This window comes from Macrobrachium rosenbergii, chromosome 4 (genome assembly GCF_040412425.1).
Source record: "Macrobrachium rosenbergii isolate ZJJX-2024 chromosome 4, ASM4041242v1, whole genome shotgun sequence".
NCBI classification, from domain to species: Eukaryota; Metazoa; Arthropoda; class Malacostraca; order Decapoda; family Palaemonidae; genus Macrobrachium; species Macrobrachium rosenbergii.
In genome coordinates, this window is record NC_089744.1 from 81,827,813 (window position 1) to 81,966,016 (window position 138,204).

General features: G+C 37.8%; 3 protein-coding genes across 24 annotated transcripts in view; 1 reads left to right on the forward strand and 2 right to left on the reverse strand.

Moving 5' to 3' along the window:
• The first annotated feature begins 23,616 nt into the window (after nt 1-23,616).
• LOC136836217 (NADP-dependent malic enzyme-like) lies at nt 23,617-111,416 on the forward strand. Of its 21 annotated transcripts, XM_067100227.1 has the most exons (14): nt 23,618-23,648; nt 25,270-25,851; nt 81,059-81,224; nt 87,014-87,172; nt 88,119-88,300; nt 91,940-92,120; nt 92,230-92,402; nt 92,939-93,077; nt 93,240-93,465; nt 93,974-94,077; nt 94,628-94,837; nt 95,601-95,724; nt 99,627-99,753; nt 109,717-111,416. In XM_067100227.1, the coding sequence occupies exons 2-13, from the start codon at nt 25,763-25,765 to the stop codon at nt 99,740-99,742; spliced, it is 1,869 nt and encodes a 622-aa protein (XP_066956328.1). In that variant the 5' UTR covers nt 23,618-23,648; nt 25,270-25,762; the 3' UTR covers nt 99,743-99,753; nt 109,717-111,416. The 21 variants fall into 21 exon arrangements, with proteins under 21 accessions (XP_066956322.1, XP_066956328.1, XP_066956356.1 ...); XM_067100221.1 differs by lacking the exon at nt 99,627-99,753 and having other exon boundaries at nt 23,617-23,677; XM_067100255.1 differs by lacking the exons at nt 23,618-23,648; nt 25,270-25,851 and adding an exon at nt 40,978-41,118.
• LOC136836298 (uncharacterized) lies at nt 35,266-84,996 on the reverse strand. 2 transcript variants are annotated; one of them, XM_067100405.1, is made up of 2 exons: nt 84,770-84,996; nt 35,266-36,070 (listed from the first exon to the last, which is right to left on the reverse strand). In XM_067100405.1, the coding sequence occupies exons 1-2, from the start codon at nt 84,846-84,848 to the stop codon at nt 35,391-35,393; spliced, it is 759 nt and encodes a 252-aa protein (XP_066956506.1). In that variant the 5' UTR covers nt 84,849-84,996; the 3' UTR covers nt 35,266-35,390. The 2 variants fall into 2 exon arrangements, with proteins under 2 accessions (XP_066956506.1, XP_066956516.1); XM_067100415.1 differs by lacking the exon at nt 84,770-84,996 and adding an exon at nt 46,600-46,734.
• A 10,364-nt stretch (nt 111,417-121,780) lies between the features above and the next one.
• Nucleotides 121,781-138,204, reverse strand: part of LOC136838136 (UDP-glucuronosyltransferase 1A8-like) — a 57,902-nt gene continuing 41,478 nt past the window's right edge. Inside the window, exons 4-8 of the mRNA XM_067102990.1 lie at nt 135,680-135,880; nt 134,974-135,138; nt 134,059-134,232; nt 133,350-133,563; nt 121,781-121,977 (exon numbers count right to left, since the gene is read on the reverse strand). Coding sequence (XP_066959091.1) covers nt 121,781-121,977; nt 133,350-133,563; nt 134,059-134,232; nt 134,974-135,138; nt 135,680-135,880 — 951 coding nt within the window. The remainder of the gene's footprint in view (nt 121,978-133,349; nt 133,564-134,058; nt 134,233-134,973; nt 135,139-135,679; nt 135,881-138,204) is intronic.

The following is a 138,204-nucleotide window of genomic DNA, read 5'->3' on the forward strand; positions in this document are numbered from 1 at the left end:
AGTACTTTTTAAGATCTGGGGGCAGACAGAAAAAGTGCGAACAGACAGACAAATAGCCATCTCAATATTTTTCTTTTACAGAAAACAAAAATCAGTATATATAGTAAATATGCCGTTACACTTGTGGTTAAATGGTACAGACAGTAGTGCAAGGAAAGAACAGCCTATGTAAACATTTGTGTATATTCAGTTACAATGAAGTTTATTTACTTGAATAATGCAATGCCACACACAGACGTATGAGGTGGGGAGCTGCAGCCCCCCCAAGATTTGGGCAGAGACAAATTTTTTGGGTAGAGTAGCCAATGTAGCAAGGCTATATATATATATATATAATAATTGCTTGGATTTACGGGAAAAATGTTTTGGGCAGAGAGAGTTCAACCCACACCCATGAGAAGGGTCCTGCACACCTGCGATTCCACAGTCTATGTTTGATGATTAAAATGGAACATTCTGGATTTAACAGTACAGCATTTTATTTTTTAGTTATTTTTATTTTGTTTTATTTATAATATATATGTATTTGATTTATTTTTACTAGTGAAGAGATGTGATAGGGAGCACAATTCCACTCATACATTTGGTTGAAAAGTTATGTGCTCTGTACGTTTATATATGATTGTTCATTATTACTTTCATGTGTTCTTATTTTCTTGATTTGTTGTTTCATATGCCTATGTTAGTTTTTTACTTCTTAATGCAATATTTTGGTGCTTGTAAATTGTGTTAGGCTAATGCTGTGATGCATAACATAGCCTAGGTTAATTCCAGAATACATAGAAAATCTGCAATCAAACTTTACAGGAACAGTAACATATAAAAGGGGTCAAATGTTCACATGTAGTTCAGGCCAATGTATTTTATTATACTACTGTACAGTATTTTGTAAACATTGTTGCAGCATAGGGTATGAGTGATTTAATATGATGTACTATTGGATATGACTTTAAATATTTAGCACTTATTACTCTGTCAAAGCATAATATACAATAGGGATTGTGGTCTAAGTATGGGACAAAAAGAGAAATGCTGTAAATGTCTCCATAGCTATGAAATTTAAAATTAATTTAATTTTTTACTAAATATGGTAGAAATACATTGCTTTTTTACACTTAACACTTAATTTCAGCAATAGGAGGCATCTTTAGATATTTTTTAACATAGAAGTTGTCGGAAAAGTTCTGGCTGGCAGCTTTTGATGGAATGATTTTTGAACATGAGAGCCATACCACCTAGTTTGCCGAACAAATAGTTGCTGGAATAATGGAATTGTATTCTGTTAAGGATTTATTTTCTGTACATTTCCTTTTTTCATAATTTCTAAAGGTTGTGTGCTAATTGTGTAAACATAAAATGTGGACTTGCCTTTCAAACTGTATATTACTAATACTGTAATTTATCAAGTTTTATGTCATCTTATAGACCTCTCAGTAGCAAGGATCATCATTGTGATATTAATATCACTGAAAACTACTTCTCTAAAGAGCAGATAAATTAATAAATTTATGACATCAGTAAATGGCAAGAATGTCAAGAAATATGAATACAGCAAAATACAAGTACAGTACAGTGAATTATAGAAGAGACAGTGATCATATTTATCCACTGTAATAACAGTAATAGTTCACAAAACTATAGTGGCCATGGGTTAGGAACTACTGAATTAAAGTACAGTATATCAGAAAAGTAGTAAGAAAACCGTGTACTGGGAAAGTGAATGAGCAAATTGCATCATAATTCTTATTGTGTAGCTTAAACTGGGTAAACTCATGCCATTAACTAAAACAAAATAAAAAATAGCCATATTAGGAAGGTGATACTGTGCAGCTATTCTTTGAAGCAAAGGAGAAAATGTGTTCAATATTGTATTAATTTTAAGAGGAAATGAATTTAATTGTAATTTTGTTCATGAGACTTACCTGTCAGATATATATAATGGTATTCTCCGAATCTGACAATTTAAAATCTTAAGTGGCACACGCAGTGGGGGGCCAGGTGGTTAGTACCATCTCGCCGCTGGGAGTGGGTATCAGAACCATTCCCATTTTCTATTCAGATTTTCTTTCTGTCGCCGTACTGCCAACATCTGTTTTCAGTACTGCCTTTGATTTCATGAACCCGTATTTTCCACTTAAGTATTCTTTTTTTTGACTTGATTGTGATTGCACACGCTTGTGGACTGTTTTGAATTTGCTTTTGATTGTTTTCAGATGTGATGCAACTGACCAGTTCGTTAGTCAGATATGTTGTGTGAATATGTAAGGTGAGGCCACCGGCTGCCTCTGCAGATCCTCACACTGTATGCACAAGGGGGCAGGTTTGCTTGATAAATGATCGCTGCAAGGAGGTGAGACTTTGCCGATGCAAGCTGAAGGTGTATGATGCTCATAAAAAAAAATGTTAGTTGAGCTATGATAGGATCAGGAGGTCTTCCTCCAGGAGTGCTAGTAAGAGTCAGGGTATTAATTCCTCTCCTGATAACCCTATTGTAGACGTAGTATCACCTAACCCTGTGGTATTGCCTGGCCCCTGAGGTTGTGTCTGCGGAGGTATGGCCCTGACGGAGACAGAACACCATCCGTGCTCTGGAATCAAAGTGAATTCTCTTCAAAGTGCAGTTAAGTGTAGTGATCCTCTAGTGTAGTGGAGTGGGGCGCCAGATCAGCCCCATAACGCCTAGGGCTGACTCTGTCAGACCTCCCAGGACCCAGGGAGAGGCAAGTCGAAAAGCCGCAAGAGGTTATGGGGCTTCCACCGATCTGGCGCCCGCAGGACCTGCTGTCGCTTCCCAGGTTGCCAAGGATCGCAAGTGCACGAGTCCTGGAAGGACTGCTTCGCCTCCGAGGCGCCCCCTCCCGCGCAAGTGGGTGGAACCTCGGAAGGACTCTCGCCCACTTAAGAGAGTGCTTCAGAGAAGAGGAGCCACGCCCTTTCTCAAGGCTGGCCTTCTGAGTACTGACTGTTTCACACAGAAGAGGACCAGATCGCCTTTCAGAGGAGGAAGTTTTTGAGCGCCCCAGTCGCCCAGGGAGAGAGCTGTTTTAGCCCGGTGAGAGGAAGAAGGCCCCTCGCCCCTTGTCTTCACAGGACTGCTCTTCCCACGAGAAGGAGACCTCTCCGTCCAAGAGGATTCTGCTGGACATGCAGCGTCAGTTGGCTTCTCTCCTTGCTGAGAGGGAAGCAGAGCCGCGTCGTCGACGCAAGGACTCGAGGCTGCCTGTCAAGAGGTCCAGGAAGTCACCCTCCCTGCGCTCTTCGTCTTCTCGGCCATCACCTGCCTACCCCGGTCGTGCTCACCGCTCGTTGGATTGCCATCGTGACGCTTGGCTGCAGCGTGACGCCCGCAGCAGCGCTATCCTGACGCCCTAGCTGCTCGCCAGGACGCCTCACTGTCGCAGGACGCCGGTTGACGCCGGCTGACGCTCGGCTGGACGCTCGGCTGGACGCCGGATGGACGCTCGACAGGACGCTTCACAGACGCCATCAGGACGCCTCTTTGGTTGCTCGACGTGACGCTTTCAGAGTAATCAAAGACCGCGGGAAGCGAAGATCCCATTCGCGCAGCTGGGACGTTAGCGCCTCTTCGTTCTCCCGGGTCTTGGGAGACTGGTTTCTCCTATTGAAGAGGGAAAAGTCTTGAGTTGGAGCCTGCAGACCCTGAGCAGCCTCCTACTTCCTCGTCTATGGACTACCAGGTGTTAGCCGGTCTTCTCAAGGACTTTTTTGGCGACAAGTTCAAACCCTCGGCTCCTCTCTCTCCTCCTTCACAGTTAGCTTCGTCCAAGACGAGGAGAGTGCCGGGGTTTGTTAAGATGACTTCGCCTCTGGCGCATTTAAGAAGGCTCAAGAAGGTTAACACCTGATGGAGGAAAAGAAGACCCAAGGCAAGATTTCTCTTTGCCCTGCCTCCGGCCTAAGCTGAGCGGCAAGGCAGGTATGTGGCATGAGACCGAGAGGACGCTGGCTCCAAGAGTTCCTTCTGCCCCAGACTTCGCTAGCTTGGTCGACGCGCCTAGAAGGTCCTCCTGTCTGCAGCCAGCGTCGTGGACTATGCCGAGACGGATCACCATTTGAAGGGACTGTTTCTGAACCATGGACGCCTTCAATTTCTTTGAACTGCTGTTTGGGGCTCTAGACGTCAAGATTAGAAGTCCCACTGATCGAAGCCTGGGAGCTTGTCCACGTGTTGAACTGCATGGACAAGGCCGCCAGGATGGCCTGGAGGAACTGGCTTCCCACTTTGTACGGGTCTCTGAAGAAGAGGTGGCCTGTACTGTAACTTCACGGCAGTCAGTTTCTCCGCCGAGAGGCAGAATTGCTGTTCTCCCCGCTGTTGAGCCATTTCCTTCCCCCAGTCCTTGATCATGATCTTGCCGCCAGCTGAAGGAGAAGGTCGCCAAGACCTCTTGCCCACTGGCCAAGACGCCCGGCAGTCCATTTGACGCCGTCGCCAGGTCAGACTCTCCAGGAAGCCAAGCCCTTCGTGGAGGAGCTTTTCCCAGATCGCCCTCACGTAGGAAGCGAGGTTTTCCAGAGTGCAGAGCCCCGCCTAAATGTAGGGGCAAGAAGTGACTTACAGCGCCTCCAGACACCTGTAGGAGCCAGGCTTCTTTCGTTTGCGGGAGCCTGGAGAGCAAGAGGGGCGGACACCTGGTCCCTCCAAGTTATCGAGAGAGGATACAAGATCCCCTTTCTCGACACGCCACCTCTGTGCACATCGCCCAGGGATCTTTCGCCCTCCTACCATCAAGAGAAGCAACAGATCCTTTTCAAGCTATAGTGCAAAATGCTTGAGAAAGAGCTGTGGAGCAAGTCTTGGAGCTGGACTCCCAGGATTCTACAACCGACTGTTCCTAGTTCGGCAGCCGGGAGGATGGAGACCAGTCCTAGATGTCAAAGTAAGACTGAACCGCTCATGGTGAAGGAGAAGTTCACGAAGCAGACGCCCCAGTCTGTTCTATACTACATTCAGGAGATTGATGGTCTCGCTTGACCTTCAGGACGCTCTACTTTCACGTCCCATACATCCCCAGTCGAAGTACCTGAGGTTTGTACTGGGACGTGGTGTTCCAATTCAGAGCTCTTGCTTCGGGCTAAGACACCCCCTATGATCTTCACGAATTACTATGAAGAATGTGGCGATGCCTCTACTTATTGGCATACGAATCTCCCTTTACTCTGACGGGATTTCTGGGTCTATCTTGAGCCTTCAGCAGCCAAAGTGTCTGGAGGACCTGAAATCGACTTTTGGAGCTGATCGGTCCTGTGACTTAGTAAACGTGAAAGTCCCATCTGATCTCGGACGCAGTCCATCGTGTATCTGGGGATTCAGATGGATCTAGCGGGTTTTTCGCTTTTCCGCCCCAGGAACGACAGCAGCAATGCGTTTAGAAAATCCTTCATCCTTCCTGGGGAAGGAACATGCTCGGTGAGGGAATGGATGAGTTTGCTGGGACCATTTCTCGCTGGAGTAGTTTGTTTCCCGGGAAGGACTGCATTCAGACCGCCCAGCTCTTTCTCCTCTATGAAAACTGATAGACAAGGAGGATCAGAGGGTACCTTGAGGATCCTCCCGCTGCCAAGGATCACCTGGAGGTGGTGGCTCGACCCCTTGAGGTTGGCAGAAGGGGTTTCACACCTTCAGAGCCCCGACCTATTGTTGTTTTCTCCGACGCGCCCAGGAGGATGGGGAGCAACATCAGGGGAGGAAGTGTCAGGTACCTGGAGAGGGGAACAGTTGTCCTGGCACATATATCAGTCTCAAAGAGTTAATGGGCGATTCTAAGGCCCTTGCAAATTCTTCTCGGGAGAGCCAGTTTCAGGCCGAAAGGATACAGGCAAACTTGACAACACCACAGCCTTGGCATACCTCAAGAAACAGGAGGAACTCGCTCCCGGTCCCGTTTGTACTGTTAAGGAAATCCTGCTTTGGGCCCAGGCCTGGGTATCACGCATCCTTACGAGGTTCGTGGCAGAGGGAGAAGCTGTCCGCGCTGACCTTCTCAGTCGGGCAGCAGCCAACTTCTGTCACCGAGTGACCCTTCACGAGGAGGTGCAAACAGAAGCTGTGGAGGCTGTGGTCGCCCCTCGGTGGACCTCTTCGCACGCCCAGGACAAGTGGAGGCTTCCTCTATACTGTTTTCCGCATTCAGATCCAGGAGCAGTAGCAGTAGATGCCCTCCTCTGACTGGAAGGGAATGGATTCACGCCTTTCCTCCCAAGATCTGGGAGGTCATCAGGTTCAGCTACCGAAGGACTAGAATGATGTTGGACGCTCTTTGGCCAGCGGCAGAGTGGTTCACAGAGGTCATGGCCTTCCTATGGATTTAGCACCGCCCTGAGAGTTTGATCTGCCCAGGCAGCCCACTTCGGAAAGGTACCACAAAACCTCCCGCCTCTAAGTCTGACTGCATTCAGACTATCACGGTTGGCGTAGAGCTAGGGGTTTTTCAAGCAGCAGGCGGGGTGGCCATCGGGCGCCAGGAGACCCTCCAATGTGTGGTAACAATCTGAAGTGGCCAATTTCAGGAACAGAAGCAAGTGGATTTCTCAACTCACCAATTCTCTGTGCCAAGTAGATAGCAGACTTCCTGCTTCATCTTAGGAGAAGGAAAAGCTGGCAGTCTCGAGCAATTAAAGGATATAGGTGTGCTGTCGGCAGTCTTCAGACATAGAGGTCTAGACTTAGCCGACAACAAGGATTCTGCTGATCTCTTGAGGTCCTGAGACTGCTAAGGTACTTCAGCCGCAGGACGCCCCTTCCTGGAACCTGGATGTCCTGAAATTTTGAAGTCGGATACATTGAGCCTCTTCATTCGCATCGCCAAGAATGTGACAAGGAAGGCTATTTTCCCAACTGCTCCATGTAATGGCAGAGACAGTGAAGTCTGCCATCAAAGCACTATTGGTGGGGCTTTAGGAGGGCATAATGTCATGCCCTAAACCCATGTTTCAAGAACGAGAATCCTTCTGGCCCTGGCCCAAGAGTTTTGAGATCAAGGGTATGCAGAAATTCTTGGGCAAGAATCAGAGAGTCCTGTACTTTGTCAGGGCTCTCAAATCTCTACCTAGACAGGACGCAAAGGAAGTCGAGGTCTGCCGACAATCTGTGGTGTTCTGCCAAAAGGCCGACTTGTTGATGTCCAAGAATGCCTAAAATTTTTAACAAGTATGATCAAGAGGCTCACTCAATGCCAAGACAGCCACATGAGACTTGAAAGTCAAGGCTCACGAAGTGAGAGCCATTACGGCCTCTGTGGTTTTCCAGAAGAACATGTCCCTTAATAATTTCTATAACTGACCTTTCATGAAGCACCAGTGTTCGCTTCACATTACTTGCGGGACGTGAAGACGACATACGAAGACTGCTATTCGCTAGGACCATACGTTTCCGCAGACACAGTGTTGGGGGCAGAGAGCGATACTCATCCTATCCTTTAGAGGTTAGGAAGTATTTTTTAATCTTGATTTTGTGTTTGTTGTTAGCTGCTCACCTGGAGGATCGCCCGCTTTAGCTTATGCTAGGGTTTAATGACTTAGATAGGCTCGGTCAGGTGGTTGGTCATTGTCTTTGTTCACAGTATGGTCTTATGATCTAGTCCCATTGTGGTCACGCTCCCGCGGACAGATCATCTAGAACTCACCAGCGGAGTAGGTCAACACTGCTGGAGACTCCCAGTAAAGCAGAAGCAGGCTTGGGTGACAGTATCACGAAGTCAGCTATGCTAACAGGTAAGGAACCATGCGGCCAATCACACATATATTTGTTTCCTAAACTTATTCTGTCTCTCTTTTCCACCTCCAATGGTGGGAGGCCCAGTTATATATATCTGACAGGTAAGTCTCATGAACACAATGATACTTTAATAAAATAAAGCTCTGTTCATACTTTCTACTTCCGGCAGATATATAATCATAGTGCCCACCACTCCTCAGGAGACAGTGGCATTAAAAAAATCTAATGGAAAATGGAATGGTTCCTGATACTCATCCCAGCCGGCAGGAATGGGTACTAACCATCTGGCCCACTGTGCTGCAAGCTGGAAAATCTGTTTGAATTGGAGAATACAGCTATATATATATCTGCCAGGTAAGTATGAACAAACTTTATTTTAACATTAAAATATTTTTCTCTTTAAAGGAGGATATGAATATACTCAGTACACAACTAAATTAAAAAAAATGGGCCATGTATATTATTTGCATTCAGTAGGTTCCTACAGTTCTGGAATTAAAAGCTGGTGAAGTACAGTTTTGTTCAGTTTATGTTGAGTTCGATATAGATGGCAGATAAACAATAGGATTACTCTTTTCATAACTAGCACATAAGGTTTATTATAAATCCTTGTAAGGGTCCCTTGAAGGCTAGCATTACAAGACATTGTACTAGGTATTAATAGTTAATTGTCTTTTGTGACAGGTGTGTATCAGCATTTTGGTACTACGTACTGTATAGGTTATTGCCATTCAGTATTTTTGATGGAAAGTGTTGTTGCATAATGGCCTTTAAACCTAGCATTTTGTTGTATATTGGACTACCATGCAAAAGTGTCAATACAGTAGTACAGTACTTGAATATGCAGGTCAGTGAACTACTGTACCTCCATGTTTCTGAGTATTGTCATTTATGGATGCCTCTGCCAGGAGTAAATTACAGTACTATAAATTATTGTTTGTCACCCATTATGGCAATGGGTAGACTATCATTGTTAATGTGCAGCATCTGCACTATTATGAAGCTTTATCTGTCATTCATTGACTATGGTTTTTTCATCTATCTCAAATTGACATAAAATGTATAGTACAGTACAGGTTCTTGGGGAACGAATAGATCGTACCTCACGTACTGTATAACCTAACTAGCAAGTAAAATTCCTGCTAAAGGTAGTGACCTTTGTTGAGTGAGTTTAGATGAATTAATATATGTGCTGTGTAACACTAGCTTTGCAACCATTGGCTTTCACTTTTAAAACATTGCTACTAACATACCATTCAATACTATTGTCATAAAAATTGGTTGCAGTTTTAATTTGTATATATATTTCATAATACATATGCATAAAGCATTAAGACTTATTGAATATCAATTTGTTTTGTTAACATTATTTGGATATTTATTATTAAAGGAAGGAGATTTTCCTGCTGCCTTGTAGTTTGAAAATTCAGTGTCCTCAGTAATTATTATTATCATCATTATTATTGTTATTATTATATTAGTTGTTGTTGTTAGTATTATTTCCCTTTTAAAGAAATTACTCTTAGTAATGGTTACTTTGACAAGAAATTGTTCTTTTTCCTATCATCTGTAATGCTTTAGCCCAAAGTAAAGTATACATAATTGTCTTATTGTTATTTCACCCAATGAAAATTCATGACAAAGTGGTGCACTGATAGGTTTAGTGGGGTTGTGTCAAATGCGAAACAGAAATTTTGAAAAAAAAAAAACCTGTTAGTCTTTTCCTGGCTAGTCTGAAATCCTAGCCTAACTTCAGTTATCCTGTGTGAACAAACATTAAGTCCATAAAACTTATAGACTCTACAGAGGTAAGAACAGTAAAGCACTGCAATAGATAAGTATGTCATAAACATATCTGAAATTCACTTTAGCTAGCAAACGGACTCACAATAGAGTACCCTAACTGTGTATTCATGATGAAGTAGTGCTGAATGGGTAGTAATAGTTGTACAGTAGTAAGAATTTGTACCTGTAGTGGCTCAATTAACAATTATGTGGTAATTGTGCATTCTGTTTATGTATTTAGTTGTATGTGTATTAAAAAGTAATGAATTCCATGTCCCATCATTGTTTGAAGAGTGGATGTAACAGTGTACAGTATATGGTAAATGCAGATTTATGTTATTGCGTTTGTTATTATCTAAAGCAAGCACTCTGTGTGAGAGGAGCCATTTGCAAGTGAGGAATTGTAAAACCTGTCACCAACACCACTTAACTCTGTTAAGTGAGTGTTGGTGCAGATTCACAGTGACATTACTGTTCAAAATGAATGACTCTCCCTCTCATTTAACCTTCTTATTTAAGCATAATGCATGCCCTGAAACCACGAAAACACACCAACCAGTTCCACCAACAAAACATTTGATTTCTTAGGCTACACAGTGTTCTTCAGGTTAGTTGTCTGTGTGTAATGCATGACCTGTTATAATCTTATTCTAGTACTATACCCTTTTATGGTTGGAAGTTGAAAGTAAAACGAGGATAGGAAATTTTCAAACCTTGTAGTAAAATTATGAGAGAGAAGAGGTAGACTCCCCGCAATTGTTTTTGTACATGTTATGAATCGATGAAAAGAGAACAGTAGAAATGATACAATATTAACGGTATTGCCTTTATTAAAACATCATAAATCATTAAATTAACCATCAAGAAAACAGTGCAGGACGTGAATGTTTAACATTAATGAAAAAATAACCTATGATAAAATGCCAGTAACTGCACACAATTTTCTCTGTTTTCTATAAAAGAAAACTTGCGCTGGCTTTGTCTGTCTGTCCACACTTTTTCTGCCTGCCCTCAGATCTTAAAAACTACTGAGGCTAGGGGGCTGCAAATTGGTATGTTGATCATCCACCCTCCAATCATCAAGCATACCAAATTGCAGCCCCCTAACCTCGGTATTTATTTTAAGGTTAAAGTTAGCCATAATCGTGCGTCTGGCAATGGTGTAGGACAGGCCACCACTGGATCGTGGTTAAAGTTTCATGGGCCGCAGCTCATATGGCATTATACTGAGACCACCGAAAGATAGATCTATTTTCGATGGCATTGCATATACGCTGTACAGAAAACTCGGTGGCGCCAAGGAAACTTCGGCGCATTTTTTACTTGTTTTCTGTATACGTGGGATTCCTTACGTAGTGTAAGGAATTATAATTGTAAAAAATAGGAAGGAAACTGTGAATAAAAACCCAGCCATGCATTTATCATGAATATTTCTTGAAACTAAGCGATGTCGTACTGCTTAATATCATGGTTTGATAATACCACATTCTAGAAATTGTGTTACCTATGTACTGATACGAAGAATTTTGTTGTTTTCAAAGAAAATGAGTGACACGCTTTCCAAGGAAGCAACGTGAGTTACAGTAAACCTTAACCTGCAATATCCAATGCAGATACAGTTAAATTTCACAAGCTGTTTTCGTTTTCTTATCACCAACTAAACGACACAGCACTAAACGTAAAAACACACTTATTCACGTAAAGCATTTGCAGATGTAGCACAACGTTCAAAGTGACGTTTACGTCTACAGAAGAAAAACGTGTAAGCAGAATATTGTTTTATATATTTGCTACTTTGAGTTTTCATATTCTTAGTTTTTATAGAATATTTTCTCGCATGTTAACCAAGTTATAATGATCGCTGATAGTTAACTTTTGATTTCACCTTGTGAAAAATGGTTCTTCTGGGAGAGTCTAGCCTAACGTGCTGGTGTAGTTTTAACTACAGTAAGATATTTCCAGTTGCTGGGAAAGCAGTGTAACTCATTTTCATGATGCAAGAAGTCGTATTTTCTCAATTGGCTTGCGTTAGTCGACCGTGAAATGTAACTTTTCTAGGTAAAGAAACTGAGAAACTCAGTTTTGTGGTTGTTAGACTATCCTTGTCTTTAACTTTTCACTACCAGTGTTCACTGTTCAGTCGTCGGTCTGCAGATGAGAAAGTCTAAAGTGGAAGTTTAAGAGCTGGTGTTTCAAAAACCATTATGTTACTTGATTTCCAGTAGGCCGTTGTGATGAAATTGGAACGGCTAAGCTACACTTGTTCGGAGACCTCCAAATATATAGCCAAGGTAACTTTTTTTTTTTGTATTGCACATTGTAACAGGCTCCATTTTTAGATATGTATTTATATTATTATTAAATTGTTATGGTACGAATTATTCTACTTAATGTCACTGTTTGAACTTCTTGTAGGTTATGTACTTTTGTAGGTATAATGTTACTTATTTTCTACAATTCGATATTGGAGTGTTTAGGCTATGCTGTAGCCTACTCTTTAGCCCCCTAGTATGCTTGATACGAAAATCATAGCAAAATCTACCGTATATTTACTGCTACCGATATATTTACCAAAGTCCTTGATATTTACGGTCGTTTGTTAGTGGTTTTCGGTAAAAACGTGATCATTTCTTCTCTTGGACAGTGGTGGGAAATAATTGATAGATGGGGAAAACAAAATGTTGTGGCAAGTGTAAAAATGCACATGAAAAACACAAAAAATGGAAAAATAATTTATTCGCTTATGTCATTTAGAGTAAATGAGTGAAGTGCAATTTTAATATAACCTATCCTCACTTAGGAGACGGAAATCGCAATTTATGGTAGTAGGCACTACTTGGCCTTCCATGATGAAAAGGGTCCAATGTAACTTGCAAGAAAAATGGCCTAACCTGACCTCATTCAAGAACAGAAGCCTGCATGATGCCCACTCGACTGTAAGCTCATAACTTTACCCACCTTGGCCTAACCTTACCCAAGATTATAATTCTTACACGTCTAACTACTACTTTGCAACAAACAAAGATGGAGCGATGCTTTCCCCGCATTCCTTCGTAATTTTCCTTGAACTTTAAATTCTTACCTCGCATCTGTAGTGAAAAGTTCTAGTTTATTCATGGTCACTTGTTGCATAGCTTCAGTATTTTATGAAATGTCTCACAACCACACATATAAAGACATACCTCTCTTAAATTGCATTGCATTTGCTGATATTGGCTTCGCAATTGCAAAAAATGCAGAGTTCATTCCTTTGTAAAACACTACTGGCTTTAAAAATCCATCCTGTAATATGAAATCCATTGGCAGACATCAATCCACGTCATTTAATCCCCAAACATGAATAATTTATGAAAGAATATGACTTAGGCGGCAGTGCGAATGGGATGAGATTTATGGATAACATCACGGAAGCAAAATGGTCAGAGGTGTCATTAAACTAACAGACTTGTAGCCCCATTAGTAACAGAAGCATCTGTTAGCAGTAGATTTGGTACATCAAGGGAAATATGTAGGACACATTATTAATTGGAGGCAATCAGCCAACAGACAAGACAATTCCTGAGTACACCTTAATCAGTCACTTCTGGGTTCTGGGTCACAACCAGTCCACATAATGTTTAAGACACCAGACGTCACCATAGATCCCTGGAGGTCAAGGGATTTTGCTAGCACATTTCCCCAAAAAGTTCATCATCGTTGTTGCTGTTGAGGTAACAGTTGATTGCAGACACACGCGTCATGATATTTGCCCAAAACCGTAACAGAAATTTATTGCAGTTACATTCATGATTACTCCGGAAATGTGTGGGAAACAATGCTCAATGATTAACAGCCAGAAAAATTGTCCGAAAACCCCGATTTTTTTGTTTTCCTTCGAAGTTGCTTTAAGCCTAGGGCTCCAGTAAACAACAAAGATTTAAAAGCATAAAAACATACAACAAACTTCATAAAGGTAGTCAAGATGAATTCAACAAAGAAAATAAATTCAATGGTAATTATTCAAAACTGCGCACTCGATCCCTGGGCTGCCATCTCCCCTACCTACCCCGCCCCCACCCTGGCGGACAAACAGGTTTGCAGGAAGAAGGCGGATGTCTCCCTACCCTTCCGTTCCCCTGCCTACCCCGCCCCACCCGGGGAGTCAACCCGGTTTGCAGAGGGTGGGTGGCTGTTTCATGTCTCCCCTTCTGTCACCCGAGGAGGACCAACAAGACCCACTCCGATTTTATTATTGTAGACGACGTGAATTTTTTTTAAAGATTCCATAGAAGTGATTAATTAAAAATCTGAAACTGACAAGTCGACAAGAGGAATTTGGACAAGGTTAAAAAAAGTGTACTTTGTGTACTCTAAGACAAGGAACTCGGCCTCAAGACTGTGGAAGGCTATGGCACAGCCCATGGTTTGCGTATATGATTATGTGGCTATTACTAAATGGTCACGAAAGAAAGGAGGCATGGAGATAGAAATAAAATTAACTGGGTGCGTCGATCAAACGAATTTTTTAAATTTTTGAATATTATCACGTCTGATAAATCCCGTCTCGTCATCACCGAAAGTTCCAGATTTGTTTTTAGTTTAAAGAAAAGAAGCTTGAAATAAGTGCGTTTAATAACGGTATGCTACATTTTCCCGTTAGCATGACAAAAATTATGCCATCAGAATGGTGTAGGTCTATATTTCATGCAAAAACTCTGTTAGACTAGCGATAAAAATTCTCTGCACGTATATAAATGCAGGTTTTTTTTAACCTGGTATATATATTTCAATTAGTTGGTAATAAACAAAATTAGGATCATGTCAAGATTAGCGAATCCATCTCCTCCATGTCAAGAACAGCGAACCCAATGATCCCCATGTAAAGAATAGCCAACCCTTTCCGGTCCGAACTCCAATTCCATATGAGGGCTAGTACTAAACAAGGCGTAACAGTGATTCATATACACTGTTTCGCCGTGTTTAGTACTAGCACCTGGATGATCAGATGTACAGTATTTCGCCTTGTTTAGTACTAGCTCCTGGGTGATCAAACGTCTGGTACCGAAGTGTTCATGTCCAGAACAGCGAACCCTATTACTCCCATGTCAAGAATAACGAACCCAATAATCTTGTAAAGAATAGCGAACCCTGCTGTGAGTGGGTTCGCTAATTTTGACATGATCCAAAATTACTTATAAAGGAGCAAACGAAAGTCGGATTTGCTTTGTTCTTGGTTTTGGTAGTGTATGGAAGGCAGATTCCTCAAAAAATTTGGAAGAGGAGCACTGAGATTAAGGGCTGTAAATTTTTCGTGCCTGGCATACTTTGCTGAGATTATCAATTGGATGCTGTTGATTTTCCTTTAGTAATAATAAATATTTGCGTACCCTTATTATTTTCCTTCTTTAAAGAACTTGCAAACTCGTGTCACACTAACAGTTCCAAACTTCCTAGCCAAAATTTATTGTAAAAATTTAAAAGGAACAGTGTCTGGAAGGGACGTTCTAGACTATATGGTTCAATAAAAGAAAGACTGCTATCGTGAAATAATTTTGATCAATATGTAGTCCCATTTCACCGCCTTTATTCCTGTGTCACATTTCCCACATGGAAGGGTGCAAACTATCAGCATTTGGCAACTGATGTGAAATTAGTGGAGGCGTAAAAGTTATTCAGATTCCCACAAATGTCGGATAAAATATGAAAACACGACAGAAACTAGCATTAATTTGGTATCTATCAGCAGTGAATAATTCACAGCACTTTGTTACATATCAATTACGTAGAGAGTGTGACGCTAGAGAAGACACACACGCTTGATTTACAAAACGAGGGGGTCTTGCAAAATCCGAATTTGGGGAAAGGTATTTAGAAACGACAGCGAAACGAAAGGTCAACCCAAACGAGTTCTGGTTCAGGGAGAGCAGTCACGGTCATGCGGCCTGAATTAGTCGCATCACTACACAATTGCCATTCATTTTATTCACTGCTCATTTAATTCAGAATGAAATTATACAGTTCTCAGGGAAAATGGATTACAGAGTTCGGTTTCTGTTTATCGCCCATATACTACCATAGCTGAACTTGGAGTTTTGTGTATGTCGTTGTGTTTGGGGTAGACTGAGACTCATCAGGAAGCGGGAAAATGCGAGATAAAGCGAGGAAATGCGAAACGAAGAGAGAGTGTGACGGCAGGGTTGACTAAGGTATAAAACCTCCAGATCTGAGATTGGAAGACATCATTTGGAGTCCTCGCACAATCTAGTCAAGACATATTCCCAATTATGGCACGATTTTTGATAAGTGTAAGTATGTGACGTGATAATTCACACTGAAGGATAAGTAATCAGGGTTCATTTCCTCTCTCTCTCTCTCTCTCTCTCTCTCTCTCTCTCTCTCTCTCTCTCTCTCTCTCTCTCTCTCTCTCTCTCTCTCTCTCTTAAAATTAATTGTGCATTGATAAAAAGGTGTATATATATATTTGAATGCTCCTTAGTTATCAAGAGCCAGAAGTGAAATATTAATTCCATTTTTTATTGTTCAGTATTTTGCTAGGCAACCTCGTATCTCAGATTACGAAACGCGAATCAAATAATGAAATATGTGAACATTTTCGGAATTCACAGTGAATACAATGAAGGCGTTAAATGCTGCACTTACGAATACGGTAAAAGTTTTTTTTTCTTAAAGCGGATGGTAATAACCTACTGTTTGAGTTACCTTAGAACTTTATTATTGAGAGACAGATGTATCCCTGGTGTGTATATTCAGTATCACTGGATTTAATGTGACTCAGTTATATACAGTATCAGTTATTTTATATATATATATATATATATATATATATATATATATATATATATATATATATATATACTTCCATTCATATTCTTTCTTCCATGTTACTTTCCACCCTCTTCTAACGATTGTTTCATAGTGCAACGGCGAGGTTTTCCTCCTATTGCACCTTTGTAACCTTTTACTCTCAATTTTCCTCTCAGCGCTGAATGACTTAATAGGTCCCAGCGCTTGGCCTTCGACCTGAATTGTATATTCTCTCTATCTCTCTCAGTTAAATATCATTGATACTGAGTTATTAGGTTTTGATAGCCAGTAGGAGCACTTATTTTAGAAGAATTATATTGACATATTAAATAATTTCCTCCTCTTGGTGATATTAAATTCTTTACACGCTTACATTAAGTAGGAAAGTGTATTCTGGTAACATTTCAGAGAATTAAGTATTAATTTTATTCATAACGCATGTGACAAGTCTTGTTTTATCTCTAGGTGTGTGTCGCCTTGCTGGTGTTAGCAATGATGACCTCGGCCTGGTCTGCGCCAGTAGATGACTTGGACGCCTCTGCTACAGGTGAGCCGTAAGGGGACGGTTGGTTCTAAGGTGTGTTCAGCGCTGGAATCATCTTAAATTGCTGGATATATCTTTAATTCCACTAAATTTCTTATTCCACATCTTGATATTACTCTCTGGCACCGTCGTTCGATTAGTTCCCTGTATGTGCTGTAGAAAATTTTTCAGCAATCTGATCATCCTTCGTATTCAAGATCGTTCTAGGATACACCACCCACCAGGTAGTACTAGATATGAAATTGATGCTCACAGTCTTGGCTTTCCTTTCGTGAGGTTTGGCGCCCACGGTTTCCTAGAAGTGTTTATTGCAGCTTTGGGTAAATTATGGAGTGTTCTTCCTAGTCGTGTACTTGAATCGTTGGGATTTTACAAGCTCAAGCTGGGTGCTAATCTTTTTTTTAATAGGCTCGTATGAGTTGATCGATTAATTATTTTATTTAACTGGTGATACAGCCTGAATTGTCACAGACGCCAGGCTCACACGATTCACATTTCATAGTTTGATCGTTATATCTCTCTTACTTTTCTAAGTAATTTCTCTTATATAGTTTTTATTGTTTACATTTCTATTTCTTTCTCAGGAGTGCTTTCTCTGATAAAGCCTTTGGGCTTGTTCATTTATGCAATTCCCAATATGGCCACAAGTTGACTGGAAATAATAATAATAATAATAATAATAATAATAATAATAATAATAATAATAATAATAATAATAATAATAATAATAATAATACCCTTAGGGGGGTAGTGCCGCATGAGGTGCACCCCTGTAGCTACAACCCCTTTGATTCCTTTTACTGTACCTCCGTTCATGTTCGCTTTCTTCCGTCTTACTTTCCACCTCTCCCTAACAAATTGTTTCACAGTGCAACTGAGAGGTTTTCCTCCTGTTACACTTTCAAGCCCCTTCTACCCTCAATTTTCCTTTCGGCATTAAATGACCTCATAGGTCCCAAAGGCCAAAATTCTATATTCCATTCCATTTCAGTAATAATAATAATAATAATAATAATAATAATAATAATAATAATAATAATAATAATAATAATAATAATAATAATAATAATAATAATTCGGATTTTCTTCTCGTCCTGCTGAATGCTTTCGGGATAATTGAATAATGTAGCCTTTCATTTGGTGTCATCCTTCCAATACATTCCAGGCTACGACAAACACGACAGAGTGCAGATCAAGGTCTACCGCGGCCCCTCCAAAGGTTACGGGTACCACAAATTCGCCCCCTGGGGTTACTGGGTCAAACAACCAGAGGACGACCACGCAAAGCATCACTATCACGATGATGACCACCACTGAAGGTGAAGTCCAATATTCACGTTGATGGTGACTTGACGAAGCCTGTTCTACCGAGTGTCAAAGAATTTCAATACTTGGCTCACAAGATGGTACTGTATGTATACGGAGTTATACTTAGTATGTATAAGGAGTTAATTTTGTATACTTTATTTTTGTGAAGTCCATTATGAATAGGTTCTGTTTTATCATCAGCTATTTTTGTTGATTTTGTTTTGTTTGTTGTATAACAAAGTTTTTTTTTTGTCTTAGTTATTCTTTGAAAGTCCCTTTTTTTATATTAGAGGTGATTTTGGAGTTCCTGAATACGTAATGGATATGTACTTAAAATGGTGTATAAGGTATGCGTGCAGCTACAGTACTGTGTTTTGAAGTTTTTAGTAAAAAGAATTACTGGTTGGATCTTCCTCTCAAGATGAATGATAATAATAATGATAATGAATATTACGATATTATAGTTAATTTTTAACTGCAATATCGAAAAATGATAATAATGTAGTAACAGTCATTCAGAAAAGTAAAATTCAAATTGATTTTGGTATTTATCAAGAGATTTACAGATGGCATCATAGAGAGTACGCAACTTTCATCATTCATATGAACACTTGAAAAAACAGTGTTTCATGAAGTATTTGGTAACGTACAAATAAAATGATAAACACCATCTAAAGGCATTTAGTGGTATGAAATTTAAAAACGTTCTCCGATATATTTCACTTTCGAAAGTTGTCTGAATTACGGACTTTTGCTGTTTAATTTAAAACAAAGAAGTCATACTTTAATTAAACACAAATCACGGCAAAATCAAACTTCGTTGTAGCTTTAAAAATATATATATATATATATATATATATATATATATATATATATATATATATATATATATATATATATATATATATATATCTTGATTTAGAATGTGACAGCCCACCACCCACCTGTAAAGGTGCAATCATCCACAGTGGGCGGTGTGGCTGAGTGGTACAGCACTGGGCTCATCATTTGGTAGGTCTGTGAATAACCCGTGGCTTACTGCCCATTAGTATGTTACTAACATCTGATGCAAGCAACTTCATCGATTAAGACTATAGGTCTTTGTATGAATGAATTCATCGTGATTTTCACTCTCAATAACTAAATGAAGAAATGAAGAGACTTAGGATTTTGAACCCAGTCTTTCCATTTTCTTTCGCCACTGTGCCCCCATAAACCATACGATGTTGTGGGTTGTCCAGAGTGATTGACGAACCCAGAAGGAAAATCGATGTCATATTTAAACAAGTAAAAAATGCGCCAAAGTTTTTTCGGCGCAATCGAGTTCTCCGTACAGCCGCTACAACGTATAACCAAGGCCACCGAAAGTAGATCTATCTTTCGGTGGTCTCGGTATAATGCTGTATGAGCCGCGGCCCATGAAACTTTAACCACGGCCCGGTGGTGGCCTGCCATATATCATTGCCAGAAGCACAATTATCGTTAACTTTAACCTTAAATAAAATAAAAGCTACTGAGGCTAGAGGGCTGCAATTTGGATGTTTGATGATTGGAGGGCGGATGATCAACATACCAATTTGCAGCCCTCTAGCCTCAGTAGTTTTTAAGATCTGAGGGCGGACAGAAAAAGTGCTGACGGACAGACATAGCCGGCACGATAGTTTTCTTTTACAGAAAGCCAACAAAAGTGAAATCGGTTGCAAAGGCCAGTCGTTTCTTATTGAAACATTTCCATCATGGCTTCCCGTTGGGGGTAAGAGCAGTCATTGCACCACATGCGATACGCTTTAGGCAGTACGGAAGGGTGTTTGCTGCATCCGTTTGGCCTCTAGCTGTACCAAGGTCTTGGCTGCACACCTCGTTTTCAGCCTTTTATTTTGTTTCCATTCCGGTTTCCTGTCTTGCTGTCCAACCTCTCTGATTATTACTTCTTAGTGCAACTGTGGGGGTTTTCTACTAGTTTCACATTTAGATCCTTGTACTTCATCTCACTTATTTTTAGGATCTCTGTACTCTGCTGTCCAGCCACTCCAGCTTGAGTGCTGAATGACTGAGGTTGCCCCAGTGATTGGCTTTATAGCCTAAATTTCGCTATTAATTCATTCAAACGCTTTTTCTAGTGATGGTTTAAGCTGTCAGAGATAAAGACTATATAACCATTTATATGAGACTGATTTATTGCGAGGAAACGAGTGGAAATTGCGACTATTAGTTATATGTTTTTTTAACCATTATATATATATATATATATATATATATATATATATATATATATATATATATATATATATATATATATATATATATATATATATATATATATATATATATATGGATTTTCAGCCAGCCTTATATATAGTTTTATAGTTTTATAGTTTTTTCGGCCATTCTTATATGTCTTTTCAACCAGTCATATAGAGTTTTCAGCCATTCACATATGGTTTTTAACCAGTCATTTGGGTTTTCACCAGTCATATATGGTTTTTAACAAATCATATGGTTTTTCAACCAGTCGTATATGTTTTTTCAACCAGTCATACATGGTTTTTCAAGCAGTCATACATGGTTTTTCAAGCAGTCATATATGGTTTTCAACCAGTCATATATGGTTTTCAACCAGTCATATATGGGTTTTCAACTAGTCATATATGGTTTTTCAACCGGTCATATATGGATTCCAACCAGCCATATATGGTTTTTTCAACCAGTCATATATGGGTTTTTTCAACCAGTCATATATGGGTCTTCAACCAGTCATACATGGTTTTTCAACCAGTCATATATGGATTTCAACCAGACATATATGGTTTTTCAACCAGTCATATATGGATTTCAACCAGACATATATGGTTTTTCAACCAGTCATATATGGGTTTTCAACCAGCCATATATGGATTTTCAACCAGTCATATATGGATTTCAACCAGTCATATATGGTTTTTCAACCAGTCATATATGGGTTTTCAACCAGTCATATATGGGTTTTCAACCAGTCACATATGGGTTTTCAACCAGTCATATATGGATTTCAACCAGTCATATATGGGTTTTCAGCCAGTCATATATGGGTTTTCAACCAGTCACGTACAGTTTTTCAACCGGTCATATATGGGTTTCCAACCATTCATATATGGTTTTTCAATCAGTCATGTATAGTTTTTCAACCAGTCATATATAGTTTTTTAGCCATTCATATTATAGTTTTTCAGCCAGTCACATATGTTTTTTCAACCAGTCACATATGGCTTTTCAACCAGTCACATATGGTTTTTCAACCAGTCACATATGATTTTTCAAGTAGTCATAAAGCTTTTCAACCAGTCATGTATGGATTTCAACCATTCGTTTATGGCTTTTCAACCAGTCATATATACTGTATATGGTTTTTCAACCAGTCATATATACTGAATATGGTTTTTCAACCAGTCATATACACTGTGTATGGTTTTTCAACCAGCCATATATGGATTTCAACCAGTCATATATGGTTTTTCAACCAGTCATATATGGGTTTTCAACCAGTCATATATGGGTTTTCAACCAGTCGTATATGGTTTTTCAACCAGTCATATATGGATTTCAACCAGTCATACATGGATTTCAGCCATTCATGTATGGTTTTCCAACCAATCATACATACTGTATATGGTTTTTCAACCAGTCATATATACTGTATATGGTTTTTCAACCAGTCATGTACACTGTACATGGTTTTTCAACCAGCCACATTTACTGTATACGGTTTTTCAACCAGAAGCCAAGACACGAAAAGGAACGGCCGCTAAAGAAATACAGTGAGATACGCCTGAACTCGAGGGGGGCCCCGGAATTTTCTGGGTGTTTCCAAAAAGGCGTGACACTGCGGACGGAGAGGCCAGAAAAAGACCACCTGTGGAATCAATACGTTGGAAATGAGGCCAAGGCATGTCGCTGGGCTAGAGGGAGGGAAAACGTAGTGGGTCTCTTGGATGGGTTTCTGGAAGCTTGGACTGTGAGGTGGCAGATCTGTTGTCTGGGAATGATCATGAAGGGAAACGTTAAATTAATGGTGAACGCTACACGAAATGAAAACCTTTTATCTCCCGAGTCTTGACTGCGACTATTATATGCGGAAACTGGAAGGTTACAAAAATTCAGTAGCGTATGTTTTTAGATGTTTAAATTGATTTGGTGGGGAGGCATCTCTGTTGTCTGGGAATGAGAGTCATGAAGGAAAACGTTAAATTAATGATGAACGCTACACGGAAAACAATGGTTTTTCCTCTAAGGCCTGACTGCGACTATGTTATGTGAAAACTGGAAATGTTACATAAGTTCGATATCGTGTGCCTTTTAGATGTCCATACTGACGCTTTACAATGATTTATCTATTCACAGTTTAAAATAACCATATGTGTGAGAATATCTTGTTTATCACGATTACATAAGCATGGAGAATATGTGTACGTATGGATGAAAACCTTGCCATATTTATATTACTTTACAATGATTTATGTATACGGAATATAATATATCCATATGTGTAAGAATCTCTTGCTTATCACGAGATTACTTAAGCATGGAGAATATACGTATATATATCGATGAAAACCTTGCTATATTAGTATTTCTTTCTGCTTAGAGTTGCGTTTCCGTGAAGATCAATATTCACTTGAAATATCCTCGATTTTGCTTTAAATTCCCAGAAAGCCGCTGAATCAATAGAGTAATTTGTAAGTTAAGCAAGTAATTCCATTACTGGTAGGTGGGGCGTGAATGGGAGAGCAACAGTCACTTGCAGAATTCGAGACTCATTGTAACAGAGCAAAAGAAGAAGAAGAAGAAGAAAAAAAAACTATCAGACTAAAGTGAAAGTTAATTGCTGTGTCACGTGGATTCTCTTAAAGGAGGCCGAAAAATACACAGCGCAAAGGCAGGAATTATTTGGCCTCATAAGTGATGAATGCACTTATAAATCGAATATCATATACATATATACACAGCGTGAAGGAAATGAACTCGTATCACCATTAAAACCCTTATTTTTCTGTTTTTTATATACTTTTAAATTTGCTTTGTTACTGACTGGATACTTGGCAGTATCATGCAGTCGAAAAAAAATTAGCTTAAGTTTGTCATTCCCTGAGAGAGAGAGAGAGAGAGAGAGAGAGAGAGAGAGAGAGAGAGAGAGAGAGAGAGAGAGAAGGATGCTCCTGGGGTGAACGAGATTAAAGCAAGTTTGGTATTTAATATTATGATGAACACTGGCCTACTTAACAGCATCCATGACATTGGAGCACTCCGCCTCTTGGTCGTCTCGCTTCCCATGTTGTTTCCAGAAGTTTATTGATGCGTTCAGGGTGGATGCAGAGAGAGAGAGAGAGAGAGAGAGAGAGAGAGAGCCAGCTTCAGCCACGTGGGGCCTGCAGACAGAGAAAACCCCTTCTCCAGAGACTCCAGTGTGTTTCCAGCTTGCACTGTGTCTAGACTGTAGTGTTATAATACAAGGGATTAATTCGGTACATTAATTGAATATCGATGTGGTCCACGTTGACGGTTGCGTAATTAAAAGGATTTTCCCTGTGCTGGAAATTTTGTACTATGATACGTGGATTAAGAATGTCAGTTTTTGCCTAAGAAAAAGCTTGTTTATGTACGTTGAAAGCATATTGCCTAAACATTTGTTATTTGTTTATGCTAAACATTCCACCATGTCCTTGAAATTATTCGACAGACTGAAGTAATTAAGAGTTTTCTGAATCCATGTCTTGGAAAATTGACTCTCGGTAGGCATATATTGAAAAAATAATAGCCTATCAAAGAGAAAGTAGGCCTATAATTTTCGCGTGCCCGTGTAGTTCAAATGCTCATATCTGCAAGTCACGAGACCTCTTAGGTGATGTAGACCTTGGCGGGGACATCTAATTTCAACCATTTAGAAAATCACTCGATTCATCCATTAACCCTCTTCTCGCGTTTCAACTGATATAGGACTAATACCGTAGTGAGGATTCTTTTTAGGAAAATGTCATGCCTGCCCAGCTTTTTGAAACCACGATGATGTGCAGCTTTTGAAACGAAATTAGTTTTTCGAAATATCGACTGGTGACAATAAGGTGCCATATTTTTCTGTTTATTAGATAAGTTTTCGACTTTTGGGTTGGGGAGCAGTATGTGACGGGAATGCATTCTGGAAAGGAACCACAATAACGAGTTCGGTTGTTTCACGTGATTGCGGCCGATAAGGAACCAGGAATAGCTACTGCAGGCAAACAATTTTCTCTCTCTCTCTCTCTCTCTCTCTCTCTCTCTCTCTCTCTCTCTCTCTCTCTCTCTCTCTCTCTCTCTCTCCCCCCGTGAATTTTATAAGAGGCCTGCGAATAGGTCGATAATCTTGCGGGTTTGATAATTTTGAAACGGGATATCTGAATTGTTGACCTTCCTCACTTACTGTGCTTTGAATTTAGATCTTTCGTTTTTTTTTTTAACTATGAGAACATAGACGATCACTGTACGATTAATGTTTTCTGGATTCTGGATGATCAAGTTTTGACAACTCACTATATGACCTTTCGAAAACGTTGTTATGAAATCCATTTTCATCGGATTTTCGTTGCTTCTTAAAAAGATATATGAAAATTAATAGTATGCTTCATTTTACATCTTAGTATGATGATCAGTGAGTAAAATGAATGGACGACAAAAGTATTTAAATACAAATATTAAAAAAAAAAACTAAGAAAACATGTTTTTGATCGCACAAGACTCTCTTACACATTTAAAAGGAGCATGTAATGTCCGTATTTGCATTTTTCAAGGTAAATAGATTATCGCAGCGTGAATTTCCCTTTTCCCCAGACACCTTTTGTTTACGATTATCTTAACGTTGTACTTGACCTTTTTGCCCACTGCTGTCAAGGTGAGAGGTGAGGAATACTTTTAAAATCGAAAAAAAGTTACCTCATTTGCTTCGAGCTCTCTCTGATGCGTCGTGTTGACTCCTAGGAAAGTGGGAGTATAAGTAACTAATAATTAGTATCGTAACTGTAACTAGTATTTAAATGGAACCGACCGATTTCTGGGTCCGTAAACAGTATATTTTTTATTTCAGGAAGAGAAAATACGACTGGATTTCGCAATAAGTTTGACCATTAGTTCAGTGATTCAGCTGACTTACGCTATTGCAACATGTAACTGGCCCTTGATACTGGAAATTTTCGAGGCCAGTTTCCCATCCCTTCTCTCCCCCTCTCTCTCTTTCTCTCCCTCCCCACCTCACTCATTTACAAATAAGATCCTCCTGGTGTGCCATTCCCCTCCACTGGATCAAGGTCTATTGCTCCAGGTCGTCGTGTGTTTTCTTTCCATCGGCGTTTTCCCCTTGCGAATCAAGGCGACGTTAGACTAGACTTAACTCCCTATTCGGTCTAGGTTTTCAGTCCAGCACGGATCACGGGTCGCGGTAGTGTGCAGGTTTTCTAGTGCATAAAAACCATCCACATTCTCTCCACGCCAGACTTTGCTGCGAGTATTTTAATTTACGTGCTTGAATGAACTCAGAGTAAAGTGTGGAAAGCACTTCTTTTTTCTCTGAACAGAGTGCAATGGGAAACACAAGTGCTGTAGCGTGTTTTGCTCCCAAAAGTTTACCCCCAAGTGCCAAGAGTTACAGATCAGGCCCTTATTGTGCCAGGTAAGTCTTGTTAGACGTTAATATTGCTCGTTTTCTTCACGCAGTTATACGTTTGCAGTGATTTTTGCTTTCGGTGTTTTGTCTGCATAGATAATATCAAAATGTAAAGTGAGAAGGAAGAAAAATACTTTCACATTAACGAAGAATGTTCGGAATGAAGTCAGCATTTGTATGCGACTTATTGTGAATACACACGCGCCCGCGCACACACATAAACACAATATATATGTGTATATATATATATATACTTATATATATATATTATTAATATATATATATATATATATATATATATATATATATATATATATATATATATATATATATATATATATATATATATATATAGCATATATTCCTTCCTGCTATATTATATATATATATATATATATATATATATACATACATACATACATACATACATACATACATACATACATACATACATACATACATACATATACTGTATATCGGGCATAATTACTGTATTTATCATTAATGATTTCAAGTCGTCAAACCCGATTATATATTTGTCAAGATACGCCATGGTCATGAGTATACCTATGAAAGCTAATTGAATATAGTTTGTTTTTCAGTCTAATGCTGTTACTTATGTAGTGTATTTTCGTCGTTTATTTACTTCCATCCCTTGCATTCGGATCTCCCCAGACTATCCTATCTAGAGTTGCATTTCCTTTTGGGAGGTTCGGTGCCGCATGGTTTTCCAGGGGCTTTATTCCTTCTGTGACCAAACTGCGGAATAATCTTAGGTCCTAATGCTGCAGTTGAATCGTTGGACCCTCAGGAGTTCGAACTTGGTGCAGGTGCCTTTATGTTGAGCAGGCTAACAAGAGTATCAGTATACCGTTTATCTTTTATTTGTCATACTTCTTTTACATTGATATTTGTCTTGTTATTCATTATATTTGTCTATCCTTGTGATGTCTCCATTTCTCTATTTTCTAATTTATTTCTTGGAAAGCGGCTGCTTTCCCTACAAGGGCCATTGGGTTTATAGAATTCTGCTTTTCCAAGCAGATTGCAGCTTGGCTCTTAATAAAAATAATAGAGCTTAATTTTGATTTAATCTTTTTTCCTGGAGTATTTATAGAATATTCGTGTCTTGCAGAAAATACTTTTTTTACGTCTCCAGGCGCAGTGGCTTCAGCGCAACACAATTTAGACCTTTGTTTCCTACCCTTTATGTCATATTGTTCTCTTCTGGTTGTCAGAAGCACCCACAGCCGTTTCATTGATACCAAATTGTTTGAGATATTGTTTTTATTTTTTCCCAACCTTGGTGCTTATAGTTTACAGTGTTACATCATCTTTAAGATAGCCTCTCCGGCTAGTGCTTACTTATGCTGAACATTAACCTTATTTTTCAAGATGTGTTACTGATTTCCTGAGATCAAATGACCTTGTGAGAATCATAGGGTCCATCATTCAACGTGCGCGAAGCTCTTGGAATCGGTATAATAAAATGACAACAATGAATTGATGCTGTTGCAGAATATATTGATGACTTTTCATTCTATAAGATAAAAGTTCATTTATTTTATTTTATAAACGTGGGCGTTTGATGGAAGTAAAGTTTCCCCTGGTAAAAGTTACCTTGATAAATATACATTATTAACCGCTGAGACCAGCGTCAGTGCCTAAGAATGATCTCGTGACTCAGTGTTTTGACTGTTACTGGTTAAGGGAAATCGTAAATGCATGAATTCTTACTCGAATCTGAGACGTTCATGATATCGTTAAAATTTACATTTTTCTATGTTGATTGGTTACCTCATTTTTAAATACTGCGATCCTTTTAGCCTTTTTTTTATTATATTTTACTGGCTCTCAAAACTGTTTTATAAAAGCTCAAAGATTTTTTGGCGAATTCGATTTTATCAGGGGGAAGAAATGCCAAATAATACGTACTGGTAAGGAAATCGTTTATTCGTCAGTGAGTTTTACGCTCGCAGATTCCTGATATTTCAACAATTTTTTTTATATATTCAAAATTTTTACGGTTATTGCAGCACAAATATGTTATTATGGTTGTTAATTTTAGTTGTTGATACCGGGATCACAGGAGAACAACATTTTTTGTATTTAGTCTCCCTTAAATGCAATTGGTGTACCATTCATCAAGAGGACTGCATCCTGGGCTTCCCAATACTCCTTTGCAGTAAGGTTGATCATATTATTGCTCCTATAATGATGATTACTTCTTCCTAGTTGGGGACGCTGTTTTTAATTGGACTACACAAGTGGGATTTAAGTTAAGAAAATTCAGAAGCTGCTCTGTGCCACGTCGCTTTTCTCTGCATTTCATCGAGATTATTTACTTCAGCTGTCCCAGTTCTGAAGCATCCCCGTAGTGGGGTTAGTGCCGTCAGTGCACCTCACGGGGTGCACTGTAGGTATTACTGAAGGTTCTTTGCAGCGTCCCTTCGGGCCCTAGCTGCACCCCTTTCATTCCTTTTACTGTACCTCCGTTCATATTCTCTTTCTTCCATCTTGTTATCCACTCTCCCCTAACGATTATTTCATAGTGCAACTGCGAGGTTTTCCTCGTGTTACACCTTCGTAACCTTTTACTCTCAATTTTCCTTTCAAAGCTGAATGGCCTCATAGGTCCCAGTGCTTGGCCTTTAGCCTAAACTCTATATTCTATCCTAGTTCTGAGGCAAAAAGTTTCTATTAATGGTAAGGCCTATTCCCAAGCAGTTTGTCTTGCTAGCAAACAGAATCCAAATACACAAAGGTATCACTTACAGGAAAGACACCGTCTGCTCGAATTCTTTTGGATATGGACACCCTTAGCGCTTCCTCTACTCATTTTGATTCTTTGATTCAGGGCCAAGGTGTTGACATCAAATCTCGCTTATGGTTCCTGATTTCCTGTAAAGAAATTGACTAGAGAACGAGTCAGATGTTCTGGAATTTTGCACTCTGGTCAACTCCTGTTCTGGTAATGAGCTGACAGCTTGCTCTTTCCCACCATATCACTCAGAATAGGGTGTACTGAGTCACCACTAGTGCCCGTGGACTCTGGTATCTTTTGGATAGTCAACCGTCTGTCATCCAGAACTATAAGATGAATGGCATCTTCTTCTTCATTTGCTAACTTTTACTACGCTCAGACTGCGTTCATCTGTGATGTCACTGTTCTCCTTTAATACCTCAGGCCACTTTTTAAATGCGAGAATATGAAAAGGAGTCCGCGCCAGAAAGACTGATACGCCTTCATGGATTTCTTTTGTAGTGATCTGCTGGTAAACCTTGTTTGTTGGTGTATGAAGTGGCTGGAGTTGGGGAATTTTTTTCTGCAAGGGGTTCACTCACGATTCAGCAGCTGGAGTATGAATGTGTTATTGATCGATGTGTTTTTTTTTTCTTTGGAACCACCCCTTGGTAGGTGAAATTAAATTTCTCTCTCTCTCTCTCTCTCTCTCTCTCTCTCTCTCTCTCTCTCTCTCTCTCTATATATATATATATATATATATATATATATATATATATATATATATATATATATATATATATATATATATATATATATATATACATATATATATATATATATATATATATATATATATATATATATATATATATATATATATATGTGTGTGTGTGTGTGTGTGCACGTGCGTGTACGCAATCGAACTCTCTTAATTCCTATAAGAATAAATTTTCTCTTCCACCTCATTGTCACTTTCGAAAATAAATAAATAAATATGATAGGAATCATTATTGGTGACGGCTTAGATTTGAACGTCGTTTATATAGAGTATATTAGTTTCTCACCTAATAACATATGGTTAGCATAATTACGAACGTAATGCTGCCTGTGGTTAGCACACGAGTACGTACTGGTTCTGGAAGGTGAATCATCACTTCCCAGAACTCACGAAAGTGACTGCAAGGACTTTCGAAACTCCATGGATAATTATGCTAGACAGTATGTAGGAAACTGTAAAGAAGTAAATAACTAAAGTAAAGAGGAGTGTGAAAAACTCAGAGATATATATATATATATATATATATATATATATATATATATATATATATATATATATATATATATTATATAATAAAACTTTGATTTTGGGAGGACCATGAACAGTAGGAACATTTCCTGGGGATATAACGAGTAAATATTGTTGCTACACTTGACAGTCTTACGCACTCGAGGAACGCTCCTTGTGGCCGTAATTACAGAAGCGCAGCCGTTCCAAAGACAAATCCCTACAATTACTACTACTACTGCGTGTTGCAAAGGAGGCGCAGGATGAATAAAAATCCAAGGGAAGATCTGATTCTCTATTTTTGAGACCTTTGTTGCCAAAATAGTCAAAGTATTAAAGTAGCAATAGGAAGAAATCATTCAGTTTTTCGATGCATGCTTTTTGGAACTCATCTGATTCAAAATGTGTGTGTGTGTGTGTGTGAAACAGTGTCTCTACTAAAAGAGACTTATTCTTAAAAGTTGCTAATTTGTGGAAGTCTGTTAATCAAGTATTTGAATTTATAGCTGTAAAGTGGTCCTATTTCTGTTTTGAATCAGAGGTGGTTGATGCTATTTATATTTTTTGTCTAAAAAGCTAGAGCCCTTTGTTGGCCGAGTCGGTTGAGCTTCAGACTGTCACGCGATGGGCCGGAGTTCAATTCCTGCGGCCGGCTGATGAAGAGTTAGAGGAATTTATTTCTGGTGATAGAAATTCATTTCTCGCTATAATGTGGTTCGGATTCCACAATAAGCTGTAAGTCCCGTTGCTAAGTAACCAATTGGTTCTTAGCCACGTAAAATAAGTCTAATCCTTCGGGCCATCCCTAGGAGTGCTGTTAATCAGCTCAGTGGTCTGGTAAAACTAAGGTATACTTAACTTGTCTAAAAAGCTGACTGATTTTCTTTAAATTCAAGAAAGTTTCGTATAAATATTTAATGGCTTAGAGAAAGTGGAAGAAATGTTTATTGCGGGTTTTAGTTTCCCAAAGTAAAACAATTGTGCCGGCTTTGTCTGTACGTCCGCACATTTTCTATCCGCCCTCGGATCTTAAAAACTACTGAGGTTTGAGGGCTGCAAATTGGTATGTTGATCAACCACCCTCCAATCACCAAACATACCAAATTGCAGCCCTCTAGCCTCAGTAGTTTTTATTTTACTTAAGGTTAAAGTTAGCCATAATTGTACTTCTGGCAACGATATAGGCCAGGCCACTACCGGGACGTGGTTAAAGTTTCATGGGCAGCGGCTCATACATCATTATGCGGAGACCACCGAAAAGATAGACCTATTTTCGGTGGCCTTGATTGTACGATGTACAGAAAACTCGATTGCACCGAAGAAACTTTGGCGCATTTTTTACTTGTTTTGAAACGTAATGCCAATTTATGATGGCCAAGGTCTCCCAACCTACGTAAATTCGTAAATTGGTAGTAGTTTGTAAGAATATATCAATTAACTGTAATTGACAATTGAATGAGATATGAATGGACATGCGTAACCACCAAATCCAGAACACACAAGTGTCACCTGATCCAGTGCAATTTAAAAGTGGTTTGATTTATTACATGAACGTCTTATGCTGTCGGCTGATGATGCTCGAATTCTCCCATTTTTTTGTTTCTCATAAAAAAGGTATATTACAAGTCCTGTCTTTGACTGTCAGTACGTTCAGGAGGATTCAAAATGGTTACCAGAATTTCTTCCTTTCACTCAAGTAATTAGAGCAGGAAAAAGTAATGTTATTTACCAGTGAGAGGAACGGTGCGTATAGTAAAACTTTTGTTATCGTAAAGTAGTAAAATTCTGAGCCCAGTTACATAAATTTAGCGCTGCTTGTTTGCAAGGCAGTCGTAGACTATTACTAAAGTCTCATTCTGATTAAGAGTAAGTCATATATATTTCTTAATGTTAATTACTAGTTTTACATTTTAAACGTATTAGAATATTCAGCAGTCACTGTCTGACACACATTGTTTGACCTATATGGGGAGAGAGAGAGAGAGAGAGAGAGAGAGAGAGAGAGAGAGTCACGCCATGATTGAAAAGAGAATTTTGCAATTAAAGGTGCGCATTTCTTTTTCATTTTTCATTTATTTCCTTAACCTTAGCTTTAATGGCCATTCCGTGAGTCTGCCAGGAATCGCAGTGACCTTATCTTACCGTTTTGTATGTGTTCAGGGTTAACCTTCTAGTTGCTGGAAGGTCATAAAGTAATATTTCGAATGTTAAATTGCCATTACTACTCATGTACGCTTTCTACTTCCTTTTGTAAATCGAGTCCCAAGGTTTAGGGACTTTTTTTTCTCTCCACGCTGCGTGCACGTTTCGAAAGGCGTCTGATAACTGTGTCAATGAATCGCTGTCGAACGAGGAACAGGTGTTTGATAAGGCAGACAGATAGATAGACAGCCAGACGGTTAAGCATCATTTAACGATAGTTCCTCCTCTCACTGGAGGCGGTGCGCTTTCGTCAGTCAGAGGCTGTGACGGCTGGTTTCGAGGTGATGCGCGCGCATACACTTGGAGTTAGGCGAATCGATCAGGGCCATGATGATCTAAATTTTAAAGCGTCTGTTCGCCCATTTTTAATGAAAATCGTTGGATTATTGACTTAAGTTTATAAATCCTCGTTACTTCGCGATATACAGTTATGAAGTCCAGTCGTAGAAGCTGTCAGTAGTTACAGAGTAATTGAAGAGACTGCTTGGTTACTTGCTAGTACTAAAATTGTCTTCTTGACGGACAAGAAACGATGATGTTGACACAGAAAGCGTGAAAATCATGCAAGCCTGTCTTAAGAAAACCTTGCTCAACTGCGCGTGGTGTGTCTTGGTCCAAAGTACAGTGATGAATGTTTTTCTTACACATAATTACAGGTTGTATGGCAGTGGATAGCTTTCGCTTGGATTGTAATTTTATTTTTGTAAGTGGGACCGAATTAATCGTTAATTATGTCGTTTTACTAGTAGAACATCAAGTGACTATTAGATTTCATTGCGTTTCCTTCTAGAAAAATAATTATTTTTAACATCATGAGATTGACACATTTGTCTTTTAGTTTTTAATGGTATTTGAGTTAGAGAGAGTCATTTGCCACTTTTTGTTTTTAGAGTTTATGAAGAGTAATGGTTGGGAGACAGAGAGTGAAAGATAGTCGGATGACTCTCTCTCTCTCTCTCTCTCTTCTCTCTCTCTCTCTCTCTCTCTCTCTCTCTCTCTCTCTCTCTCTATATATATATATATATATATATATATATATATATATATATATATAGAGAGAGAGAGAGAGAGAGAGAGAGAGAGAGAGAGAGAGAGAGAGAGAGAGAGAAGCAAAATTCATATGAAAAAAAGTAAGGAAATTATACGGATTTCTCATTAAGACTGGCTTCAGCGATAAGTACAGAGGGTGAACTGACAAATTGGCATGATAGTATATGTGCTTCTGTTGGTAAAAGTAAAACTTGTCATGGAGTTTATACATTGACGGAGAAAAATAAAATTTATACACAGTTATACATATAGACCAAAAACTTGAAAGGAAGATAATTGAAAAGAAGGAATTGGTAAAATCCCATAAGTTAGTGTGGACGTCCCAGGTCTGAAAATAGCGGTTCTGTTGAATCTGCCCGAACCTGCGTTGATTTTTCCTAAAAAGGAATTACTAAAAAAGTGCTTGAGCAACTCTAAATTGTTCTTGAATTATCATTGTTCTTTGTTCCTCTTTGTTACTCTTTGTTAACGATGCCAGAGAACATTAAATCAATCAGCCAGTCTTCTTTGTTACTTGTATCTCAGTCATAGTTACTTGTTTGCTTAAATTGATTAGCCTATCTATTTTCTGATATGAATGTAAGTTCTGAGAGAGAGAGAGAGAGAGAGAGAGAGAGAGAGAGAGAATATACGGATTCACTGTTGGGTTGAAATATTCATGAAAGAAAAAAGGAGAAATTATGAACTTGAAGTACGTGAATTTTACTTACTCAAAGGTAAATGAAAAGTCGACAAAAATTCTTGCTGAATTTATTCTTTCGATCATACCTCCAGAAACATAAGTATTTCATAATAGAGATGTGAAAGGTATATGGAGGAAACTTCCCGGGAATTAGTGCTTGCTACTTGTTTCCTAACAAGGCGTCACAATCTGCCAAAGTCCAAGGTTTGGACCTAGGAAAAGTCCAAGGGTTGGTCTTTGGAAAATTCCAGGGCGTGGACTTTGGGAAAGTCCCCCTGGCAGTTGTTACAGGTTATGCCAGTGCTCTTGCGTTTATGAGACGCCGTTATGCTATCTTGAAGTTCCATGCTTCTGTTTATCGTGCTTTTTTTCTTATCCGTTATTATAGGTATACGTTGGTTTCCTATTTATTTATTATTTCCTCCTCTTTATCATACTTCTCCCTCTGTTTAAGTTAGTCTAGTAATTTAATTGTATTATTTTAGCTTGAAACATTGTGAGAGGATGATAAATACTGATTATACAAATATTTTTATGCGCATAAATTGATGTTCTGGACGAGCAAAATATGCATGAGGTCCTGACGCCAATGCAACAGTTCTTCAGAAATAGCTTTAAGTCAGGAAGAAAATTCAAGAGGATAAGGTCGAGTTGAAAGTATAAGAATCATCAACGTATTATAGAACAGACTGGAGATGGTTAATTTTCAGAAAATTTTTTGTTTATTAACCGCAACTACACTGTCCATTAGGAGTTATTTCAAAAGGTCAGATGATAAGTAGACGTTTGCTTTCGCGACAAAATAACTGCTTATCCTTAAATAAATACAAAGTCAGACGAACATTTCTTTTTGAAATTTGGATCATGATTGTGAATTTATCGCTAACCTGATTATATCTTTTAAGATTGAATTCGTTATACTTTTGTATACCCGTGTTAAGTAATCTTGTCAGTAGTTGCATGGCTGATTTTCAAAGACACCCATGAAATTAAATGTATTGAATATATATATATATATATATATATATATATATATATATATATATATATAATATATATATGTATATATATATATATATATATATACAGTATATATATATATATATATATATATATATATATATATATATATATATATATATATATATATATATATATATATATATATATATATAATATAGACAATATATATATATATAGGCCTTTCGGCAATGTCCTTTACTTAGTTAAGTAAAGGACAGTAAGGAGTAGGGCTAGCACCACCTCCGTTGTTTCACTTTCCTTCGTGGTATTGCCTTTGCATATATATATATTCATCAAGTTCCATATTTACGTGATTCAGCTATACATACATATGTATATATATATATATATATATATATATATATATATATATATATATATATATATGAATATTAAAAAATCAACAAAATTTGAAATTACAAAATTTCATAATCTGGACCTTTTCATTAGGTTTCTGTTCTTCTGTACAGTATGCTTACAGGTAATTTCATACACGTATACAGATTTAGTGTATATGAACACTATTAGCTACTCAGTTGTGTATTATTGTCAGACAGTTAGTAATCTATAGTGGTATTGCGAGGCACTTTCGAATACCCCTTTTGGGTGTGTCTTCTTGGCGACTGCTTCTGTCGTCTCGACCTCTTGATCTCCATAGACCCTGAAAGATCTTGTTGACTCCCCTCGTCAGAGAATTCATCCCCCTCGAAGCAGCGAAGGGCGCGGAACATGGCCACCATGGGAGAATCCGGCTGGTGGCGATCTAGAGGATACTCGTTGCTCTTCAAGGACACCCTCGACTGCTCTATACTCGGCGACTCCATCTCAACGGACTTCTCGTAGCAGTAAGGCGAAGTCGATCCTGCCGAGGAAGAGCCGTTGTGTCTGAATACCATCTCGCCTTCTTCGTCGTCATCGTCTTCTTCTTCTTCTTCTTCTTCTTCTTCTTCGTCCTCGTCTTCCATGGCTTTTTCTAACTCGGCAGCGAGGTTCCCCATGGCGAATATCTGCTGGTCGTTCGGGTCGAGGAGCTGCCTCCGCAGGTTTTCGACGCTCGTGTCGGAGCTGAGAGCCGTGCGGATTCGCGTTTTGTTGGGCACGTACTCGACGGTGGTGTCGTAGAGAACGATGTCCATGGAGTCGTCGTTGTCGTCGAAGAGCGGCGTCCCCGACAGGTCGTAGTGCAGCAGGACAGGCGACGCGACCTCCGCCCTCGAAGCCCTGGGCATCGTCATCACTGTGAAAGAAAATAAGCAGAGTTATTGATCTGTTTTGGGCATAATTCGTGTTATGGTAGCATTCATGTTGTCAACTTTATTTTCTCACTTTCTGATGCACTTATTGAGGAAATTCAGGAACTGTAATATTGGTTTGAATTCTCAAAATCTATATAAATCATTATGAAAAAAAGAGATTATTAACAAATTCCCCTTAAAAAAAACTGTTTTTCTCTGAACAGTCTCTTGTCAAAGGCAATGTTCAGTAATCTACTATCCATTTCAGGGACCGCGAGTCATCGTCTTTCTCGAATATATTTCAAACCAATTATTTGATCGGAATGGTACTTTGACACAGTGTACAAGACACCTCCAGCTAATTTTTATTAATATAGTGCATTGTCAAATGTGTTAATTAAGCTTTTACTCTTGACTTTTAAAGGCAAAGTCGCATGAGTCAGTTGGACTAATCTACGCAATCGAACGTCCGCTATTCCCCATAGACAGGAAAGGGTGGGCGGAGATGGGGAGGCCAGGAAAGTGGGTTGAGGGAGGGATGAGGAGGGGAAGGGAGAGGGAGGGGCGGGATGAGGATAAAGGACGTTCGAATGCATAGTTTGGCGATGCTTGGCAACACCATGTAAGTCAAGGGCAAACACCTTAACTAAAACCATTTGACAATGCACTATATTACCAAAAAGTAGCTGGAGGTGCCTTGTACACTGTGTCCAAGCACCATTTTGATCAAATAATTAGTTTGAAAGATATTTGAGAAAAACGATGACTTGCGATCCCTGAAATGGATAGTAGTTGCCAAAGGAGAACGAAACACACACACGCACACACACACACATACATGCAAATGAGAATTATTGCTGAAACCAACACTAAACTGGGTATTTCCATAATAGAATTAAGAATCATAATAGTTAACCTACAACTGAGATTCTCAGCTTTACCGTCACCATTTAAAATGTTGCTTCTCTTTATCTTAACAAAACTTTCTTTGAAAATCAACGCCATTGTACTGTTTCATGCGGTGTTAGTGTAGCACGACAAACAAAACAACCAGCCCTACCAAATTGATTATTATTATTGTCAGAGGAACCCATATCCCCCGCAAAAGTATAATCCTTGTATGTTGGGGAGGTTTGATATTTGATAACTGCGGTGGTTCTGGTAATATCATAATGGGTTTGCAGATTAACCATTCTCCCCAGAGGGTTTTAATGATATGTGGAAAGATGGATGGCAGAGAGCTCGAAGATTCGAGTATTTTCAGCAACATAAATATATAAGTGATCTTCTCTAGCTGTTTGAAAATTGTATTGTTGATGATGATTAGCAAAGGTCTTATCAAATATGCCTAGTAGGGGCGTAGCTCCGTCAGTGCACCTCACACGGTGCAACTTAGGCGTTACTTAATGTTCTTTACAGCGTCCCTTAGGCTCCTAGCTGCAACCCCTTTCATTCCCTTGATTGCACCTCCGTTCTTATTCTCTTCCACCTTACTTTCCAACCTCTCCTAACAATTGTTTCATAGTGCAACTGCTTTGCGTTTTTCCTCTTGTTACACCTTTAAAATCTTTTACTTACATTTTCCCTTTCAGTGCTGAATAACCACATAGGTCCCAACGCTTAGCCTTTAGCCTAAATTTGATTTGCCTTTGCCTTCCTTATCCATTATGCAATATCACTTTCATTGCAGCGTTAGGTTAAGTGCGCTCATTCATATTTCCCATTTGTGTCCATTTCTCCTCACATCGCGAATTTCCCAGTGAACTCCTCCGTCGTCTAGAATCTCAGCCATAACTCTCAGGAGCGACTGCTGTTATCGGATGGTTCTCTCTTGAAATAACTATTTCAGCCCTTTCACTATATTGTGTCTGCTACTATTAGTTACGAACTTTACATTTGATTCGGTTTTCATTACTGACGTTCCACTGACGCAACAAAGATCACTAGTCTTTGTCTGAGCTTCATAATTGCACATCGACGTGTCATCTTCCGTATACCCATCATTTTATTGTTCATTCTCAATATGTGACTATACGGTCGGTCGTTTTTTCCTTAGTTTCCTCTATTCCCGGAGCTCGTTTTCTATGAGTCCACCAACCTCTTGTTTCCCAGAGGACAGTCGAGCAAGTCTGCGATTTAGTCATATAATTTTTTTTAAGTCGTTATAGTTTTTTGGTAGCTTAATCTAAGAATCAAAAGCTGATTCTCCAGATTGTTGTCATATTATTGCACCATGGACCACTATTGACCATATTACACTCCAACAAAGACTTCACTTATTACATCTCAAGACATTAGGGTTCAGAAGAAATGGATTCGTACCAAAAAATCGTAGAACAACTTTAAGCCCGATTTCCCAACGTATTCTTTAAAAGTCAATGCTGTCTGGTAGAAAACATAGCTAAGGAATAAGAGCGTCTGCAAGGTATGTCAAGTTATCTATGCATGCAGCTCGCAACTTCATATCTGTGAAATGTGTTCCTTATCATACATCGTCGACAGCCGACTTCCTTCATCCGTGGCCGCATGTCTCGTCTTTCAAGTGTACAATTTTCTTCGTTATAGACATACCATCTTTTCCATAATTTTTTGCGAAAAAAATAGTTAGAAATTACATGCCGCAGGTCATATGTAGACTTTATGAATGAGTTAATTAATATAGGATTTAGGCCAAAGACCTTTGAGGTCATTAAGCGCTGAAAGGGAAATTGTCAGTAAAAGGTTTGAAAGACGTAACAGGAGGAAAACCTCAAAGCAGTTGCACTATGAAACAATTGTTAGGAGAGGGTGGAAAGTCAAATGGAAGAAAAAGAATATGAACGGAGGTACAGTAAAAGGAATGAAAGGGGTTGCAGCTACGGGCCGAAGGGACGCTACAAAGAACCTTAAGTAGTGCTTACAGTGCACTGCATGAGGTGTACTGATGGCACTACCCTTGTTAGATATACGAGTATAGCGATGGGATTCACCTTCTATTGAGGCATAACCTGGAAAATAAATACAATATTCTTTTCTGATGTTAAAGGTTTGGATGTTTGCAACACAAACACAAACACACACGTATTATATATATACTTGTATAACAGAGATAGCTCACTGATAATACATTCTACGTCTACACTTGGCATCGTCCAGGCCGTGGTCACCTTCTCTCGCCAATGGCTCCTGTAGAAGTACGCTTCAGGATCGTAGTCTACCTGATTTCCCCAGTGTCGACCCACGTAAGGGGGGAGTGCCGTCAGTGCATCTCATTGGGTGCACTGTGGGCATTACTAAAGGTTCTTTGTAGCGTCCCTTCGGCCCCTAGCTGCAACCCCTTTCATTCCTTTTACTGTACCTCCATTCATATCATTCTCCCATCTTGCTGCCAACCTCTCCTAACAATTGTTTCAGAGTGCAACTGTGAGGTTTTCTTCCTGTTACACCTTTCAGACCCACCTACTCTCAATTTCCTTTGCAGCGCTGAATGACCTCATAAGTCCCAGCGTTTGGCCTTTGCGTAGACTCTACGTTTCGACAACCTTTATATTACCGTAATTTTCGACAGTATGGGTACGCTAGTACACAGGCCCATTATGTCGTTGAAGAAAATGATTTCCCCTTCATCCTGCACGCTTTATAATGATACATTCAGTCCATTCCTTCAGATAATGTCATGTATTCTAGTTTAATTTAGAAAAGGATTATTTTTCACTTCTTACCTGTAGCTTACGAAGCCAATCATTTGCAATTGACATTACTTGACGGTTCGAGAATACCAATAGTTTTGGGTAGGACTAAAACTCACTGATTCATCAGATGATAAGGATCGTCTCAGTCTGTAACGACTTCTGTCGAAATCAGATTGTGTTTATTTATAGGCCTAGGGCTCCAAACTCTACGAGTATATATATAGCACTTCGTAATTCGGCTGCTTGTAGAATAACCCGGACGTCTTTATTGTGAATTAAAAAAAACAGTTATTTGGCATTTTCTTAAATATACCCTTCCTTTCGTTTATATTTTTTTCGGGGGGATTAAAGGAAATACCTGGACTGCAGTTCAGGTCACAGTTCCTTTCTTCAAGGATTATTATTCTCAATAAATCACCGTCTCTTAACATGCTTGATTTTACGCACTGTCTTCGCTTATGTATTCATACTACTTGTTGTCAGTTGTGTATACTGTAATCATTTGTATTGCTGGTCATTTGTTCATAATTATTATATATACAGTTCTTTCGGCATGTTAGTACAAAACACCAACTGATAAATGAGATATTAGAGCGGATGCTTTGGTAATGTTGTGGCAGGGAAGACGAGTTGGCAAGGAGCATGCCATCAAATATTTCATTGTCATTCGGGAATACCTTTCCAAATTTAGAAAAAGGTTTTTATATTTCATAGGAGAGTTGTTGGAAATAACTAAATAGTGCTTGAGACTATTCGTCACAGAATTGACAATTGTAAGTTAATACTTAATAGTAGTCCATATATATATATATATATATATATATATATATATATATATATATATATATATATATATATATATATATATACATACATATATATATATATATATATTGTGACTGATGAACCAAGATTATTATTGGACGTCACTTTGACGAAATCAGCCATTTTCAGTATTTTAATATGCAAGAGCGCTATGCTCGTTTATGCCTTTGGATTGTTGCTTAAAATAATAATAAGAGAAACAATAATAATGACAATAGTGTGCATTGTTTTCAGAGTTGTTCCTGCCCTTGTCTTGGTATGCCCACTGAAAAAGAGAAATTGTTGTTTGCAGAAGATTAGTGATCGAAATTATTCTGATTGATTGCACGCTATCAGACCACAGTACTCCAAGTGGAATTTATCGATCAAGTATAAATAACGGAACTAGACGCAAGGCACCCGTTTAGCGCTTCAGTCGGCTTCTGAAACTGAGTCAAGGTGGCAGTGTGCCCCAATTTGAAGGTCAAGAAACAACCATAAATCAGTGGGGGAAGGAGAGAGGAAGAAATGAGTCAGCCCAGCTGTTCTACCAGCCGCCCGATCCATAGAAAACGGTAAAAAATCGATCGACAACTCTCTCAGACTCAAAATGTTAACGTTTTCGTGTTATTTTGCAGGGAGCATCGTTTAGTCTCCTGAAGTTTCCACATGTCCTTCGCGTGGGCGGAGAGGACATGGAAATTATTTCATTCCTGGGTTTAAATCAATGCAAAACATTGCAACCGGTTCGTAAACGCCACAGGGGTTGCGTAAAATTCATTTCACATACATCCTGACCATTTTTAAATGCTGACAACATAAATTCTTCGACATTTCAAAACAAATTCCGTGGCAAATTCCACCGGCGGAAAATGGAAACAACACGCATCCCTGCATGGAAGATTTTCCACGGAGGAGCGCGAGGCGCCTGCGCAAAGGGTCACCAAGCAGACGACAGTCTTTCTCACTACTCGTCTGCCACTGCTCTGAGTTGCACTGTGCCGCCAGGATCTTATACTCTTATTTTCATAATCTTATTTTTCTACTAGTGCTTCGCCGCTTACTCGAGGATCCGATATGCTCACCATTGCACAGAGAGTAGCCATGTAAGTTATCCTGAGGGGATTCGGATTTTTAGAATTGTTGAGAGGAGTATTTTGTGTTTAGGATTTGTGTTAGTATTACCGGGATTCAACAGAGTGCACTGTTCACTCGCCAAGAGTAATAGTAAATGTCGGTGACTCGCACGCTCAACTGCATAGGGAGAACATTTTTGTAACCAGTGTATATCCTGTAATGGGAAGGCCGTGATAATCAGTGTTGGCTACTCACTCCACATAAATTCTTCAAGTTTTTGAGTGCGGAATACTGTATTGTATGTATGCTCTTCTTAATAGAGAAGTATATTAATGTATGCAACTAAAATATATGTCGACTGAGACTGGGATGTCTAGACTTGCAGTCCAGTACACTTTGTTGCATTTTCCTGTACGTTCGGTGGCAAGCTGGGAAACATGACGTTTAGCCCAAAGTTTTGCCGGTTTGATTTCATCATTGTTGTATTCTGGTCAGGCTTCCTTGGACGGACCTCATTGATCGCGGTGTAGAAATCCCAAGGTGGAGTTGCCAACGAGTTGAAATGGACAGAGGAGGTCCTTAAGAAATTTGCGGTGAATCAATCAACAGTGAAATTTTTTTGGTTATATTGTTGATCGGGGGTACAGACTGGCACGGATCGGCAGCGGTGCCCAAGCACGTGCATTCTGCGAACCTGAATCCGTTATGAAGCTTGTTGTGGCACCGGAAACGTTTCTTCTCGTTTGTAAACAGCCACTTTGTTTACTGTTATTTCCTGTTTAACATTTGTATTAATTGGCTGTATAATTACGTAAATAAATGCAGTTTTAAACCGATTTTTGAAACTACTAATTGCGTTACGCTTTGGATTAAATGGCATTTAAGTGATGCAAGGAATAAAATTCACAATTATTATGTAGAATATACCAAAGGGGACAAGAAAATAAGGCATTATTGCCGTCACTGGCCAGTTTGTCATCTCGCTTGATGAATTAAGAACGATCTGCCGACTCGCTTTGTCACATGATTCGCAGAATGTTTTACCCGTGAGGTGAAAATTTATTTTGTTCGTCCTCTGTATGCCTTTCCGATCGGCATATTCGAATGAGAATTCGTTCTTATTATAGTGAAATGTTTTGCACTAAGTTATATTTATTTGAAAAATCTTACCGCCGGCTCGATGGAGCGGTTTAAAATTCGCTGCATGTAATGCACGCCGGTGACCGTTAGACATGGGCACGGGGTGTAGGTAACATCCCGTAGGTGAGCTGTATTTGTTCCCTTGGTAATGGGTTAGCTTACTGTTTCATGAGAATGATTATGTACGTGCCGTGATTTTCATAATTAATCTTCGATTATACGTTCTAACGAGAAAGAATTAATGGTAGTGTCCTCGAAACTTCGGTAAATGGGCTAGTGCCCTAAATAGGCCGATGCCTAAGAAATGACATTCTCTTTGGTTTTAGTAATGTTGTTTCAAATTTTATTATCTTTGATATTGGTAATTTTGTAAAACAGGTTATAGGTATTTATATGCGATATTATATGCAATATTTTGTTTCGCTTGTATGACATCATTGATGGTAACATGCAGTTTATAACATTCAAACTCCGAACTATGCGTGCTAATCGCCTTAGTTATATCGTTAGTGTCGAAGTGTGTTTAAAACTCGTGAATTAAAAATTAGTATCGAGGAAATTTAATTGTAAACATAAAAATAAAAGTTAAAGAAATCGTGCCCTTCAACAGGAAGAAGTAGGTCACAGGTTAATTTTAGGTATTGGCGGGTTGAGCTTTCAAGTGATAGCTAAACAAGGACAGGACTAGCTTCCAAATTATAGCTCTAACTTTTTATATGGGTTTGTAACCCAATTGAATTATAAGAGTATTTTTGTAACATACGAAATAAGGAAGGATTTGTTGGTTTCCTTACCATTCAGATAACGGTTTGACCGTCGGATCTTTTGAATAATCAGGGTTGCACAGGAACCATAGCCCGTGCTGGCTTCTGGCTGAATTCATTTTTACTGATTTTGAATACTACCGAAATGCTGTCCTTGAAACTTGCAAGTGGACGTACGTTCAATTGTCAATCTTTTAGTTAAGTTGAACGTTTGCGACTTGGGGAAAACCTGTTGTAGATGGTGGTTTAATTACTCAACTGCAGTTCCCCATGCCATTCAAGGATGGCATTTCCCTAGTTTGTTTTTACCGTAAATACATAGTTTGTTCGTGATACAAGTTTTCAGTTTAGGGAGAAATTTTATAGATATGTTTTCTGTTGGGTACCTTATATTCCTTTGTTATAGGTTACAATTGAGTATGTCTCGGTTCCTTATGCCGAATATGTCCTTTTACACAAGTTAATCAGTTACACAACCGGCCTCATTAATACATGTTATACCCCCTGTGTATACGTTAGGAAGCTTTATCCTTTTATCCTTGGGTAAAATTATTTAATGAAATGAGCAAAATTCCTTATTTTTAATACAGGTCACAATACTTATAATTACTTGTCCGGTTGTGTGTTTCACTTTGGTACAGATCACCAGAACCAGGGGTGTTGAATTGCCTGAAATGTGGCAGCGGCTACAGCTTGTGTGTTTGCATTTTGAGTTTACGTCGTCTTTTTTATTATTATTTCATGAAGTCTGACTTAATCTTTGGTATGCAATAATTTTTGTGCTAAAATAGGAACAGAAATATTTAGTGTTTTCTATGTAAGGATATCCTATAGGAGTATTTCTCTCTCTCTCTCTCTCTCTCTCTCTCTCATCGATTTTTCATTGGCCAAGCCCTTAACCTTAGAGAGCTGAAGGACATAGTATGCGGCTTTGTCATCTAGAACATGTAGCAGGAAGTTCCCTCTTTACCGGCGAGTTTGGTTCCAAGAAAGAACCAGATTTAACCGCTAAGTTTCGGATATAGAATCAGCATTGTTTAGCTGTACGTGATTTTACATAACCTGTATTCCGAAGATCTTGAGGTTTTTAGGTCAGGTCAGATGCTGTAATCAGATTCGAAATTTCAATTATTTAAATACATTGTAACCAAATATCAGCGAACGACGTCATATTAATGTAAATGTTGATTCAGCTGATTGGATATTGAGGCGTCGTCTAGTGCTAATTTTCCGAGAATAAGGATCTAATCTAGTACGACGATTCTCGTTCACTCATCTAGACAAAAACTCTTTCAACAGCCGTAACTGATGTAGACCATTTGCTTGGCCGTATTCTTTCAATATTATTTCGAGACGGAAACGCCACTACCTCCTGTAGTGCTTCAGCCTAGGTGATTAATGCATGTTTCTCGTTTTGCCTGGCGTCTTCATCCATATTTTGTCGAAGTGCCAAAAGCATCACACTTCCCTGTATCCGTAGTCTTGCATTATTCTTACTGAGAGCACAGTTTCTCTGGCAGTTTGGAGTGGATGCACGAGCTTTCAGTGATAGGCTGTAGTACTACTATAATTTATACCACCGTGTTTCATTGTCTTCTGTTCGAGACATTTTACTGAGTTGCTGATATTTCTTGATATTTTAATTTGTTTTGCTTCTATTCTCATGATCATTTGCTGTCTCCTATTATGGTCTCTGCGTGTTGTGGACAGTGGAACCGTATGTGAAAGGGTGTGTACCCTGTGTGCACATTTTTTGATAATTATACCGGGTAGAAATTTCTACAGGTAGTACACTATATTGATGATACATCCGTTAGAGCGTGTGAAACGTTTGAAAGCTGCTGCTATTTAAAACCCATAGCACCAAAAGGAGGGCAGTCAGTCAGCGGTTGTCATTCAACCTCTTATCACTTACGTAATGGGATTGAGTGTGAGGTTACAACGTTCTTTCTCACCCTCTTGTGTTTGCGATTAGATCATCCCCAGCATTTCCGTCCATTCTCGGTGTTGTATTGTAAAATTTTGGGAGGCAAATGTCTCCTTCCTAACAGTTATTTATTACTGTCATAAAAATTTGATGCATTTCTTCATTGTCGATTAGTTTAGCTATAAGTTTTTTTTCAGTTTTTTTATATATCATTCAATATATCGTTTAAATTAATACTTTCAGCATTAAGGCCCAAGGTTTACATTTGACTCCTAGTTACATCTCATCTTTGTTACTCGTTTCTTAAATGGCAGGAGTGATATCTTCACTTCAGTGTAAGGAAACAAACGTATTTAAGTGAATTACGCCTACACATATTCTTAAGCGCCCTTGCAAATTTTGCCCTCAGGCAGCAGAGTGGTAAGAAACTGGTTGCTGGTAACCTGAGACGCGTCCACTTCGGGAGGACCTAAATAGCCGTTATGCTTATGATTAGTCTCGCGATCATCGCAATTTGAAATGGCTCTCTCTCTCTCTCTGTCAAGTTTGCAAAAGCCCGAGAACCAGATAATTTTATGAGCAAGGTGTATAATCGGGTTCGTGAAAATTTCATGTTAACTGTCCCATTTTCCAAACATGATTGATTTTTCTCGAACGCCACAGAAGCAAGGTTATGCTCGTTAAGCTCATACTAGAGATTCATGAAGCGCCTTCTGTGTTTGTACAGCACTGCGTGGGTATTGTGTTGTATCTATTGACCCTCCTGCGTAACCTCGTCATGGATCGAATAACCTTGACATTCTTCTGCTCAAGGCCACGTCTCTTGATGCGATACATCCTGGGTGACATCCCCACCGTAGGTCTCATGCCCCTTCTATCAACCTAGCTCGCATGAAAGGAAATTGGCGTTCCCTCTCTCTCTCTCTCTCTCTCTCTCTCTCTGGGGTTGTGGAGGATAATGTTCCTCTGTCATGAGAGTTGGCGTTGTTGGAACATAAATGAACCCATAGACGCTCGATTGTAGATTATTTTCGTTGTATTTTCTTAGACGTATATATAGTTTTATGCCTTAGTGTTGTGTTCCTGATACAGGCTAACTATGATATTGTTAAACATATGTCCAGGTGATGAAATTAGTTAGTTTTTACCCTGTTCACGTTGAAGAGTGTCTGCTGTCGATAAAAACGTTGGAATTCTTGCGGCTGGAAGGTGGGTCTTAAAGCTGAGTGGAAAGGTGTATGGAAAGAAACTCCCTCACCGGAGTTTAGCTTTGCTGCCGAAACTCTGTCTCTCCCTCTCTCCCCACACACTCGCGCGTGCTCACACACATCCACACCCACACCCTCACCCTCACAAAGTTGAGAGAGACTACGGTTAAAGGTCGTTGCAGTACGGCGGAGTGCAATGACTATATTTATTTGTATTTGCTCGCGATCATTGGCAACCCTAGAACTTCAGAGTCCAGAGTGCTGGAATTAGTATCTTATTTTCTCAGGAATTGGTTCATTAGGTCACACTATGTCGAAATACATACACACTTCTTTAAATAGATAAATGCGTGCGTGATGGAAGGTTTTTTTCCACCTTTGCTGTTTACTTCTATTAATTCTATAATGAAAAAGTGACTGGAGATAGAAAGTTGAGATTGGAGAAAAGTATAAACTTGATAAATATGCAGATGTTTTAACAAACAACAAAACACCACAGGATTGGCAAATCTTGCTCAAGAGATAAGATCATATTGGATCATAATCTAGAGAGAGAAATAATAAATAATTCGAAGTAAAACGAAAGTAATGTTGACAGAATTTGCACAAAAGGATGAACTAACTTTAAGGACTAGTGATGAGGCTGAATCTTTGCATTTTTTAGGGTCAGTGATAACCAGTACAGGTTCTCTCGATTTAGTGTTTAATGAAAGACTGAAAGAGGCAAATCAAACAGTGGACAGGATGGACAAGGTTTGGCAGTCATACTGAAATTGCACACGAAAGTAAGCTTATACACAAGTCTAGTACGGTAAACATTGGAATACGGATATGAATCATGGCGTGGCTTGACATTGAAATTATAACTACTAAACTGTTTTGCTCATTTGATAATAAAGCTTTAAATAGGAATATTAAGAGTGAGGTGGGAGGATAATTAGCAATGGTACCATAAGAGAAATTACGAAGTTCAATAATTATGTAGATGAGATAAAGATGAAAGGGAGACGGCGTATTCTTGGGTATGTTAGGTAGTAGAAAGTATAATAGTAATAATAATAATAATAATACCCGTAAGGGGGTAGTGCCGTCAGTGCACCTCCTGCATGGCACTGTAGGCATTACTTAAGGTTCTTTGCAGCGTGCCTTCGGACCCTAGCTGCAACCCCTTTCGTTCCTTTTACTGTGTCTCCTTTCATATTATCTTTCTTCCATCTTGCTATCCATCCTCCTAACAATTACTTCATAGTGAAACTGCTTTGAGGTTTTCCTCCTGTTAACCTTTCAAACCTTTTACTGTCAATTTCCGTTTCAGCACTGAATGACCTTATTGGTCCGAGTGCTTGGCCTTTGGTCTAAATTCGGTATTCAACTCAACTCATAATAGTAATAATAATAATAATAATAATAATAATAATATACGTTATCAACTGACTTTTTATGCTTTTAATGAGTATTGTTACTTTTTGTATTTTGTATCGAGGGGTAAATTTTCACTTCAGAAAATGATTTTAAAAGAAAATCCTAAACTTTTGTGTGCATGTAATAAAGGTTTCCTGTGTTACTCCCACAGACTTAGCCATGCTGTGGCCTTGACGGGTTGACCCTATGCGGCAAAGTCTGTTCGATTAGGTCATATTCTCGCGTGAACCATTTAGTCGTCTCGTCAAAGTCGTGACCTCGTCACGTAATATTTTGTTATTTTTATTAATAACGCTGGGCACTGCTTTACTTTAGTTGACGTGTGTACACAGTCTTGTTAGGAATCCCAGTGTCATTAGAAATTAAATATACTGTAAGTGTTGACTGGAGAGAGAGAGAGAGAGAACTGCTTGGCGGCTTCAAATCTTTCTCCTGTGAAGCAAAGGAACTCAATAACCTAAAATCATTTTTCATTTCTGAGAGAGAGAGAGAGAGAGAGAGAGAGAGAGAGAGAGAGAGAGAGAGAGAGAGATAGCTGGCATCAACAAGACCATTCTCATGAGAAGCTCATCTAATTTTAACCATACAGCCTTCTGATTTCTGCCCTCCCCGCGATGGAACTCAAGTGACGTGAATACATCTTCAGGCTTCCACTGGTATAGTGTGTTTCTGTCTTACGCTATGATACTTAACCTCTCTCACTGACTGACAGTCGAGTCTTTTGTGCTTTTGGCTTTAGGAATATCTCTGGGCTTCCTACGTTTTATACACTTTTGTGCTGCATAGGGTATTTTAATAGTCTTTTTCTGTTTTTTTTTTCTATTTTCTCGTGTGCAGATTTTCTTGCTTTGCTTTTTAAAGCAATTGAATTGATCCCTTTATATATGAGGGGTCTTCTGTATTGCTTCGTTTTTCAGTGTTACATAAAAATAATTTTTTAATTGAAGTCTGATAAAACAGTTTGTATAAAGCTGTCCAGTATATATGTGTGTGTATATATATATAATACAGTATATATATTCGTCCTCTTGAGTATAAGATGTACAGAGTTCCAGGCATTTATTTAATTTGTGCTTTAACTTTTCTTTTACTGGAAACGTCTAGTATCCAAATGGAAATAATCAGTTTTCTTATACGTGAACTCTGTAGACAATAATGGTTGGGGTGAATCGGTCCAATTATGCCTGAGGGGATTAGACCGGTAATCTTACGAAATGGGTTCGCTGAGATGGACTGGCATTTCTCTTCCTAAACAGTGTGGTGACGTAATCTGCTTTGGTAATCAAAGTAAACCACATTTCTGTAGTATTTGTGGATACTAGTTAATATACGTATATGGCTTATATGCTTCATTCCTGTAGTATATGTAGGTATTAGGTAATGTCTGTATGGGTTACATGCTTCATTGCTGTGGTATGTGTGGGTATTAGTTAATATATATATGGCTTACATGCTTCATTTCTGTAGTTATATTTAGGTATTAGGTAATGTCTGTTTGGGTTACATGCTTCATTTATGTGATATATGTAGGTATTAGGTGATGTCTATATGGCTTACATGCTTCATTTCTGTAGTGTATGTGGGTATTAGTTAATATATATATGGCTTACATGCTTCATTTCTGTAGTGTATATGGGTGTTAGTTAATATCGCTTGCATGCTTCATTTCTGTAGTGTATGTGGGTGTTAGTTAATATATATATGGCTTACATGCTTCATTTCTGTAGTGTATATGGGTGTTAGTTAATATGGCTTGCATGCTTCATTTCTGTAGTGTATGTGGGTATTAGTTAATATATATATGGCTTACATGCTTCATTTCTGTAGTGTATATGGGTGTTAGTTAATATGGCTTGCATGCTTCATTTCTGTAGTGTATGTGGGTATTAGTTAATATATATATGGCTTACATGCTTCATTTCTGTAGTGTATGTGGGTATTAGTTAATATGGCTTACATGCTTCATTTCTGTAGTTATATTTAGGTATTAGGTAATGTCTGTTTGGGTTACATGCTTCATTTCTGTGATATATGTAGGTATTAGGTGATGTCTATATGGCTTACATGCTTCATTTCTGTAGTGTATGTGGGTATTAGTTAATATATATATGGCTTACATGCTTCATTTCAGTAGTGTATATGGGTGTTAGTTAATATGGCTTACATGCTTCATTTCTGTAGTGTATGTGGGTGTTAGTTAATATATATATGGCTTACATGCTTCATTTCTGTAGTGTATGTGGGTGTTAGTTAATATATATATGGCTTACATGCTTCATTTCTGTAGTTATATGTAGTTATTAGTTAATGTGTTTGGGTTACATGCTTCATTGCTGTATATATGTGGCTGTTAGTTAATATATATATGGCTTACATGCTTCATTTCTGTAATTATATGTAGGTATTAGGTTATGTCTATATGGCTTACATGCTTCATTTCTGTAGTTGTATGTAGGTATTAGTTAATATATATTAACTAATATATTAACTAATATGTATATATGGTTCACATGTTTGAAAAATTATTTTACATTTTCAGCCAAGATCGTACTTGTAATATAAATTTAGCCACCATAAGTGTTTATGTTCAGTATTAGGCGTATTTCTCATAAAGTATCGTTTATTTTTGGATGTTTAGGAAACCAGTATTTAAATCTGCTTTTCATGTTTTTAGTTAAATGACACACTTCGTTCATTTCCGTTCCTTTTCTCCATTGGCGTATCCTTGTTTACTAAAGGGTTTGCGTCAAGATCCCCCCCTGAAGCACAGTGTTGTCATTTTTGGCACGATTTCGCTCTCCTGAGGTACTCGTCCAAATTTCTTTTGGCTCCATTCCACTCTTTTGTGTTTGTGTATGTATGTTTGTACTGTATAGTACATGTTTGCACATATGACGTAATACGAAGCTAAATTACAGGGGATTATGTAAATTGAGTTAATTTTTTATTTACAGCTCTTCTTGGTTTTCCTCTGGTAACTTGGTAGCTTGTTAATGTTGAAACAACTCTAGAGTATAACCTTCTGATATGTTTGTAGCAAGTCGTTAAGTATGTTTCTCAAGACAGTTAGAAATGCCGACACTGCTGTACATTTTGCATATCTCTCTCTCTCTCTCTCTCTCTCTCTCTCTCTCTCTCTCTCTCTCTCTCTCTCTCTCTCTCTCTCTCTCTCCTATGGCAGCAGTGTGTGCATTATTATTAACTCACAATCATCACCTCTTGGGCCTTTCATTATTTTCACAATCTTAATATACAGTACTGTAATTAGTCAAGGGTATAATTCCTAACTGAAGTGAATGTTGCTAAATTTGACAAACATTTTGCAGTTTTAAGTGAAAGACTTTTTTTCTTAGCTGCTTAGGTAAACCTTTGATGCTTGGGGATATTTTTTAAATCCATTAATTGTAGTGGTTTGGTCAAAACCTACTAGCTATAATTAGATGTCGAGCCTGGTTTTAGAAACAAGTGATTGCAATTCTCATCTGATTTCTTAGAGTGCTTTTATCAGTGCGTTAGACCTGTAGACAACGTGCAAACGTCAGTTAATGAACCCAGTATCTAGTATCCTATAAGTTATAGTTACTCTTGCTGCTTTGTATCATACATGTACATTAATTAATGATAATTTAATGTGTAAAGAGAATTTACTGCATTTTCAAGATTCGTACGAATGAGACGGTGACGTCATCGTCGAGCAGTGAATGAAGGAGCCTTTTTCATTATTTATTTTTTTCGTTTTTGTGGTTGTGGTTAAATGTCACGCTACGTCGTATCACTGTCTGCTACACTGTCTGCCTCACGGACCTTTGTTAAGCCCGAGGTGCTTATGAGGGATATGGTAACTGTGATTTCTTTTATCGCCATGTAGATAACTCCTTGATAAGACCACTAAAGTGGGAGAAATACCACGAGTTGGTTATATATAGGAATAGTGTCTTTTCCCTATAATTAAGAAAGAATCAGTGATACGTTTCTGTTTGAAAAAATTGGCAAGGAGAATGTTGTACAAGTCGATACGGACTCTCAAACTCTTAAATCAGTATTAAAATTAAAATTATCTGAACATAGTCGTGTTCATGACAAAGGGTCGGTTGCCTTGATGCGTCTTCTCCACTTCTCCAGCTCTCTTATCGAAAGTATCTACCTTTGATATGCATTGGGTGTGGCGACCCCACTTTTCACCTTTGGAAGTTGCGGTCAACCAAAGTGGTACAGCTCTTATTCTAGTTTATTAGGTCCATTGATAGCTCACAGTTTACCGTCCATCAGTCCGCTCGTCGATAAATAGGCACTAATGTCTGCTGGGGTCGAGATCATTGATGTGGAGGTAGCAACTTCACTTTTAAAGATTTGGTAAAGAATCGGATGTTATGCTGTTCTGTTGCCATTCCTCTAAAATGAGAAATACTTTTTACATATATGAATATATATATATATTTTTACATATATGAATATATATATATATATATATATATATATATATATATATATATATATATATATATATATATATATATATATATATATTGATCGAATACAGTGACTGATGATTATGCTCTCTTGTGTCAGATCTCGCGTTTCCGACTTCAGACGCCGGTCGATAAAAGTTCCGTTGCAATGCGGAGGTTTTGATGCTTCTGCAAGCAGTGGTATGTGCATGCGTGTGTGTGTGTGTGCGTGCGCCCGCGGGCGCTCAGGTTTTCACTGATGCAGACACATGGGTATTGGGAAATGGGTGCAGAGGAGGGTAAATAGTAATAATTACCGATTGTTCTGTTGGTGATTTCGTTCTCAAATTGCATGTGCCCCCTTAGGGGGTAGTGCCGTCAGTGGACCTCACGTGGTGCACTGTAGGCATTACTTTAGGGTCTTTGCAGCGTCCTTTCGCCCCCTAGCTGCAACCTTGTTTCGTTCGTTCCTTTTACGGTGCCTCCGTTCATATTTTCTTTCTTCTATCTTACTTTCCACCCTCTCCTACATTGTTTCATAGTGCAACTGCGAGGTTTTCCTCCTGTTACACCTTTCAAACCTTTTCACTGTCAATTTCCCTTCCAGTGCTGAATGACCTCATAGATCCCAGTGCTTGGCCTTTGTCCTGAATTCTATATTCCATTCCATTCCATTCACATTGCATGTTGCTATGTAAAAATTCCGGAACTTTCCTCTAAAGGGTATGTAGTTCCCAAGAAAAAAAAGACGTATCTCTTATTCCTCCAAGTCTTGAACATGACCAAAATATCTTGCAAATATTTTTTCATTTTTTTCATCTGTTCCTTTGCTAATTACATTACCAACTTAATCAATCCCCATTAAGCCGTGTATGCCAGCTGCCATTTTCTTTAATTCATACTCGAAAAACACACTTCACTAATTACAACAGGAGAAATTAAAAGTTCCGTCCATCGTGAGCTCATATTAGTGGAGAATGGTATATTAGGAAATTTGTATTCTTACGCTCTCTCTCAAAGTCTGGAGGCTGGTATGTTCTGGTGTGTTTTTTTACGTACGTTTTTCGTGTCTGATTTTATATAAATGCCAGTGTGATGAGTCATAATTACACCTTGTAGCACAAGATAGCGAGACAGGTAAGGAGGGGTTGCATGATAGGGGAAATGTGGAAGCATTTCCACAATTCAGAGCCTGTTGTCACAAAAAAACGGAATTCCCCTTGACCGAGCAGATAGAGAATTGTTGGTCCTCGTGAATAAGCAGGGTTTGTTTTTGCCTTGTGGGCATGAGAGATACCGCCTGATCCCGAAGGAACAATGCCTGAAGTAATGAGGCCGTCAGGTGGTTGTGGGCTAGCGGTAGCTAGACCGTCTGGTAACAGAAGAAGAAGAAAATCAAGAGAAAGGCAAGACAAGTCGCTGACTCAACGGAATGGCTTCCGTCAGATCTTGTCAAGAAGGGTGACAGAAGCAGCGCTTTTAACTGATAAAAGCTTCAGACGGGGACAGATAACGATGATTAAGTATGTAACTGCAGGGCTTAAGGAAATTCACCATTTTTATAAAAAAGGAACCTCACTTGATATAATTTGCTGGCGTTTTGAGACCCCAGTCTGTGTATAGAGGCAAATGGGTAGCGCTTTCGTAGGTGACCGAACATTTCTTGAATTACTTCAAGAGCAAATCGACACTGAGAGCTACTAGCCTTCAAAGGCGTTGAAGCATGGAGGGCAGAGTCAATGGCTAGAAATTAAGAAAGGAGAATGTTTAAGTTGAGGAAGATATCTGACGAAGAAATGAGAATTTGAGGACAAAATACGTCGAAAGATTCTCTGCAGTGCCACAGAAAGATTGACCGAACACCAAGATCGAAAAGAAGGTCCCAAATTTGACCTTGTTGGGCTACCCGAAATATGAGTTATAGTGCAGTCTTTTTAGAAAGTGAGAGGTGATGTGTTAGGAATTACGCTGAAAAAACAAAACACTTTATTCACATATGGTATTGATTTTACCGGCCGCATCTAGTTGGCTGTGTAAATAAAACTCGAAGGAACCCTGGGTATTATGAAATGACCGAATGGTAATGGTTAAATTAAATACCATATGGAATAATTTGTCGTCTGCAAAGCAAGATAACGTTTTTGAAACATTTGCGGACAATTTAAGAGGGTCGAGTGACATTATACAAAAAATAAAAAATGAAGAGGTCGCTTAATTGTTTCCTAGTCTGCAGTTTTTTGAGAGATGTAAAAGCCAGTGAGCAAAGCGTTAGGGATTTCTAGCTTAGAGGTCTATTTTTGTATAATGTTCTTTTTTTTATTCTTGGCGAATTATATATTATTAGATATTTTCATATACCCGTATTCCAAGTGATAGGGAAGAAAAAGGATTTTTTTGGCCAAATCTTAAATCGTGAAATTGAATTATTATTATTATTATTATTATTATTATTATTATTATTATTATTATTATTATTATTATTATTATTATTATTATTATTATTAACAAGCTTTCCTTGTCACCAGCCAGTATATTACTACATGAAAGTCCTAATTGATATTGTGACGCCAGCTTTAGTGACCATAAATCAATAGGTTAATCCTCTTTGAAAAGGGCCACGTTCCATCGTACGGGAAGTTTTTTTTTTTTTTATCTTTCGGACCCAGAAAGAAAAGAAAAAGCCTCTCCACTCTCCCTCCAGTTACGGTTCAGTGTTATGTACTCAGTGCTCTCCCCTGTCTTCTTTAAGTATGAGAGAGAGAGACTAACTTTTTAGGTGCCTATTTCCACAGGAAGAGAATCGACTAAGTATTTGTATATTTTTAGACTTATCTGCGAGTGGAATGCAGTATATAGATAAAATAGTTACCCGTCTGGTGATAGGTAGAGGTCGCATATCATAGAGAGAGAGAGAGAGAGAGAGAGAGAGAGAGAGAGAGGTACTCAATATTCCGCTGTGATTCGTTTCAAACGTGATGTGGGTAAGAGTACACACTGAAAAGGTTGTTCACATGAAAATGGGCTGAAGTTTTACCATTCTCATATATATGTATGTATGTATGTGTATATACAAACATACATACATACATATAGAAAGGTAGATCGATCTCAAAGATCTTTGGGTATCTTATAACCCGTCACTTGCGTTAGAGTGTGGGGCGCGGTGGGTATTACAGCTTCATAGCCGTGGGCCAGAAGGTGCCCCAGTCTGACGTCAAGTGTGATTACATAAGTTGAGTTATGTGCTATTAGTAAAGTAATACGACCTCATAAAAATCTGAGTATTGCATTCATATATGAGTTATTTGTGTGGAGATGTACTGCATGCATGTACATAAAACTGATACGAACACTTGATATGTAACCATTTATTAGACGTTATACAGTACTTGAGCGTTTTGGAACATGGAGGCTAAGATAGGCAATTGAAATTGGTTTTATCTGTATGGCCATTTCATTAGTTGTGATTGAAATTGGCTTTATATGTATGGCCATTTCATTAGTTGTGATCGAAATTGGCTTTATATGTATGGCCATTTCATTAGTTGTGGTTACAGCCACTGTTGTGATGTAGTAATTTGGCTGTATTTTCTGTGACTTCCTTACGACGCCGCATTCGTGTTATATATTTTGAAGAATATATCCTTCCTCCGTCTGGGAAAACTACAAAAAGTAAAAATGCGGAAATTGCTTAACTTAACGAATTCTTCAAGTGTTTCATTACCTGGCTTCTTGAGGTATTAGAGTAAAGGCAGAAATCTTTAGGGCAGGACTGAACAGGTGATCTGCTCTACGGCAGCTGAGGATGACACCTTTGATTTTAGCCACTGCATGTAGCTTGAAGTTTCAAGAGACCAAACGGACATTCTAGAGAGGAATACTGATCATCAAGTAGCCTTTTTCTTTTATGTAAATGCATAATTATTAATCCCCTCGTACACGTTAGGTCAAAGCTTTTCACTTCACCGCACTCTCTCTCTCTCTCTCTCTCTCTCTCTCATACTTGGGTGCGCGCATGCGCGATAGCAATGGAGTAAGAGTAGCTCACGAAAAGACTGAGCGAAGATTTGTACGTTGAAAGAAAAACGGTACTTGCAACTTGAATGGGGTTTATGGGCTCTCTTGAAGTGTAGAACGTTTGAATGGATCCGTAATCTCTCTCTCTCTCTCTCTCTCTCTCGTAATTCGCAATGTCTTGCATAATCTTGCTGATACAGGTGGTAAATGATGTTTTTCTGTGTCGAATTATTTTTGCCGCCTCTGTGCCACTATTTTTGGTGTTCGTTTCCATGTCGAATTTCCAGAATGTCTAATTCGTTCGATGGCTTCGGATTACGGCGTCGACTTCGGCTTTATGTTCCCGATCAGCTGCTGGATGTTGGTCATGTGGCTTCCGCACGTGACGTCACAGTGACGTGTTCTGTTATAGCATCACCAGTGTTCGAGGCTGTTGTTGTCAGAGAGTCTTAATTTGCTCTATTTAATAAATGTTGGTATCTTTACTTCAATGGTAGCCTAAGTGTTTTAGTTATCTTCGGATACTTTGAAACGCTCTGTTTTACCAAAGGTTTCCTTTACCATGAATTTGGTCTTGGAATAAAACTCTTATCGATTAGGGGAACCTGAGAGAGAGAGAGAGAGAGAGAGAGAGAGAGAGAGAGAGAGAGAGAGAGAGAGAGAGAGAGAGAGAGAGATTATGGGATGTAATTCTGTTTTAACCTCTTATGTAGTAACTCCCATCATACCCTCTTGTCTTCCCTGACGAACTCCTGTATCTGATAGTTGGATAGCAGGAGAGAGAGAGAGAGAGAGAGAGACTGGTATTTGAATCACGTCGTGGGTGGATTGGAACTGAAAGTTAAATATTCAACTCGAAAGCAAGATTGATTTGGATGGAAGCTGCAGAAAGTTTCACTTGAAGCAGATATTAATATTGACATCAAGCTTTAAAAAAATCGTTAATTAAATCAGGCTTAAGAAAGTGTAATTTAAAAAGTGAATGCATCTTTGTGGGCCTTCAATACGAACATATACATGTGCACAGATCAGAATATAGATGGATGAATGTATGTCTGACACTGATGGAAAATTGTTACGGCAAAAATATAATTTGAGAGTGCTGTCACATAAGGGTTGTTATATCCTTAGTATTTTTTCTATGGTCAGTTAGGCAAAATTTTTCCATAATTCTCAGAATAACTAAAATTTTTTATAATTTCCTCAGAATACAAAATTGTCTCAGAATAACTCAAAATTTGTATAATTTTCTCAGAATACAAAATTCTCAGAATAACTCAAAATTGGATTAATTGTCTCAGAATAATTCAAGATTTGTATAATGGTCTCAGAATAATTACAGATTTGTATAGTGGTCTCAGAATAATTAAAGATTTGTATAATGTTCTCGAAATAACTCAAAATTTTTAATAATTATCTTAGAATAATTCAAAATTTTTAATCATTGTCTCAGGATAGCTAAAAATTTGTATAATTGCCTCAGAATAACGCAAAATTTGTAACTGTCTCAGAATAGCTAAAAATTTGTACAATTGCCTCAGAATAGCTAAAAATTTGTATAATTGCCTCAGAATAACTCAAAATTTGTATATCTCTCAGAATAACTCATATTAGTAAAATCTCAGAATAACTAATGGAAGATTATTCGTATCGTTGACCTACATTGCAAGCCGGGAACTCGTTTGCTTCAATTGCGAGAAGGAATGTAAATACGGAATATTTTTTGCACTTTCATTTGGAATGTTCGCCAGAAGCAAAAAGTCCTTGAGATCAACCCGTAGTATGGTACTGAACTATATGAAAGAAAAACTAACTCAATTCCTTTTTCGTTTACGAGACAGGAAATAATATCAGAATATTTAAGAGACTGAAACGAAATTGGGAACATGAACCCCACTGGCGCTGTTCCCATGACAAGGTCTCAAGGAGGGTTGATGAGTATTGATCGACGGCAGATTAAATTGATAACTGACGCCATTGTCTACACTATTGGTAACTTAAGCTTAGTTACAGAGTACAGGTAGTTATACGAACGGAAGTTTCTAAATGGTCTCATGATTAAAATCTGCGATGATATTAAAAACAAAAAATTATAGGCTTTCGTACGAGATTCAGTAGCAAAGTAAGAGCTTAGTTACCCACACTATTACTGTTTCTGTTAGGTCTTGAGTAGCGTTCACATTCATAAATAATCTGGACATTGGTTTAGATTATTCAAATGAACAATTTTGTACTAAAATTACAGTAGGTAATTGTTTAATCAATCGTAAATACTGAGTAGCCTGGGGTCTTAGAGAATATATAATGATGTATTAAGCTATCTTGCATTTTTAAGAAAATACTGTGTAAGTGTGCAAGAATGTGTGAATGTGTATGTGTGCGTGTTCAAGTTGGGGGAGTTCTTGTGTGTGTGTGTGTGTGTGTAAGTGTGGAAGAGTATGTATTACATGCGAGAGAGAGAGAGAGAGAGGTTATGGACTTGTAGAGTAAAATGGGAAGCTGGTGGAAGGTTGCCAGCCTTCGAGCGAAGTTGAAATGTCACATGACTTCCCAGTTCCCTTTTTTGGCAGGCTTCATTCTCTCTCTCTCTCTCTCTCTCTCTCTCTCTCTCTCTCTCTCTCTCAACGTGGAAATCCTTGTCCTTCTGCTCGGTACCAGGTACGATAGTGTTTTGGTTCCAACAACCAGGGGTCATCACTGTTTTTCTAAAAATACTTTGGTATAAGAAAGTTTTTGTTGTGTAGGAAATTTGGCACAGAAAAATTCATTTGGAGTCGGATATATATTTTGTAAAGTTTTTAGAGTTCATCAACTTGTATCGATGGATATTAGATTTATGCATTGTAAAGTATAATTAATAATATAGTAATTACAATGAACTTGAGCAATCCTCACCCCCTTAAAATTATTATTATTATTATTATTATTATTATTATTATTATTATTATTATTATTATTATTATTATTATTATTATTATTATTATTGTGTGTATATCAGGTCCACAATAATATTCAGTCGTGAATTATGTTGGTTTTATAAAAATGTTACGAGAGCTTTCGAACCCCGTCTTGTAACGTTTTTATAAAACCAGTATAATTCACCACTGAATATTATTGTGGACCTGATATACAGCATATCCCGTTATCGATCTAGAGGAGAAAGACCTTATTATTATTATTATTATTATTATTATTATTATTATTATTATTATTATTATTATTATTATTATTAAAAATCGACGGAAATCACCTCCCAGTTACTATTAGGAGAACAAGACTCGGGAAGGAAAATTGTTGTATATTTTCTGCCAGAGATATACCCACTATTACATATGAAAAATATTAACAAAATTCTGTTGTTAGATTACGGTAGCTCCTGCGATCTTATTCACATTGTCCTTGAGATATTATTTTTCAGTACGGCACTTTGGAAATTTCACTAAATGAGTTTTTTCTCTTATTATTATCGTTGTTGCTCCTGTGACTGTGTTGTCCTTAACCCAGGCATGTCTGCAACCTGTGGAACAACTTTGGCAATGTGAGCCGGTAAATACCAGCGATTTGGCATTGCAGCCAAAACGCCCTCTTACATACACACACACATATACATACAGACACACACACACACACACACACACACACACATATATATATATATATATATATATATATATATATATATATATATATATATATATATATATATATAATGTCGATTGTGTTATGTTGATTGTGTTATTCAGATTCGATGTTAGAGTATTCATAAAAAATAAAATTTCATGAATTTTAGAGCACACTAAGAAAATATAGTTCAGAGATGCCACAACACAAAAAAATATGTATTAAAAGTTTAAGTAGGCCTACGTCAGTTTCAGGTATTTGTTTAAATAGGCCTTGTCATATCAGTGCAATGGCGTTGTTGCAGGTCACTAACTGTTCCCTTTAAGTAAAATTGTGGCTAAACCACACTTTACATTACTCTTACTAATACTTATCTTTCTAAATTATTCCCTACCATGGCTAGCTAACTGCCCTCCTTTAAAAAAATTTTGTCCCAGTAACCTTGAAGCCTATGTTAACGTTTTACAGAAACCGGTTTTAAATTCCCAAACCGGTTTTGTCGAGGAACAGGTGCAGAGTTTGTCTCGTGGGTGTTCAAGATATGCTTCCGGTAAGGTGTCCGCTTATCGGCAGACTCGAGAGCACCGACTAGTTTGCAGTCGGTTTTGTTTTTTGTTTTTGTGTTAAGATATTAAAACTTTACAGTGTTAAGTAAAGTTGCTGTGAATTCATGTCGTGGCCTTTTTGGCAAAGATCTTCACGCCAAGCTTTAAATATTTAAACATTTGATGATACTTTATTAATAGTATATGGATGGTACGGATCTCCCGGAAATGTACTGGGTCCTTCGTTTCTTGCGGTTATGCTGATATTTCACGAGTATCGATAAAAATGGGAAATCGGAAAACCAAAAAGTTGAACTAATACTGTTTATTAGTAGTCTTTCCTTTGATGTGCACAAGATTTCTGGCTAGTATAGGAGTTAATAAATGAATGTGGCAGTGACTATTGTCTTGATTTATTTCTGTGAAACCACATCGTAATATAAGAAATTCTTTAATGCGTAGTTGTTTAATGCCTATGTATGTTATGTAAGTGTAGGTCAACAGTTCCATCATAATCTTGTGTTTTAAGTTTAGTATTTATAATGACAGAATCAATTTCTTTACATAGAACTATTTCTTTTGATATTTTCATGTTGAAATCTATAAATACACTACAGTACCTTTTTAAGTTCTCATTGCAAGAAAATAGATCCATTTCCGAATATACTGACGTACTGAAACCTTTTAGTGTCACTTCGACTCTCTCTCTCTCTCTCTCTCTCTCTCTCTCTCTCTCTCTCTCTCTCTCTCTCTCTGGTAATAGTGAGAACACGAAGAGATAAAATTAAAGGGAGAACTTTTGCTCTGTATAACAGAGACAAGTGGTTCAATAATCACACGATTGCTTAACATTATTCCAATCAAAATGTTAATTGCAGTTTGCATGAATGTCTTTTTGCCATCTTTTATTCTGAATATAACATGTGAAGGGAATTATTAATTGAGGATTTTCCTTCTGAATATGATTTTCTTTTTCTAGCGGTGTTCTGACATGTGACAAAATGTCCAAGTTTCCTACCGAAGTTGGCTTTTGAAGTAAGTCGTGACCACCTTCTGTGACTTGTCGTGCTGCAACCCTTTTTGTTCCTTTTACTGTACCTCCTTTCATATTCTCTTTCTTCCAACTTATTTTCCAGCCTTTCCTAACAATTGATTCAGATACACCTTTCAAACCTTTTACTGTCAATTTCCGTTTCAGCGCTGAATGACCTCATAGGTCCCAGTGCTTGGCCTTTGGCTTAAATTCTATATTCAGTTCAATTCGATATAATCCTCTTTCCAACAGTAATAACTCTAATGTTATCCTTTTAGTGGCAAACTTATTACTATCCTTTGCTTTGGTAACGATCCAATGAATAATGACATTGAGTGGTAAGATGCTTATCGTAATTAGTTATATAGTGAAGTGATATTTGTCTATTAGATTTGTTTGATAAGGAAGTGATTCCTGTTTAATTCAAAATTTTTTTTTATAGCGAAGTAATGTTTGTGTGATTGTCAGTTTTATGATATGATGATTCATTGTCGTAACTGGGAGAATAATATTGCTTCTAATTCCACTCGTACATTCCGAAAAGTTATAATTTATTCCTCAATGGTGTTTACTAACTTTTTTTGCAACGGTGATTGGTTTTAATACATCTGGAATTGCATCATATATACCTGAGGTAGTATAGGCTATCCCATTGCTGGTTTGTGTAAGGATCTCTCTCTCTCTCTCTCTCTCTCTCTCTCTCTCTCTCTCTCTCTCTCTAAACACGCACCCTCACACTTTTTTTTGTGATAAAATGATAAAATTTCGAGAGGTTCTCCCTTTGTGCCTGTCAGTAAAATAGAAATTTGTTTGCGAGAAGTTTTTTTTTTTTACTAATTCTACATACTTAATGCTTTCATAAAGAATAAATGCATTTATGAAAGTTTCAGAGTAATATTTTCATTATTATTTGAAAGACGTTTTTATATACGAAATAGTCTTCACATCGCCCACTACTTCATTTTACATGAGTTGTTACCAGTACTCATTAGAAAGGATACTCTGTAAACACTCAACTTTTTTATATAATAAAACTCCGTGTTATCTCAGCGTTTAGACTTGCCGTCGCTCAGCCCCGTGTTAGCCTCTGTCATCGTTGGCCTCTCTTGAGTCCGTATTACCTTGAAGGTTTGAGTGTACAAGTGTGTGAGTGTGTGTGTGTGTGTATATATATATATATATATATATATATATATATATATATATATATATATATATATATATAATTGATAAATAGGTAGATAGACAGATAGATATTTTATTTATATATTACATGTATGTATATATGTATTTAGGTTGTGAATATGAAGAAAAATGTTGGAACAAACTGACAAACTAAATGGCTTTGGATTCAAGTCTATCTCTAAATTTAGAGAGAGAGAGAGAGAGAGAGAGAGAGAGAGAGAGAGAGAGAGAGAGAGAGAGAGAGAGAGAGAATTAGTATCATTTGTCATCATCCTTTCATCTTGTTGAAAGTCATTAGTGTAATCACATGTAATGCACAAGCGCGTTTTCGTACGTCAGAGATGACGTAGGAATGGTGAAGATCCGCTTGGGTTTGGTTATATTATAATTTGTATTTTTAATTCTGTTCTACTATATCCCAAAGTGGTGTCATAAGACAGTGTCTGTGTAATGATATATTAATTCAAGAGAACAAAATACAAGCTTATCTGAAGTTTTCCGTTTCAGTGGGTGTGTAGTATTTTATGAGACTCTAATCTGATGCGTCGGTGAAATGAAAAAAAGTTATAGTTCAAGATCTATAAGCATAAAAGTGGAGTCAGGTTGTACGTTATTCTCTGAATGTACAGTCCTAAGTTCGCCACTTTTGCTTTGATTGAATATTTTGTAGAATATTTTTTAGTTGATTGGTAATGTCTCGGTTTGGGCAGTGACCAAAAACACTTTCAGTTATTATTTTCTTATTTTTGGCTTATCTTTTATTCCTCATATACAGCTTGTATGATTTCTGTTTATTATGCAGATCTGCAAAGAAAACTAAATAGGAGGAGATCGTGGTTGAGTGTGTGTTTTTTTTTTTTTTTTTTTTTACTCGCCACCCCTGGCTGCTTACCACTGTAGTTGAATGACCATCAGGTACTTGACTCTTTACTAAGGTCGATTTCCCCGGAGTAAGGTAGTTCTCTCAGTACACCTGACATACTGTTCTGTAGCATTACTAAGGGATGTTTGCAGTGTCCCTTCTGTCCGTAGGTGCTCCTACTTTAGCTTTTTACTTTACCTCCGCTCCCTCTTCCATTCTTGACAGCCAGAATTTCATAATCAAATCAGCTGAGGTCGACTAAGATGCAGTTGGTCAAGGAAGCATACCCAGTTCTTAAGAATGTGTCGACCAGGAAGTTGCGTTGTAATTTAGCCTTTGTGAAGAATATAAACTTTAATAATATTAAGTGGGTTGGATTGTAGGCTGAACAGTTTTTCAAACTTTATAATCGAAAGGTAGCCTGTTTATATTATTAGAGAGAAAATATAGGTTTGTTAAAGTTGATTCTTATGTTGTTGGTGATAAAACCAACATCACTTGAGGTGAAAAAAAAAATTGATTCCGACAAATTATACCAAAAACTGCTTCGACCGAACCAGTATTACAAGATGTATCGCAATTCATGAAAACGTATCTTGATCTTTAAATTTGGTATTGTTGCGTCTGCAAGGCAACTTTCAACTGGGAAATTTCATGAATCATAATATTGTCTCTCTTTATTCTGTCTCTGTTTATTCTGCATTTATCCACCGTGGCAGGAGGTCGACGAAGCGAAGCTTTCCTAGTTTCCCGGATTTCCCTTGTGGATTCTTTACGATACTGCACAGAATTCTTGGATTTTCCCTCTTGTGTTGCGTTTTCCTTGTTCCTGAGGTCATTGTTCTACCTATCAAGTACATCCCGTAGGGGGGTTAGTGCCGTCATTGCAATTCACGTGGTGCACTGTAGGCAATACTTAAGGTTCTTTGCAGCGTCCCGTCGGCTCCTAGCTGCAACCCCTTTTATTCCTATGACTGTACCTCCGTTCATAGTCTTTCTTCCATCCTTCTTTAACCCTCTCCTACCAATTGCTTCATAGTGCAGCTGCGAAGTTTCCCTCCTGTTACATCTTTCAAACGTTTTTACTCTCTCTCAGCTCGGAATGACCTCATAGGTCCCAGCACTACCCCTTTGGGCTAAACTTTAGATTCTATTCCATTCCGTTCCTATCAAGTACACATTTACACACACACACACACACACACACAGATAGAGAGAGACTTGATCCTCCTCCTCGGACAGAATTACAGAGGTTCTTGGACCCTATGTTCTTGAGGCCTAACGTTAATGCACCTGGCATTTTTTCATAAATTTCGTATTCATTCTCATAATGTTCAAGCTGTTTCAAGAATGCAAGTATTTATGCAAGGCCTTGAAACCCTCTTGAAAAATTAGGGGAAAAAGCTTCGGCGCTTGGAGGAAGCCAAACCGATTTGGCCTTGGAAGGTCTCTGAAAAATGACGTGAGTCATGGAGGCGAATCATTTCTACATTGTATAATATTATGTAAATGAACGCTTTGCTCAGCTTCGTTCTTCTCTTCGCTAATGTTAACCTGCAGGCTTGGGTCTGGAATGACTTGGACCATTCGTAACCTAAAACACCGAAAATTGGAAACACCAAAGCATTATGGTTGGCGAACGAAAGTTCTGTAGCGCCTGTCTCTCTTGTCACAGTAGCGCCCATACCCTATAAGAGCAATTTTATGCCAAAGAGAATTTATTGGACCTGTAATTTGTTTTTTCGTACCTTGGTCCTGAGAATGGTCATAGTTGGGTTATTTTTTCAGTTCGAAGTGATAAAAAGTTTTCCAAGAAATGGAAAACTATAAAAACAACCAAAATTGCCTCGGTAACTCTGAATACTTGTTAATGGTTTCTCCTGCTTTGTTTCACGAACGTCATGCAACTCGTAAATAGCTGTTATTGCGTTTCAGTAAAAAATTATTAGAGGTATTAAGTATTAATTTTAATTTATTGCATCCATTGAACTAAGTGAAATGTTTTCATTATAATCTCTGTTCTCCAATTTACAGCTCCCCAGGGCTGTTTCCTTTTGATTTACCTGTGTCCCGTGACTGTTTTTTCTTTTTTAATTTTCATCATTGACCTTGATATTAATTAATAATCCTTAATCCAAAGTATGTACTATTTTGGAATTCAGTTTAGATATCAACATTAAGTACTCCAAAAATGACAATTTCGTCAAGTTACTTTTATAGTATAGGTTAGGTTCTAGCGTCTTATTAAGTTTTGTTTTATAACCTGGAGTTTGTTAATATATTATACAATTAATGTGTTTGTTGATATTTAAATTTAAGGCTCCCTCTGTATTGATACTGAAAGTGGATAAAGGCACATTTCTGAAAGCAAGGAAGCATTTCCAATAAAAATAAAAGATAGCCTCTAAGAATAACCTGTCTGCATGTATATACGCATAAATACATGCATACACACACACACACACACACACACACACACACGTGCGCGCGCGTGTCAGCATGCAGGTATCCAAGTTCTCCCGAGAGAGAGAGTAAGAGAGAGGGAGGATTTTGAAATCGGAAAGCTTTCAGTGCGGTTTGACAGATAATGTACAGTAATCTCATGGATAACGAGGTTTATTGACACTTCGATAAAGGTCAGGATCTACAGCTTGAGTTCGTTTTATTGCCACAGTATGTCTTTATTGAACATGGAGCTCTTGGTTTTGTTAATTAAAAGTCTGCATTCGCCTTTATGAACGCGAAGAAAATAAAAAGTCTGTTTTCATTTAAAAAAAAAATAATTGGCTTTTCCATCACGAAAACTTGACTAATATTAAAATAAAACTAAGTACCGTAAATTGCTGTTGATAGGGATTGAATATATGCAGTATATTTTGGAAAATATGTGATCTACCATACCACAAGTCTCCGTGTAGGCATTATATATATATATATATATATATATATATATATATATATATATATATATATATATATATATATATATATATATGTATATGTATATATATGTATATGTATATATATATATATATATATATATATATATATATATATATATATATATATATATATATATATATATATAATATATATATATTTCTGGTATGCCTTTGGAAACTCACGAGAGCGGCCACTGAAGGGTATTGGGTAATTGTTTGGAGATAGCCATTCTCACGAAAACCGCTGAAGCAGAAATACTGAAGGGCACGGAACTCTCCCTTTCACATGGGCACGCGCGCTTACACAATCTTAAGGCATGTCCAGACGAGCGAGCCTGATAGGCGGGCATGCATGTAATCAGGCTCATATCACGGGCAAACCAGCGAAACGGCCGTGCCCTTGTTAAGCGAAATCACCAGCCGGTGCCCGGTTATCCGAGGCAAGTACTGGAGGTACGACACTGCCAGAGTTAAGTCATAGATCGGGGCAAGGGTGGACCTAATGTTGCCACCTTGTTATGCAAGATGGGACTCTTACTTAATTATTTAACTACTTTCATTGTTTTGCAAGAGACACTGGTTTTGATTCATTTAGTCACTGAGTAAGTGCTGTTAACTACTTCCATGCCCAGAGAAGTATTATTTATCAACAGATATTCAGCTTGCATGTATACAGTTGTGATGTCACTACTGAGTAAAGTTGAATGCGCAGATGAATTTTCGGTTAATATCTGCAAATTCCTCTTGTCTATTTTTAAGCCATTCCCTCATTTTGCTTTTATAGATTACCTTGAGAAGATGTCGATATTCATGCAACTGAGAATTGCCGTCATATATTTTACGTTGATTACTAGTATGTATGTATGTATAAGAAGGTAGATATTAAATCGGAGAATTTAGAAGTCAATGGTGCCAGCTGAGCTCCTTACCGGTGGATCCCACCCTCACTTTTGCTGTTGGTCGGTATTCGCTGTTGGGACATTTGGCTTTCTTACATTTGAAAACGCGTTCTTGGAATGTCATGTGCATAACAAACTGGCCTTTTCATTTATAATTTTTGTCAGTTATGATGACGTCAGCTAATTCCTTTTCATTTCGTTATACGATACAAGGATCCTTCTTTATCTTTTCACTAATGTTCCTTTGCTATGTGTAAAAGGCCTCGTCTTTTAGCCCGTTTTTCTTTCATTTTTCAACACTGCTTATTCCCAACCAAAAATTGATAGGATATCGATTTGGTTTTACATTACGCTTCACGGTTATTTACTCAGTCGTGAAATATCCTTCAACTAAGTTTCCGGCATTAGTGAACATTGATTAATAAACATGAGCAAAACCTTCGAGAGTTAACTTCCACGAAAGAAAATCAGCTTGAGGTAGGCTGAGATAAAATAGCGCCAGTTCCCGGGTGTGTGAGAAAGGAAAAATATATATATATATATATATATATATATATACATACATACATACATACATATATATACATATATATATACATAAATACATACATACATACATACATACATACATACATACATACATACATACATACATACATACATACATACATACATACATATATATATATATATATATATATATATATATATATATATATATATATATATATATATATATATATATATATAACGGAGTTCGGTTGACGACAGAGGCTGGGAAGCACAGTTGTTTTATTACCACTCAAGGTGTTTTATTTTTTTTATTCATATCAAGGTAGAAGGAACATAGCCGATATGATTCACCATAACTGACGAATCACTCGTGAAGTCGCCCCATTAAGATCACGATCTAGCAACGTGCTATGGAGAAAATCTTTGAAATACTCTCCCGCTTTCTTTTCTCCACGAAATTTCTTGCTATCCTTTCCCATTATCATCTTTGTCATTGTTACAACACCAACTTTATGCAGACTACCTCGTCCGGTGGTACGCATCCATTTAATGCCCAGTCAAGATATTATTTGCAAATGCGAGAGATCACGAGAATTTCGAGATGATCTCGTAAGTTCGTACCTCAGCTGTCCCACACTGATTATGAAGAAGATAATTTATTCTTTGCAAAGGTCACCTTTCTCCACGATTGGAAACGCGAAGCTGGAATGATTCACCTTTTATTATCACAGCCTTCTCTTTCTACCGAATTCATAATAACCGTGCAAGCAAATGCGCCCCCACCCCTACCCCCACCCCTACCCCCACCACCCCTACCCCACTCCCCACAGAAAAAAACACGCCTCTCAGGTTAAGCAGGTAAGGGAAAATGTATTTTAGAATTAAGATTTAGATCTCTGCGTTTTGTGAAACTTAATTTTTGTCGTTGATAGTAATGTTTTTTTTTTTTTTTTTAGGTTACTAGGTTTTTCCACATTCTCCTTAATTTCATTTAAAATAGAAATTAAGGTTTTGCAGAGATCATATTATTCACGACCCACCAGTGGAAATTGCTCAGAACCTGGGTTTTTATTATTTTTTCTGGGATTATATATATGTTTTTGGTTTTTGGTCTCAGTAAATATGTTAAAAGCTTAAAGATAGTTGTAAGGAGGTAATAGTTTTTCTTTTAGGTAATTAGAGAGCACTTTTTATAAAACTTGCAAGAAAGTTATAGGTCTGGAAAGTAGAATCGGATATTCTCTCTCTCTCTCTCTCTCTCTCTCTCTCTCTCTCTCTCTCTCTCTCTCAAATACACACTTTATTATTCAAGTTTGCAAGTTAGGCCACAACTTGAACATACGAAAACGCCATATCTGAAATTCCATTCAAGCCTCTACTGTTATGCTGTGACGCCTGTTTGTATCTTGTTTTCGGACATGTGGCTATACCTTTGCTATAATATATTATAGGAGTGTAAGGAATGTGCATACGTTCATTCTCATTTAGTTTCTATAATCATGTTCATAGCCATATTGTAGTTTACTTACTAATTGTTGTATGGCTCCCTTAAACATCTCTCCTATTTAGCCAGTCTTTGCACCACATTCTCGTCTTTTTCTTTATACATACGCCAATTATTATGTTGCACAACAGTTTCTTTTTCTGGGCAGCACTGGCCGCCATGTACGACACTGGACAAGGCACTGGCTGCTGGCATCATCGGGCACGCCTGCCCATTTGTCAACTCGGCCGTGGGGACAACACTCGACACCGTCATTATGAGTTAGGTAGAAAGAGAAGGATGTAATAATAAAAGGTGAATCGCGCACACAAATAATTATCCAGCTTAGCGTTTCCAGCCGTTATCTTCTTGATAATCGGTGTGGGATAGCTGAGGTATGAACTTATGAGATCATCTCGAAATTCTCGTGATCTCTCTCGTTTGAACAAAAATATCTTGACTGGGCATTAAGTGGACACGTACCACTGGACGAGGTAGTCTGCATAAAGCTGTTATTGTAACAATGACAAACATGATAATGGGAAAGGAGAGCAAGAAATTTCGCGGAGAAAGGAAAGCGGGAGAGTATTTCAAAGATTTTCTCCTAAGCACGTTGCTAGATCGTGATCCTAATGGTGCGATTTCACGAGTGATTCGTCAGTCATGGTGAATCATATCGGCTATGTTCCTCCTACCTCGATAAAAAAAAAACTTTATTAATAAAACATCAACTGTGCTTCCCAGCCTTCGTCGTCAACCGATCTCCGTTTTATATATATTTTTTAAATTTTCATTTCTCAAACACCCGGGCAACTGGCGCTATTTAATCTCAGTCTACCTCAAGCTGACATTCTTTCGTGAAAGTTAACTCTCGAAGGTTTTGGTCATGTTTATTAATCAATGTTCACTAATGTCGGAAACTTAGTTGAAGAATATTTCACGACTGAGTAAATAACCGCAAAGTGTAATGTGATACCAGATCGATATCGTCTCGATTTTTTAAGACAAAAGCAATTGAAGGATTACAGTAAATTTTAAGTCCTTTAAACTCATTGTGGGACCTTTCTTGAATATCAAGAATATATTGTTTTCATTGGGCTCTGCTTTACGTTTTGTAGAACTGTTGTAAGTATAAGTATCAAAAATTAATATTCCACTTTAGATTGAGAATTTTAGTTAATTGGTGCGAGAACATAAGAAGAATTCCTGAAGTTACAATCGCCAGTCACTGCATCAGTATCGTAAAAGCTTTTCTAAATAAATTATATAAGAAACTAATATACCTTCAATATATTTCTTGCCTAATATGTTTCTGTATAACTACACTACACATTACCGTAATAACACAGTTACTAGACGCGCCCAAAGTCTTCGCAATTAAAATTGAAGTGCAGCCAACGTATTTTTATTTGCTTTGCCAAATTGTATGGAAGTTGACCTGATTCAAATATGGCGACTCCTGTAAGAGATCTGTGAGAGCAGATTCTCAGAAAGAAATAAAATCATTTTATCACCTTGGTTTTAGCTGTTTGAGCTCTAAGGTGAAAATGAACTTTCAGTTTGTTTTTCCCATTCATAAACATTTTCATTTTTTTTACAGTATGGTTAAAAGGTTCTCTCATAGATTGTTGTTGACTATAGAGTATTAGATATTGGCGTTAAAAATTGCTTCTTTAAACAAGCTATTTTTCTGGCTGAGTGATCTTGGATTACCACCAAATTTTTGTAATTGATTTTTGTGCTCGAGAAAGTTTTCCAATGTACAAACCAATTTAATGATTGCACCTATCGCTTTTAGTTCCACCAATTGAAAGGAATTATTAGTATTCTGTTACATTTTTATTTTTGACCTGATATTGACGAGAACATGTAGCCATTAATAGAAGAAACCACACTAGTTTTCTGGATTTATTACACCTTATGGCTAAATTCAAACTGGAATGCAGTTGTATGGTGTAAACTCACCCCTTTTTGCATGATTATGAAGAGAATATTGTTGATATGTTCACGTATTTCTTTAACGTATTCCATTTAAATGAAAACTATGAAACTCAGAATGGTAGGTAGGTCCGGTGTTTATCTGAAGTAGAATAGTTAAAAAATTACCTTTTTAGAGGCTCACTTTTTATTGCACAAGAATAATTCTCTCTCTCTCTCTCTCTCTCTCTCTCTCTCTCTCTCTCTCTCTCTCTCTCTCAGAAAAGAAAAAAGGCTTTTTTTTTTGCATTCTTTTGTGAAGTTTCCACTCTGACTCCTTTTCATGCCTAACATCCGGCCTTCACCCTCCTCATCCCCCCCCCTACCTTCACCTCTCCCATTGTATACGAAATCTTTGTCGAGTAACAACTTTTAAATCCAGTTTCTTATATATATTATTATTATTTGGGTTAAGAGCTTGGAAATTTGGGGGTTGTTTTCCCAAAGTAGGAATGAATGTTGTTTCTCTAATAATTGATATGGTTGGCTTTGGGATATGATGAATTTGTCAAATGACAATATGAGTTTTCAGAGTCTAGTTTTCATAGTTTTATCTAGCAATGCTTTAAAAAATGTCAAGTGGGCGTAAAAATAATGGATTTGTCAAATGACAATTAAAGATTTCAGAGTCTAGTTTTCATAGTTTTCTCTAGCAGTGCTTTAATGTCAAGTGGGCTTGAACAAAAATATTCGGGAAATTACGGTGATTGAATTTCCGGAGTAATTAGTGGGTTATTTCAACTTGACGTAGACAGATGTTAAGGAGCTTCGTTGGTTTCGTCACGATGACGTAATCGTCATAAAGAAAGAGGAAAATCGATGTTAAGAATAGGGGAAAATGAATTTCAGTGTGGGTCATCTCCACGACATAACGCACAATATACTGTAGATCGCTACACAAATATTTCTTATTTGCAGAATATTTTTTTTCCAAACAATTGCTTAAACAATGTGTACTGTAAGTGAGAAAGTTTGGTCTGTGTCGTCTATGGCTTTGAAACGGTTCATAATGGCGTTATTTTACCACGAACTCTCATAAAAGTAGATTGCTTCCGCGCTCTATGGATTGTATTCAAAACTGATTGGTGAAGTGATTCAGGTATTGGAAACTAACAGAAGAAAATAAAATCCCTGGAAATTAAATGTCTGAGAGTTCAAATATATTCGCAAGTTGAAAGATAATACATACGGACGATGCATGAGTCATTATTACAGGTATTATGTTGTATATGGCCGCGTAAAAACACGATTTCTTGAGCCAGTCATTCAGACCCTTCTAGAGAACAATAGAAAGGGGGAGGAGCTTGTGAGAGCGAATTGAAATGTCATTCTAACGTAGCATGATCACCACTAACCCGGCGAGTAAAACACACACACACACACACACACACTGCTGGGGGATTTAAGCTATGTCAGTCTCTGACTCTCTGCCCTTCTGCAGTAGTTGTGTGGAGTTGGTTTTGGTCGGTTGGGGGAAGGTCTGACGCGAGCACTCGCATTGGCTGACGCTCATCGCAAGGAACGCTTCCGGTGGTGCCCGCGATAAAACAATCCCAAGGTGATAATGCTCTGGCTCTTTGTGATTAGTTATCAGACTTTTACTCTTGATTTCATGCAAGTTATATGATGTAAGATCATGTAATGTTGTTCTTTAATACGATTAATTTTGGCTGCGGTAAGTACTTTACAGATAGTGAAATGTTACTCATGTATTTATAACTTTCGATATTTTCATAGAGAGTGGGTTTCCACCGACGGACAAACTCAGCCTTGACAAACTCAGCGTCCACTTGTCAGAAAGACACTTGACACCAAATCGGTAATCCGTGTTTCCGTAAGAATATACCATAGAGCCTCCTAACTAAGGCTGAATTTTGTGCGCTTTATTTAAACAGTTCTCATTACAATAACAATGACCGGGAACTCTTTGAGGCTAATGAATAGAGGCTTAAAATATCCTGTTATTGTATTTCAGTGAGCGTTTGGTTCTCCCATATAAACATTGCTTTGTATTCTCATTTGACGTGTCATTTTTTTTTACTATTATTACTATTGATATTATCATTATTTTCGTGAAGGCAATTGTCTTTCATGATGGATTACTATATTAGGAAAGCCGAGCGCATCGATTCGCGCTAATTGTTTTTACAATTATAACAAAGTAAAACGGAAAGTCAGGGACTTAACTGGACCGTAAGATGACTGGACTTTTTTTTTACCAGACTAAAAAGTTTTTTTATTAATTTATTTTAGTGCAGTTTAATAGTGAAGAGGAATGAGATGAAGTTTGTTTTTGTGGTACTGTAATTGTTGCTATACGTAGGAGTATAACGCCTACACTTATGCCGGTATAGGAACAACACTTGTTAAGATTAAGACTACATAATATCCTTGTAAGGTAGTTGATGGAAAGCTGACGAGTTTTTGTTTAGGGTGGGATTGGGGTTAAAACTAAATACACCATTCTAATTAGTGTCGCTGTAACGTTAATGAGATATTTTCTTGAAGATATAACAAAAACTTTTGTCTTTTTTTGTGGGGTTGGTGGACTGTTCATTCCGAGTTCAGTTACCTACACTTGCATTCGACGACACCACACGTGTGGCTGTAACCTTGGCCAATGATTTAAGAGAGGAGTCTGCCTTGCCTATGGTTATGTCACGCCACCCCAACGTCCCATATTTCATCATGCTCCTATTTCACTGGCACTCAGACAATCGATCAATTTGTCCCTGTCACTGAACTTTGCCCTAGATCAAGCCGGGTATGGTTGATGGAAGGCAACTTCTTGACAAGATTTTTTTTTCCTACATAGCAACTAGTAGGAGTTTGTCATTTATGATGTCCGTTGACTAATAGTATGTTTCACGATTGATTTAAAGCTCCCGGAAAATATTGGTAACTTAGTTCGTAAAGATTTACACTTCAGAAAATGCCCACCTGTTTCGTGTATGAGCTTTTAATGAATCGTAATTTCATCCTGTTTCGTCTGTTTGGTTTAGATTAACTATTTTTCGTGAAATCTTCACACTAATTTCTCTGTATATTTAACGTGGAAACAAGCAGGTTTGTTTACATTACCGAATAATCTTCGGCTGCGTCTTCGTGAACTGCCCTTACTGGTTGAAAAATTCGGTCTTAAGACTCTCTCTCTCTCTCTCTCTCTCTCTCTCTCTCTCTCTCTCTCTCTCTCTCTCTCTCTGTGTGTGTGTGTGTGTGTGTGTGTGTGTGTGTGTGTGTGTGTGTGTGTGAGAACTTTGTCGCTCACACAGGTATGTCTTTCAATTATACAAGTCTGTTTTTCAGTAGAATCTTTTTCGACACTACGCTATATTGTCTTAGGATTTTCCTCCCACTTTTATCTAGATTAAAAATACTTGATATTAAAGATTGACAGCCTCATGGCTTTTTATCTAAGGCATATTGTTTATCATGATTGGATGACGTATTGAAATGTACACATTTCAACTTTATAATTGATTTTGTATGGACGTTATTTTGTCAGCCAATCGGTCTTTTGTCTTGGAACTTCCGGCATTGTAAACTTTTATGTTAGTGATCGTCTTTAATTTAGAGTGTATTTGTAGTTTGCAGAGGATCGTGCTCCCGGAATATTAGAGAGAGAGAGAGAGAGAGAGAGAGAGAGAGAGAGAGAGCGAGCTAATCTTAAAATTTCGGAATTGATGATTTTCTGTCTGTCACTTCCGGTTTTATATTTGGATGCCGTCCAATCAGATCCCACTCGGTCCATCAGGTGGGTCTCTCATTTATGTATCATGGCAGGCGTCAAGGAAACTAAGGCAAAGAAAAAGAAAACGAAAGAAAACAAAACCAAATTTCTGAGGAATGAGGGGGTAGACGTGTTAGGCCAAGAACCGACGAGATGTAGAGGGAAGCGTGTGTCTGTGTGTCTGTGTATGTGCCAGCTGGTAGTGAGGTGAGGGGGACAGAGGGAGAAGGAGAGACTAGTAACTGGTGGCGATGGGGGGGGAGCTTTGTTGGGGATGCCGGTTGCCTATGAGTGGGAGTGCCAGTTTCGGTAAGACTGGCGGTGGTGGAGGGAAAACCGAGCAAGTCAGTGAGCGAATGAGTGTTTGTGATTACCGTGAGTTAATTACAGGTGAGTGAAGGCAGAAGGTGTAGGTTTCATACTTGTATTTGGAGGGTTTTCAATGAATTGTGCGTTTCTGTACTTTTACATAAGAGGTTAATGACTTTGTAGTACTCCAGTTCACATAAATGAATTATTTATTTCACTTTCAGGACATAAAATAAAATCTTGTATTTACTTGCGTGAAAACTGCTAGCTGTTGCCTGCATTCAAGAGTTTAAAATGTATGCGTTGGCAATTTGGAGTATAAAGAGTTTATTCCGGGTCGCTGCCGCATATATTTTTATCTAGTTGTCATGGTATCCGTGGTCAGAAGGCTGGAGGCCTGAATGTTGTATTTCTTTACACCATTCTGTAGGGAAATCATCATTTTGTCAAAATGATATTAGACCTAAGAAACCTATAAGGAGTTAACCAAACCTATAAGGAGTTAACCATGCAATCTTTTAGTTAATGGAAATGCAACGGTTTAATAGAATTTGTAGCAGTAACTTCTATCATGCCACATTTTGAGACTTGTTTGGATTAATTTTTTTTTTTTCGTGTTATTTACGTTAGCTGCGATAGCTGGTCGCGTGTTTATCGTAAGATAGTTTGCTTAATAACCATTTTAACCAGTTGGTCTCTTTTTCGCCTCTGTTTCCCACCGTTGAGTTGAATCTCATTTCTTTTAGTTTGCAGACATTGCATGAACTCACTGAGAGCGTTGTTGTTATCGAATTAGATGACAAAAGCTTTTCGAGTTTATCATTGATTCGTAGATACGGAGACTCGACGTGGATTTTCGAATGATGAAGACTTATCTTACTTCATTGTCATATATTCTTATACACTGAGGCTTGGCATGGGTTTTGTATTATTCTACGTAGGCGGATAATGCGTATGAGCGTATGTAACAACAGCGGGTATTTGTCTAGATTTTAAATATTAATGCGTGTTTTGATAGCCTTTTCCTTTGCTTATCCGGTCCGTGGGTTTGTTTTGTTATATCAGTGTGAACGGCAGATTTATATGAGACGTGTGATTAAATATATATCCTCAGTTGGTCAGTTTTCATTTGCTATTTACTTATGAAAGCAGATAAGTAAGGAAATTACATGTTAAATCTCTCTCTCTCTCTCTCTCTCTCTCTCTCTCTCTCTCTCTCTCTCTCTCTCTCTCTCTCTCTCTCTCTCCCCGTCAGCAATTTATATCATTCCACTCTTATGGAATTTTAGTTTAAATGTCATTTTTTATTAGCAATTAGTAAAATCATTAGAAATTTGCATTGAAACTTATGACGGGTTGTAAATCTCACAGCATGTATGGTTGAGTGTAGGCTGGTAATTACCCTCTGTAAATTATTTGATAAAGACTATAAATTTATTCTGCGCGTACGTGATGTACCTGTCAGGTGTTATGCCTGTAGGTAATCCCTTTAATTCTCAAGGGCAAACTGTCACTTGTCACGTATTTAAAGGGGAGAGAGAGAGAGAATTTCCTCTGCTTGCGTGTGCTGGGAATCCCCCACACGGATTCCAAAGGCGTTTTTCTTGTGTGTGTTTGTGTGTGTGGTAAAATGCCCTGCCCTTTATCATGTACAGTATTTCCGATTCATTTACTTGGGCATCTCCAAGTCTGTGAACACAGCTCTCTCTCTCTCTCTCTCTCTCTCTCTCTCTCTTGTCATTTCATCATTGTAGGGGTGGGTAGAGCTCTCGGCTAGCACGCTGTTCGACTTTCCGACAGGCCAATGAAGAATTAGAGGAATTTATTGCTGGTGATAGAAATAAATTTCTCGTCATAATGTGGTTCGGATTCCACAATAAGCTGTAGGTCCCGTTGCTAGGTAAGCAGTTGGTTCTTAACCACGTAAAATAAATTCAATCCTTCGGGCCAGCCCTAGGAGAGCTGTTAATCAGTTCAGTGGTCTGGTTAAACTAAGATATACTTTTTCTCTCTCTTGTCGAGTTGGTGTAAAGTTTTTTCATTAAGCGTTTTATATGTTCAGTGCACTGATTATTTCGTATGATATAATAATAAGCTAACAACTACGACTTTCTGAAGGTGTTCATATTGTTTGTTGCATGGTTGTTGTTGTTATTATTATTATTATTATTATTATTATTATTATTATTATTATTATTATTATCAACATTTTAACACCTTGAAAATAATAAATTATTACAAAAGGTCAGTATTTATTATTCCTTTAAGAGAAAAGGCAAAGGTATATTACACAGATACCACGAGAGAGTACTCAAGACTAATCCAGGTGTTATTCTGTTGATCAGAAGTGAATATTTCAAGAAACCACTTTCCTCCCCACTCAAGCAACGGCCATCAGTAGGAAAAGAGTTGGTTTCCTTGTTCGAAATGATTTTTGATGACGGTCATCAATAAAAGTAACCGTCGGTTAGGTGTAAGGAGCAGGAAGATGTTTATGTAGACAGATGGTTGGTCAGTTACGTTTTTGGGAGTGAAGGCTTGGATGACAGGCGTTGCACTTTTCCTCGAGTCATGTCAACGTATATAATCATTTTGTTTACTCATTACATACGTATATAAAAGTTTATAAACATTACACACACACACACACACACACATATATGTGGGTGTAATCGCTTATGTACTGAAGTCACGTGTATCTACTGTGATTTTTAAGCATATATATATATATATATATATATATATATATATATATATATATATATATATATATATATATATATATATACAGTAGATATGTATATGTATATACGTACGCGTGTGTGTTGTATTATCATATATACAGTACATATATACATACATACTTCATAGCACTCCGGGAAAACTATATCAATTCTCTAAAGACTTCAGCAAAATTATTTACTAAATATTTTTAACTTAGCCTTTTTTTGTTGTCATAGCCCATAGGTGCTGCCATCAAAAGTTCTTGAATAAGGTGAACAAGCATGTTTAAAAGTTGGATGTTCATGTTTAAGATAAGAATTTTTCATTTTCTTGCGTATTCATAAACATTTTGGCGAGAAAATGAGAAAATTTTAGACAACGATGGGAATTTTCTCTGGAATTAATGGACTGAATTTATGTAAAATCGGTTGAATGACCAGACTAGTTTACTTCATATATATGGTTTTATAGGCGATTTCGTTTAATTTTGTTGGGAAGTCGAAGTGAACCCGTTTTTGTTGTCATCTGCTTCAAACACACACACACACACACACACAATGAGAGAGAGAGAGAGAGAGAGAGAGAGAGAGAGAGAGAGAGAATGGTGCGGAAACGACCCCCTTTAGTCTCACTGGAGAAATTCGAACTGCAAAGCCCTTTCAGTTTTGAAAAGAAGCAAACATACGGTGAATACGTCTGTTAACCCAAGACCCATTGAATAAACCTTGCATTAACCTCGCAGTTTCTACGACAAGGTTACTTTTCAAGTTAGGGTTGCGAAATGGAGCAAAGGCAGAGGCGTTAATGCTCACTGGTGAAATCAGGTACCTGGGTAGGTAGGTCTAGGTGAAAGGTTTGCTTCTGCCTTTCTCACGATTGGAATCGGTGGAATGTTACCAAGTGTTATTTTTTTCTTGTCTTTTGTTTTTATGAGAAGCAGGTAACGTATTTAGACATTTATAGATAGAACTTACAAAGGCCGAAAAACTTGGAAGATCAAAGAAGCCTGTTATCTGCCCTAAAATCGTCTGAAGAACGGCTGAAGAAGAAAATCATACAAGTGATGCAAATTTATGAACAATGGCGTTCTTTTTCTCCAGATTTCCGGTAGCTGAGGCTTAATGCTCTTGTATTTTAATGGTTTTTAATTCAGATAATTGCCCCACTCATTCCTGTGTATAACCTTGAAGTTTGCGTCCATAATAATATAACTTTATAGCCTCTGATGATTGCAGGGTATATTCCAAAGAGAATATTTACAACGAAGTTGAGCTTCTTGGCTTGCACAGATGTTGGTGTTTCAAGAGTGATTTCGCTCGGTCTGATTGCGGATCCGCACCACGTACTACTACACGTATTGACACCTGAAGTGTTCTGTTCAGTAGTCAGCTGCATTGCTAATGGCTGGTGATTGTTAATGTTAAGTCTGAAATTCGAATTCAGTTCCTGAAATGACCTGTAAGACCTTGGGAGTGCAACAGAAAGTTGAAATTGGACACCGATGTGCATATTAATGCAATTAAGTAGATGCAGCACGTGCTCCCAATTTGCGCCATGTTCCTATTCATATATTTTCCTCACTTGAAAACAGGACAACCTAATAATAAATCGTTTCTAAACCAGTATCTAAACTTGACAAACATGAAATTTATTGGCTATTGTAAAGGGTACCGTAGGAATAATGAAACTTGCAGGCTTCTAAATAAATATTATTTAGGATCGCATGTTGATTTTCCCAACAAAAATGCTTAACAAGTAAGAAAATAAAATAAGGTTTAACCAGTGCAAAGGTAGGATTCGGTAGACCACTCAAGGAGATTCTCTAACTAAAGGTACTTTGCAAACAACAAAACTGAGATGGAGAAAAGGTATTCATAAGCCAAGTGGTCATTCTATTTCAAGCGAGGAGGGACGGTCACGCCCCGAAGATTATCTTTGTGCAAATGAAAAGTTCTTGGGAGAGGAAAAAGGGGGAGTGGGTGGGAGGAGGAGGTTGTTATCACATTGTCTTTGTGTGGGTGGTGGGTAAGGGGATTTGGGAGGAAGGGACTGTTGAAAGGTAGTGGAATGCCTGTGGAGATCTCGTCTGAATTCTGAGCATTTTAAGTAGCACATTCTCTCTCTCTCTCTCTCTCTCTCTCTCTCTCTCTCTCTCTCTCTCTCTCTCTCTCTCTCTCTCTCTCTCTCTCAAAATGTGACGTTGGTTTTGCCGTTTAATTTGAAAATTACAGGCTCTGTAGGTTCTTTGTTTGATATATTTATATTCTGCCGTTAAGAACCTTCTCTCCTGTATTTAGTATGCGAATGATCTTTATAGTTTTAACTAATTTAAATAGATAAGGTAACTGGATCTTGGGTCTTGTTCCTGCCTGTAGTTAGTCTATAACAATGGGTACAGTGTTGTGATATGAACTAGATTTAATGTACATGTGATTCGTAAATCCGGATGTTATAATAAAAGCGTTGGTAACTTTTGGTTAGTGGAACTATATATGTTTCTTTAATTCAACTTTTGTCTTACAATGAGCATATGTATTTTATTTCGCTTTTCCTTCGTTATTTCGACGTGTGAAATCTCTCTCTCTCTCTCTCTCTCTCTCTCTCTCTCTCTCTCTCTCTCTCTCTCTCTCTCTCTCTCTCTCTGTATATTTTCAAATTGATTATATGATTTTATTTGTATTCTTTACAGCAGTGGCGGTCGTGTTAGTGGTCATACAAGGGTACTGCTGGGCAGCATGAATGACCTAAGAAGAGATCGGCTGGGGCAGCGCCCTTATCATGAACATACGGGCGACAACATCTGCCCCAACATGGTCAGGGGCATTGACTACCTTCGTGACCCCAGGTTGAACAAGGTCAGTTGAGAGTCGTAGTGAATTTGTATGAGCTTTAAGAATCAGTTAATTAAACCTGATTATGTACATTAAAAACCAGATACATCCTTTAAAAACCAGATTATATCCTTTAAAAACCAGATTATATCCTTTAAAAACCAGATTATATACTTTCAGAATCAGATTTTATACTTTCAAAACTAGATTATATACCTTAAAAACCAGATTACATACTTTAAAAACCAGATTATATACTTTCAAGACCAGATTTTATACTTTCAAAACTAGATTATATACTTTCAAAGCCAGATTTTTTACTTTAAAAGCCAGATTACGTTGAGTGTTGAATATTAATGTCAAGTGCGATGATGATGATAGTGAAAAATAAATTCATAATTTTTAGATTAGATCCAATCACAGTTTGTCATGAATGATTGCATAGTGACTCAAAGGCGATAACGTTGTAATCTTATCAACCGTGACATTCGTACGAATGACACGAGTAATTCTACCTTTTTTTGTTAAATTGTCTGGGAAACTGGGATATATCCATTATCTCTTAGTGTAAACATACTGTATGCATTCATAGTCAACTATGAAATTAATTTTTTAGCTTTACTAGATGTTTTTAGTGTAAATATGTAATTATTTCTTTTAGTTTTAACATATATTTTTTAAAGCATCATGATGTGATGAGAAATAATAATTTAAGTAATAATTCATACTCTTTTTCGATGTTACTCGGACCATGTCAAAAACAGCAGGTTAGTGAACGGGATGTCACCTTTCTGGAAAATTTCTGAATTATCACTACTTCGCTTCGAAGACACCCTTTCTCACAATTTCGCATCAACATTTTGTCGCGTCATCATTCTGCCTCGAAAAATTTGTCGCCATCTTTGCCTACGAAATATTTTTCTTTGTCATTACAAATATTTTTTATCACCTTTTTGCCTCCTGAAGTATTTTTTCCTTCAAGATTTTGCCTTAAATATGCCTTTGTCGTCAATTTGTCGAGAAATCCTCGATTTTTTTTTTATTCCTGGAAGAATATTTCCATCACAATCGATTGTTTTTTTTTTTTTTTTCCTGGAAGAATATTTCCATCACAATCTTGCTTTGAAAACATTTTGTCGCTTTTTGCCTAAAATATTTTTTTTATGCCACCAATCAGCTTCAAAAAATATTTTCACAACTTTGCTTCGTGTTCTTGAAAAGGCTATATATTTTGAATGATTGAATTCGAATTATATTAATCGCATCAAGAATGTCAAAAAGCTTACAACTGCACCTTTGCACTTCCGCACGCCACCGATGTGACTTGCGCACGCGCGGAAAGTTAACGAACGTCATTAATTGACATCCAAGCTCTATTTTTTTTCTCTCTGAGTAAAAATCTTGCAATAGAATTTTCTCTTGTGTCAACTCATTAACTTCTCGACTTGTTGGCAAATACGTGACGGAAGGGAGCAACTTTTCACTCGGAATATTGTAAAGGTCGGAGGTTCTGGTGGACGATTTTATTATTTTCTCTCAATCATTCATGTGACCACAGTTTATTTTCAGACTATTTAAGGGATTTCTATTTTGGGATGTGAAAATGTGTACTCTCTCTCTCTCTCTCTCTCTCTCTCTCTCTCTCTCTCTCTCTCTCTCTCTCTCTCTCTCTCTTATAAATTTTATAAATTTTAAAGTAAACCAACATTTAAGTTTTCTTTTATAATCGGGACAATTTTTCAGTACTACGTGAATCCAGATTCTCTCTCTCTCTCTCTCTCTCTCTCTCTCTCTCTCTCTCTCTCTTATAAATTTTAAACTAAACCAACATTAAAGTTTCTCGTATACTCTCTCTCTCTCTCTCTCTCTCTCTCTCTCTCTCTCTCTTATAAATTTTAAACTAAACCAACATTGTTCTCTTATAATCGGGACAATATTCAGCACTCCTTGAATCCAGATATTCTCTCTCTTCTCTCTCTCTCTCTCTCTCTCTCTCTCTCTCTCTCTCTCTCTCTCTCTCTCTCTCTCTCTCTCCCCGGTTGCACAGTGACTGGGCCACCTTATAATCAGTGGGTCCTGCCTGTATATATCATCGAAATCATCTTGGACTCATCGTAGGTATATATCATCGCCGAATCTCACCGGGTCCAAATGAGGTTTGAAATGAAGCGGTACAGACACGTACCACATGTCAAGGATATGTCGAAAGGAATCCTGTGCCAGATGCTAAGCAATGATCCGAGTTTGTCAGCCGGGTGTGGCTCCTTTGGTATATCGCAAGGAGGGTCTTTAAATTTATAGCGCGGAAGCGGATCTTCTTCCTAGCTAATTCTTTCGAGAGGAGTGGTTGCTAGGAGGGGGTTGTTATCTAGTTAGTGCCTCTCTCTCTCTCTCTCTCTCTCTCTCTCTCTCTCTCTCTCTCTCTCTCTCTCTCTCTCTCTCTCTCTCTCTCTCTTTTCATGTAATTTGTCCTTCCCATTAAGTCTTACTTAAACTGAAACTATTTCAAAATATTTTGTTGTAAGGACATTGCCCAGCACTATGTGAATTCCGGACTCTCTCTCTCTCTCTCTCTCTCTCTCTCTCTCTCTCTCTCTCTCTCTCTCTCTCTCTCTCTCCTGGTAGTGTAGCAGTTCTTGCATTAATGTATTTCTTCAACCGAAATTATCATATTTTTATACCGTTCTCAGTAGACTTACAGCACGCTTTGGTTAGATAGTGTACGTAGCTTTTATTATTATTATCACGCTGTTCATGTTTAGACTCTCCCAGTCTAAAGTGAATGGAAGTTTTTTCTTCATTTTTTTCCGGAACATCTGTCCACAACACATAACGGATGCCAGATGTGAACAAATTCGTTAGCAGCTGATAATTGTGTGTATGAATATATGTCTTTCATGATTTATTACCGTTATTATTTGTAGAGTATTAGCAGCAAGTGAAACAACTGTAACCTAAAAGATCCATAGGATAATCGTTCTTGATTGAAGGTCAGGACGTTCATGAGCTGGCGAGCGCTTATCTTAGGACGAGTAGTGTTTCTTTAATATCGAATGTCAACCTTCCTCGTTGAGTAACCAGTAACCAAGCTCTGTGTGACATGTGCATGGACGGGAGTGCTTTGATATCGGTGATTGAATTTAGTCGTAACAGGATGTGAAGTCATTATATTCCGCCTGACTGGTGTTATGTGCATGGAATTAATTGTTTTGGCGTTGTCGATGCACATCATTGCTAAAATAAGCGCAAGATGGCCGAAAGTATCTTAGTGCTTCGTTTGACAGTCTAAATTTCGTCAGTCAGCTCGCCACTAGTACGTTCTTGCTTCGATTTGATTATGGTATTAATAAAATGCATTCCATAGAATCACTGTTGGGAGTAACTCGAGCTTCGAGGAATTAAGTCTAGTTTTTCGTTCGGACTAATGCTGCACTGTCAGCTGTATCGATTTAGATGATGTATATTCCGTAAGTCATGGGTATATGTAGAATTATATGTTCTGTATTACTTTAGAAAGAAATAATTATAAGTTCTGTATTACTTTAGAAAGAAATACTATACTTGCTCACCTGATGACTTTTCCCGCCGTAGACATCGACACCAACAGCAGTAGCTAGCAATGTCGGAAGCTCGTTCTAGCCACCTCATGATTGCAGCAATTGCACTTATTCACTGTAAGATCACTGCTTTTCCTTCCCTCTCATAAGACTATAAGGAAGGCACTGTTTCTGTGACCTGACAAATTATTATACCACTAAATAATGAGAAAGATGTAATTTGTGCACATAGTCTCACGTTGCAGTCCTGTAATTGTTGTGATGTATTTGTTTAACTTGTGGGTACGTAAAATAAAATTCACAGCACGGTCGAAGAAAAATAATAAAATCTCGTCCTACATTTTTATAAATAAATAACACTGATGAGAAGAGAGAGAAAACCCGTATGATGCTACCCGTGCAAGCACAGCGGTCCAACAGAACTCCATAAACCCTCGAGTATGTACTGAGGTCAGCCTCGTATTAAAACTAGCTGTGAAGGATTCTCTGATACTCCCTTCTCATTTTCAACTCTCTTTGAAGAAGTACGACCCGACTCCCGGGCTATATTGAATCAGAGAATGTATTTTGATGAAGACGGAAGTTTTTTTTTTTTGTTTTTTTTTTTTGTTTTGACGACTATTAGAAATTTATTTGAAGTGCTGATCAGCAATTTGTTATAGAGATTTTTTTTAGTGGTGTTTGGCAACTGTTGGAAGCCAGACAAGGTTGGCACACGTAATCGGGTGAGGGGAGAGTCGAGTAGTGTATTGGGTGGGGGTTGGAAGACGGGGGGAGGGGTTGTCTGTAGAGAGGAAGATGGTTGGAAGGTTTTTTTTTTCTCAGAGGGGAGAGTAATGTCTAGATTATCAACATCTGCCTCTATAATGTAATTCCACAAGATTAGCTCTAGTACGTACTTGTAGCATCCGTTTTTAGGTGTTGGAGTTAAACAAAACTTATTTCTTGGGAAGCCTTGTAAGTTACCGTGCTTGAGTTCAAAGTATACATTTTATGTTTAGGTGAAGGCTGGTACAAGTGAAAAAAAAATTTGGACGATGGTTTTTGTTGTTTTGTGTTCATTTGAAGTTCAGATTATATTAATTAACTTTTGTAAATGTTTATGGTTCTACCGAATAAGGATTACTTAGCAAACGAAGCAGAGATATGATGCATTTTAAGAACGCGGAATAGAAGCTGAAATTTCCAACGAGATTAATTTCATATTATATCAGCTGTAAAGTCAAGTAGTCGGCCACTTTTGTTGTGATGCCGTAATGCCTCAACGTTGAACCGTTGCCTGGTGACGGAGCATTACCTTGGCCCTAGCTTTAAAGGGTTTCTCTCGTCGTAGCCAGCCTGTAAGGTACGGCAGTCGGTTTCTATGGGAAGCGTTTAACATAATACCGTGGAAGTTGAACGAGAACAGTCCGCACAAGGAATATTTTAGAAATTACCAGCCATTTTATCAACAACTAAGGAAATCTCATGCAACAATGTCTTCAGAAATCTTGACTGCAGCATATTTGATGTAGTTTGTTCTACGTGACATAATGCTGAAGCAAATCAGTTTGGTGAGTTGGTAAGGACACTACGCTAATGGTTTTTTCCACCTTGTATGCATATTTTTCAAAGGCGCCATCAAGTTGGCCTAGCACCGAATCTCACCGAGCTTGCTACAGTGCTTTTGTACATTTCTGCTAATTTCTGTTTTCAAGTCATACTATTTGTCATATCCATTTGTTCCTACACAGATACAAACTGTGTTTTTATATAATTTTGCTTCTTTTATATAGGGATATTGCTTCTGTGTAAAGAACTTCAGGTTTGTATGTTCAGGGATATAAAAATTACTTTCAAAAAGTTTATATTTGTTCCTACACAAGTACAAACCGTAGTTGTTTACATAAAAGCTAAATCCCTGTGTGAAGAACTTCAGGTTTGTTTGTTAGGAAAAATGCAAATTACTTTAAAAATCGGATATTTTAATGCTACTCTCTCAGTAATTATTATATGAAATTAGCCTGGGTTTTCATTCAGTATTTTTTCTGTGGTTTCAGGAAAATTAGACGTCATGAAATGTGTGTTATTCATAACATGTAAGTTTATGCATTTCTAAATAGTTTTAGAAGAGAATATAGAATTTAGGACAAAGGCCAAGCGCTGGGTCGTACTAGGTCGTTCAGCGCTGGTGTTCTATAGGTCTAACACTACAGGAATGAATCCTGTGAAGCTGGTTTTTGTTAACCGGACCCTTTTCACCTTCTTGTATTTCAGGGTATGGCCTTTAGTTTAGAGGAACGTCAGGTTTTGGGTCTTCATGGACTGATCCCCCCCAGATTTAAAACTCAAGAGGAACAGGTCGATTTATGTCGTAAAAATATTGAACGGTATCAGGAGCCCCTCAACAAATACATCTATCTCGCTGGTCTTCAGGTATTTTTCTGCTGCGTATTTCTGTTCTTGATAATAAATTTCATTCGTGCCGATTCTGCAGTCGAGTCTACTTTCCATAAAAGTGATTTTTTTCTGTTGTAAAAAGTAGTCATTAAGAAAATAACGTACCGAAGTAGTAGGCCTAGTAGTTAGTGCATTAATAATAATGTTAAATTTTGTGTTGCTACAGTTTGCAGATTGCTTAGTAATCAAGTATCTTAAATCAATTAATAATAATGTGTTAAGTATTGCTACAGTTTCCCGATTTCTTAGTAGTCAAGTAACTTAAATAAATTAATGATAATGTGTTAAGTATTGCTACAGCTTCCAGATTGCTTAGTAATCAAGTATCTTAAATCAGTTAATAATATGTGTTAAGTATTGTTACAGTTTACAGGTTGCTTAGTAATCAAGTATCTTAAATCAATTAATAATAATATGTTAAGTATTGCTACAGTTTGCAGATTGCCTAGTAATCAAGTGTCGTAAATCAATTAATAATACTGTAATGTGTTAAGTATTGCCGCAGTTTGCAGATTGCCTAGTAATCAAGTATCTTGAATCAATTAATATTGTGTTAAATATTGCTACAGTTTGCAGGTTGCTTAGTAATCAAGAGTCTTAAATCAATTTGATTAATAATAATGTGTTAAGTATTGCTACAGTTTGCACATTGGTTAGTAATCAAGTGTCTTAAATCAATTAATAATGTGTTGAGTATTGCTACAGTTTGCAGATTGCTTAGTAATCAAGTGTCTTAAATCAATTAGTAATGATGTGCTAAGTATTGCTACAGTTTGCAGGTTGCTTAGTAATCAAGTATTTTAAATAAGTTCTAATGGAAATAACTAAATACAGCAATTGCAGATTATACTAATTTAAATTTGTGAACCAAATCCCACCTAACGTTCACGATACTTAATTTTGCCCACATGACCTCCCACAGGATCGAAACGAACGTCTGTTCTACCGCCTTCTAAGTGAAAATGTGGAAGAATACATGCCCATTGTGTACACGCCCACCGTGGGTCTGGCTTGTCAGAAGTTCGGTTTGATTTTCCGCAGACCGAGGGGCCTTTTCATTTCCATCCACGACAAAGGCCACGTCTATGACGTCATGAGGAACTGGTTGGTCAAATGATTACGATTTTGTCGAATGATTATATGATTTAGCTAAATGGTTACGATTTAGTCGAATGATTGTTTTAGTTAAATGATTATGATTTAGTTGAATGATTATGATTTAGTTAAATGGTTACGAATTAGTCGAATGATTGCTTTAGTTAAATGACCATGATCTAGTTAAATGAAAGGTTTAGTTAAATGATTATGATTTAGTTAAATGGTTATGATTTAGTTAAATGATTGTGATTTAGTTAAATGATTACAATATAGTTAAATGATTGATTTAGATAAATGGTAATGATTTAGTTAAATGATTATGATTTAAATGATCATGATTTAGTTGAATGACTGTTTTGGTTAAATGATCATGATTTAATTAAATGATTATGATTTAGTTAAATGGTTATGATTTAGTCAAATGATTATGATTTAGTTAAATGGTTGTGATTTAGTTAATCAAGATTTAGTGAAATGATCATGATTTAGTTAAATGATTATGATTTAGTTAAATGGTTATGATTTAGTTAAATAGTTAAGTGGTTATGATTTAGTTAAATGGTTGATTTAGTTAAATGATCGTGATTTAGTTGAATGATTATGATTTAAATGGTTATGATTTCGTTGAATGGTTATGATTTAAATGATCATAATTTAGTTAAATGGTTATGATTTAGTTAAATGGTTGATTCAGTTAAATGGTTATGATTTAGTTAAATGATTATGATTTACTTAAATGGTTATGATTTAGTTAAATGATTGATTTAGTTAAATGATTGATTTAAATGGTTATGACTTGGTTAAATGATTGATTTAAATGATTGTGATTGATTTAAATGGTTATGATTTAGTTAAATGATTATGATTTAGTTAAATGGGTATGATTTAGTTAAATGATTATGATTTAAATGGTTATGACTTGGTTAAATGATTGATTTAAATAATTATGATTGATTTAAAGGATTATGATTTAGTTAAATTATTAGGATTTAGTTAAATGGTTATGATTTAGTTAAATGGTTGATTTAGTTAAATGATCATGATTTAGTTAAATGATTATGGTTTAAATGATCATGATTTAGTTAAATGATCATGATTTAGTTAAATGATTACGATTTAGTTAAATGATTGATTTAAATGGTTATGATTTAGTTAAATGGTTATGATTTGGTTAAATGGTTATGATTTAGTTAAATGATTATGATTTAGTTAAATGATTGATTTAAATGGTTATGACTTGGGTAAATGATTTTTTAAATTTATGATTGATTTAAATGATTATGATTTAGTTAAATGATTAGAATTTAAATGATTATGATTTAGTTAAATGGTTATGATTTAGTTAAATGATTATGATTTAAATGGTTATGACTTGGTTACATGATTGATTTAAATGATTATGATTTGGTTAAATGATTAGGATTTAGTTAAACGACTAGGATTCAGTTAAATGGTTGTAATTAGTTAAATGATTATGGTTTTGTTAAATGATTATGATTTAGTTAAATGATATTGATTTAGTTAAATGATCATGATTTCGTTAAATTATTATGATTTAAATGGTTATGATTTAGTTAAATGATTATGGTTATTTAAATTATGATTTAAATGGTTATGAATTAGTTAAATGATCATGATTTAGTTAAATTATTATGATTTAAATGGTCATGATTTAGTTAAATGATCATGATTTAGTTAAATGATTATGAATTAGGTAAATGATTATGATTTAAATGGTTATGATTTAGTTAAATAGTTATGGTTTAGTTAAATGGTTATGATTTAGTTAAATGGTTATGATTTAAATGATTATGATTTAGTTAAATGATTGTTTTAGTTAAATTATCATGATTTAGTCGAATGATTATGATTTAGTTAAATGATTGTTTTAGTTAAATTATCATGATTTAGTCGAATGATTATGATTTAGTTAAATGATTGTTTTAGTTAAATTATCATGATTTAGTTAAGTGGTTATGATTTGGTTAAATGATGACTTTGTTAAATGGTTATGATTTAGTTAAATGACTGATTTAGTTAAATGATCACAATTTAGTTATTATTATGATTTAGTTAAATGGTTGATTTAGTTAAATGTTGATTTAGTTAAATGGTTATGATGTAGTTAAATGATAATGATTTAAATGGTTATGATTTACTTAAATGATTATGATTTAGTGAAATGGTTATGATTTAGTTAAATGGTTATGATTTAGTGAAATGGTTATGATTTAGTTAAATGGTTATGATTTAGTTAAATGGTTATGATTTAGTTAAGTGGTTATGATTTAGTTAAATGGTTATGATTTAGTTGAATGATTATGATTTAGTTAAATAATTTTTTAGTTAAATGATAAATAATTTAGTTAAATGGTTATGATTTAGTTAAATGATTACAACTTAATTGAATGGTTATGATTTAGTTAAATGATTGATTTAGTTAAGTGGTTGATTTAGTTAAATGATTGCTTTAGTTAAACGATCACAATTTAGTTACACGATTATGATTTAGTTAAATGATTATGATATAGTTAAATGATTATGATTTAGTTAAATGGTTATGACTTAGTTATATGGTTATGATTTAGTTAAATGATTGATTTAAATGATTATGATTTAGTTAAATGGTTACGATTATGTAAATTATTATGATTTAGTTAAATGATTGATTTAGTTAAATGATTGATTTAGTTAAATGATTGATTTAGTTAAATGGTTATGATTTAGTTAAATGATTGATTTAGTTAAATGGTCATGATTTATTTAAATGATTATGATTTATATGGTTATGACTTAGTTAAATGATTGATTTAAATGATTATGATTTAGTTAAATGGTTATGATTAGTGAAATGATTATGATTTAGTTAAATGATTATGATTTAGTTAAATGATTATGATTTAGTTAAATGGTTATGATTTAGTTAAATGAGTATGATTTAGTTAAATGGTTATGATTAGTTAAATGATTGATTTAATTAAATGATCATGATTTTGTTAAATGATTGATTTAGTTATATGATCATGATTTAGTTAAATGGTAATGATTTAGTTAAATGTTTACAATTTAGTTAAATGATCATGATATAGTTAAATGATCATGATTTAGTTAAATGATCATGATTTAGTTAAATGATCACGATTTAGTTAAATGATCACGATTTAGTTAAATGATCACGAGTTAAATGGTTATGATTTAGTTAAATGATCACGAGTTAATTAAATGGTTATGATTTAGTTAAATGGTTATGATTTAGTTAAATGATCACAAGTTAGTTAAATGGTTATGATTTAGTTAAATGGTTATGATTTAGCTAAATGATTGCGATTTAGTTAAATGATTAGTCAAATGATTATGAATTAGTTAAATTTTAGTTAAATGATTTGTTTAATGGTTATGATTTAGTTAAATGATTGCGATTTAGTTAAATGATTGCGATTTAGTTAAATGATTTGATTTAGTTAAGTGATTATGATTTAGTCAAAAGATTATGATTATTTCACTTTTATGTTTTTGTTTAATTGGCTATAGTTTATAAATCCAAAAGAGTCGGAGGAATTCAGACTGAAATAAATGTAAAATATTGCATAGCCTACGTACCAATGATCCAAGTATTACCAAAATTAAAGTGAATGTCCTTTTCAGGCCAGAAAGTGATGTCCGTGCTATTTGTGTTACTGATGGCGAGCGCATTCTTGGTTTGGGAGATCTTGGTGTCCAGGGCATGGGTATTCCTGTGGGCAAATTGGCCTTGTACACAGCACTGGCTGGAATTCAGCCCCATCAGTGCTTGCCCATTGTTTTGGATGTTGGCACTAATCGCAAAGTAAGAAAGTACTTTTATTTTTTTGCTTGTACACTGAGCGACATTAATTTGTAAGGTTAGTACTACTTATTGTGTACTGTAATGTGCTTAATCTATATTACATTTGCAGGAGCTCCTTGAGGACGAATTCTACATTGGTGCTCGTCATGAGCGTGTTACAGGGCAAGCATATGATGATTTCATCGACGAGTTCATGCAAGCTGTAGTCCAGCGATATGGCCAGAATACGCTTATTCAGTTTGAAGATTTTGGCAACCACAATGCATTCCGATTCCTTGAGAAGTGAGTAATTAAATTCTTATGTGTTTCAAGAACGTTTGCTGTCTAGTTACCACCACATTTATCACGTGTGTGTTTGATAAATTGACTATCAGGGATTCTTGTAAGTTTGCTTTACATACTTTTAGGATATGGACCAAGCTGTAGTTCCACATAATTCACTACATATAATTTTTGTAGAGGTGTGGAAATTGGCATCACGTTATTAAAGCAATTGACGATTGTTTGTAAGATCATCTTACCAGAACTAAATACAGTACTGATGATTGATGAAAACTTAATTTATCAGTTTCAGATACTAAAAATTCAGTCATTTTTGTTGGAAAATATAATGTTGTAATGTTTTAGCAAAGAGAAGTACAGTATTGATATTCATAATGGTTTATGAGGCCCAGTTATGAAGCAGAAAATCTTCTATTATCATGTGTACTGTGTATGAATGTAGACTAAGTAAAGTATTTTTATGTCATACACTGTGACATCTTGTAATTTTCAGTTAAAATTTCATTAACCCATGATACTGGTTTTGCTTTTTCAAGGTACCGAGGAAAGTACTGCACCTTCAATGATGATATTCAGGGCACTGCATCAGTGGCTGTTGCTGGTTTATTAGCAGCTCTCAGAGTGACTAATACAAAGCTTTCTGATCACAAGTTCTTGTTCCAAGGAGCCGGCGAGGTTTGTGCTTTTTTTATCTGAGATTTTCATGTGTAATCAGTGAAAGGCATTGCCTTGCAGAAATATCATTGAAGGCTAATGACAAAATGAAATCTCTTCTTTATACCAAGCTCAGCTCAAGATATGTAGACTAGTCTATGTTAAATGTTAATTGACTTTCAGGCCTCTCTTGGTATTGCCAACCTCATCGTAATGGCAATGCAAGAAGAGGGAGTTAGTGAGCAAGAAGCACGATCCAAAATTTGGCTGGTGGATTCAAGAGGTCTCATTGTAAAGAACAGACCCAAGGGTGGTATTACCGGTCATAAAGAATCATTTGCCCATGAACACGAACCTATGGACGCTTTAGAAGATATTGTGCGAGAGCTTAAGCCTACCTCTCTTATTGGTAAGTTCATGAAGGAAACTAAGTATAAACTTTACTACTATTATGGGAGTGGATCTTTGCTCAGTAAGATCATATTGTCATGTTACTTCATAGTTGGTATGTTTCTTTTTCACTGTTTTGTGCTAGGATAATCTTGGGTAGTGCTTAACATTTAGAACATGGCATTCAGCTTTGAAATTATGCATAATCAGCTCTTAGAAATTTTTAAGTTTGAGTAGAACGGGTGTTTAGAGAATATTTTATATAAAACTTTAGAAGCGGGGCAGTTGAAAGGCACAAAGTTAATCACTGTTACCTCATGGGTATTTGAGCTAATGTTAATGCTACTCAATTCTTTTAGAGGTAATGTATAAAAAAACTAAAGTAATGAAACAAAAAATTTCAAAGAACATGATTAATATAGTATAATACTTAGTTGTGATCATCTGCAGTTACAGATAAGATTAAGTATAAATTTGTAAGCAATTGTGACTTTTCATAATGAACATCTCGATATGCCTTTCTCCAGGTGCTGCCGCTATTGGTGGAGTTTTTACACCTCAGTTGTTGAAGGATATGGCTTCTTTCAATGAACGACCAGTAGTTTTTGCCCTTAGCAACCCAACAAGTAAGGTAGGATTGAATTTATAACTTTTCTCAACCTATCATTTTGAGGATTAAAAAGGCCAGGAATCTTATGATTCAGAATACTTTGCATTCTAAGTTTTGCAGTTTACTGTGCAAAAGAAAATTTGATCTCTTATCAAAAAAGCAGGATTTTTAAATTTGGTACTCTACTACTGAGGCACCTAAGAATCTGCAGTGATGATCCTTTCAGTATACAGTATGTAACTATTACTGCTGGTAATCGGTAATAATTTGTACTGGTTTTTGTTTTGTAGACATTTACTTTACATGACTTATATGAAACTCATGAATTTTTAATAAAATATCTGTATGCAAAGTATGTAGGGATTACAATACCTTTGCCCTATATTGCTTTGTATATACTGTATTGCTTTTCCTTACAGGCAAATTTAGGATTAAATGTGAATGGTACAGCCCTAGTTAGAATTTGTATTTTTAGATATTACTTTTCAACTTAATAGATGAAAGAAAACATCCATTAAATTATTTTAGTTCTTGAGTTATGGTTTTCATTAAATTTTTGATATCCTTGTAGGCTGAATGCACAGCTGAGGAAGCTTATACACACACTGATGGCAGAGCTGTGTTTGCATCTGGTTCTCCATTCGATGCAGTAACATACAAAGGTCAAACATTCCACCCTGGTCAAGGAAACAATGCTTACATCTTCCCTGGAGTTGCGTTAGGGGTCATATGCACTGGAATTCATCATATCGAAGATAGCATTTTCCTCATGGCAGCCAGAGTGAGTTGAGATAATATTAGAATGAGTAAGCTGTACAAACCTAAATGTTAGTAAAAACTTCTGGGGTAATTGTTTTTGTCAACATACTTAAACTTCATAAATGCTCACTGATTATCTGGTACCTAAACTGTTATGCTTCATTTGGAGATAAGTTGTAATAATTACCTCTTATAAAATCTTCATACTAACACAATTCATTATTCTGTATGAAGGTCTGGACTATTACTTTTTCTCTGAGCCTACAGACCATTTTTTGTTCACTGAAAGTAAGTGAACAACAAGAACAGGCTATCTTCTATTAAGCTCTAGTCAGGCTGTAAAATATTCTGATTAGCTTGTTTTGTATGCGTTCTTTTACTGTATGCCATTTTTTAAAAAGTATATTGTTCATCTTTCAGGGAAACTTTTTTTTTTTTAAAGTTTGAGATTGCTCCATATCATGATTTGAATCTTGCTACCAAACTGTACAGTACTGCATATGTTTTTACATGAACATTTTTTTTAGTACAGAATGAAAACTGAAGTGAGAAAATAGAAGATTTAGTGATCTTACAAATTTCATTCATGAATTGTCTGCTGTTAGCAAAGAAAAAGATAAGAGTAGCTTAGTATTGCATCTAGAATGATCACTTTCGCATTCTATGTAATAGCTTAGCATGTTAAACTCTTATCAAAGTTGAATTGGAATTTGGCTCAGTGGGTATACTGTACCATATGCATTTTGAATGTTTCATTATTTACACTTTCCTTGGCCATGTTTCAGGCACTTGCTGATATGGTAACAGAGAAAGATCTCTCAGAAGGCCGTCTATACCCACCACTCTCGGACATCCGAAAGTGCTCACTGAAAATTGCAACGTACATCGCTGAGCACGCTTATAAGACAGGTTTGTATTTATATTTTTCTAGCTTTAGAGGTTTTCTCATTTTCATTTAAAATTTATTACAGATTGCTTTATTAATGGTAGCTTTTTTTCAGTAATAGTTAGAGGTAATTACAGTTTGGTCGTATTTTTTTTAATGTCCATGTTGTATCACTATGGTTGTATGAAAAGATTACGTATTGGAAAATAAGAAAGTAAAACTTTCCATATGAACCCATAATGCCAGGTAGTAAGGATGCAATACAAACTCTTATCAAGAGCTCTGGCTGGTATCCAATGAGGTTTTGAAGTTTTGACAATTTTGGTATTGTGGGATGGGTTTCCATTAGTCTGTACCACATTTTTAGTAATTTTCTGTCATCAGAGCTTACCAAAGGAAAAGGTGCAAAAGATATGTTTTTAGTTTAAAAATTTAGGCTCGGGTATGTTAGCAGTCGCTAGTCCATGCACTACTGAGCTATACTGTATTAGCCTTGCTAGAGTTACCACAGTTTTTAGCCAAAGGTTTCTTTGTAGTTAGAGATTCACAAGTTCTTACACTAGCATCCTGCGAGTTCTTTATTCCTGCATCATGTTGTACATTTCTTTTGATTATCCAAGGTAAAAATGAGGGAGGCCTTGAAGTATCTTTGGTGCCCACATATTCTTTTTGCTTTAACTGTCATCCAAGAATGTAAATAATGACTGAAGGTGTTGATTCTGTTCATGTCAATGGCTTCTCAATGCCAGTATATGTGCCAGTAAATTTGGTGGATATCCTTACTTTTGTTAACCATACTCAGTTGAATTTTTTTTCACATATACTTACAATTGTCTCAAGGGGGCCCTTACATGTCATTGTCTTCTACGCATCTTTTGTATGAAACCATCTTGCATTAAACGGTTATCTGCCATCATGTAGAAGTTTTGGCTTTATGTAACATAGAGACTCAGTAGTCATATCTGCTTCCCTTTGAGGATGAGACAGGATTGACTTGCATTCCATGTTCTTACAGATTTGTGCATGTATTTAAATTTGTAATTCTGTAATTTCTTTTTACAAATAATGGGAACTTATAAAAGCTTAATTATTAGACAGCTAGTAGTTTTGTGCCTCACTATTTCTGCTTTCCAGTCCAGGCTAATAATTGTTTGCTATTCTTGGGATGCTTCCTTTCAAAATTTGGATAACGGTTAAGGGGAGAGGGGTGGGTTTGGGTTGAAAATCTGCATAGTATTTATCAAGATATGACTCTTGATACCAGGAACACGGAAAACTCACCAAGTTACAGTATGCAGTATATGAAAGGGGAAGATAAAATGGCATTAGATTTTTTGCTAAAGTTAACGTATGTATTGACACCTATTTTTTACCTATAAAAAAATTATATACAGGACTATGTATAGGTAAATGATGACTCCCTCTATATTAATTACTCTACAAGAATGAAATTAATATGGTACAGAAATATAATTGGCTTACAAAATAAAGTTAATCTTTTATTTTTACCATAACTGTAAAACTATAAAATTTGATCTTTACAGATATAAAAACAAGCATCATATACCCTCATTTAGACATGTTTAGGCCATTAATGTGCGAAACCTAATGAAGATAATGAAATTATGAATTGTTAGTACTGTAGTGTGAACTTATGTTTTGAGATAGGACTTATAAAAGGTGGAGCAGCATATCTGTGGTCTTTGTGTTGCAGTGTTGCTTGGATAAAGGTTTCAAAGCTGCTGAGCTTGCTTTAGTTTCCGGTGCTTATTATCAGTGGGAAAATGTGCTATTAGTCCATTGAACAAAATTCATGTATTATTTTAACAATACATTCTTCCGACCAAAATATAGTCATACTGACCAAATGCATAAACATTTCCATTTGTGATAGTGGTTATGGAAAATTCCTTTAAATGACCACAAATTTTGAGTTAACACTTCACATTTACATAACCATATTGCGTACCTAGCTATATAAAAAAACATTACATAATTTTTAGGTTTTTCAGATTCTGTCATTCAAATATTGACTGATCCTTTAATTACTCTTTGCCAGTTCCTTGTTGCAGTTTGCCTTGAATCTTGTATAGATAATGGCATTAGGCCTGTCACAGACAAGGATTAGTTGATGGAAGATTTTAATTCCTTTTAGTGTTAGTTGCACAATAATGCTTTCTTTAGTTTCAATTTCAGCAGAGCCAATGGTAAGTTTTCCTGAGCATTTTCGTATTACCTTTTGCTTATAGGCATTCTACATGGATTATCTGTTCTGGCTTCCATTTGAAATGGTTCTGAGGATAAGACAAATCTATTGACTTAAAATCATACTCACTTAGTAAGCCAAATTTTTTAAACTCCTTACTTGACCTGGGTTAGGATGTGTCAAAATAGTGAAACAGTATCTGAATCCTCACTAATTCTAGCAATGGAATAGCTAAGCCATGTTGGTTGGGTCAGTAGTTATAGTGGAAGTGTTCAGAAATAAATAGTACACCAAGCGTTTTAGCAAAATTTGATCTAACTTGAGCAACAAATTTTTCATATACCATTTTTATGTACAAGAAGAATTAAGCTGGTGTGAACACAGACTTGTTATCAAATTAGAAAATATTTCAGTTTTTCTGTACACATTTGCATATTGAATGAATTACCGTTGTTGTATGCATTTTTTTCTCAATGAAATTATTCTTAGTTTATTGAACTTTAGATGTAAATTGGCATCTTGTTATGAGCAGTTTATAACTAATGATGGAAGGGTGATGGTTACATATTTGGGAGTATTTTAGTGGTGAAGGAAAGGCAGTATGGATTTTCTAACAAAATTAACATTTCCATTCCAAGTCAAAAAATATTTGGTGGTGCCATAGAAGAGTAAGAGTTAAGTTGGTTTTGTAGATAAAGATTTATTTACAGATTTTGAATATATGTGAAATATGTAAATAATACAGTATAAAAGGCAGGAAGCACAGCAGTTTTAAAAGTCAGAATTGTGAGGAGACACAGAAAATGTGAAATTGACAAAAATACTATGAAAATAAAGGATTTGGATAATATCTTCACCGAGTTCCCCTCCAACCCCTTTTGCATTCACACCAGGTATGTCAGCATCTTATACATACTTAGGGGTAAAGTGAGAGAACGAACTGAAATGATGGATACGCGTAAAATGGTGCCCACAGTTTCCCTGATGATATGATATCGACATCTTAATTATCTGAAAAGAAATAATTATGCATAAAGTTAAAGAAATATTAATGTAGATAATACAGTAATTGATTACTGTATACGTTATATACATCTGCCATAGAAGCAAATTATGTCAACTAGTTTTTGGTAAAATGTTTATTTAACACCAAAAATTAAGGAGATTTTACATTGATCATACAGTATTTGGTTTACAGTGCTTTAGGTAAGTACTGAGACTATTCTCTTATTGTAAGAGTTGAATTTTGCACTAGTAGCATGATATTCTTTGTTTGGAACAAGTATATTAAAGTAAAATTTTTGCTGCTACAGTGGTTTGAGTGTAGTTGCATCAATACTCCTTTCTGTGGTGTTGAAAATCTAGTAAAGAAGCATTCATCATTTATGGAAATGTTTTCACTTAGTAAATTTAAGCTTTGAATACTTCAAAATTAAAAGAAAAAAAACTGGCTGTTAAAATTTTTATTAATGCAAATGACCAGTGTTCAGTGCTTCCATCTGAGATTGTAATACTGTATATATTAGTTACAGAAATGGGATCTATTAAGGTTTAGTATGAAATATTGGAAATAGTTTAGAAAGTTCACTTTTCTTGTAGTAAATACTGTGTCTTAGTTTGTTTTATTAAGTTTCTTTTTCATTAATGGTGAAAGGATTTGGTTACTTCCTTGGAGTTAAATATATTTGATAAATTTTTTTGGGTAACCTATATTTGCAGACATTGCATCAGTTTATCCAGAGCCACCGAACATCAATGAGTTTATTAAAGCTCAGCTATATGATTATCATTATGGGTCTGCCCTCCCAAATGTCTACTCCTGGCCTAAACTTTAGGCCTAAGTCCAGTAAGCTATAGTTATGGCTGACCCTACACAGCTTGAATTCATTGTTCTGTTTGTTTTTGGTGGTAATCCTGTACATCCACAATAGATGGGCAGTGCTTGTCCATGACTCATTGTTATTTAGCACTAGTACACAGACTCAGTGTAGTGGTTTTGCATGCAGCATTTTTTATAGACAACTGACCTTGCCCTGGAACATATCTGCATCATCAGGCTTTGTTTAATATTTAGGAAAATCTGTCCTATCTGTTCATCTAAAGACAATTTACAGTGGTGGTTGCTTCACAGGTGGTTATAGAGATAGAGATATTAAATAAGGATATGCAGCCTAAATGTATGCAATGAAATATTTTTAATTTTGACTGTTTCACTGTAAAGTATATTTTGAAAAGGTGTCTATGGGTCAATATACTTCCCTTTTGGTTTTTATTGTAGCAGTGGTTCTTATGGAGAAAAACTATAGTATTAACTATGTCAGTAAACATGGTGTTGGGTCTTCTTTAGCATGTGATAGACAAGTTGAAGTATTAGTAATGTTTTTATTTTTGAATTTTTGAAATAGATAACCTGAAGGTGTCATCTACACCGACTTGTAGTTGGTTGCAGTATGCTGTATTAACACAATATTTTTGTATGAGTTTTCAATATTACTAATCAGAGATGAATTTCTATGGCTATTTTGATTGCACAACTACTAAATCTCATTTTTATATTTAAACAATTGCCACTGGTACAGGATCGAATCCATCATACTCAAAGCTAGGTCTTGTTATTCCAAAGTACAAGAATTGTTGCATAGACCTTTGTTGTGCATGGAGTGGACAAGTTGCAGTTTCATGCTATTCCAGTGTGAATATTATTTTTGGTTGTATTTTTTTTACACTAATTCACTCTTTCCTTTAGCAATTACTTTTACTTTAGGATTCAAAACACATGAAACAGGGCACAGATGCTTTGGTTATTAATTAACAAAGACCTCTTTTAGTCTTTTATGAAGACAAAGCTTTCGTTGAAATTTATACATAACTTGTAGTGAAATACAATAAGTCAAATGTTGCCACTTTGTCATAGAATTTTAATTACACAGAACCATATTACCATATAAATTTTAAAATTTAAATCTTCCAATATATATTGGTGTATTAAGCAGTTGTCATTAGAAGAATTGTATTATTTTTCCAGCTAAGAAATTGGCAACAGAAAGCCCTCTCAGCTATTCAGATTCAACCAAATATACCATAAATAAAAAATAATGTAATAAAGCAGTCAGCCTGGAGGTAACCCTTAAGAGGAACCACCAATGCATTTCAAGCACATCTTTGGTGTTGGAAGCATAGTCAGTGTGCAATGGTGCTCTAGTCTGTTGTTCAGTGTTCAAACAGCTGTTGTTAATAATAATTCGAGCCAGCCAAATAGGTGCTGTCTAACCCTTTAACAGGAAATAAATTCTCCACAAATACATATAGGGTGAAATAGCTTGAAAAGAGAATAATCAAACAATGTTCTATTGATTATATAAAAGGTTTTTACCTGGGAATCTGTGCAATGGAAGTTGTTCTTCCAGCTAGCTTTCCAAGAGTTAGGCATTCCAGCTTGGCAATCTGGTTAAACTACTCAAAAATAATAATTTTTTCTTGACACTAGCAGGGATTAGGGGCCTTATGTCCTACTACAGTGTACAGCGTATTGTTGGCCATAAGCTTGACAAAGGTTATCATGAACAGATGATTACTTACCCAAGAGTGTACAGTACAGTGTAGTACAATACAGTCTTTTTAGTATACAGTAAATACAGCATTAAAAATATTCAAAAGCTTAAAAAAAGATTTCATTTACAATGAAAATTCCACAAGTGAAAAGTTTTGGAACTAATTTTAACACATTTCAACATTTTAGTGTAATCTCCAGCTTGGTGTTCAAGGGTAAGACTTCCTGCCGTCTGGCAGGTAGCAGGGCCGTAAATGAACAAACATGCATAGCAGAAACATGAACCCTTACAGAAGTATAGGGCACATCCACACATGCAACAATAGTTTTTGAGCTAAAGTTTAGATTGAACACCTGAATTCAATTATAAGGCGAGCCACAGGATTGAGGATGATTCAACATGTGGATTTCCTCCAACAACAGCAGTCTCTCTCTCCTGCTATTACCTCTTTCCCTCCCCAACTATCACAGCATCATAGCGAGTGAAAAATTTATATAATTTAACTAGGCATGGTTAAAAATTTCAGCACCAGGATGGTCATCACTAAAAGTTATTTGCAGCAGTGTATGGCCTGAGGTATCCATATCTAGAGTTAGGTATTCTTCAGCCAGTTACTCTAAGCAAGAGTGTTGTATTGTCTACATTCATGTTTTCCTTTCTCTGAGTTGCTGTCTGGTGACTAGGTTTCTTTCACTTTTTACTGTTGTCATGTCATAGTACCTTTATCAGATTTTTAAAAGTTTATTCAGATTTCAGTTTCAGTACACTTTCCAATTGTACAGCATATCTAGACACTGATTTTGTGCCACAATCAGGATTTTGAGTCACTGAAACTGCATCAGTCATGCACTGCATAAAAACTACCCAACCTCTCATGCTATTATAAATTGCTTGTTAGGTAACTAATCGTAAATGAATGGTTCATAGCAAGAAAGATCTGTTCTAAAGGGATCACACTGGCAGCATCTCCCTTTCCATTCAATTTATTAGGTGCAGTACTCCAACAAATGATTCTGGCAGTTATAGTTTTAAAGGATTATCTAGTGGTTGGTCACCTACTATGAGATTCAGGGCCTCTGTAACACGGTTTTTTGGACTTTGCTCCTTATCAAAGCATCGGATGTAGCTGAAAGTTGACATATGTATATTTTACAACCACACACGAATTTTGTCAGCATTATCAATAACCTAAACCCGATAGTTTTAATTTTTATAGAGTAAAAATTATCTAGCCGATGCCACGGCCAATGATTACGAGCCAAGAGTCGAAAAACATTCATTACGTAAGCAAGGTAAACACCGTTTGACGAAATGTTGCCCCGCCCATCCACCAGACAGAAACTCATTCACCTTGTTCCATCAGCTCTGAAACCCATAGCAGTCAAGAATGGCTAACATGATTTGGAATTGTCCTCGTGGTTGCAAAACTGTATTTGTCTTACGACTTGTAACTTTATACAGTCAAGAGAAAGCCCGTGGCCATACTTACTATAGCCTGAATAGGTAATTATTCAGTTTCTAGTTTAAATCCAATGTTTATGGTCTGATTTGTATTTAGCGTAACGTGATTATAATACTTGTAATGTCATTCAGGATTTTGAACATTTCCATTAACTATTCACTATGCCACCAAGAGAGAGAGAGAGAGAGAGAAATTGTATGTAAACAGTCTTTATATAGCTATTTTTGTTAAAATAAGATTTTGGAAAGTAAATACAAGCTTATATGTGCTAAAATCTCCAGCAGACCAACGGATCATCCGATATAATTTTTTTTCTTTATCTTTAGCTTCAACATCGGCAATAACATACCCAGTTACCATAATTTTTAGCTTAATGAAATAACCTATCATCTAATTTTAAACTTAATTTCTGAGGAGGCCATGGCTTATTGCACAGTGAAAAAACATGACAAAGACTTTATGAATGGCGGAACGATACATAGATGTGGGTGGGGTATCTGTGCTAGCGTAGTAATACTACTGTAGCAGTAGTGCCATAACAGTAGTAATAGCAGTAATATACATGAATTAAATGTTTAGGCCAACTGCTGGGATCCTTGAGGATCATTTAGCACTTCTTACAACTACTCGAGAAATGAGTTTTCATAGCCAGAAGTTAAATTTTCTAATCCAACAATGCCCATGATGGCCTTCAGTGTTATCCTAAATTATAACGAGGCCAAAGTGGGTGGAGCCTCATGAAGTCATCATTCTGACAATAATTATTGGTGAAGGTTTAAAGCGAAAATACGGTACCGGCTATTTTTTTTTCAGTAAATAGGTAGATAGCCAATAAATAAAAATTGCTTGACATTGGATATAGCAGTTATCAAATTAAGCTTGTCTACTATGGTTTTGAAAATTACCAACTATTCCCTACATCTTGTCAATCTGATTGTGACCTATAAAGTAGACTGTAATTTCTTAGGAAACTTATTTTGGGAGTTAGACTAATAATCGAAGTGTTTTTGTATTTATTAACATATTTTGTTGGTTTGTTCATTATGACAATTATCAGTGGAGAGGTTTCAGAGTTCATAAAGGTGTACTGCTTTGCTTGTATTTAAATTTTTGTCATTGTTGCCAGAGGTCTAGCCTTAGTTACGTATAGCCAATCATCCACCGAGAAAGAGGGAAGAAATGCTGTCATAAGTTACGTAACGAGTGCGTTCGAAACCTTTTCTCCGATTAAGTTGGCCCGTCTTCAAAAAAGTCACTTTTACATTATAAGTACCAAATTTATTCAACCTACGTAATGCAGAATACAGTCAAAATTTATGTGTAGATACAATGTGTATTCTGAATAAGCGTTATATTTATGAAATGCATAGATAAAAAGTTATTGCGAAAAAACCGTGTTACAGAGGCCCTGAATCTCATAGTAGTAATATTATGATGAAAATAGTTAAACAAGACCATTGAGTCAGATTTGTGGATTCCCACTGGGTTTTCCAAAAGGATTTGTTTTTAAATGAAGGGAAAACTGGAGAAAGGTAAAATTAGAGACACTGGACAGAATTGATGAAAATTAACAGGCAAAAAACTTTGTAGTTGGGGCTGAAGGAACACTGGAAAGAGCCATTAGTACATACCACCTTCACCATGTGATGCATGGCACACTACAATTGGTGTCCCTCTATGGGGAGACTGTGCACTGGCGTTTGTAAGTTTGAGTTGCCGTAGTGGATCCTCTTATTAAGAAAACCACCAGGCTGTTTAATCTGCTGTACATTTTTGCTGGAGGATTCAAATGTTTACCTCACTGACATTGGCAAATGTAATATGAGAAAAAAGAAGTACATAAGCTTATTTCCCTTGTGGGTTTTTGGTCAGTCTGTATGCTAATCTTTCAAGTGAACTGCTGTGTTTCATGATATTTTTTTACCAATGAAAGTTCCACATGGACTGGCTCCTTATGGATTAATATTATCAGCTCATGTTACTGACATTATCACCTGTAGTTTACTAAAAATGTTAAAGTGCCTATACTTTCATCATTGTTTATTGGGACACATTACATGTAGATGTAATATTGCACATTACTGAATATTAAATTCTAAAGAAAGGTTATCACAAACTTTCTTTTTTAGATAAGGCATAAATTTGATAACCAGATAATTTACAATACCACGGGTTTAACATAACTGCACTTGCTTAGAAGTGATTTGTTAATTTATTGCTACTTAAATTCATATTAAGATATTGTTCATGGTATGTAAAAGTATACTATTCTAAATATTTAGCAACAACTTACTGTATCATGTCATACTTAAGAGTCTGACATGTTACAAAGTCAGTACTGTACAGTACAGTAATTTTAAAAGATTGCTGACAGTGTACCAGTGTTAATGAAATACTGTATATATAATTGTTCCTGCAGGAATACAAACTTTTGCCTTTTTTACAAAGGAGTATCATTCAGTGCAAGCTGGAAATTGGTCGAAACTTGGTAACAAGATAGTAAACCAGGTGATTAACAGGTGGAGATAGGGACTGAGTCGGGAGTATACCTCACTCAAGTGTCACTTTCATTTTCCGATTGATTGGTTGAAAAGCTTAGTGGTGGATGAATATTTCCTCATTTCAACCTCTTTTTGGTGTGGTTTTTCCTGTTTGTTTTGCTGGTCTGTGTTTTTTATCAAATGGATAGACAACAAGAATTACAATGTTGCGAGTGGCATGGGTGTCCTTGTGGGTGGTTCATGTCACTGTAGTGACAGACCTTCGTACTGATGTGCTTCTTGCAGGGAAAAGGCCTGCTCAAGGGATTTCCCTTGAAAGAAATAAGTAATATGGGACTCTCCTCAGTGGATTAGGTTTGGGAAGACTAGGAAGGACACAAGGCATTTGCCAGCTTCATTTGGGGGAAATATCCCCCCATGACACCAATGAACCCATCTAGCCCCCTTCTTTCCCCCCTGCCCTTCCATCCTTCTTCCCTCTGGAAGTGTATCTCCCTCAAAGGGGAGTGACACTAGGCTCAAGACTTCTCACCCAAGGACACAGCTGCTGCTGATGGAGGCAGTCCATCACCAGCTGCATCATCCTCAGATGATTCTGACTTTGAATCTCATGCTCCTGGTTCCCACAGCAGGATGTTGCCACTGCAGTATCTCCAGTGCCTTCCAGGACACCCTAGCTGAGGAGAAGAGGGCTTCAAAATTCAAAGCCCTCCTGTACAGTCCAGGATGTGCCTTCTGCTGTCTTTGCTACAGAGAGGGGTCTTCCTGTTGTTTCTCCTGGTAGCAAATCATCTTGTTCCTGATGCTTTGGTTTAGTTTTCAGTTCCTGTCTCAACCAGCTCTTTCGTATCCAGCACAGGGAAAGGAAGAAGAGATGGCAACGTGCTCTCATCATCCTATTCCTCTTTGTTGTCAAACCCTCTAACTCTGTGCCATCCCTGGATTCCATTTTGCCCTAACAGAAGTGGAAGAAGGGGAAGTCTAAGACCCCATGCAGGTGGTCCAGGGGGAACCCTTCCGTGCACTTCCCCCATCCAGGGGAGAAGCAGTGCTTGGTCACCAGATGACTATTCTATCTTTGTCAGAACTGGTGCTACCTCACCAACTCACTTAGACTTTGAGTCTGCCCCTGCCTTTTCCCACCATGAGTGTTCAAGCTCGCACCAGGAAAGGGCTGCACATTCCTCACCCACCCTGCTTCTTTGCATTTGCATGATCAGGGAAGGCAGGTGTGCAGGACAGCCCTTCTCATTGCAGCCCCCCAAGGCCACATAGAGAGCGGTATGTGCAACCTGTTTACTCGGCTCTGACCAGTCACTGGTCCTGTGCTAGCAGTGTTTGCACTCTCCAGAGTTTACATGTAGAGCAATCCTACTCCAGGAGGGAAGCAGTGTGAGAGATTGCTCTTCTCCTTTGACTTTGTTCTTGGTTGTGACTAGGTATCAGAGCAGCAGGGCAGCCTGGTCAAAGTCAGACCATTATTCTAACAATTTGGCTGGGTTCTGTGCCTTCAGCTGTTTTTGAAGATTATTTCACTCATTCAATAATGGAATAATCTAGGGGAGGCGACCATGACTTTTTTTACTGGTCGACTGTCCACTGATGGAGGCAAAGATAATCTTCAGGTCTGATCTTGGACTGAGGCCATTGGTCTAGTTGCCATAGTCACAGCTTGCTCATGATGCCTTGGAGAAGGTAAATGCCTTGATTTGATGCCTTGGAGAAGGTGAATGGCTTGATTTGCAGGTCTAAAGTTACCTTGCCTCCAGCAGATCAAGCAAACTCCTTCCCCCTGTCACTTTTGCACCAGAGAGGTACTACATACCAGATGTGGAGGCTACTCCACTGGCATGCTAGGCATCAGTCTGTGGACTGACAAATGACCTGCCATTGGAGCAGCATCAGGAAGGTCCCTCCTTTGTTGCAGAGAAGGCTGCAATGGAGACTACTATTGTGGCTCAACCTACATTTGAACTTGCCTATGGTCTACACCACTGCAGACATATTTTCTGGAGACAAGAAGGCATTGTACCAGAGGTGGTTGGTGTCAAGAGGCAGAACTCTGTCCTTCCTGGCACACCTGAGTGCTAACCAGTGGGCAAACCTGGTCCTCTGTAGGAAAGCCATTACAGTATTACCCTCTCTCTTCTCACACCAGAGTTCAGGAGTGGAGCCTCGCACTTCGGATAGTTCAATGTAGGGGTCAATTTGAAAGAGGAGTCCTAAAACCGAGAGTACCTCTGGCTCTGGACTGGTGATGGCCCCTCGGATATTATAGTACCTGGGTATTCATTCACCTTAGTGTCAGCTTGGCCTCATTTTGGCAGGTATTTGCTGACTACACTATCTGGACAACTGCCTAGAGTCCTGGTGGCCTTGAGGACATGACTCCTATAGGACAGAGATTGTCTCCTAGTTTTTGCCAGAGGTTAGGGGTTATGATAAACTGATATTTGTATCTTGAGCCCAAGCCGCAGACAAAATATCTTGGAATGCTCATAGGCTAAGCAGCAGAAATAGCTTACCCCACAGACTTTCATATGAGCAATCTCAGGGAGGCAATGGCACAGTTCCTGTCCTGGTAGGAATAACCAAGTCGGTTTTGGCAGGTAGTCCAAGGTCATCTGTTGTCTTTGGAGCAGCTCATGCCTCATGGATGGTGCCACGTGCCCTCGCTTCTGTGGCAACTGAAGTGGTACTGGAGTGTCTCAGGATTCCCCTTCCCATTTTCTGTCTCATGAAGTAACCAGACAGGCAATACCTCCTCCCTTCCCTTACGAGGGCTCTCCAAGTCCATGAGTCTGGTGCTTGCTTTTCAGTTTTCCAGGTAATGAATGAGGGTGTCTGGCATTGCCAGACAACTTTTACCTCATTCTACCTGAGGGCTATCACCCACAAGTCCCTAGACACCTTTTTCTTGGGACCTGTGGTGGCTACCCACCGGTTTATATAGTCACCCAAGCTTTGGATACAAACAGGGTCAGTATCTTGTCCAATGTATCTAGGTCTGGTGTGAGGCTGAACAGTGTCAAAGTGCAATGACTGGATTCCCTTCCCTTAGGAGCAGCATTTAGGCTGAAGTATGTGCTGGAGTCAGAAGTTATTGGTGATTACTGTTAGGGTGTCCATCCTCTACGTGGGATACGGAAAGCATCCCTGTGTCCTTTCTCCCATAAAAAAGGGGAAAAGGGCATGGTAGAGTTTAGTCCTAAACCCTTTGCTTGTAACAGCTAGAACTAAACTGACTTCCAACGTGAAATCTCTCTTGGAGATGTAATGGTTCTCTGAAGCATTTATAACCTGGCAAGCCCTTCCTGCTTCAGAAGAGGCACACTGGTCCAGATCACTGCTACTCTGGACAGCTACTATTTTGCTAGACTGCTAGGAAGTTACAGGAACCAAGTTTCCCCTTTCAACTATGGTTAGTTGTAGGGCACTCTTCCTAAGGAGTGTCTCCTATATAAAAAAAAGATAAACTAGTTTGTGTTCCCTAGTAACAAGTAAATTCTGAATAACAATTTCTATTTGTCATAGGTACACAAACAGTCTTTTGTATTTAATCTCACCTCAACAACTATGCTCAGTCCCTGCAGTTGCAGGAAAAGTTGAAGGCAGCGGTTGGTCGGTGAGGGATACTACCCCACTCACCCCTCATCTTCACCTTCACCACCTGGTTAACTACTTTTTTTACCAAATTTCGACTGGCTTCCAGTTTGCACTGAAAGATACTCCTATATAAAAGGCTCTGGTTTGTATAACAAAGAAATTTTTTAATATTGTATTTTGGTGGTAGGGCGGGAAAGGTGCTTATAAAAACTTGTGCAATTAAAGAGACCTAGTAATGATTTCTTGTATTAAGCAGTCAGTTTGTGATTAGACTTTACTACAGGTCCTGTTGTTATAAAACAAAACCCCAGGAAAATAAAAATTTGTGTGAAATTCACTTTGTTAAACGAGGTGGAGGACACAAATTATTGGAAAGATTTGGAAGGGATGTCACACTGATGGGATATTTGGTTTGGTGGTGGTTTGCAAGTTACAGGCATGATTCATGTACGAACTCATGGAATTTTGTTAAAGATTTCAAAGTCTAGAACTAATATTAATTTGCCAAAAGGTCCAAAGTATTTTTTGAAAAGCTTTCCTACAATCATTAGAAAAACGAAAGTAGGTAACTGTTGTACCATTTTAACTTTAATAGTTTGTCTTGGATAGTAAGCCTGCATTTGCATTTTCCTTAGATAGTATGTGTGCATAATTTCAGAAGAGCCTAACTGAAAATATTGTTTTTCCAGGTATTGCATCAACATACCCAGAACCAAAGGATAAATTTTCCTTCATTGAGGAACAACTGTATTGCTACAATTATGATGGTAAATCAGCAATTCCTGAAACATGGAGTTGGCCTGACCTCTCTAATTTTAACCCCAAGCTTTGAAAAGGCCAAGAGAGTTATGCAAAATATTTAAATTGCACATTTTAATATCTTATGAATGTGCATTTTTTTTTTATTTGAGAACTGTACATTGAAACTTCTCCCATCTTGTGTGATAGTTGAACACTGTGAAACCCCAATATTTCATCTTAGAAAGGGAAGTAAAACTATTAAGGCAGTAAATGAAGATTCATCTTAAAGAACCAATACGTAAATATTCCGATTAAAAGATCTTTAAGGAACCTGCATTTACTGTTAAATCCATTCCCAGCAAAGTAATACAGTGTTCAAGTGTCTGTGCTATGAGATATTCAAGAAATGCTTTTAATTATGCAGGTTACTGCACATTTTTTTTTTTATGGTGTAAGCACTCTCCAACATACAAAATTATTTATTCATAAAGAGGGTTTTGTATCACTGGCTATCTGCAGTTCTACAGTAGACTATATTCATCTCTTCACAAGTCCAGATCATCTCTACTTCTGTGTCATGTGTCAAACTCAAGCACCTCTAATTTACCTGTATGTTTGTGCCTTGGTATTAATTAAAATTAAATGCACTACACATTTCATGAAGCACTTAGGTGCATGTCCTCTTGTAGAATCAATCAATTTATACTATACTGTACCTCATGACTTGCAGATGGTAAGATAACAATGCATCACATTTTATTCCATTACCATTCTTTATACAGACAGTGCTTGTTTTGTAGTCAGAGGGTAACTTACTTACTTACATTAATATTTATTTATCAAATTTTGTTAGATTTAGGACACTATAAATTTTGACACATAGTATATTACAGTTTTTCTTTATGCCTGAATTATTTGCAATTTGAGCTCAGCATTTACAGTGTGATGACTGTTGATATGTTCATTCTAGCTCTAAGTGACATTTAAAATTCATATTAGCTCTAAGGGACATTTCTAAAAGGAAAAGTCTTTCAATCATCAATTTATATACGAATCAGTATTTACAAAAGGAAAGAATGGAATGTCAGTTCATAATAATTCCACTGAGTATCAGTAAGCAAAGCTGGTTTTTGCAGATGAAATGCTGTGACATCAGAAAACAACCTGGCTTTGTGTGATATCTCTTACTTAGCATGGCTACCTAAATGTACATATAAATGACCGGCTTACTGGGGATATCCAGTGCAGATATCTGCAGTGATTATTTTCTTAGTGGAAGCAGAGGTTATTTCTTATATTTTTCCAAAGTTTGTAAAGCATAGATGGTACAATGAGCTTATGCCAACTTTTTATACATAAGGGGCTTGTGTATCATTTAGAAAGTGAGAAACTTTTACAAACCTTATATCAAGAGGACCTTGTGATGAGCAACATTTAAAAAGAAAAATCTCAGAGATCTACATTTGAGTGTGTTTAAGGAGAATGAGTGTTTTGATTCTGAATGAAAACTGTGGTACAGGGAGAGGTTATATTTTAAGTTGAGTACTTTGTTAATACTGTAAACTGTTAATAAGATGTACTTTATTTCTTTATTGTGCTATACAAGATGTCTGTAGTTATGAAAATAGAATAAACTGTATGTAAATTTGAACTTTGTTTCAATTCATAGATTTTTCCAAGAGGCTTGCAAGTATACAAATCTGTATGAAAAATGTGGGGTATCTTACTTTGACTAAAGGATTTTCTTGGTAAACACAGTACTCGATAAATGAAAGCAACTCACAAATATAAACCAGAGATTAGACCAACAAGTTAGCCGAAAAGGAATCATGCTCTCAAGGTCATAAATGTTTTCATGTCAACTTTCCCGTCTAAGAGGTTAAGACGTGAATAACCTCCCAGCACACTCCTCTGTCTTGCATACTTTCTACTTGAAATTCCATCAGTTATAAGTCATTTTCCCCCTTTTTTCATAATTTAATGGGCCTTCCAGCAAGTGTTCCTCCTATTACTTCCATAACAAACTTTCCACTTCCTAGTGGCTGCAGTCTTTTTTTTTTTTTTTTTTTTTTTTTTTTTAATGATTTTGCATTCCAGGGTGTCCCAAGATAACATTATTTGATTTTGCATTCTAGGGTGTCCCAAGATAACATTAATGTTCTCTCTTCTCCAACTGCCCCTCCTATACATTTTGGGCATCTACATCCCTTACTTGTATACTTCACAACCCTGAGCATCTCTTGTGACATTATCTGTTACTTGGTACACACTAGAAAGTTCCAATCCATACCTTCCCACAGTAGCCACAGCAACAAATAAGAGGTAAAATAATCTCTTCCTCTTTCCATGGTATTTTTCCAGTGGTTGCCATACTATACAGACTTTTAATTGCTTTCTTTCTGGCATGAATTCAAGCTGATGATTATCTGTTTTAACAATTCTTAGAATTTCCTTCCTGCAGCACTGCCAATATTTTTTGCAGAATGTTCATGCAAGTATTATTAAGCTATAGTACTGTAATTTCTTATACTGCAGTCCATCTTCTCTTCCTTCACATATTGTAAGGCTGTTTTCACTCTCTTTGGTCACATCTTTTCCTGCCAGGTTTTCATATATGCTGTATATTTCATGGATGACTGGCTCTCCTGCTGCTTTTATTAAGCAACCTGTTTTACCAGAGGTTTCAGAGGCTTTTCCATTTCTCTTCTTCCCGAGTATTATTTTAATATCTTCAGATCATGCCAACAACTTGTAGTTCATACTAATTTTCTTCAGACAGATTTTCAAAGATACCTTTACAGTACTGCCACTATCATTCCAGTTCCTTTCTTTAAAATTTCAATGTCTCCAATTTTCATCTTATATATATATTATACCTTTCATCCTTTCCGTTATTCCTCAGCCACAGTATCCAGGACATTTTCTCCATTTTAAGATTAACTCCATTCATCCCAATTCCTTCTCTGCCTAGCATCACTGATCTAGGGCCTGGATTTATATAAAAGGTATCAATGTCCATAAAGTCGGGCATTTCCAGAACAAATGACCGTGTACATAAGATTGCCCAGTTCTTCCTCTGCCTATCATCACTGACCTTAGGCCAGGATAAAAGGCATCAATGGCCACAAAGTCAGGCATTTACAGAACAAATTACCATGCATGTACTACCCCCAGGCATAATAGTGCCTTGGAAATAGTATTGGCATTTTATTTGTTCTACTGCTTTATTACAACACCAGGGAATAAAATCATTGTAGAACCATTTAGTGATCTAGTCCTCCGTACACTACACCATCTTCCCCACAGTACTGTATTTCACTTGAAGTTTGTGCATAATCTTTCATATGAAGTTCCCGGGGCACTCTAGTTGCCATCACGATTGGTGTACAAGCAACCAAGCAGGTTTTTCCTCTGACCATGCAGTAATGTTAATTTCCAAGGTTACTCTTAATATAAGGTCTTGACAGCTGAAGATCCAGTAACTCATAAAATATCTGACATCAGACAAGAGAGTGAATGTTGGTTGACATTTGGGCTTTTCTGCATGAGGATGATTCACTTAATACCTCCCAGTCTCAATCAGCCACACCTGCTGCTGCTCCATTAAATAATTGTCAAAGGAAAGTAACTGGATGTTTACAAAATGCCAGTAAGTGTGTATTCTTGAGGATGCCATCCTGCAATCTTCATCCCATCTCATATAATGAAACAAAGCAACTTCTTTCCTATAGGTTCCAACTGATTTAACACTCTTGGAGCATAGCCCCACTTTTTCATTGCCATCCTTTCTTTTCTTTGCGGCTGGGGTACATGCTCCTTGATCTGAAATTCTACAGTATTATATATAAAGCAGTTAAACTATACAGTACTGTAATTTTTTCTAGACCATTGGGTTTGACTGTTAGGATCAGTTTTATGCGGCTTGCTAGTTCAAAGCGGGACATAATGAGGAACATACAAAAAAAGATTTATTTGGGGGCCAAAAGGGAATGATAAAGATCCTTGACTACTATCTACTTTGCACAAAATACGAGGTATGTTCAATAAGTAATGAGAAAATGTCAGGCGAGACACTAAATGTGATTTGATCAAAATACTACTTCATGGTGAAGTACACATACATATATTCTATAAAATGACAAACTGGCAACGTTCCATATTTTTAGGTCTGAGTGCAGCGGTGAACATTGTGGAACCAGTCTGATCCGGTTTGCTGATCTGTAAACACCTGTCAAAATGCAGGGAAACATGGGGCAATGTTACGCCATCAAATTTTGTGTTAAACTTAAGAAAACCAAACAAGAAGCTTATGAAATGTTAAAGGAGGCCTATGGGGATGAACAGATGAGCCAAGCAAGTTTCTATCAGTGGTTTTACAGATTTTCTGATGGAAATGAACAGGTTGAGGACGAACCCAGATCTGGAGCACTCCCAGAGGCTCATTCACATTGAATGGGTTCCTCAGGGTCAAACCGTCAATAAGGAATATTACCTCACTGTTCTGAAAAGGTTCAGTGAGAAGATGAGGAAGAAGAGGCCTCAGCAGTGGAGGAGTGGTCAGTGGTCGTTCCACCAGGACAATGCCCCATGCCACAAGTCAACGCTGGTGACTACCTGGATGGCCAACAGGGGAATGGAAGTGGTACAACACCCACCCTACAGCCATGACCTAGCCCCTTGCGACTTCTTCCTGTTCCCACACATGAAAGACAGCCTCAGGGGAACCAGATTCCAGTCATCAGAGGAGCTGAAAGAGGCATCGGAAAGTTACCTGAAGGGACTACTGAAAAAGGACTTTGAGGAGGTCTTCCAGGATTGGGAGAGACGCATGCAGAAGTGTGTAGCTGCGAGAGGCAATTATTTTGAAGGAGACAAAGTTGTGTAAGCTTATGAAAATAGTGTCTCTCCTGACATTTTCTCATTACTTATTGAACATACCTCGTACTTTGGCCATTTATATATAAATATACATACAAACCAATATCTTACTAGAAATGATATGACAATTCTTTTATTAGAAATATGAACAAAGGTATGGACATCAACAAATTTTTACCAAGTTCATAAATTTACAGCATTAGATTTGTTGCTATATACAGGTATTGGTAGTTTATCTAATATGTTATTTTGTTGCCATTGTTAGTGAATATGTATAAAGCATTCAAGATAATTTGCATTTTTCCTACACAAACCCACAGATGATCATTTTCAGTTTTCCTAGGCAAACAAACCCAGTTTTTCCATGGATATACTTTGTGCAAGCTGGACTGGTCATTGATGCTTGGAAATGAGCTTCAGCAATTTTGTGGGATGAATTCTCTCATGACCATAACTAGAGTTGACCTCCTACCTTGAAATGTTAGTTTCCTGGTCATATAGATATGCTTGGGAAAGATGACTCCTGTAACATGTCTATCCTGGCATATGTAATGCTCTGGTAGACAGGGCCTCAAGCCAGAATGTGGTCTGTTATTACTATACCTCAATCTATGATAAGGGACTATGGAGTCACATCTGACTAAATAAAGTTACAGATATGAATCTTTGTTAAATAACTGATCTGCATTTGGCCTGACCAGCAAGAACATGGCAGTGTTAATAGAAGGAACAGCAGATATAGGTATCACACAGCTTGTGGCCATGAAGGAGCTACCTTGATCATACTTACACCAGGAGTGACCAACATGTGGTTGATTGTCAGGCAGATCAGGCAAAATGGTGGGAAGATGTGTGTGTGAAGGTAATACCAAGGTAAGCAGAATACAGTACTGGGAGTTTCCTGTTTAGCTGCTCTTGTTAAAAGGTTGATTGTAAGTCCCCCAAACCTTAAACAGTCTCTCTACTACATGCAGGTGCAGGGACCACTCCATCTCCATTACCTACCAGCAGTGACTGAACTGGTCAGTTAGTACACTCTGGTTGCCTGAGGTGTACGTATTTGGTCAACAGAGATGTGCTGTCCACTCATGCACCTACCTCACCAACACAAAGGGGTTGGGTGACTACCACTATGGATGTGAATTTCAAAAACAGTGACAGCTCTCCCAAGTCCACATCCCTGAGATGAATAGTCCAAGACATGCAGAATATCAGGGAACTGATGATGTCAAACCATCATCGCTTACAGCACCACTCAAGTGAACAAGTGGAGTTGCCTTGCAGTAAGTTTTTCCAGAGACAATAGGTAACCTAGGAGGATTTGCCAAAACCAAACAGGTTGCTCTCAAAGGGACAGAAACTGTGCTGTGGCCTCCCTGAGTTGGCTGAGACCAGCATCTGAAAAACAGACCATCACCAATGCTACATCAATCAAAACCAAGATACTTGTCCGCTGTTTGGGGTGAGTTTCGATTTTTTTTATTTTATAACAATCCCCAGTTCATGAAAAATGAAAGAAGCTGATCTTGATACTGTAGTAAATGCACCTTTTAAGTCTCCTGGACCAGCAACAATTTGACACCAGTGAGAACATTCTTGTGAGTAATCGTATAGCAGCCTTTGAACTGGTAGACTGTCCCATTGCAGACATGGTTGAGACACTTCCAAGAGTCTAGTTAGATGGGTATCTTAAAATACACATCATTCAGATCTAACAAAAATGTTATTTTCATGATAAAATTAAGTTTCACATATACTTACCATGAAAATAAAATTAAGTTTCACATATACTTACCAAGTAATCACATAGCTATAGTTTTAACTCGAGCGGCATCATTTCGATAGTTTAGTGTAGGTGACAAGCTCCACCCACCAATGGGAGTACTGGAAACGACTTAGCAGAAAACCTCATTCTGTTTGTGCCCTTATGTCCATGAGAGGGGAGGAGGAAGAGCTCCAGTCCGTAATTACTTGGGAAGTACAGTATATACGACTCAATTTTATCATAAAAATAACATTTTCATATAAGTAACTTACCAAGTAATTACATAGCTGAATCTCACATTGACAGGAGGTGGGATGCATGGACATATTCTACTCCAAAACATTAAGCCACGGTAATGACTCCGAAATAGAAAACATGCTGGAACTGAAGACAATGCTTGCCATTTCCTTATTTGATAAGAGAGCTACTGCGAGTAAATACTGCCTCTGGTTGGTGCCCATCTTAACCTGTAGTGGGGTGGCGGTACTGCAAGGGGCACCTCTACTTAGGCCTGGCTTGGAAGCAAATGAAGCCTTTTGAGAGACAATACATCATTAGGAAGATTTTACCTCAAAATAGATCAAGTTTACCAGCATAAATGTTATTTTACAAACTGCTAAATAGCAACAAATATTTCATGAAAAAAATAAAGTTATGGAGAACTAAAATCCAATAAACTGCAACTTCTGTTTATAACTGTACTGAAATCAGTGTGGTGGCACTCAACTCAAACCCTGCTCATGGCAACATAACCTTGCCTATGAGTTACAGATGGGATTTAGGAGGCCCAAAAGTCTACCTGCTGAGTGATCAGCTGCCACTGCCTGGTCCCCCTGGTCTTAGCATGAGTGATGATGTGGCTTGAGGGTAATTTTTTTTTTACTTTAAAACTTCTCAATACTGGAGTTTTTTTTTCTTTGTTCATAAGTCATATCAACATATTTACTACACAGACCACACTGAAGTCTATTGTAATTTACTGTTGCCAGGATATTTACAAATGAATATTGTTAACCATTTGGAAGTTTGAAAGTTTTTTGTTTGTGTTTCAACATTCATGGGAGCGGTGCTCCCAAGCAGCCTTTTTTTTTTTTTTTTGTCCCAGTGCATTGTAGGTAAGGATGGCTAGCATATTTGGGACAGTTTTTATTTCTCCCTGGAAATGGGGGTAAGTGGACAATGGTGGAACCTGATTTGATCTTTGGCTCTAAGTTTCACCAGTTATGTGGGATTTTGGAATTCACGCCCTGGCTGAAAAAACTGGTTTCAGTTCTTAGCCATGGTTCCTTCCGTGCCATGGCTCCTACAATTACTTAGACCGATTATAATTTTTTTCAATAACAAATTAGTAGTTTAAACATACTGGAACCCCATTTCTACACCATTATGGGAGACCACAGTGGGAAACTGGGGTTCTGAGTAGGGGAAAATACCAGAGTGAAAATACTTTGCCATGGTATTTCCGTAAGTTCTGATTCTGATTAATTGTAAGGTTTATTTAATGTTTTGTAGTGACACCATGCACTAAGAAATTAAGGACCTGGTGATCTAACTTGTGTTATCTGGGGGGGGCAAGGGGAGGGTGAAGTCCCTCAACGACGTAAAGACTCAGTGCCCAAGGTTAGGTTAGGTTGCAAGCTTATTATTCTTTTCAATGTAAGGTGTCCTAGGTTGGGTTATGTGGGGGTCTATAAGGGCAAAGCCTGCTGCTAAGCTAGGACTGGTGAAATACATTCTTGTAATTTATTTATTTTGTGTTTTCCCTAACTGCACTGTGGGATTTAAGGGGGCATCCAGTACCTCTAAAACTACTAATCTGCTACCCAAATGAGCTTCAGCTGTGTTCAGAGCACACATCAGAATGTACAGAAATCATATGGTTTAAACTACAAATTTCGCAGCTCATGAGATTACATGTAAATTTTTGCCTCTGCCTCTCATGAGTAATCTTTAAAGCTTGGTCCTAACTCTGCAACAACAACATGACCAGATATGTATAAAACACACAACAACATTTGGAAATAAATACATTACATGTAGGCCTATTTGCCTAAGAATTAAAGTACTGCAGGATTACCATTATCTGCCTCATTAAAGTACTACAGTAAGTTACCATTATCTGCCTCATTTTTATGGTAAGCATGCAATGATTGTGTCCTTCAAACTTTCCCCCAAAATAACAAAAGGTTAACCAAGTACTGTACCTTAGCCCTTGAGTCTATAACAAATGCCTGACAACTCGAGTGTGGGGTTAGAACACAGGGTATGCCAGGAAATAATTTTTAGGCCTAGGCCTATGTCCTACCTGATTAAGTGATTATGACAATGGATTGGAATACACTCACTACAAGTCAATAAAAAATAAACTTTAATGTTAATCATCTTTTACCAAACTTGATGCCTGCAAGCAATAACCTGGATGTGACTGCAAGGATGACAAATAAAGGCACGTCACACTTGTACAAGTCTGTTTCACAGAAGGAACGTCAGGAACAATTGTCCTTTAACGGCGCCATCAATTTCATGTCATTTTTCACTTCAAAAATTAAACTACAATAAACTATTTCATTATGAACCTAATACCGACTAATACAAACAATCAGACATGGATGCATGATTTTAAGAATCTAGGAAATCACATACCTTCTCACAAAAACCACCTGGTAATTTCCACGCCAAATAACTCACAATCAATTAGTCACTCACACAAATATTAATGTAATAATTCATTTGGTTATTTTCAAACAGAAGTGCTAATACTTTGTCCACGGCTTTATTTCTTAATCTGATTGTTCCTGCTTGTCAAAATTTACTGGGTGGGGGAATGGGAGCACACTCTCCCTTGACCAACCCCTGCTTTATTGTAAAAGTCGGTACTTCTTCCAGATGGAAAGGACAAACAATTACTAATCCAATAGCACATTTTCATTATTAAATTAAATAATGTCTCATATTAATCACATTTAATTTACTTTCTTATGTTGCATTTATGCAGTTACGTTATCCTATGATGGCTATGCAGCACATTAGAATGTATTCTATAAATTGAATACTCACCAAGGTTGGCACATGAATATTCTTTTCCACGTGCTGTTACTTTGCATATGTAATGAGAACTATTTCTCCAGCTAGGAATAACTCTAATTAACGCTGGGTCACTATAGTTCTCCAGCTAGGAATAACTCTAATTAACGCTGGGTCACTTTCTTCCCTCAAAACCCTTGTAATCCTTTAGGTTAACTTAACGCATTACACACTTGACAGGTTTTGGAACAGCAAACACGAGTAAATTCACTCAAACGAAATACAGAGAAATTTATGATTTTATCTCTTCATATAAAAAGTTGACGTTTGAATGATTATGTTGTAACTATGAATATTATAGGAGAAAATAGTCGAACCTAAGACGATTACGTTTCGTTAGTGAGTTTTTACTTTCAACTTTGTTTTTCTACTACAACACAACCAATAGACCAGACCACAAGGGACAGAAAAGACTGCCAGCAAGAAGGAAAATACGTCTAAAGCAAAATACTGAGAGAAAGAGAGGTGTCCCCCAGGCATTCTTAGATGTGTGAGTCGACCATATCTGTGGACTCTCTCTAACCACCTCGCGCCTCTCTCAGCTCCAGATTCTCCTTCCTCTTGCCATAGCGAAGAGAAACGCTCTGCAGTTTCTCGGTATCTGTGGGAAGAAATGATTAAAGCCTTCATTCACTGGCTTCCACAGAAAACATCCTGAAACCCAATAGCAATTATAATAAAGCTGCTGTGGTGCTAACGCCCAAAGTTCCCGCTGCTCTATTGCTAAAACTACTACTTTTTACGATAACTTCTAATTTTAATCCTAGTCTCCGCAAAGGCTTGGGAACTATAAAAAAATAAGTTTCTAGTTATATTGTACTTTCAGGACCCCATCTTGTACCTATTAAAAAAAAGAACTAAAAATTAATACACGTAAATGTTACACAAAGTAACTACCTACAATCGTTACTCTTCATTCATCTAAGCATCTACTGTATATACTTGTTCTGAAGGAAATACAGAAGCACTTTCTTGGACACTTACCATTTCAACGAGGAACAATTTCTCTTTTGTACTACAACTACTGCCCATATTAACAATGAAATGTTCAACTTACAAAATTCAGTCCGTACTTACAGGCTGAACTTAAAGACAAGGAGTTAGTCTTACTTTAAGCCGTTATAAATATGTGAACAGTACAATCGTAAAAATATTGTCCAAAGCATTCTACTCCTACCCACCCTCAGCCCTCCTTACCAAACCTTTCCTTTTTAGATATTCTTTTAATGATTCCCCTCTAGTATAAAACAGTTATACTTGTGAAAAGAATAGGAAAATTCTCTATGAGGTGATATCTAAGAATCAATCTAACACAGTCTTAAGGATCAAGGCTGGGCATTTGGCCAAAAGGTCAGCCATAGTTGATTTTGATGATTCTGAGCTCCTAAATTCTCTTATTTTATGACCTGTAATATCAGTTTGATTTGCTTTGGCATCTTAGATCTGGATAGCACTCAAAGTGGGTTGGAGCAATCAAATGCTCTAACAAATTTGTTTTACTTTTGAAAAACTTGACACCACCAAAAGATACTTAGATGTCGTTTCATAGTTCGTCTCATGGGGGTTACTCAAAATCAATCCAACCATGTAAAGTTTAATGCTGCCCAAGTGGAACAAGTGGAAGGGTTTATCTATACAACTTCATAAGAATACTGAAGAGAAAGCATTGAAGGAAGATTTCATTCTGTCGTGATTAAAAGTTAAGCAAAAATTATTTGCAATGCAGCTTTAAATATAATCATATCAACGTTATCAGACAGAAAATCTTCAAAAGCCATTACAAACAACTTAATGATTGATATAATTGAAAACTTTCTCTCTCTCTCTCATTTTCTTTCACATTATATAATGAAGTTTTCTGTTATTTTGGTTTTCTGAAAAGAAAACTACTGAGCCAGCTTTGTCTGTCTGTCCGCACTTCTTCTCTTCGCACTTTTCCTGTCCGCCCTCATATCTTAAAAACTACTGAGGCTACAGGGCTGCAAATTAGTATGTTGATCATCCACCCTCCAATCATCAAACATACCAAATTGCAGCCCCTCTAGCCTCAGTAATTTTTATTTTATTTAAGGTTAAAGTATGCCATGTTCGTGCATCTGGCACAGCTATAGGTGCTAACAACACAGACCACCACCGGCCCGTGGCTGAAAGTTTCATGTGCCACGGCTGAGAGTTTCATGGACTGTGACTGAGAGTATCATACAGCATTATATGCTGTACATTTTTTACTTGTTTTTGTCGTGGACAAAAGACAATCACTTACGGTGTCGTTTCCAGAAAAGCTGTTATAGCTTCACGCCAAGTCTCCCCGAATTGGAGGCTTTATCCAAGACAACGCCAAGACCACGATCCTTAATTCTTCGGGCATTGTCGCCCTGATCAGCGAAAACAGGCATGGCCACCAATGGGACGCCGTGGAAGACTGCTTCGTTCACCCCATTTTGACCACAGTGCGTCACGAAGAGCCGAGTTTTTGGGTGGCCTGCAACATTTGTGAAGTGTTTGTTAATAAAGGATTTTCAGTGCTGGTAAAAATTATGTAATGATTGGCTATAAAACTCGTGTCTTGTTCAAAGCTGAGCGAGCAAGATTCATGTTTTAAATTGTTTTTGAGTAATGCGATAATTTAATGAAAAAGGTCTAAGTTAAAACAAGACCAGTTCAAATGCAGTTGCCATGTTTTCTTTCGAGAAGTTAAGAGGGCATTGTGGCTATTAGAATTACATATGTATCTGGCAAAAAGTGACCAGTAGACTCTACATACAGTATATATTTCCCAGCCTAAAAAGCAATAAAAACGATTGCCCACTTGGCTACGACAGAGGATGGGTCTATTCCAGCTTCTAATAAATATATCTGAAAACGACAGGTATATGTATGTATGAGAGGTGGCCAGATTTTATCCTCTCGCGGTCAGGTCGGCAACGTGATCTCTTAGGTTAAGGCGGACATCGGGTTCGTGGTCCCGCCGCGACCGGCAATCACAGTCTTCAATTTCTTGTGTCTGGATGTACGGCTTGTAGTTACAAGCACATCCTAAAAGTGAAGAATCTGGAGAAGCCAAGATACATTGTGGCTATTAGAATTACATATGTGTCTGGTAAAGTGACCTGTAGATTCTACACATATATTTCAGCCTAAAAGCAATAAAACGATTGCCCATCATACGATGTAGGAGGATGGGTCTATTCCAGCCTAATAAATATATCTGAAAATCCACAGGTATATGTATGTACAAGAGGTAATAGACTTTTATTCCTTCTCGTGGTCAGGCCGGCAACGTGACCTCCTTGTGGTTAAGGCGACGCAGGTTCGTCCCACGACCGCAATCACAGTCTTCACTTTCTGCGCCTGGATGTACGGCTTCGTAGTTACAAGCACATCCAAAAAAGCGCGAAGAATTCGAGAAGTTAAGAGGTCATTGTGGCTATTAGAATTACACATGTGTCTGGTAAAAGTGACCAGTAGATTCTACATATACATATACTGTATATATATATATATATAAGGGATTTTGACAAAGGAAAAATCTATTTCTGAGGAAGGTCCCGTGTCACCCGGTGAAATTCCATTACAGCACGAATTTCCAGGTATAACCTTGCTAGATATACCAGAGAAAAAGAGCTTTCAGGAAAGCTGGGGTTACTACCCCCAGTCGAGCGTCTTCTAGGAAGGCGTCGGTATAAGAAGGGGTGAGTGAATTACCACTACCACGGAAACCTACTCGAAAGATCTCTCCCTATCAAAATCCCCGGAACAGAGCGGTGAGCCGTTACAGCCCCCACACCAAACACCCGCCAGGACGGCGACACCAGCGCCACCTACCTCATTCCATGCTAGCACTAACCCCAGACTTGGCATGTGCAAGAGGGGGGGGAGAGTACTAGGTGATTCAGGGAGGGAAACACCGGGTGACACGGGACCTTCCTCAGAAATAGATTTTTCCTTTGTCAAAATCCCTTTTCTGAGTCCAGTCCCGTGTCAGCCGGTGAAATCGTGATAGAGAATCATGCCAAGGCTGCAACTACCAGGAAAAAGAAATGGGGGGTAATCTGAAGAAAAGGCAAAAGTTTACCAAAATAATTTTAATTGCCAATCTCTTCCGTAGCAAGAATATTAAGACTAAGGCATACTAAATCTAAGGCACATTAAAAACTTAATACTATAAAACGGGAGGTCCTCGCACGACGGAGAAGAAGCCCTAAAACCTTAAAATTACTTAAAGCAAGGTGAAACATGAAAAGCACAAAATAACTGCAAATATAACCTTAATACTATACATGAATCCAGGCTAAACACGAAGAGACAAAATCAATGAGCAACATATACATATATCTGGGGTAATGGAGCCAAATAAAAACTGTCCAGTACCCCATAAGAAAAACAATCATGGCATGTCAGATTACACTTCTTTCATCAACAGGTACAAGAAACATCAATATGAGGAGCCAGGCAGTGAGGTATAATCAATCAGGAGAATAAGCAGAAAAAGTAAATGAGGCAGGGCGGGCGGGGAAAGGAAAGGACAAGGATATGATTAATTAAGGTGGGGAGATGACACTTCCTACAGCTATGTAGAAAAATTTCAGGCTTCGGAAGATTTTAAATAGTGGCGTTTAAACACTAGAGGTGATTTCCAACCCAGAATTTAGATAATTCGGAAAGTCCATATTATGAAAGTAATTAATGGAAGTAGCAACTGCTCAATATCATGAACCTGGGGAACTGGAATCTGCTGGCTTGTTTAATGAAATATAGAATTTGTTGTCTATAGCATTTAGTGAAAGAGTACCACCTTTCTCCCCGATAAAAAGAGGACCTGACTTTACTCTGTGGAGTTCTTAAAAGGTAAGATTTAAGTGTATAAACTGGACATAAAGACTGGTCTGGAGGAAGGGGCACCACTTCCAAGGAGACCACCTGTCCTGTGGGTCTCGTTCTTAGCTTAAAAATCTAGGGTCAGGGGAAAGGAGGACCTCTCCAGACGGGAGGAAGTTCACATAATTATCACCTCTAGTGAGAGCCGACAGCTCTGAGATTCTAGCACCTGAAGCCAAGCTAATCAAAAATAAAGTCTTCCTTAACAGATCCTGATAAGAGCAATGAAAGTTATCCATCTCTGATGCTAACTTGAGGACGTCATTGAGAAACCAAGTAACAGACTGTGGGCGTTGGATACTGGTCTCAGACTTCCAGCCGCATGCTCTGGGATAGATGAAAGTAGGAATCTGTATAATGATTTAAAGTCGTAAAGAAATACTTTCTTTAATGCTGACTTGATTGTGGTAATAGTGGCTTGGAGGAAGGCCTTTCTCAAACAATGATCTAAAGAAGGAAACTCCGAATTGTTGTCATGATTTTGGCTTCAGATGCTTTAGGAAGGAGGCTAATTTTTTGACTGCTGAGTCATACTGTCTAATAGTAGAATCTCTTTTATCTGATTCTAAAAACAGAGTGTTGACAGGGTCAATGTTCGCTCCCTTTTGGGCCAAGTGAATTTTATAAAGTCCATAAAACTAGGCATTCTTGAATTCTTGAGGAAGCTGACACAGTCTTGGTTTGTACTGTCTGAGTTTGTGAATGGTTAGGAACTCGAAGACTCCGTAATCCCAGTTCCTGAAGAAGAGGAACCACTCTGCCGCCAATAGGGGGCTACTAGGCTAATTGACCTTGAATGTCCTTGGAGTTTGTGTAAACTTTCAGCAGTAATTTATTGGGGGGAAAAAGATAAATCTTCTCCAATTGTTCCAATCTACTGTCATTATGGGTCGCGCTAACGCCTGAGGGTCCAGGTTAGCCACATAACAGGAGTTTTTGAAGCTGCTCTCCGCTACAATAACATGATCCACTTGAGGCCCGAACCCGGCGGTAACCATTTGAAAGACTCCATCAGCCCAGGGACCACTCCGCCCAACGGAGTAGTCCTGACAGGGAACCGCCACCACGCCCGTACTCGCCAGGTGGGTGGTTGACAGGTGCCACGTGCTTGTTCGCCATACAGGGAGAAGATAGTAACTATTACTTGAAGTTTATCGCCTGATTTGGAGCCGCCTCGTTGATGCAATGAACTACCACTGCGCTGTCCAATACCAACCTGATATGAATCAGTTGGGGGCGGGGATTTTCTTCAGAGTTAGAGACCGCCATAGCTTCCAGGGTATTTATATGAACTGCTGAAACATTGTGGACCACGTTCCTGTACTTTTGTTTTGGTGAATATCCTCCCAGCCGCTTTGTGGAAGCCGCCTGTGTGAACTAATAGTGCCGGAGGGGGAAATTGAAGCTAACCGGTTGACAGGCCTTTGACCGAGGTCCAAGGTCGCAATCTTGTCTTTAAGATTTGAGGAATGGAGGACCTTTGTCTTGAGCTGACATTGGCTCGACTACCACACTCTGTTTATGTCTTTAATTTCGCTTTAATAGCAGGTTTGTCACTGAGGCAAACTGAAGAGATCCTGCGTGACCCTTCTGGGACCGGCGGATGCTGATGGATTTTTGAGAATTTCCAGGAGAGATGCACCCTTCTCTTGGGAGGCGGAAGGGACAGCGCAGAGATGACAGATCCTACCGGAGAACGGCAACTACTGAAACCGGGACTCCGAGTCAGACGACTTTCTGTTCAGTTGAAAACCTAGCGACCCAGAACGATGACTATGGACGTAGCTTTCTGACACCGAACTGTTGGTGCCCAAATTATCCAATCGCCCAAATATGCTGCTAGGGATATCCTTGAGACCGAAAGCAGCAGGTCAACGCGGTCTCACGCTTTGTGAATATCCTGGGCGCAATGTTCGTAGACCGAAGGGCATGACCGAAGGAGTAGGCTTGATTCCTCAGTCTGAAAACCGAGGAACTGAGAGAAGTTCCGCGCAACCGACGTGATAATAAGCGCCTGAAAGATCGATAGAGGTGGTGACGGCTCCACGCGAAGTAGAGTCCGTGATTTCTGAGCTACCGTAGTTACGCTAAATTTGTCGCATTTTATGTAGAGATTTAGACGCGATAGATCCAGGATCACTCTTTGCCGATCGGAGTCTTTTTGGGAACAGTGAATAACCTGCCTTGAAACTTCTTCTTTAGGTGCCTTACTTTCTTATTGCTCGTTTGTTGAGCAATTCTGTCACGTGTAACTCTTAGGATTGATGGGTGGTTGGTAAAACTGGTTAGAGGAGGAGGGCTTTTGATCCAGCTCCATCCTAGTCCTTGACACAATGCTGTGTGCCCAAGGGCTGAAGGTCCATTGGTCCCTGAACCAAAACAGGCGCACGCCTACCTGTGTTCTCTCTCTCATGGGAGGGAGCGGTTTATTCCCCTACCACGTCCAGGTCTTCCCTTGGGTGGTGTTGGGCTTCCCTCTATGAGGGTTATTCTTCCTCCTTGCAACCCTATTAAGGCCGAAAGGAACTCACGGCCTCATATGTGGGGTTGCACGGTGAGGCCACAGGAGGGTGCAGCTGGTTGGACCAGCACATACTGTTGGGGGTGAGCCTTGAAGTAGAAGGCGCTTACTGCCGAGACCGGGACGGCTTGACTAATGCTTCGATGGTGGGGCCTCTTATGCCTCCTGAAGCGCGCATCTCTCGACATTGGGGGCCGGCCGATTCTGGGGTCTACGCCATAGGCCGAAATGCCCCAGCGAACGTAAGATCGCTGGGCCCGTAGCTCGGCCATAACATTCGCGGACCTCTTCAGGGAAGAGGTTAGTCCCCAGATCGAGCTTTTCACGCAGCTTGTTAGGCTCGCGGGCGGATAGTCGATCGGCAAAGATGATCCTTACATTCCAGTCTGGCCATGATAACTAAATGCTTTCAGGCTGAAGTCGCCAGCAAGGATTTAGCCAAAACTGAAAAAGGTCGTCCGAGCAGGAGACGGCAGTAGCTTCAGAAGGCATACGGAGTTCAAGGACCGGGCTAACTTAACCCGAGCATCAAACTCCGCTTTCAAAAGAGTTTCCAGCAGCTTGGGGAGCTGCTCACTGAATTGTGTGGAAGCGCAGAAGGGGTCCAGCTTCCCGACTGTGAAAGTGGACGGGCCCAACCAGAACTCACATTCTCTAATACTAGGAAGTAGGGTCTGTCTCCCAGCTGTGGTAACGGGATTACCATCGGCTAACGCCGGCCGTAGCCAGAGCGAATTTCTCGGTTCAAGCAAGGGTTAGAAGGTTCCCAGGTAAACATAGTAAAGTTGCCCTTGAAAGGGAGTCAACTTTATTGTCTGCCTGCCACCTGTCACAGTGCGCAGAAGAGCCGACTGAGCTAGTCCTTAGACTATGACAGTCTCCCAGGAACCTTGTTCGACCGAATCCAAGTCTGCGAAGCCTCACGGCCTGGGTAAGGGCAGGAGATCGGGGGAAGAACCCACTCCTCCAACCGCCTCGTGCCAAGACCATCAAGGCGTCAGCTTGCCATCATGTTGATGGCCCGAGTGCAACGCCAAGGGTTACCGACATCGAACGCGGAGGTCCGGCAGGTCGGGGATAACATACTGTGGTTCGGGTTGGGGGTGGTGAGGCCATTCCTCGCCAGTATGTTATCATGACTGCCAACTTCTCGGAGATTTTGTGCTAAATCTCGAACTAGGTCTCTAGAAATCGCTTATAGAGCTGGGATTACAAAGGCCTCTGCGTCGAAGCAGGTTGGCGAGGAGGGCTTGCCTTTGCAGCCCTCTTACTCGCGCTTTGCTGGAGGAATCCAGACTTGCTCCCCGGGAGGCCACAGGTCCTGGAAACCTTAGCCTCGACGGGGAAGGGCGATGCCTTCTGGAAGTCGAGGATCAGCCCTTCGCTCTCCATGCTCAACTCAACTTCTGGGGATGGTGACGGAGCCTATCACCCAAGGAGGAAGACTTCACAAACCCATAAAAGAAGAAATTGATGAAGCAGGGAGTCAAATAAAGGGGGCCTGCCCCAACAACCTCTCACTTTACCTCACCACTTCCTACACACCTGGTCCTGCTCTAGAGTCTATTGGTTCCAGGTTAAGATCCATGGCGGCTACATCCTCCGAGACCACAGCGAGAGGATATCCGCTTGGGGTGGCTGGTCTCATCCCGAGACGGCTGGATGATAGGGTGGCAAGGTTCTCAGGCACTGGCGCCGCCACCCGTGCGCCGGGTAGAGCAAGTCCTCAATCAGCGCCGAGGACGAGGGCTTCCCCGACGGAACGCTCCGCCAAACCCAGCCACTCAGGCCCGGGAGGGATTCTAAGCAGACTTCGGAAGCTTCACCGCCTGTAAGAAACCAACAATTAGCTAAGAACGAAAACCATTCCGGGAACCTCATAAACAATATACAATATACGATATGAGGAGCATAAAGCAGGAGTAATGTAAAGACTGTCACTTACCGACTCATCCTGGACAGTTGTGCAGAGAGCGAAGCAAACCTCACAACCATCAGGGTGCCAGACAACCAGGTCATCCAGTCGGACCGCACAACCAGCGTGGGTCCGGCAAACTACGTGACCGTAAGGTTGTTGGAGGGAGGCGGGTGTCCTGCTCTCAAGCAGTTGGAATAGTCTGTAAGTAGAGATGAACCTCCCACCCTAAGCAAACTAAAGCTGATGCAGGCTGAAATCAACTGCAACTGAATATCCGCGGAGAAGAACTCCCTTATCATAAACTGGGCCAATAAGCTTCTAAATTACATAGAGTGGAAGGCAAGGATTTCAGACTCGGAGTACCGGGGGAATGAAGAAAGAGAGACCAGGAACTAACGGCAAGGGGCTGCAGTAAATAACGGGCGGAGCCCCGGCATAGGACCGACTCACGATATAATATATACAATGAATTAAGGAGAGTACCCTGCAGAGATAACAGACTTATCTAAAAAAACAATAACAAAAATAATAACAGTAACAAGTGATGGTAAGAACACAAGAGGACTTGAAGGATCCGCCTCCTCTATAAAATGAAAACCTTCCAGCCCCCATCGCCGGAGAAACAAGACGGGTAAAATGCTCGTATGTTCGTGAACATAGGCCGAAGCAATATTTGCCATCAGATCAACGAAACCTGACGGGGAGACGAGTGACTGAACACGTTCGGAGTAAAGGTGTGTCTACCACAGAAAACCGTAGTCTAAGAATCTGAATTCATGTTTATTATTTATTTGAATTTCCCAAGACGGTGCACACCAACAAGAATCGCTGAGTCTAAACAGGTGTCCCACTGAGAGATAGACAGACAGTCCTTTCGGGTGAAATTACCCGGGAAAAATCTTTTCCATCGCGTCTACGCAAGGTGAAGACTATATCATAAGCGGGGCAGTGAAATGAAATTGTACTGGAGAAGTGCAATGCATTGGAAATCAGAGGAAGAGAGAGAGAGAGAGAGAGAGAGAGAGAGAGACGTACATGCATACACAACTGGATAATAATAAATAATACACACACAATAATAAAAATTGTAATGAAGCTGATGGTGAGGTAATATACCGAATTATTGTTACATACTGAAAACCTGAGAGAGAGAGAGAGAGAGAGAGAGAGAGAGAGAGAGAGAGAGAGAGAGAGAGAGAGAGAGAGAAATAAAAAAGCCTTATTTCTCTGTCAAGATATTTTACAATACTTTACCACATTCATTTTACATTAACTTACACTACGCGTCAATCTTACATTTATTTTTCTGAATATAGATTGCAATCTTCAATGATTTTCTCGTTATTCAAAGTTCTTTCATTTTTGTGTTGTTTTATCTCTATGAGTCGTTAATAGTATAGTATATATTTGATGAATTTCTCTCGGGCACAAGGCTTGTTGGGCATTGTCGCCTGAATCAGCCTGCCCAAGTTGTAGTCGTCATGCCCGTAAAACAACTGAGACTGATTTGGATGGAAATCTATCAATAAACCTTAGGTCTGACAATTCCAACCTCCATATTTGTTCCTCTCCAACAAAAGATGTTTTGTTTGTGGAGCCTGTGAGTGGGCATTTGAGCCCTAGGCTAGGCCTGTCCTTACTGTTTGTTTAAGCTCTGTGATGCTATTTCACGCAGTCACATACATACATACACACCTACTACATACACGCGACCGCATTCTCCTCCGTCACAAATGCTGATGATTTCTATCTTATTCACTCAGAAGGATAATTCGAATGAAATGTTGTCTATTGGGTCATTGCTGAGTCGGAAGTTGGGGAAAACTCGCTGGTATGCAAGCAGTTAGCTTGCCCAGGTAATTCCTTGGGTGCAGTTGCTCTCAGGTTCCGACTTCTTTTAGACTTGTAAGGCCCAGTGGGTAACGCCCTTGCTTTCCACCTGAGAGACCTGGGTTAGATCCGGCGTGAGTCAGAAATTTATTTCTGTTCCACACGATTGTGTGCTGATGATTTCTATCTTATTCACTCCAGAAGGATAATTCGAATGAAATGTTGTCTATTATTGGTCATTGCTGAGTCGGGGAAGTTGGGGAAAACTTCAGCTGAGTATGCAAGCAGTTAGCTTGCCCAAGGTAATTCCTTGGGTGCAGTTGCTCTCAGGTTCGACTTCTTTTAGACTTGTATGGCCCAGTGGGTAACGCCCTGCTTTCCACCTGAGAGACCTGGGTTCGATCGTGAGTCAGAAATTTATATATATATATATATATATATATATATATATATATATATATATATATATATGTATGTATATATAAAACCTGAAATGTCCAACATTAGAAATCATTCATTAATTTGTACAAACCCAATAAACTATAAAAACTTTGAAATAATGCAGTGACCATGACACAGAAGGAACACCTTAATATTTTAGAATCCTTGGTTATCAAGAAAATTGTTCCAACACTCAATAATCATTTAACTTCAACCCCCTAATACATAGCCTAGTACCCCTCCCCTATTCTTGTTTACTTCCTAACCTTGTTTACTCTTATTAAACTTTCACCCTCTGGACTTTACTACTGAAGGTAATCTATTTCTTGTTTTGTCATTGTCATTTTTCAGTCTTTGAAGCATTTTAATATTGTAAGCTCAGTTGTAAGTTTTAATTAGTGTTTTTGTATCTTTTTAGCCAGAAAAGAGGGGATATGGGTGATCCCAAAGCAAGCTATTAATAAGTGTGTCAATGATGAGCTGACTGTTCAATGATATGAGTTTGACTCCCATGAAATTCTTATATATATATATATATATATATATATATATATATATATATATATATATATATATATATATATATACAGGCAGTCCCAGTTTCACATCCTACTATTCGAGATTGTTTGATTGGTTTACGATGCATGTTCGGCCTCCCATGAAGAAATATGGCCCCAAAACGGCAGAATAATCATAATTTGAAGGTTTTTATAAAACTCAATAATAATGCAGTTTACATCGTTTTCAATACCCAGAGCATTAAAAAGTAAGGTTTTCTTATGATTTTTGACGATTTTCGACGATTTTCCGGCTTACGACGATTTTCCGGTTCTGATATATATATATATATATATATATATATATATATATATATATATATATATATATATATATATATATATACATAAACAGTATATACATATATATATATATATATATATATATATATATATATATATATATATATATATATATATATATATAATAATCATGAAGCTACAAATGTCGCTTAATATCAAATTCACACTACCTCGGGAATATCTCCGATGGAGAATTGTCACCAAAGGGGAATTTATATAAGTGATAAATGAATTGGTATCGTCAGGACACGAACCTTTGACATGAAACCTATTCAGCGACTCCAGTAGACGCTACCCACTGAGCTATCAAGAGAGGTATAAGTCTTTGCCGAGTCTGCTGTACTGTTTTACCCGTTGTGGTGGGAAATTGTACTTAGCCCGGCAATGACCCACCTCTGCCATGACAGTTCATTGGTGCGTTTGGAACAAGCAGCTCTTATTATGAAATTTTTATCACCCGTGATTTATATACAATCATGAAGCTACAAATGTCGCAATATCAAATTCACGCTACCTCAGGAATATCTCCGATGGAGAATTGTCGCGAAGGAATTTATATAAGTACAATTTCCCCACTCATGACAGGTAAAAACAGTACAGCAGACTCGGCAAAGACTTATACCTCTCTTGATAGCTAAGTGGGTAGCGCCTACTGGAGTCGCTGAATAGGTTTCGTGTCAAGGTTACGTGTCCCGACGATACCAATTCATTTATCACTTATATAAATTCCCCTTGGCGACAATTCTCCATCGGAGATATTCCCGAGGTAGCGTGAATTTGGTATTAAGTGACATTTGTAGCTTCATGATTGTATATAAATCACAGTGTGATAAAAAATTTCATATATATATATATGTGTATATATATATATGTGTGTGTGTGTGTGTGTGTGTGTGTGTGTGTGTAAACACAATCACAGGAAAGTGGAATAGAGTTGTAAATCCTGACTGTTGTCAGTTTTATTGATAAGCGATCTTCAGAGGGAAGCACAGTATTGTGATTTGAAAAAATTGACCTTTCACTAATAAGGATAGGAGGCCACCTAAGATCACCTGTCAGGTGTGATTTCTTGGTTCCCAACCGTCGGAATGTTTGTATGTACTGTCTTGCTAGCCTATACACTGTGAATTTCTACCACTTTGTATCACTTCTCTGAAAATAGCTTAACAATAAAGCTGACACCAGTCAGAACTTTCAACCTTTGTTCACTTTCCTGTCGTTATTAGATATATAAATCATGTGTCAGTTATTATAATTTTATGCATGTATTTATATATATATATATATATATATATATATATATATATATATATATATATATATATATATATATATATATATATATATATATTATATATATATATATATATATATATATATTGCTGAATATCTTAGGAAACACTTACCTAAAAGGTCATGTTGTGGAAACCAGTCAAGAACCATTACATTCCGCGGGATGTGAGACAGACGAGCTGGGTTGAATCTCATGACTACCCTGTGAGGCAGCCGTTCAAAGGCCTGGATGAAGGAATCCATGATCTGCTTGGGAACGGTGCTGCATTCGTATCCACTGTAGCCCAAGGAGAATATGACTACACCAGCACTGCCGGAATTACTTACCTACAAGAAGGAAAAAACAAAGTACCTGTAGGTTTCTCTTTACACTTACAATATATGACGAAATTTCTTCAAGTTTATACACAGTAGCGTCACTATGGGGGGGGCACCCCACTGGACCCCCCCGTTGAAATTCCCTTTGTAGCTAAACTTTAACACTTACAGCATTTGATACATTTGCATATAGTAAGAGATGAAAATTAATTGAAAACTGAGCTCTGTAACTTCAAATAAAGGTTGACTAATTACTAATACTATTACTTTCATTCATTCACATGGATACATACCTTCGAGAATAGTATATTTTACTAATTATAGAACTGGTACATTAGTTTTGTGCAATTTTCTTTGAGTGCCCCCCAAAAAATATCTTAGCCCCACCTAGGCCCTCCTACTGATGGAATGCCAACTACGCCACTGTTTATACACCATTTACTCATAAACAAATAAAAGGAGTGCCTAACATTTACATAAATATTGTACTGACACATCACCTACCCACTCTTCAAGGTAGCTTGGTAAAGGAGATGGAGGACCACACTGGATGCATCCGATGTACTGGACATGTGGAGGCATAAGCTTTGGATAATCAATCAACCAGTGAGAGTGGACCAAAATGACTTCAACTTCCCCAAGAAGGTTGTAGCTCTCGGGGCAGGCAGGAAGGAATTTCTGCAATGGAAATTTGATTTAGTGTTAGTCACAGCCTTATCAAATGATAATGAGAATATGAAATAATTTTGTAGCTCAGGCCACTTCCTCTTAAAAAAAAATTGTTTAAATGTTGGATTGTGAATCATGAAACTGTATTTTGGCACAATAAGTCAGTCAGCTTCTGGGGAGCAAATATTTGGATCCAGAAACATTTGCAGGCAAAGGTTGTCAGAAAAAAATACATGCCTGCTACTACCTACAGTAGCAAATGCTATCAGCCAGCAGAATTAATTGGGAGGACTTTGTTGCAGATTCTGAGACTTATCAGTTGGAATAACGAAAGCCATTCTCACAATTGTCTACAAAAGAATCTATGTTACAGTACCAGTCTGCAACTCCTCGGTTAAGGAATTGCATACTGATACTGTACCAGAGATTCTTTTGTAGATAATTCAGTGGTGAAGGGCAACCTCTCTTATAAAGTATCTCGGTTAAGATACTTTATAAGAGGGATGCAATTAGTGGTAACCCTGAGGGGCTAATACGCTATGCCTAAAGTAGTCAACCGTTGAGATACTACAGGCTACCACAGAATTATAAATAACAAGAAGAGGGAGGGAAGGGGAGGCAATCGACTCCATAGCTGAAGAAAAAAAGCTAATTAAGGAACGTCAAACTTATTGGGAGCGCTGTCACAATGATGATAAACGTCAATATGTACATTAAATTGTTTACTAAAAATAAAAATAATGTCCTTACTTTGATGTGAGAATCTATGAGACTGAAATGGTAAGACATCATGGCTGACTCTGCTAACATGACTAAGGTGTTCCATACTCGTTCAGTAAAGGTCATCGTTGCCCCAACTTCGCTCAAAAAGTTGGGCACTAAGGCAGGTGACTGGAATACTCCTGCGGCGCGAGACTGAAAGAAAAAAAAATCTTGATAAGTAATCTACTGCCCTGCATTTCACAGTGAACCTTCTGAGTTTGCTTAAATGTTCTGAAAACTTATTTACTGGTACTGGATATATCATATTTATGTAGCTGAATAGGTTCTGCTAATAAAATTTGACGCAGAAACAGTGGTTTTAAAAAAACAGGGGTTGCTTCTAGAGCATCCACAAAGAACAAACACAAAATTCTTCACTTTCTTCCAACAGTGACTATAGCACATGCCTAAAACCACTATGTTTAAGTACCGGTAATTAACTGCATAGAGATTAACGATGAGTGAGAAAGTGAAACCATTTCCTGGTGGCTGGACAGAACCCTCAAAAGACCTATTTGTTAATTTGCTAAATAAGAAATATCACTAAGATCAACAAGTTTGCATTACAGATCTTACTATGAATCAGTTAATATAAAAAAATAAGTATATACACTGCTGGGTCACTGGTGCCAAGCCAGTGCCAAATGCAAATAAAACAAAAGAGCAACAACAAGCTGTAAGACTAAGAACTCACTTCTCCCCCCTGGAACGAGAACCCCCAGAATCCAACGACGGGCAGCCCCAGGTGGTACGCCAGGGCCAGGGAGCATTCGTTGGCGATGATGTCCACGAGGGCGAGGGTGAAATTCGATAATCGAAGACGCCGCGCAAGATCTACGTCCCCCAGGAGCGTCTCGCAGTGGGCGTCCATTAATCCGAAGACGTCCATCGGGACCTGGAATTTTAGAGTACATCATGTTTTCGTATAGTTCCTGTATTTGGTGCAATTGTGTCCCAAGTTTATTAAATAACGAATATTGTTATTCGTTCGAGAATGGCTTAGTTCACGTGTTTATGATTTGTTTGCCGTCAGGTTTCGTGTGTTTTTTCATGTTTTTTTTTTTTTTTTTTTACTGTCTTCGAACTGACACTTTCATTATATTCATATTATCATCTTGATCTGTTATCTTTTTAAAGCAATGCCATCTTCTGTTCTCTACCATCTCCGGAAGAAAAAAAAACAATAATATATGTTCAAGGACAGAATTTCGAGAGCATTAAAATAATGCAATTCTTGAACAAAGCATACATACATTCGTACATGCATACATTAATGTATTTATTCTCGTCCATATAAACAGACACAAGGGCACAACAGCATATCCAGATTTCATGTTTTTAGGGGTGGTCATTTTTTTCTTTTATTCAAATGCAAAAAGATCGATTTTTATGCCTGTTTTCGAGAAACCCTTCGAGGTATAGCGTATAACATGCCTCAGACGCATGAGTTTATTTGGCAGTTGTATTAAAAAGTAGCAGTTTTGAAGTTTTGAGGGGGACTGTGAATCCTGAAATGAGGTAAGTTTTACAAATTTAATTTAATCAATCAATCAATAAGTCACTCAGTGGCTCTTAGGACAATATGAAATGGCGTTACGACAAAGGAATGTATCTCTTGACGATTTCAGTAAAGAAACCCCGGGACCCACTAGGTGGGCCCTGGGAAACCCACACAGAAAGAATAAAAAAAAAGTTAGTTTTTAAATATCAAATAATGGAGAACGTGCTGATACAAAGTGTATCATTATTATTACTAATTAAGCAGCTATACAAATGACAATAAAAAGTATTGAATTGAATACGCTCAACTTTCACAGGATTATCCGGGAGGCAAATTTCTGAGATGTATATGCTAATATTGCACCAGCCCCGGTTGTTTTGCCATGCCCCTAGGTTAGGTTAAGTTAGATAGAACTGCTATAATAATTTGGGTGTGGTAAACATGATGAAATTATTTAAAAAAAAATTCTATGGTTAGTTTTTACGATATGGCGTCCCGCTTTTTTCAGGGAAAGGTCTCGTACTCTGTTACATCTCGGGGAATATCCTGCAAGGAGAGTCAATCTTACAAGGAGACAGAAATCAAAAATTATTTAGCAAATCATAACTTCTTAAAAGTCTAGAAAATGATTAGATGAGAAAAAGAATTCGGAGATTCTGACACGCAATTTCTTGTAGGGACCTGAGGCCCCAATTCCTTCGTTGATGCCATATATTAGTCTCAGCTACGAAAGTATTGTAAAACCTTTTGAATTGTTGGGTAAATCTAATAATAAACAAGTAAAAAATGCGCCGAAGTTTCTCCAGCGAAGTCGAGTTTCCTGTACAGCCGCTACAGCGTTTAATCAAGGCCACCGAAAACAGATCTATCTTTCGGTGGTCTCGGTATGATGCTGTATGAACTGCAGCCCATGAAACTTTAACCACGGACCTGTGGTGGCCTACCCTATATGTTTGCCAGAAGCACGATTATGGGTAACTTTAACCTTGAATAAAATAAAAACTGCTGAGACTAGAGGGCTGCAATCTGGTATGTTTGATGATTGGAGAGTGGAGGATCAACACACCAATTTGCAGGCCCCTAGCCTCAGTAGTTTTTAAGATCTGGGGGCGGACAGAAAAAAGTGCGGACGGACAGACAAAGCCGGCACAATAGTTTCCTTTTACAGAAAACTAGAAACTAATTTTCTTGCCGACCTCAGTAGCGTTGATATTCCGCGTCTTTCTTCGTCTACGTTACTAATGGAGGCTTACGCCAACGCTGGCGTAAATTTGTTCGGGTTTTGCGTCCTTCGGAATGCTAGTTAGTCTCAAGAAGAAAAAGAGAGAGAGAGAGAGAGAGAGAGAGAGAGAGAGAGAGAGAGAGAGAGAATTTAAAAAGTATCAACGTAACCGAAATATGTCGTTAATAATAATAATAATAATAATAATAATAATAATAATAATAAATCTGCAGAATTCTCTATGAGCAAAAAAATAATAATAATAAAACATCTGCAAAATTCTCTATGAACAATAAAAACAATTTCAAAATGCACAAGAATATTCCGAATTAATCTGTGGTCTGTATTCAATATAGGTTGGCCGTTGAAGGAAAAGAAGATTACAAGCTTTAGAATAATCCGCTGGAAGCAGAACCGACAGAAAAAAAAAAAATAAATAAAATAAAATAAAATAAAAAAGAAAAAAAAGAAAAAATCGTTCTGAACATTTTTAGAA

What these genes read in the sequence shown, in the direction of transcription:
- LOC136836217 (XM_067100221.1), top strand. Translation starts at nt 25,763, where the DNA reads ATGGGAAACACAAGTGCTGTAGCGTGTTTTGCTCCCAAAAGTTTACCC. An exon ending in GTGACCCCAGGTTGAACAAG is followed by an intron (nt 81,225 to 87,013) that starts GTCAGTTGAGAG and finishes CTTGTATTTCAG; the next exon opens with GGTATGGCCTTTAGTTTAGA. An exon ending in TTTTCCTCATGGCAGCCAGA is followed by an intron (nt 94,838 to 95,600) that starts GTGAGTTGAGAT and finishes GCCATGTTTCAG; the next exon opens with GCACTTGCTGATATGGTAAC.
- LOC136836298 (XM_067100405.1), bottom strand. Translation starts at nt 84,848, where the DNA reads ATGAGGTGGCTAGAACGAGCTTCCGACATTGCTAGCTACTGCTGTTGG. An exon ending in ACGGCGGGAAAAGTCATCAG is followed by an intron (nt 36,071 to 84,769) that starts GTGAGCAAGTAT and finishes TTTCTTTCACAG; the next exon opens with TGATGACGATGCCCAGGGCT.